The 144,179-nt window shown below is 40.9% G+C and overlaps 10 protein-coding genes and 4 long non-coding RNA genes across 24 annotated transcripts; 5 read left to right on the top strand and 9 right to left on the bottom strand.

Moving 5' to 3' along the window:
• Positions 1–37,823: 37,823 nt before the first annotated feature.
• Positions 37,824–42,252, bottom strand: LOC110496566 (homeobox protein Hox-A2a). The gene is made up of 2 exons (XM_021572540.3): positions 39,556–42,252; positions 37,824–38,899 (listed from the first exon to the last, which is right to left on the bottom strand). Exons 1-2 carry the CDS (start codon positions 39,917–39,919, stop codon positions 38,139–38,141), a joined length of 1,125 nt encoding a protein of 374 aa, XP_021428215.2. The 5' UTR covers positions 39,920–42,252; the 3' UTR covers positions 37,824–38,138.
• Positions 42,253–43,406: 1,154 nt separating this feature from the next.
• Positions 43,407–79,363, bottom strand: LOC110496565 (homeobox protein Hox-A3a). 9 transcript variants are annotated; one of them, XM_090206832.1, is made up of 5 exons: positions 79,227–79,363; positions 70,883–70,990; positions 52,708–52,768; positions 48,493–49,078; positions 43,407–45,069 (listed from the first exon to the last, which is right to left on the bottom strand). In XM_090206832.1, the coding sequence occupies exons 4-5, from the start codon at positions 48,959–48,961 to the stop codon at positions 44,270–44,272; spliced, it is 1,269 nt and encodes a 422-aa protein (XP_090062958.1). In that variant the 5' UTR covers positions 48,962–49,078; positions 52,708–52,768; positions 70,883–70,990; positions 79,227–79,363; the 3' UTR covers positions 43,407–44,269. The 9 variants fall into 9 exon arrangements, with proteins under 9 accessions (XP_090062958.1, XP_090062959.1, XP_021428210.2 ...); XM_090206833.1 differs by lacking the exon at positions 48,493–49,078; XM_021572535.3 differs by lacking the exons at positions 70,883–70,990; positions 79,227–79,363 and adding an exon at positions 55,136–55,583.
• Positions 55,373–56,966, top strand: LOC110496570 (uncharacterized). The gene is made up of 2 exons (XR_002469574.3): positions 55,373–55,851; positions 56,034–56,966. It is a non-coding gene; the product is annotated as an uncharacterized LOC110496570 (long non-coding RNA).
• LOC110496568 (homeobox protein Hox-A4) lies at positions 60,755–64,798 on the bottom strand. The gene is made up of 2 exons (XM_021572543.3): positions 62,468–64,798; positions 60,755–61,934 (listed from the first exon to the last, which is right to left on the bottom strand). Exons 1-2 carry the CDS (start codon positions 62,880–62,882, stop codon positions 61,597–61,599), a joined length of 753 nt encoding a protein of 250 aa, XP_021428218.1. The 5' UTR covers positions 62,883–64,798; the 3' UTR covers positions 60,755–61,596.
• LOC110496572 (uncharacterized) lies at positions 62,474–69,250 on the top strand. The gene is made up of 3 exons (XR_016488209.1): positions 62,474–62,630; positions 65,262–65,327; positions 68,943–69,250. It is a non-coding gene; the product is annotated as an uncharacterized LOC110496572 (long non-coding RNA).
• Positions 71,652–74,133, bottom strand: LOC110496567 (homeobox protein Hox-A5). The gene is made up of 2 exons (XM_021572541.3): positions 73,397–74,133; positions 71,652–72,755 (listed from the first exon to the last, which is right to left on the bottom strand). The coding sequence occupies exons 1-2, from the start codon at positions 73,986–73,988 to the stop codon at positions 72,499–72,501; spliced, it is 849 nt and encodes a 282-aa protein (XP_021428216.1). The 5' UTR covers positions 73,989–74,133; the 3' UTR covers positions 71,652–72,498.
• On the top strand, positions 79,269–81,944 carry LOC110496571 (uncharacterized). Of its 2 annotated transcripts, none has more exons than XR_016488208.1 (2): positions 79,269–79,800; positions 81,398–81,944. It is a non-coding gene; the product is annotated as an uncharacterized LOC110496571 (long non-coding RNA). The 2 variants fall into 2 exon arrangements; XR_002469576.3 differs by having other exon boundaries at positions 79,276–79,416.
• Positions 80,252–86,909, bottom strand: LOC110496569 (homeobox protein Hox-A7). The gene is made up of 2 exons (XM_021572544.3): positions 83,244–86,909; positions 80,252–81,733 (listed from the first exon to the last, which is right to left on the bottom strand). The coding sequence occupies exons 1-2, from the start codon at positions 83,602–83,604 to the stop codon at positions 81,351–81,353; spliced, it is 744 nt and encodes a 247-aa protein (XP_021428219.1). The 5' UTR covers positions 83,605–86,909; the 3' UTR covers positions 80,252–81,350.
• A 383-nt stretch (positions 86,910–87,292) lies between these two features.
• On the bottom strand, positions 87,293–91,318 carry LOC110496573 (homeobox protein Hox-A9). Its single transcript, XM_021572545.3, has 2 exons — positions 88,784–91,318; positions 87,293–88,392 (listed from the first exon to the last, which is right to left on the bottom strand). Exons 1-2 carry the CDS (start codon positions 89,331–89,333, stop codon positions 88,148–88,150), a joined length of 795 nt encoding a protein of 264 aa, XP_021428220.1. The 5' UTR covers positions 89,334–91,318; the 3' UTR covers positions 87,293–88,147.
• A 2,634-nt stretch (positions 91,319–93,952) lies between these two features.
• LOC110496574 (homeobox protein Hox-A10a) lies at positions 93,953–99,883 on the bottom strand. The gene is made up of 4 exons (XM_021572546.3): positions 99,682–99,883; positions 97,844–98,037; positions 95,734–96,762; positions 93,953–94,945 (listed from the first exon to the last, which is right to left on the bottom strand). The coding sequence occupies exons 3-4, from the start codon at positions 96,617–96,619 to the stop codon at positions 94,671–94,673; spliced, it is 1,161 nt and encodes a 386-aa protein (XP_021428221.3). The 5' UTR covers positions 96,620–96,762; positions 97,844–98,037; positions 99,682–99,883; the 3' UTR covers positions 93,953–94,670.
• A 1,291-nt stretch (positions 99,884–101,174) lies between these two features.
• Positions 101,175–107,267, bottom strand: LOC110496576 (homeobox protein Hox-A11a). Its single transcript, XM_021572547.3, has 2 exons — positions 103,410–107,267; positions 101,175–102,579 (listed from the first exon to the last, which is right to left on the bottom strand). The coding sequence occupies exons 1-2, from the start codon at positions 104,050–104,052 to the stop codon at positions 102,347–102,349; spliced, it is 876 nt and encodes a 291-aa protein (XP_021428222.1). The 5' UTR covers positions 104,053–107,267; the 3' UTR covers positions 101,175–102,346.
• Positions 103,432–110,397, top strand: LOC110496577 (uncharacterized). 2 transcript variants are annotated; one of them, XR_016488210.1, is made up of 3 exons: positions 103,432–103,899; positions 107,514–107,620; positions 109,969–110,397. It is a non-coding gene; the product is annotated as an uncharacterized LOC110496577 (long non-coding RNA). The 2 variants fall into 2 exon arrangements; XR_002469579.3 differs by lacking the exon at positions 103,432–103,899 and having other exon boundaries at positions 107,152–107,620.
• Positions 110,398–115,923: 5,526 nt separating this feature from the next.
• LOC110496578 (homeobox protein Hox-A13a) lies at positions 115,924–118,120 on the bottom strand. Its single transcript, XM_021572548.3, has 2 exons — positions 117,321–118,120; positions 115,924–116,882 (listed from the first exon to the last, which is right to left on the bottom strand). The coding sequence occupies exons 1-2, from the start codon at positions 117,988–117,990 to the stop codon at positions 116,635–116,637; spliced, it is 918 nt and encodes a 305-aa protein (XP_021428223.1). The 5' UTR covers positions 117,991–118,120; the 3' UTR covers positions 115,924–116,634.
• A 14,739-nt stretch (positions 118,121–132,859) lies between these two features.
• Positions 132,860–137,711, top strand: LOC110496950 (homeobox protein XHOX-3-like). The gene is made up of 3 exons (XM_021572951.3): positions 132,860–133,471; positions 134,520–134,755; positions 135,867–137,711. The coding sequence occupies exons 1-3, from the start codon at positions 133,099–133,101 to the stop codon at positions 136,392–136,394; spliced, it is 1,137 nt and encodes a 378-aa protein (XP_021428626.1). The 5' UTR covers positions 132,860–133,098; the 3' UTR covers positions 136,395–137,711.
• Positions 137,712–144,179: the final 6,468 nt, after the last annotated feature.

Raw genomic sequence — 144,179 nt, forward strand, 5'->3', positions numbered from 1 at the left:
TTAGAGAATCCATAGGCAAGCGTGTGAACTCCCACTGCCATCAATTCTACTTGCTAACATGCAATCATTGGAAAATAAAATTGATGACCTACGATTATCCTACCAACGGGACATTAAGAACTGTAATATCTTATGTTTCACCGAGTTGTGGCTGAACGACGACACGGGTAATATACAGTGGGGAGAACAAGTATTTGATACACTGCCGATTTTGCAGGTTTTCCTACTTACATAGCATGTACAGGTCTGTAATTTTTATCATAGGTACACTTCAACTGTGAGAGACGGAATCTAAAACAAAAATCCAGAAAATCACATTGTATGATTTTTAAGTAATTCATTTGCATTTTCTTGCATGACATAAGTATTTAATCACCTACCAACCAGTAAGAATTCCGGCTCTCACAGACCTGTTAGTTTTTCTTTAAGAAGCCCTCCTGTTCTCCACTCATTACCTGTAAAAAAGACACCTGTCCACACACTCAATCAACAGACTCCAACCTCTCCACAATGGCCAAGACCAGAGAGCTGTGTAAGGACATCAGGGATAAAATTGTAGACCTGCACAAGGCTGGGATGGGCTACAGGACAACAGGCAAGTAGCTTGGTGAGAAGGAAACAACTGTTGGTGCAATTATTAGAAAATGGAAGAAGTTCAAGATGACGGTCAATCATCCTCAATCTGGGGCTCCATGCAAGATCTCAACTCGTGGGGCATCAATGATCATGAGGAAGGTGAGGGATCAGCCCAGAACTACCTGGTCAATGACCTTAAGAGAGCTGGGACAACAGTCTCAAAGAAAACCATTAGTAACACACTACGCCGTCATGGATTAAAATCCTGCAGCACACGCAAGGTCCCCCTGCTCAAGCCAGCGGATGTTCAGGCCCGTCTGAAGTTTGCCAATGACCATCTGGATGATCCACAGGAGGAATGGGAGAAGGTCATGTGGTCTGATGAGACAAAAATAGAGCATTTTGGTCTAAACTCCACTTGCCGTGTTTGGAGGAAGAAGAAGGATGAGTACAACCCCAAGAACACCATCCCAACCGTGAAGCGTGGAGGTGGAAACATAATTCTTTGGGGATGCTTTTCTGCAAAGGGGACAGGAGGACTGCACCGTATTTAGGGGAGAATGGATGGGGCATTGTATCGCGAGATCTTGGCCAACAACCTCCTTCCCTCAGTAAGAGCATTGAAGATGGGTCGTGGCTGGGTCTTCCAGCATGACAACGACCCGAAACACACAGCCAGGGCAACTAAGGAGTGGCTCCGTAAGAAGCATCTCAAGGTCCTGGAGTGGCCTAGGCAGTCTCCAGACCTGAACCCAATAGAAAATCTTTGTAGGGAGCTGAAAGTCCGTATTGCCCAGCGACAGCACCGAAATCAAATATCAAATACTTGTTCTCCCCACTGTAGAGCTGGAGGGATATTCCATGCACCGGCAGAACAGAGATGCTACGTCTGGTAAGACGAGGGGTGGGTGTGTGTGTCTTTTTGTCAATAACAGCTGGTGTGAGATGTCTAATATTAAAGATGTCTCAAGGTATTGCTCGCCTAAGGTAGAGTACCTTATGATAAGCTGTAGCCCACACTATCTACCAAGAGAGTTCTCATGTATATTATTCGTATCTGTTTATTTACCACCACAGACCGATGCTGCCACTAAGACCGCACTCAACCAACTCTATAAGGCCATAAGCGAACAAGAAAATGCTCACCCAGAAGTGGCTGGGGACTTTAAGGCAGGCAAACTTAAATCAGTTTTACCAAATTTTTACCAAATAGGCAACCAGAGGGGAAAAAACCTCTAGACCACCTTTACTCCATACACAGGGATGCGTACAAAGCTCTCCCCCACTCTCCAATTGTAAAATCTGACCAAATCTGACATTCTAGACAATTCTGTGCTTCCAACTTTGTGGCAACAGTTTTGGGAAGGCCCATTCCTGTTTCAGCGTGACAAAGTGAGGTCCATACAGAAAACCTTTGTCGAGATCGGTGTGGAAGAACTTGACTGGCCTGCACAGAGCACTGACCTCAACCCCATCGAACACCTTTGGGATGAATTGGAACGCTGACTGCGAGCAAGGCCTAATCGCTCAACATCAGTGCCCGAACTCACTAATGCTCTTGTGGCTGAATAAAAGCCAGCACCCACAGCAATGTTCCAATATGTAGTGGAGTGGAAAGCCTTCCCATAGGAATGGAGGCTGTTGTAGCTGGGGCGACAGGTAGCCTAGTGGTTAGAGTGTTTGGTCAGTAACCGTAAAGGTTGCTTGATCAAGTCCCAGAGGTGACAAGGTAAAAATATGTTGTTCTGCCCCTGAACAGGGAGTTAACCCACTGTTCCCTGTTAGGCATTGTAAATAAGAATGTGTTCTTAACTGACCTGCCTACATAGTGTCCACATAGTTTTGGTCATGTAGAGTATACACTACCATTCACTTTCCTTGTTTTTGAAAGAAAATTACATTTTTTTCCATTGAAATAACACAACATTTATCAACATTTTTTACAGCATATGTTACATTATGTGTGTGCATTTGTAAAATAGTGTGCAAATGCATGTGCGTGTGTGAGATAGCTGCAATCAGCCCTAAGGGCTTTGTGCTGTGGGTGTTTACGTGTACTGTGGATCAAAACATATGCTGATCAGGTGTGGTCATAGTCCTACCTGGCTCTTAGCCAGGAGCCCTCAGGAGCTGCAGTGAGAGGGATCTCATGTCCCACCCATACCTTTACTTCCTGACACCTGGCACAGCTTTCAAAATCACAAGAGAGAGTGGAGAGAATGTGATTTACATTTCATGTCATGTGGCAAATAGTCATTATGAATTCATCTTCAATGTAGAGTCAGTAAGCCAATTCATATTGTAAATAATCACTGTAGATGTATGTAAATGTGATCCCTATATTTCACTCTCTTGAATTCTCTCTGTCTTTCTCTCTCCCTCTCCCTCTCCCTCTTTTTCTCTCTCACTTTCTGGTATGCCCAGACTCCACTCATCCCTCTGAGCCAAAAATCTATATGTCGGATTTCGAGAGGAGGGGTATCCATAACACACTGCGGTGGCGACATCTGTTCTGTGTGTGTGTGTGTGTGTGTGTGTGTGTGTGTGTGTGTGTGTGTGTGTGTGTGTGTGTGTGTGTGTGTGTGTGTGTGTGTGTGTGTGTGTGTGTGTGTGTGTGTGAGTGCGTGCATGCGTGCGTGCGTGTGTGAATACCTGTGTACCTTCAGGTGTCTTGTCCCTTCGATACTCTGATGGCTGCCAAAGACCTCCTGTCATCTCTTTATCAGCTTCTATTCACCATCAGATGAGTCTTCTGCAGCTCTCTACCCAACGACTGATACCTAATCACACCTAATCTGTCATACCTAATCACACGTAGAGAAAGTGTTGCTTGATCATGCATTTCTTCATAATATGTTTAGGTCTCTAGGTTACGTATAGAAGGTGAAATAGTTCCACAAAGATGTATAGGTTGAGACAGACAGACAGACAGACAGACAGACAGACAGACAGACAGACAGACAGACAGACAGACAGACAGACAGACAGACAGACAGACAGACAGACAGACAGACAGACAGGCAGACAGACATTGCTAGCGAGAGAGAGCTCACTGACTTCAATGGTGGGTGTCAGAATTGTAAGCTACATTTGGCATGTTCAAACATGACCTCCTGCTCTTCTTGCCATTGAGCACCAATGCCAAACTGCAAACCGTTTACAGCATAGCCCTTGGAAACGCTATCACTTTCACAACTTTGAATTACGTTGAGAAAAAAAGAGAAATGTGTCAGGAAGGAAATACCTTGACAGAGAAAACAGGTTCAGTAAAACCAGTCTGAGTCTGAGGAATAGAAAACGAAATGGACAGATTCATGAAAAACAACGTTTCAAACTTCAGAGAGGGTTATGGATTATAAATGGAACGTATTAAGTTTTACAAATTGTTGCAGCATTTATTGGAGGCACAACAAGTGGGCAAGCCAACCCAAATGACCTCCTCATGACAGCCTCACTCAATCATTCTTGCTCAGACCACATGGACAAACACCACATAGATCCCGAAACCATTGCCTGGTGCAACAGATTCAAACATAGTTAGAAATTAAAGTAAACTGTTGAACAAATACTTATTTATTTTTGTTGTTAACAATGCGTTTGGGAGTTGCCTCAACCAGGCTCAAATCAAAATGTCAGAGTGAGTTGAGTGACAACAAGTGTAAATCAAAACGAAATGTTAAACTGAAGTCTGTGCCAGGTGGGTACTGTTATGGGTCAACTCATACTGTACTTTGAGTCAAATTGAAAACAACTTTGAAATTATTTACCCAAATTGCACATTACAAGATGAGTTTTTATATTGGTCTAATGGTAACAGAAAAAAATGAACAGAAAAATCTCCTGGAGACATTTTACTACGAGCTTAATGACCGAGTCAAAAGAGAAAAGAAATCTGTCTGAAACTGCTCCATTACACTGAGAGAGAGAACATTATTAAGCAACGTGCAACAATTTCAAAGATTTGACCGATTTACAGTTCATACAAGGAAATCAGTCAATTGAAATAAATTCATTAGTCCTTTAAATCACTAGATTTCACGACTGGGAATACAGATATATATATGTTGGTCACAGATACCATAAGAAAAGGTAAGGGTGTGGATAAAAAAACAATCAGTATCTGGTGTGACCAAGATTTGCCTCATGCATCGTGACACATCTTCTTCGCATTGAGTTGATCAGTCAGTGGAATGTTGTTCCGCTCCTCTTCAATGGCTGTGCGAAGTTGCTGGAAATTGACGGGAACTGGAACATGCTGTCATACACGTCAATCCAGAGCATCCCAAACATGCTCAGTGGGTGACATGTCTGGTGAGTGTGCAGGCCATGGAAAAACTGGGACATTTTCAGCTTCCAGGAATTGTGTACAGATCCTTGAGACATGGGGCCGTGCATTATCATGCTGAAACATGAGGTCATGGGGGCGGATGAATGGCCTCAGGATCTCATCACTGTATCCCTGTGCATTCAAATTTCCATCAATAAAATGCAATTGTGTGCGTTGTCTGTAGCTTATACCTGCCCATACAATAACCCCACCGCCACCATGGGGCACTCTGTTCAGAACGTTGACATCAGCAAATCTCTCGCACACATGACACCATACACATGATTTGCGGATGTGAGGCCGGTTAGATGTACTGCCAAATTCTCTAAAACGACGTTGGAGATGGCTTATGGTAGAGAAATTAACATTCAATTCTCTGGCAACAGCTCTTGTGGACAGTCAGCATGGCAATTACACGCTCCCTCAAAGCTTGAGTCATCTGTGGCATTGTGTTGTTTGACAAATCTGCACATTTCAGAGTGGCCTTTTATTGTCCCTGCACAAAGTGCACCTGTGTAATGATCATGCTGTTTAATCAGTTTATTGATATGCCACACCTGTCAGATTATCTTTTCAAAGGAGAAATGGTCACTAACAGGGACCAACACTTTACATGTTGCATTTATATTTTTTGTATATAATAAATATATAATACATGTATATAATACATTATCTGAAAATCAGTTATAACCACCTGCTCAAATACTTTTACCCCCGGTAAAAAACTTCATGGTTGTTTTGTAAATAAGAATATGGCTGACAGTAGGCCTACCCTAGCATACCTCAAGACAAATAGAAATAGGCCAGCCATATTTTGATTTCACTTGAAACTTTCATGTGAGCACTCATTGTCAAAAAGTTGTTTAACATTTGGAGAATAAACTGTTGCATTGCGTCCTCCAACACTCAAATGGTTTGGCACAAGTTGCCCTTCCTATCCTGGTCCGAATACAGATGGGATTCACAATGAAATATTTCTTCAATTTTCATAATCTACTTCATTCACCTCCTTCAGTCTTTTAACATCGATTCCCTCATCATGAGGCCATAAGGATTTATCTGCATGCCTAATGGGTACCAAACTGCACAAGAAGACACCGGTAAGCAGACTCTACTAGCCAGAGCAAGTGAAATGGTTCTAATACCAAGGCTGTTTAATGTTGGTCCTGGAGGGCAGAAACAGTTCTGGTTTTCATCCTCTCCATCTAATAATGGAATCATGTCGACCTGCAACACCAGCTGAGCATAGCAGTGGGAAGTAGGGGTGCTGAGGGTGCTAAAGCACCCCCTGTTCACAGAATTAAATAAAAAAAAGTCATGTAAAAAATGTAAATGCCCACTAAATTAGTGCACTGGGCCTTTATTACACCTGTATGTGCAGAGGAAAATAGTCAGAGCAGTGAGAAAAACGTTAATTCATTGTCATCACATAGATTTTTGGGGTTGAAATGATGTGGAAACGATGTTGATTCAGCCAGTTTTTGCCCAGTGGGCAGGCTTTTAAAAACGTTTAAAAATTATATACACAACAGATGCGTCCTGCTAAAACAGAGACTGAGTATTGCTTTGTAGCTAGACTGTGACTTTGTTGTTTGCCCAGTGTGGTCTGTAAACTGGTGTGTTGGTTCGGGGCTGCTGTAACAACAAACTCGGAGAGGAACGGTGACCGTCGAACGACCCCGAGTTTCCTTTTGGGGGTCAACTGTGTGTTTCTAATCCAATCCGCATCACCCCTGGTACCGAGGGTTCTGGCGGGGTTGTAGCTAGTGCACGATAAAGTTCGGCCGTTCCAAACTGCTCATGCAGGTTACATAATTAATGAAGATAATGAAAGGAGAGGATAGGGCTCTGTAGACCGATGGAAAGAACACTCAAAAGAAAGAACACTCAAAAAGTATTTTGAAATCAGTTGCACATAAGTCTAGCCTACATATAACCTGAACAGACATTGATATGTATATAATAGCATGCATAATAGTTATAGAGTAGTTGCCAAACATATGTTGACTAGTATAGGCTATAGTAGTAGGCCTAGTGAAACACTGACCATAGTAATATCTGACAGTTTGTCCTAGTTGTGAAACATTATTGAATTAAAAAAAATACGTTTTCAATTTAACCATGGATCAATAGTGAAGAATTAAGACCATCGAATTAATGTTGCAAGAGCAATGTTTTATTCCAAATATTATTGGAAATTAAATTTTCTATTTTGGAAACTTCTTTTTGATGAAACTAGAACATTATAATATATAAATAACATGTATTTTGAGATTCAAATAGTCAAACTACAAATAAATGAATTAAACGTTGTTTGTGGTCTAATACCCTGCAGGCGACTTTAGCTATAGGACACTCTGGCGTGCACAATTACGTTGACATGTTTTACAATCAACATCGGCATACATTTATTTTCCAATAGGCCTATGTTATTATATGTCATTAATTCCCTATTCTTCGTGCATTTTTGGCATTTTAAACAAGTTCAAACAAGTAATCGCGTTAATGATTTCGTACGCAAAGGATTGAACCGTGACCCAAAGGATAGAAACTAGAGGTCTCTATCCTCATGGCAGAAAGAAAACAAATATAATAGCCTACCAAAGGTAATTGTGTTGGTATTGATTACATTTCGAAAGGTTCGAGACCAAAACAAGGACCAATGGTTATTGGAACGGTATGGCTACTATTTGAAACGATATTGGACGTAAGCTATTTGTCGAATTTAATATTATAGAAAAGTCCCTAATATTGTAAATATTTGAATACATTATATCACTATTATAAAAAAAAAAAATGTGAAGCAAGGAATATAATTGTATTTTAAATCATGTAAGACTATTATGTTATTTTCTATATGTCACAGGCTAAACATTGGTGTAACATGTTATCGAAAGGATGTTCTTTTTGTAGGCCGTCATTGTAAATACGAATTTGTTCATAACTGACTTGTCTACTTAAATAAAGGTTAAATAAAAATACAAATAAATAAAAAATGTAGCATTCACGAGTGAAAACGAGTGGCCTATAAGTAGGCAAAAGTATGAGCAGCAAAAACGACAATGATGTTAATTGACTATTGGGAACTTTTGGTTACAAATATGAACCATTGTAGGAAAAGTGTGCTATAGGAAAATAGCATAGGCCTATATGTATAGGTCTAAATAGCATAGGCCTATATGTATAGGTCTAAATAGCATAGGCCTATATGTATAGGTCTAAATAGCATAGGCCTATATGTATAGGTCTAAATAGCATACAGTGTATATACTTTGACTGTGCACAGCCTAGGGCCTAAAATAGCTGGTTGTCCTGTTTGAATGAGGCTGGACAACCGACCAACATGACTGGTATGCTCTATCACCCAACACAAATACCAAACCCCTGATCAACACTGCTTTTTACATTTATGACTATTTACACAGAAACACTATTCAGGAATAAGGGTGTCCTTTTTGGAATTTAACCTTACAAAAAGGATCAATGGGTCCACACTAATGGCTTTTATGATTATTTACACAGAAACAACCCTACTATTCAGGAATGAGGGTGTCTTTATGGATTTTACCCTCAAAAGAAGGTTAAATGGGACCATAAAATGCCCATGTCAAATCAAACAATCCAGATTTTTTGGTCCAAAACTGACCAAATGCTCCCGTAATTTCAAGCCAGTACGGACAATGTGAAATAAAAACAGATAATTTATCATTAGAAATAACAAAAAAATGACCCAAACTCCACTGAATAAATACAATAGCATTACTTATGCATCTAGTCTCATTGGTCTCTGCTATCTGCTGGGAGTGCAAGCGAGCGGCCCCATGCAATCTGTGGGCTGCTACCAGCTCTCACAGTCTCAGATCAGAATTAGAGGTTCATCCATGTTTCCCAAACATCAAATTTCAGAGGGTTAGTAATTAACTCTGAATGGTTAAGGTAAGGGTTAAGGTTTGGGATAGGCTCAAAATAAATTGTTGTTGCTATTGTTGGATTTGAAGTTGTAACCTTTGAGGGGCAGGTGCTTATGTCCATATGCCATGCACACATTGACCTAAAAATAGAGATTTTAATTTAAAGATCTATTGCCTACATTTGAACACTTAATTTTCCAATTATCAATGAAAACATGTCTGCTAGCTGGAATATAGGTCTATTCTATTTCTTTTGATGTTTTTATTTCTGGTGTGCAAGGTGAGAGTCGATCCTGCCATAAAAGGAAGAGCTCGAGGTTGAAATCGAATCATGATTAATGGATCACTTGCTGTTTTGAGACAGCTTGAAACTCATCAAATTCATGCCAATCTTTTGCTAAGCCACTTTACAACAGCAGATAACCAAACATCATACACATGGTTGCAATCCAAATTCAAAAGACACATGCAAAAAATCAGATTGATTTGAGAGTTGTGATGTTGATCAATTACAAAGCATACTGTTCTGGTTCATTTTCATATCATTTTCATATATTTATTTTCTAGAAGCTATTAAAATGAGTAACAATAGAGGTGTTAGCTCCAGCCCACATGTATTAAAATAACACACGGAACCCAGTCAACATGTGGGAGGCTAAGCACATAGACCTAGCGCAGTCCGTTGCTTTTTGAAACGCTGCATTGTTAACCTTGTTTTGAGAACCTAATGGAAAATATTGGTGTGTGTGTGTGTGTGTGTGTGTGTGTGTGTGTGTGTGTGTGTGTGTGTGTGTGTGAGCGTGTGTGTGTGTGTGAGCATGTGTGCGTGCATGTGTTGTGTGTGTGCATGTGTTGTGTGTGTGCATGTGTTGTGTGCGTGCATGTGTTGTGTGTGTGCGTGCGTGCGTGCATGCGTGTCTGTGTGTGTTTGTGTTTCAGCTCCTGACTTTATTACTGACTTTATACACTCCATCATTATGACAGATGCTTCTTGCATAATAATGACACCTTGTGAATTACCTCAATATATTTATATTTCTCTGTCCGCAATTTATTGGACACACAGTGCATTCGGAAAGTTTTCAGACCCCTTGACTTTTTCCACATTTTGTTAAGTTACAGCCTTATTCTAAAATGTATTAAATTGTTTTTTTTCTCATAAATCTACACACAATACCCATAATGCTGAAGCAAGAACAGGTTTTTAGACATTTTTTGCAAATGCATTAACAAAAAAAATGAAATAGTAAATTTACATAAGTAGTCAGACCCTTTACTCAGTATTTTGTTGAAGCACCTTTGGCATCGATTCCAGCTGCAAGTCTTCTTGGGTATGACGCTACAAGCTTGGCACACCTGTGGTTGGGGGAGTTTCTCTCATTCTTCTCTGCAGATTTTCTCAAGCTCTGTCAGGTTGGCTGGGGAGTGTTGCTGCACAGCAATTTGCAGGTCTCTCCAGAGATGTTCAATCAGGTTCAAATCCGGGCTCTGGCTGGGCCACTCAAGGACATTCAGAGACTTGTTCCGAAGCTACTCCTGCGTTGTCTTGGCTGTGTGTTTAGGGTTGTTGTCCTGTTGTAAGGTGAACCTTCACCCCAGTCTGAGGTCCTAAGCGCTCTGGAGATGGTTTTCATCTAGGATCTCTCTGTACTTTTCTCTGTTCATCTTTCCCTCAATCCTGACTAGTCTCCCAGTCCCTGTCACTGAAAAACATCCCCACAGCATAGTGCTGCCACCACCATGCTTCACTGTAGGGATGGTGCCAGGTTTCCAACAGTCGCGACGCTTGGCTATCAGGCCAAAGAGTTCAATCTTGGTTTTCAGACCAGAGAATCTTGTTTCTCATGGTCTGAGAGTCCTTTAGGTTCCTTTTGGCATATTCCAAGGGGGATGTCATGTGCCTTTTACTGAGGAGTGGCCTCCGTCTGGCTGCAGAGATGATCGTCCTTCTGGAAGGTTCTCCCATCTCCACAGAGGAACTCTGGTGCTCTGTCAGAGTGACCATCAGGTTCTTGGTCACCTCCCTGACCAAGGCCCTTCTTACCCGATTGCTCAGTTTGGCCAGGCGGACAGCTCCAAGAAGAGTCTTGGTGGTTCCAAACTTCTTCCATTTAAGAATGATGGAGGCCACTGTCTTCTTGGGGACTTTCAATGCTGCAGAAATGTTTGGTACCCTTCCCTATATCTTTGCCTCAACACAATCCTGTCTCGGAGCTCTACAGACAATTCATTCGACCTCATGGCTTGGTTTTTGTTCTGACATGCACTGTCAACTGTGGGACCTTACATAGACAGGTGTGTGTCTTTCCAAATCATATCCAGTCCATTGAATTTACCACAGATGTTGTAGAAACATCTCAAGGATGATCAATGGAAACAGGATGCACCTGAGCTCAATTTATAGTCTCGTAGCAATGGGTCTGAATACTTATGTAAATAAGGAATTTCTGTTTATATTTTTAATAAATTTGCTAACATTTCTAAAAAACCTGTGTCCGCTTTGTCATTATGGGGTATTGTGTGTAGATTGACGAGGGGAAATTATTTAATCAATTTTAGAATAAGGCTGTAACGTAACAAAATTGGGAAAAAGTCAAGGGGTGTGAATGCTTTCCGAATGCACTGTAAGTCTCAAATAAATCAAATGACATAGGCCTGCATATGTCCTGTAATTTCCCTCCTCAATGTGGACCGGGTATCCAGAAGGACATGACTCCCATCACACACTGTTGGCACTTGGCACATTGCTGTATTTACCTTGCAATATTTACATTGCAATATTTACTTGTATGTGTATTGCCACAACCAAGTCACTGCCCATGTTTCTTCTATTTATTTTCTAGAAGCTATTGAAATGAGGAACAATAGAGGTGTTAGTACCAGCCCACATGTATCAAAATAACACACACTGAACATTTGGGAGGCTAAGCACAAATTGGCAGTCCCTTGCTTGTTGAAACACTGTATTTGTGTGTGTGTGTGTGTGTGTGTGTGTGTGTGTGTGTGTGTGTGTGTGTGTGTGTGTGTGTGTGTGTGTGTGTTTTATTGGACACACAGTGCACTCCCTGACCAAGGCCCTTCTCCTCTGATTGCTCAGTTTGGCCGGACGGCCAGCTCTAGGAAGAGTCTTGGTGGTTCCAAACTTCTTCCATTTGAGAATGATGGAGGCCACTGTCTTCTTGGGGACCTTCAATGCTGAAGAAATGTTTTGGTACCCTTCCGCAGATCTGTGCTTCGACACAATCTTGTATCGGAGCTCTACAGACCTCATGGCTTGGTTTTTGCTATGATATGCACTGCCAACTGTCAGACCTTATATAGACAGGTGTGCCTTTCCAAATCATGTCCAATCAGTTGAATTTACCACAGATGTTGTAGAAACATCTCAAGAATGATCAGGATGCACCTGAGCTCAATTTCGAGTATCATAGCAAAGGGTCTTAATACTTATGTAAATAAGGTATTTCTATTATTTTTTTCTTTATATATATAAAAAAAATATATCTACATAAAAATGTCTACAAACCTGTGTCCGCTTTGTCATTATGGGGTACTGTGTGTAGATTGATGAGGGGAAAAATATTTGATCCATTTTAGAATAAGGCTGTAACATAACAGAATGTGGAAAAATGTCAAGGGGTGTGAATACTTTTCGAATGCACTTTAAGTCTCAAATAAATTAAAAGATATAGGCCTGTATATCTCCTGTAATTTATCTCCTCAATGTGGACCGTGTATCCAGAAGGACATGACTGCCATCGTACACTGTTGGCACTTGGCACATTGCAGTGTTTACATTGCAATATTTACATTGCAGTATTTACTGGTATGTGTATTGCCACAACCAAGTCACTGCGCATGTTTCTTCTATTTATTTTCTAGAAGCTATTGAAATGAGGAACAATAGAGGTGTTAGTACCAGCCCACATGTATCAAAATTACACACCATGATAACACACACCATTATTCCAGAAACCCTAGACACACTCCAATTTGCACTCCGCCCTAACAGATCCACAGATCTCTATTGCCAGGACAACAACATCTCCCTCAGTGTGATCTATACAAAGGAGATGATTGTAGTCTACAGGAAAAGGAGGACCGATCACACCCCCATTCTCATCGACGGGGCTGTTGATGAGCAGGTTGACAGCTTCATGTTTCTTGGTGTCAACATCACCAACAAACTAACATGGTCCAAGCACACCAAGACAGTCGTGAAGAGGGCACGACAAAACCTTTTCTCCATCGGGAGACTGAAAATATTTGGCATGGGTCCTCAGATCCTCAAAAGGTTTGACAGCTGCACCATCGAGAGCATCCTGACTGGTTGTATCACTGCCTGGTATGGCAACTGCTCGGCCTCCGACCGCAAGGCACTACAGAGGGTAATGCGTAAGGCCCAGTACCTCACTGGGGTCAAGCTCCTGCTACCCAGGACATCTATACCAGGCGGTGTCAGAGGAAGGCCCTAAAAATTGTCAGAGATTTGATCCCAATCAATATTTGGGAGGCTAAGCACAAGTAGGCCTAGGTCTGTTGCTTGTTGAAACACACTGCATTTGTGTGTGTGTGTGTGTGTGTGTGTGTGTGTGTGTGTGTGTTTCAGCACTTGACTTTATTGCTGACTTTAATCACCCCAGTAATTATGACAGACTCTTCTTGTGTTATAACGGCACATTAGGAATTACCTCAACATATTTACATTTCTCTGCAGGTCATATATTGGACACAGGCCTACATCTGTCCTGTAATTTTTATGCTCAATGTGGACAGGAGATCTGGAAGAACATGACTCCGATTGCACACCGTTGGCACTTGGCACATTGGAGTGTTTATATTGCAATATTTAAAAAATTGTATTTTTTTATTTCACCTTTATTTAACCAGGTAGGCTAGTTGAGAACAAGTTCTCATTTACACTTGCGACCTGGCCAAGATAAAGCAAAGCAGTTCGACAGGTACAACAACACAGAGTGGAGTAAAACAAACATACAGTCAGTAATACAGTAGAAAAATAAGTATATTTACAATGTGAGCAAATGAGGTGAGATAAGGGAGGTAAAGGCAAAAAAGGCCATGGTGGCGAAGTAAATACAATATAGCAGGTAAAAAATTACTGAAATAAAAATAAACACTGGAATGGTAGATTTGCAGTGGAAGAATGTGCAAAGTAGAGAGAACTAATGGGGTAAAAAGGAGCAAAATAAATCAATAAATACAGTAGGGGGAGAGGTAGTTGTTTGGGCTAAATTATAGATGGGCTATGTACAGGTGCAGTAATCTGTGAGCTGCTCTGACAGCTGGTGCTTAAAGCTAGTGAGGGGGATAAGTGTTTCCAGTTTCAGAGATTTTTGAAATTCTTTCCAGTCATTGGCAGCAGAGAACTGGAAGGAGAGGCAGCCAAAGTAAGAATTGGTTTTGGGGGTGACCAGAGAGATATACATGCTGGAGCGCGTGCTACAGGTGGGTGCTGCTATGGTGACCAGCGAGGTGAGATAAGGGGGGACTTTACCTAGCAGGGTCTTGTAGATGACCTGGAGCCAGTGGGTTTGGCGATGAGTATGAAGCGAGGGCCAGACAACGAGAGCGTACAGGTCGCAGTGGTGGGTAGTATATGGGGCTTTTGGTGACAAAACGGATGGCACTGTGATAGACTGCATCCAATTTATTGAGTAGGGTATTGGAGGCTATTTTGTAAATGACATCGCCGAAGTTGAGGATCAGTAGGATGGTCAGTTTTACAAGGGTATGTTTGGCAGCATGAGTAGTGAAGGAGGCTTTGTTGTGAAATAGGAAGCAAATTCTAGATTTAACTTTGGATTGGAGATGTTTGATGTGAGTCTGGAAGGAGAGTTTACAGTCTAACCAGACACCTAGGTATTTGTAGTTGTCCACATATTCTAAGTCAGAAGCGCCCAGAGTAGTGATGTTGGACGGGCGGGCGGGCAGGTGCAAGCAGCGATCGGTTGAAGAGCATGCATTTAGTTTTACTTGTATTTAAGAGCAATTGGAGGCCACGGAAGGAGAGTTGTATGGCATTGAAGCTATTCTGGAGGGTTGTTAACACAGAGTCCAAAGAAGGGCCAGATGTATACAGAATGGTGTCGTCTGCGTAGAGGTGGATCAGAGACTCACCAGCAGCAAGAGCGACATCATTGATGTATACAGAGAAGAGAGTCGGTCCAAGAATTTAACCCTGTGGCACCCCCATAGAAACTGCCCGGAAAACAGGCCCTCCGATTTGACACACTGAACTCTATCAGAGAAATAGTTGGGGAACCAGGCGAGGCAATCATTTGAGAAACCAAGGCTATTGAGTCTGCCGATGAGGATGTGGTGATTGACAGAGTCGAAAGCCTTGGCCAGGTCAATGAATACGACTACACAATATTGTTTCTTATCGATGGCGGTTAAGATATCGTTTAGGACCTTGAGCGTGGCTGAGGTGCAACCATGACCAGCTCTGAAACCAGATTGCATAGCGGAGAAGGTATGGTGGGATTTGAAATGGTCGGTAATCTGTTTGTTGAATTGGATTTCGAAGGCCTTAGAAAGGCAGGGTAGGATAGATATAGGTCTGTAGCAGTTTGGGTCAAGAGTGTCCCACCCTTTGAAGAGGGGGATGACCGCAGCTGCTTTCCAATCTTTGGGAATCTCAGACGACACGAAAGAGAGGTTGAACAGGCTAGTAAATAGGGGTTGCAACAATTTCTGCAGATTATTTTAGAATGAAAGGGTCCAGATTGTCCAGCCCGGCTGATTTGTTGGGGTCCAGATTTTTCAGAACATCAGCTGACTGGATTTGGGAGAAGGAGAAATGGTGACAAACCGAATCTGTTTTTGGTGACAAACCGAATTTCTTCAGCCTCCTGAGGTTGAAGAGGCGCTGCTGCGCCTTCTTCACGATGCTGTCTGTGTGAGTGGACCAATTCAGTTTGTCTGTGATGTGTATGCCGAGGAACTTAAAACTTGCTACCCTCTCCACTACTGTTCCATCGATGTGGATAGGGGGGTGTTCCCTCTGCTGTTTCCTGAAGTCCACAATCATCTCCTTAGTTTTGTTGACGTTGAGTGTGAGGTTATTTTCCTATAATGTACAGACAAAGGTATGGTAGGATGTGAATACAGTGGAGGTAAACCTAGGTATTGAGTGATGATGAGAGAGATATTGTCTCTAGAAACATAATTGAAACCTGGTGATGTCATCGCATGTGTGGGTGGTGGAACTGAAAGGTTGGATAAGGTATAATGAGCAGGGCTAGAGGCTCTACAGTGAAATAAGCCAATTAACACTAACCAGAACCGCAATGGACATTGCAATACTTACTTGTATGTGTATTGCCACAACCAAGTCACTGCTCATGTTCAACCTTGGATCTGGAGCATCCTTTCTGACTTGTCTTCTACCAGCACTCTGTCATCAGATCGAGATGACACACCTCGCTGGTACCTTGAGGAGCCTGACAGACACAATGACAATGACAGGGCCAAGGGCGCATTTGTGTCAATATCATCCTCTCGATGTTTTAATCAATGGCCTTTCTTTTTTGTCCATTCAATAAGCCAGCGGCTCGATAAGGTTGTCATCGCGAATGACAATGATGTTAGCGCTCTCATCCCCTCCATGGATAAACCTGCCTTTATTATGCCAATAATGCTTACCCCATGAGACAGGGGCAATGCGATCACTGCTGCATGCATTGAGAGCGTTCTAGTGGAACACATAAAGCCCTATGCTGGAGACATACTACCGTTGGACTGAAAAACCTTCCCACTGGGCACACACTGGATGAATCAACGTTGTTTGCAAGTCATTTCAATTCAGTTGCGTTGACCGAATGTGGAATAGAAGTTGAATTGACGTCTGTGCCCAGTTGGTTAAGCTACACTCGTTGAACAAAAGGTTATAGATTGAACTAAAAAGGGTTCTATGCTTGCTTCATATATGGCACCTCTTTATTGATCCAAAATTGGTTCCATATCCAAGGGTTATGTACGGAACCAATGTTGGTTCAGTGAAGAAGCACCCCTGGGGTTCTGATTAAAGAACCCCCCTAAAAAAAGGGTTCTATATAGAACCTTTAGGGGTGCAATATATGAAGCAAGTATATATAACCCTTTTTGGTTTTATCCAAAACCTTTTATCTAAGAGTGTATTTTAGTGTAGCCTATTCTTATGGTCAGGTCATTCTCATAGGTTTATAAACTTGCAATGCTCTTATATAAAAATTAACACTATTGTACAAGCCTCTATGAGCCCTTGTGTCTTACTTTCCACTGGTCTCCTTTGTCTTTAAAAAACTTCTGAGTCATATTTCTTCAAACTTTTTTTTCTTGACTTCTTGAGTGTTTCTGAGCAACAATATCTGGTGATCTTGACCCATGGAGTTGCTGGATTAGTAACAAATCAGTTAGTTTGGCTTGGCTAGGTAGTTAAGTAGCTAGCTGGCTATTCAATCATTTGATGCATCAATATAGCACTAGCATTTTTTCACCTACTCTGATAACCTGGTCTCAAAGCATTTCGTATTATTCTGTACATAAATCCGAGACTCCATTTACTATGATGAGTTACATTTTGTATGGTATGTATTAATTTGTGGATATCCATCACAGATTTTGTGTGATATGTTACAAATTACAATTGTATTATATGTTATGAAATTGAAAAATGTACACTTGTAAATGTACTTGTTTTTGAAAGATAAGCACATTAAAATAACATCAAATTTATCAGAAAGTGTAGTGTGTAGACAGTGCAGTGTACTGTCAGTGTAGACATTGTAATGTTGCAAATGACTATTTGTCATGCGTAGGTGTAATAGGTGGCAGGGAAGTCAGGCGCAGGAGAGTCAAATGGAGTGTAAAATGGAGTCTTTTAATAAAGTCCACGGAGTATGCTCCATAACACTAAATGTACATAAACATGGGTACGAGGACCCGACGCGCACCTATACAACAATCACACTACACTGACAAAAAACAATCTCTGACAAAGACATGAGGGGAAACAGAGGGTTAAATACACAACAGGTAATGAATGGGATTGAAAACAGGTGTGTGGGAAGACAAGACAAAACCAATGGAAAATGAAAAAAGGATCAATGATGGCTAGAAGACCGGTGACGTCGAACGCCGAGCACCGCCCGAACAAGGAGAGGCAACGACTTCGGCAGAAGTCGTGACACTATTGTAGCTGGAAACAGCAGATTTTTTATGGAATATCTACATCAGAGTACAGAGGCCCATTATCAGCAACCATCACTCCTGTGTTCCAATGGCACGTTGTGTTTGCTAATCCAAGTTTATCATTTTAAAAGGCTAATTGATCATTAGAAAACCCTTTTGTAATTGGAACACAGGAGTGATGGTTGCTGATAATGGGCCTCTGTAGGCATATGTAGATATTCCATAAAAAAAAGCTGCCGTTTCCAGCTACAATAGTCATTTACATCATTAACAATGTCTACACTGTATTTCTGATCAATTTGATGTTCTTTTAATGGACAAAAATTTTGCTTTTCTTTCAAAAACAAGGAAATCTCTAAGTGACCCCAAACTTTTGAACGGTAGTAGTGTACATTATGTTATGAATTTACTAAATATATGATATGTTATGAATTCTAGCTAGGTGGCTGGCGTTAGCTAGTCTGGGGTTAGGGGTTAGGGTTAAGTTTAGGAGTTAGGTTTAACGGTTAAAGTTAGGTTCAGGGTTAGGGGAAGGGTTAGCTGAAAGGATTATGGTTAAGGTTAGGTTTAGGGGAAGGATTAGCTAAAAGTGTGAATATTAGGGTTAGGGGAGGCTTAGCTAACATGCTAAGTAGTTCAAAAGTAGTAAGTAGTTGAAAAGTTGCTAATTATCTAAAATGCTAAAGTTGTCCGTGATGACATTCAAATTTGCAACTTTTGGGTTGCTAGACGTTCATGTTATAAACCCACCCATCGATCCCGACCAACTACCCTACTTTTGTTTCTGCCTTAAGTCTAATTTTGGCATTCCAAACAAAATATATCGTACTAATTTTGAGTGTCCCAGATTTAGGTTTACTGTGTTATGTCTAGTCTATGAGACCAGGCTGATCCTGGTTTCATGAATGATGTGGACTGTGATGTGAAGGGTTGAGAGAGGCCTGCCTCATAGTGGACTGTTTCCTGACTACTGCCGAGGTGTGGCGGTCTTTCTGGCGCTTATAGCTGCCGAAGCATCACTCAGATGGGTGCTACACTTGAGAAGGGGACTATCCAGCCTAACTACAGAGGAGGAGGAGACAACAAACGAGGTGCCTGATGAAGAGCTACGAGTCTGGACCTGTCTAAGTAACTGGTGCTGCTCCCTCCTCTTAAACTACTTCCTAGCCTTTCTGAACTGCCTGATGAAGAGCTCAGAGTCTGGACCTGTCTAAGTAACTGGTGCTGCTCCCTCCTCTTAAACTACTGCCCAGCCTTTCTGAACTGCCTGATGAAGAGCTACGAGTCTGGACCTGTCTAAGATACTGGTGCTGCTCCCTCCTCTTAAACTACTGCCCAGCCTTTCTGAACTGCCTGATGAAGCGCTACGAGTCTGGACCTGTCTAAGTAACTGGTGCTGCTCCCTCCTCTTAAACTACTGCCCAGCCTTTCTGAACTGCCTGATGAAGAGCTACGAGTCTGGACCTGTCTAAGTAACTGGTGCTGCTCCCTCCTCTTAAACTACTGCCCAGCCTTTCTGAACTGCCTGATGAAGAGCTACGAGTCTGGACCTGTCTAAGTAACTGGTGCTGCTCCCTCCTCTTAAACTACTGCCCAGCCTTTCTGAACTGCCTGTCTGAACAACACATTATCATCTGAATCTGTGGAAGACCATCGCCCAAGACCTGACAGATCTTTTATACATTTTTACAGCATCTTTGAGATTCTCTTTGTAATGAAAAGCGCTATAAAAAATAGTAATAATAATAATAATTATTATTATTATATTGATGAGAGATCCAAATTTGGTCGTACATGGCAAGACAAAGGGCCTGCACCGTTTGCATCACAATAAACATATCTACAAAAGTCATAGAGGCAAAAGCACTTCAATACACGTATTCTGACCCATAAACAACATGCTGAAAAACACTTTTCATGTGCTCTGCTCGAACAGATAGTAACAGACACAAGCATATAATACATAATCAACCTCTTAACTGATAAAACTCAGTGTCCAATCAAGTATAGTCTACATGAAAGTGTGGCATATCATGCAAACCTCACACAACACATTCAGACTGACACACAACACTAGGATAGCAGGCTACAAACACAGGCCAGAAACACATGTTTGAACATGATTCAGTAGGTATTCTAAGAATGTACCAGCAGTGATACCATATGAGTTCTCCTCGCTGATTGTGACGTAAAACACAACTTCAAGTGTAACCAAATGTCTGTGTCAGTGATGCATTTTTCGATGAATCAATTTGATACACAGGTATTTGTTTAGTCCAGCTCGTTACGTAACAATGGTACGTACACTCTGCAGCTTTTGACATGGGAGAGTATAGCATTACACACGAACGGACGAGTGGAATACAAATCGGACAAATTTGAACTCACAACTCCATAGGCTGGTTAGATATTTTACACTGTTCAAACCACAAATTACACAACCTAATCTCTAAATACAACGCCAACCCATGGCATAACTGCAGTAATAGAATTAGGGTAGAGCCAGGATTAAAGTAACAAGAGGTGAAAGTAGCACGCCCATTTTCTCAGATAAGACAGAAGCTACAATGAGGTAGTGAAGTCAGCATGTTCCTAATGCGGAAGATGAGCACCCTGCAAAAACACAGCCCAGTCCCACCATGTTTCTCCCAGTTATGGTTTTGAGAGATGTACAGTAAGTTTTTTAAAAACGGACCCGGAAGTGTTTTTCTGTTGTTGAGCTTTGTTTAGTTGTTTAATGTTCCAAGCAGGTCATTTTCTTACCCCATCTAGTAACTAAATGACAGCGTAGGTTTCAAGTATCATGCTGGCTAGTCGTGGGTGTTTGTCTGGGAGAAGAGACAGATGGGACGAAAATAGCACAATGATAACAGATGACCTGGAATAAAATAAAATATAAGTTTAAGCGACAGGCCAATGTCTCAAACAGTTCATATTGCTTGTATACTGTTAGCAAAATATCAACAAGTGACTGAATGTTTAAAAATGATATATGACATCACTAGAATGGCATTTTCTACAAGAAATCTCTCTCCAGAAATAAAAGCTTCTCCCAAGTGGATGTGACACCTACTCCCTTTGCCTCCTGCACTGCTGCTTGGATTCCACCTGGTGATCTGTTCAACGTCTGCCCTGGATGTCTCCCCCTACCTTCACACCCCCCCCCCCCCCCCCCCTTCCTCTCTCCTGAGCTTTTGCTCGCCTCCAGCACACAGGCACTGTTGGGGCGAGTGACTCTGAACATTCAATGGCTAGCCCCAAGTCGTTATATGTATTTTTTTTAAATCTTGTGCATTTTTTTATTTCACCATTTGCCTGCTTTGTTGACTACAAACTTTCTTTACCCGACTGTGGGACAGACTATGCTTGTTCCCACACTCAGGACTCTGACTCTCTATTGGTTACACAGTCTTTTGGCCTCCCATCTCATTCTAACCACCTCTTGCTGGCTTTGTATTCAAGTTACCTGATGAAATTGCTGTACAATATGATATTGTTGCCATCTGATGCACATTCAGATGTCATAAATCAGCACTGCAGAGCTCTCCCTGTACTATACCGTGCTTTGATTGTATTACTGTTGATGATATCTGGAAATGTGCATGTAGACCCTGGCCCATCATCTACAGTTGCTAGCCCCAATCCTGACTTGTGCTCTGATATCTGCATCACTGATTTCTGCTGTCATAAAAGCCTGGGTCTTCTGCACGTTAACACTAGAAGCTTATTTCCTAAAAATGGATCAATTGAAAGTTTGGGTTCACAGCTCCAATCCAGATGTGTTGGTCATTACTGAGACGTGGTGAAGAAAGAGTGTTTAAAATACTAATGTTAACCTTTCTCAGCAAGACAGATCTTCCAAAGTTGGGGAGTGGCAATCTTTACCTAGGATCACCCTCAGTGCTCGGTTGTCCCCACCAAGTCTGTCCCCAAACAATTTGATTTGCTAGTTTTAAGTATTACACTTTCAAATAGCTCTTTGTTGACTCTTGCTGGGTGCTATCGTCCTCCATCAGCACCGGCCTGTACCCTACCTGCCCTAAGCTCTCTCCTGGCCCCTTAAACTAAGTCTGAATTTGTCCTGCTAGGTGACCTAAACTGGGACATGCTTAACCCACCTGACCAAGTCCTAAAGCAATGGGACTCCCTAAATCTTTCTCAGATTATTACCAATCCCACAAGGTTTGACTACAAACACCCAGAAAAGGCTACTCTCCTCGATGTTATCCTCACAAATAATCCTGATAGGTATCAGTCTGGTGTTTTCTGTAATGACCTTGGTGATCACTGTTTTACAGCCTGTGTTCGTAATGGCTGCTCAGTGAAACGACTTGTTCTGATTTGTCATAGATGCTTGCTGAAAAACTTTAATGAGCAATCCTTCCTTCATGAACTGGCCTCTGTAAAATGGTATAGAATCAGCTTGATCCCCTCTGTTGAAGATGCTTGGACCTTCTTTTTTGATAGTTTCAGTGGTATTGTTAAATTTGAATTCAAATTTGAATTAAAAACAGGTTGAGCCCCTGGTTCAACCGTGATCTTGGAGAGTTACTCCACCTCAAGAATTGCATTTGGCAAAAGGCTCGGCACATGCATACTCAGGCTGACTAGCTCTCGTTCAGGCAAATGAGAAATAAGTGCACTCAGGCTATCTGGAATGCCAAACTTAGTTACTTTAAGGAGCAGTTCTCTCTCTGTGGGTCTAACCCCAAGAAGTTCTGGAAACGGTTAAAGACCTGGAGAATAAACCCTCCTCATGTCCCTTAAAGTTGATGATGTGATTGTTAATGACAAGAAACACATGGCTGAGCTCTTTAATCATCACTTCATTAAGTCAGGATTCCTATTTCACTCAGCCATGCCTCCTTGCCCGTCCAACATTTCCTCATCTCCCACCCCTTCTAATGTGACTATCCCTGATGCTTCTCCATCTTTTTCCCCTGCCCCGCAACAAAGTTTCTCCCTGCAGGCAGTCACTGAGTCTGAGGTCCTAAAGGAGCTCCTGAAACTTGACCCCAAAAAACCCTCTGGGTCAGACGGTTTAGACCCTTTCCTCTTTAAGGTTGCTGCCCCTATCATCACCAAGCCTATCTCCAACCTGATTAACATGTCTCTCCTTTCTGGGAGGTTCCCATTGCTTGGAAGTCAGCCACGGTTCGTCCTTTATTTAAAGGGGGAGATCAAGCTGATCCTAACTGTTGTAGGCCTAATTCTATTTTGCCCTGTTTATCAAGTGTTGGAAAAACTTGTCAATAATCAACTAACTGGCTTTCTTGATGTCTATAGTATTCTCTCATTCTTGTGGGCTAGGGAGTTTTGGTGTCTCTGAGGGGTCTATGACCTGGTTTGCTAACTACCTCTCTCAAAGAGTGCAGTATATAAAATCAGAACATCTGCTGTCTCAGCCACTGCCGGTCACCAAGGGAGTACCCCAAGGCTGGATCCTAGGACCCACGCTCTTCTCAATTTACATCAACAACATAGCTCAGGCAGTAGGAAGCTCTCTCATCCATTTATATGCAGATTATAGAGTCTTATCCTCAGCTGGCCCCTCTCCGGATTTTGTGTTAAATGCTCTACAACAAATCTTTCTCAGTGTCCAACAAGCTTTCTCTACCCTTAACCTTGTTCTGATCACCTCCAAAACAAAGGTCATGTGGTTTGGTAAGAAGAATGCTCCTCTCCCCACAGGTGTGATCACTACCTCTGATGGGTTAGAGCCTGAGGTAGTCACCTCATACAAGTACATTGTAGTATGGCTAGTTGGTACACTGTCCTTCTCTCAGCACATTTCAAAGCTACAGGCTGAAGTTAAATCTAGACTTGGTTTCCACTATCGTAATCGCTCGTCTTTCACCCCAGCTGCCAAACTAACCCTGATTCAGATGACCATCTAGATTACGGAGACATAATTTATAGATCGACAGGTAAGGGTGCTCTTGAGTGGCTAGATGTTCTTTACCATTCGACCATCAGATTTGCCACCAATGCTCTTTATAGGACTCTATACTCCTCTGTAAACTGGTCATCGCTGTATACCCATCGCAAGACCCACTGGTTGATGCTTATTTATAAAACCCTCTTAGGCCTCACTCACCCCTATCTGAGATATCTACTGCAGCCCTCATCCTCCACATACCACATCCATTCTGCCAGTCACATTCTGTTAAAGGCCCCGAAAGCACACACATTCCTGGGTCGCTCGTCTTTTCAGTGAGCTGCAGCTAACGACTGGAACGAGCTGCAGCAAACACACAAACTGGACAGTTTTATCTCAATCTCTTCATTCAAAGACTCAATCATGGATACTCTTACTGACAGTTGTTGCTGCTTTGTGTGATGTATTGTTGTCTCTACCTATTTTACCCTTTGTGCTGTTGTCTGTGCCAAATAATGTTTGTACCACGTTTTGTGTTGCTACCATGTTGTTGTCATGTTGTGTTGCTACCATGCTATGCTGTCAGGCGTTGCTGCCATGCTATGTTGTCGTCTTAGGTCTCTCTTTATGTAGTGTTGTGTTGTCTCTCTTGTCGTGATGTGTGTTTTGTCCTATATTTATATATACAGTGCCTTGCGAAAGTATTCGGCCCCCTTGAACTTTGCGACCTTTTGCCACATTTCAGGCTTCAAACATAAAGATATAAAACTGTATTTTTTTGTGAAGAATCAACACCAAGTGGGACACAATCATGAAGTGGAACGACATTTATTGGATATTTCAAACTTTTTTAACAAATCAAAAACTGAAAAATTGGGCGTGCAAAATTATTCCGCCTCCTTAAGTTAATACTTTGTAGCCCACCTTTTGCTGCGATTACAGCTGTAAGTCCCTTGGGGTATGTCTCTATCAGTTTTGCACATCGAGAGACTGAATTTTTTCCCATTCCTCCTTGCAAAACAGCTCGAGCTCAGTGAGGTTGGATAGAGAGCATTTGTGAACAGCAGTTTTCAGTTCTTTCCACAGATTCTCGATTGGATTCAGGTCTGGACTTTGACTTGGCCATTCTAACACCTGGATATGTTTATTTTTGAACCATTCCATTGTAGATTTTGCTTTATGTTTTGGATCATTGTCTTGTTGGAAGACAAATCTCCGTCCCAGTCTCAGGTCTTTTGCAGACTCCATCAGGTTTTCTTCCAGAATGGTCCTGTATTTGGCTCCATCCATCTTCCCATCAATTTTAACCATCTTCCCTGTCCCTGCTGAAGAAAAGCAGGCCCAAACCATGATGCTGCCACCACCATGTTTGACAGTGGGGATGGTGTGTTCAGCTGTGTTGCTTTTACGCCAAACATAACGTTTTGCATTGTTGCCAAAAAGTTCAATTTTGGTTTCATCTGACCAGAGCACCTTCTTCCACATGTTTGGTGTGTCTCCCAGGTGGCTTGTGGCAAACTTTAAACAACACTTGTTATGGATATCTTTAAGAAATGGCTTTCTTCTTGCCACTCTTCCATAAAGGCCAGATTTGTGCGATATACGACTGTTTGATTGTTGTCCTATGGACAGAGTCTCCCACCTCAGCTGTAGATCTCTTCAGTTCATCCAGAGTGATCATGGGCCTCTTGGCTGCATCTCTGATCAGTCTTCTCCTTGTATGAGCTGAAAGTTTAGAGGGACGGCCAGGTCTTGGTAGATTTGCAGTGGTCTGATACTCCTTCCATTTCAATATTATCGCTTGCACAGTGCTCCTTGGGATGTTTAAAGCTTGGGAAATCTTTTTGTATCCAAATCCGGCTTTAAACTTCTTCACAACAGTATCTCGAGACCTGCCTGGTGTGTTCCTTGTTCTTCATGATGCTCTCTGCGCTTTTAACGGACCTCTGAGACTATCACAGTGCAGGTGCATTTATACGGAGACTTGATTACACACAGGTGGATTGTATTTATCATCATTAGTCATTTAGGTCAACATTGGATCATTCAGAGATCCTCACTGAACTTCTGGAGAGAGTTTGCTGCACTGAAAGTAAAGGGGCTGAATAATTTTGCACGCCCAATTTTTCAGTTTTTGATTTGTTAAAAAAGTTTGATATATCCAATAAATGTCGTTCCACTTCATGATTGTGTCCCACTTGTTGTTGATTCTTCACAAAAAATACAGTTTTATATCTTTATGTTTGAAGCCTGAAATGTGGCAAAAGGTCGCAAAGTTCATGGGGGCCGAATACTTTCGCAAGGCACTGTATATATATATATTTTAATCCCAGCCCGCATCCCCGCAGGAGGCCTTTTGCCTTTTGGTAGGCCGTCATTGTAAATAAGAATTTGTTCTTGACTAACTTGCCTAGGTAAATAAAGGTTAAATAAATAAACAAAATCATTATTTCTTAATCAATTGTCTTCATGGATCATTTTCTCACATAAGCTTTCATCGACGGGTTTAGTGGTTAAAAATATATCTCTTTATGAATATGGGGGTTAAGTACCTCGTCAAGCCATAGAAATGGGATGAGCCTCATGAGTTTCCCATTTGTGAAGAGAATACAAATGTTTATTTTATCAAGTGACAAGGACATCTGGAGTGCACCTGATTGTTAGGGCTAAGTGTGAACAGTCATTGAAAATGGTGAGAGACATCCTTCTACATTACCATTATAGTGAGATGAGAAAAGTACGGTTCAAATTTCTACTATGTGACCCATTTTAGTCTGATTAATATTGTCATTCAAAATATTGTGGTTGCGCAACACTGGATGTTGAGACATGGTTCATTTTCATACATTTCAAAACCTATAGCATTAATTATTCCAATCGACACAAACGTTAAATTATGTCTTATAGTACATTTGTAAAGTAAGGAGCATTACAAACCAGAAACATGGAGATCAGACAGATATTGTGCACTTCTCGCCACCTGTTACTCCAGTCCCAAGGCTGTGTTACTCCCGCCCACCGATAGGTACAGTAGTAACGTTGCGGTAGTTCTGTTCTCAGTCTATTAAATTTAAACTCATTTACCCTAGGACTGAAGTTACAGTTGCTAAAGATAAAGGACATATATAAGTTGTTTGTCATGCCGCAAACCTACTAGTAGTCGCTCAAGTAGTGGACAGTATAGGTTCCACATTTCCCCCGGTCCAAACGTAATCTGGAACCTGCAGAATCGGCACCTCTTGGTGTGTGCCATAAGAGAACGGGCTGAAAATTCAACACCATAGATCAGCGGTGGGCAACCCTGGTCCTTCAAGTTTTGGATTTAACTGACCTGGAAGACCAAGTGTGTTTAATTTAGGCAATCACTCAACATTTCAATTAGCTAAGTAGCTCACTGTGGTGCCTAGTAGGGACATAATCCTGAAGTACTTGTGGCACTCCTGTAACAGGGTTGTCTACCTCTGCCATAGATTAACCACCTAGCCTGGACAATAGTCCAATCTCTTTGTCCACTCTCACTGTCTCAGTATCCCCCAAGTAGTGCATACGTTTTTTTATATTTGCTCTTTTAGAATTAATTGAACATATCCGAGTTAGGACATGTATATCGTCTTTGGTATATGTAGACCATTGTTGCCATGAGGTAAGGGTTCTTTAACTCCCAGAGGACACTGTTGAAGAGGCGGGAGAAGAGGTGAAAGGGGTATAGAGGGACTTCTCAGACTCGGCATCGTCTGCTTTCACCAGGCAGCTATCACCAGGTCTGACGCAGGGGCTTTGTTGGGCAGCAGGCCTTCCTTCTCGCGCTTCTTCTGTTTCATCCGGCGATTCTGGAAGCAGATTTTGACCTGAGTCTTGTTTAGCTGAAACGCTGTGGTGATCTCCACGCACCGTGCCTGGGTCAGGTACTTGTTGAAGATGAACTCCTTCTCAAGCGCGGTGATCCTTCTGTGTAATCATCCTATCCTGCCAAACTGATTCCAAACCTGCTTTCTTATTTGTACGTAGGGGTTATGGAGAGGGCCGGTGGGGTAAGTAACTGATCTTGACTCAGGTCTTGGTAGTAGTGGTCAGCTAATGAAGAGGTCCCTACGTAATCATGTCACATAGGCTAGTCTAGTCATCTCCCTACTGAATTTGAATTGAGGGAAAGACAAATAAAAATGTAGAAGAAAAGACAGTCGAGTTAGACATTTTTCATGTCCAACAATCCAGAGAAAGATGGTGAATCAAACCCAGAATGAGTCAGAGAACTGTCAGTGCCGGAGGAGAGGAGTGAGGGGCAAACTGTTCCTGATGGTGATGCTAAGCCCGCCAGTTGAGCATCACCACCGGCATCTCCACTAGCTAGTAGGCCCACTAGTGAGTCAGATTCAGCAGGAGATGGAGAAGTTATATTCCGATATTGTTATATTTGTTCCACCGCTACATTGACTCACCTTGGAGAGTGCTGTCCATTTCATCACCATAGATAGTAGCCAAGTTGGCTGCTACATTGATTCATCTTGGAGAGTGCTGTCCATTTCATCACCATAGATAGGAGCCTACTTGGCTGCTACATTGACTCACCTTGGAGAGTGCTGTCCATTTCACCACCATAGATAGGAGCCTACTTGGCTGCTACATTGACTCACCTTGGAGAGTGCTGTCCATTTCACCACCATAGATAGTAGCCTACTTGGCTGCTACATTGATTCATCTTGGAGAGTGCTGTCCATTTCATCACCATAGATAGGAGCCTACTTGGCTGCTACATTGACTCACCTTGGAGAGTGCTGTCCATTTCATCACCATAGATAGTAGCCTACTTGGCTGCTACATTGATTCATCTTGGAGAGTGCTGTCCATTTCACCACCATAGATAGTAGCCTACTTGGCTGCTACATTGACTCACCTTGGAGAGTGCTGTCCATTTCATCACCATAGATAGTAGCCTAGTTGGCTGCTACATTGACTCACCTTGGAGAGTGCTGTCCATTTCATCACCATAGATAGTAGCCTAGTTGGCTGCTACATTGACTCACCTTGGAGAGTGCTGTCCATTTCATCACCATAGATAGTAGCCTACTTGGCTGCTACATTGACTCACCTTGGAGAGTGCTGTCCATTTCATCACCATAGATAGGAGCCTACTTGGCTGCTACATTGACTCACCTTGGAGAGTGCTGTCCATTTCACCACCATAGATAGTAGCCTAGTTGGCTGCTACATTGACTCACCTTGGAGAGTGCTGTCCATTTCACCACCATAGATAGTAGCCTAGTTGGCTGCTACATTGACTCACCTTGGAGAGTGCTGTCCATTTCATCACCATAGATAGTAGCCTACTTGGCTGCTGCATTGACTCACCTTGGAGAGTGCTGTCCATTTCATCACCATAGATAGGAGCCTACTTGGCTGCTACATTGACTCACCTTGGAGAGTGCTGTCCATTTCATCACCATAGATAGTAGCCTACTTGGTTGCTACATTGACTCACCTTGGAGAGTGCTGTCCATTTCATCACCATAGATAGGAGCCTACTTGGCTGCTACATTGACTCACCTTGGAGAGTGCTGTCCATTTCACCACCATAGATAGTAGCCTAGTTGGCTGCTACATTGACTCACCTTGGAGAGTGCTGTCCATTTCACCACCATAGATAGGAGCCTAGTTGGCTGCTACATTGACTCACCTTGGAGAGTGCTGTCCATTTCACCACCATAGATAGTAGCCTAGTTGGCTGCTACATTGACTCACCTTGGAGAGTGCTGTCCATTTCACCACCATAGATAGGAGCCTAGTTGGCTGCTACATTGACTCACCTTGGAGAGTGCTGTCCATTTCATCACCATAGATAGTAGCCTACTTGGCTGCTACATTGATTCATCTTGGAGAGTGCTGTCCATTTCATCACCATAGATAGTAGCCTAGTTGGCTGCTACATTGACTCACCTTGGAGAGTGCTGTCCATTTCACCACCATAGATAGTAGCCTACTTGGCTGCTACATTGACTCACCTTGGAGAGTGCTGTCCATTTCACCACCATAGATAGTAGCCTACTTGGCTGCTACATTGACTCACCTTGGAGAGTGCTGTCCATTTCACCACCATAGATAGTAGCCTACTTGGCTGCTACATTGATTCATCTTGGAGAGTGCTGTCCATTTCACCACCATAGATAGGAGCCTACTTGGCTGCTACATTGACTCACCTTGGAGAGTGCTGTCCATTTCACCACCATAGATAGTAGCCTACTTGGTTGCTACATTGACTCACCTTGGAGAGTGCTGTCCATTTCACCACCATAGATAGTAGCCTACTTGGCTGCTACATTGACTCACCTTGGAGAGTGCTGTCCATTTCACCACCATAGATAGGAGCCTACTTGGCTGCTACATTGTGTTTGACACTTTTTTTAAATGTATTTCAATTGAATGATTTCCTCATTTGAACTGTAACTCAGTATAATCATTGAAATTGTTGTATGTAGCATTTATACTTTCTTTCAGTATATTACTTGGAGTTATGACTTTATGGCTACATTCCTATCCATATCCAATACAGAGAGGTGTTGCATCAATCTGCATTCACCTGTCCCATTCTGCATGACACTCACCTGTCTTCGGCGGGTTCCTCTTCACTTTCATCCTGTCGAAGGTCTGTGAGTTGGAGGCTCTCTCTGACAGGGGCGAGCAGCACGCGTCAAGGTGGGCCGCGTGCAGGGGTGGCAGCGGGTTCAAGCACCCATTGAAAGGACACAGGTTGGCCTGCTTGTGCTCACCACCATAGGTAGAATGAGCGCAATGGAGCTGACCAAGGGCCGCACCCCGTAACCTTGGCAATGCTGCGGTACCATGGATGAGGAAATGTTCCTGGAGTACATTAACCAGGCGCACTGGGGGAACCCCGTGACCGACTCCACATCCTGGTTCAGTGCGTAATAGTTGTGGGTGGTACAGAAGCCCTGCCGTCCATAACCCGAGATGCAGGCAGGATGGGCACCATAGGCTAAACCCAGAGAGCTGGTAGGAGTCTGGTATGACCATGTCTGTGAGGGATACCATCTCTACTGGGCATCCGCGCATGACTGGAAAGTTGTAATTCCGTAATCTAAGGAGATACTCATTGTAGTATCGTCTCAACAGGACTGAGAGACAGTCCACAACAGGCCCGGTCTTCTGATGACTTTCTATTTGTCTCACCCTGGGTAACCATATCACCTTTACCGCTATCAATGAAACGGTGGGCAGTCACGTGGCCCGGGTCAGCCAGTGAGGTGCTCGGCCGTGTCCCCTTAGCGTGACAGATTTTGAGTGGGTCTTTAAATTCCAATTAGTCGATCAAGGTGACGTGCTTAACCACTAATTTATTGGTGGAGCAAACAATGAGCCGGGAGGCAGACGACGGTGGATGGCGATCAGGTCCCATGTAGAGTGGGGAACAACAAACAAGGCTTCTGCTAAGCTGTCCTGCTTGAATGACTGTCAGGAGAAGAGTTATATACGATGACCCTCCACAAAAAAAAATACTACTATGATTTCAGTGTGCAGTAGGTAATGTGGCATTTCAAGATGAACAAAGGGGCATATGAAAATTGAACTGAATGTATTGAGAAAGAGAAGAAAGAGAGAGACTGAGGGAGAGAGAGAGAGAGAGAGAGAGAGAGAGAGAGAGAGAGAGAGAGAGAGTGAGTGTGTGTGTGTGTTTAGGATCCAGAGTTGCTCAGTCTATGCTTAGAGACCATGGTTAAATTGTTCTAGGTTCCCCTGCTAACCATATGTCAGGATCAATAGAGTGCTTTCCCTGTAATATCAGTCATTTTGTCGACATTATAAAGGAAATAAATTCGAGCACAGCTTTTGCACAACCTTTCAAGAGTCCTTACATACACTCGATCGGGATAACTATCCATTAATTATAACACTATTGCGTGTGTGTTTGCGCGTGCATGCGTGTGAAGTTGTCAGTCAATAGCGTCAGCTGGTTGGCATGGAGACGTGAGTCTGGTGCACCAGTCACTCTCAACTGCACCTTACCACAACCGAATGATTCAACGTGCATTATGTTGTTTCACTCGATTGTGACTGCACATCTAAGTCGTTTTAAGTGTTATCTGCATTGATAGAGGGACAGAGGCATTGTAGGGTTTTTATTTTATTGAGGCAGGCTCGCTGAGCCACATGCAGAGATTCGAAGACCACAAGAATTGGCCCATCAAAAATAATCAGTGACACAATATTAATAGCATTGCGCCAAAAGCCATCATGCAGTGTGTCATTTTACGCACACTCCTTTTCATTATGTAGAATGATCAGTTGATTTAATAACGGGATGTCGGTGTTGTAAGGCTCTTGCAGCCTCAGGAGAAATTGCTGCTTGATCATCCTGTTATGAGGCCGTTTGAGAAATTAATGGTGATTAAATTTTATGTTGCAGAGAAAGGGGGACTGGTGCTCCCATTCCTGGTGCCAAATGCTCGCTCTCCCTTTCTCTCTCTCTCTCTCTCTCTCTCTCTGTTATGCTCTCTTCATTTATTTTTCTATACAGAAAGGCACACATCGCCACATATCACACACACACGTTACAGTTTTTCTTCAATCTGTTTGGTGCAATTTTCACAAGTATGTGGTAGGCTACATTTTCACAACTCTTAGTACAAAACTCAAAACAGACTAAAAGGCAGTTTTTTCAAAACTCTAAGCACAATTTTTATTGACTAAGTACAACAAACAAAATCACACAGTCACTTCATTACCAATCGTAATCAGTTTAATCTAGAAATACATGTTTCACATTGCAATATATGTTCATACAAAGTAAGTGCCTTTCACAATGCAATGCTCACATTACTTTTGATATGATTCTCTTCTCTGTTGTTAAAGTACATTTTACTATGATTTAATCCGACTGCTCTTAATTGATTATCATTTAAACGTTTGGTAAACCTAGCTATAGATTTTACATGTAAACATTTACATGGTTTGTCAACAGATTTTGAGAACTACACAATGAACATGTATGATATGTACTCAAATGTACTACTATGATGATGACTATTATGATTTTACTTCACAGATTTTAAAAATGTAATCTGATATTGAATAAGCTCAGAAACGTAACAAATCAAATCCATGTTTATTGGTTAAGTACACAGATTAGCAGATGTTACAGCAGGTGCAGCGAAATGATTGTGTTTCTATAGATCCAACAATGCATTAATACAATAGAAATACAATACAAAACCGATATGCAAATAATTCAGAAGGTCCAAACAAGAAAGAAATGCATGGTGAATGCAAGGTGAAGTATCTGGGGTGTTTTTATTGTGTGTGTGTGTGGGGGGGGGGGGGGGGGGGGAGGAGGCATGCTAGTGCCATGCTCTTGCGAACTGAGCAACACATGACCACTACAATGCATAACAACAATGCAATAGTGTAAAATATACAATACATGATTACAATACAGGTGTAAAGTATATGATTGCCATCCCCATGAGTGTGCCACCCTCCTCCAGGCCATGGGCGAGGCATTCAATGACATCATTCCAGACCTATGTGAGGCTTGGATCTGCCATGCCAAAAGGTTTTTCCCCATGTGCATAAACAATGAGGACATTTACTGCGATGTTAATGAGAACCTATGGCCAAATGCTCAAGACAGGCTTGATGCAAACTAGTGCCTGCTAAACGTTGTTTATTTATTTCATTAATTTAATTTGTTTTGATTTGTTTGATAATGTTGTAATTATATCTGAACAATATATATTTGCATCAGTGATTGTAAAATATGTCTTTAATGATGACAAGTTTTATCACACATGGGATAGAAATTATGGAAATTAGATTTGACATTTTTGATGGGTCAATTTTTGATGGGTAGAGCAAGTGTATTTCCTAATGTTAAAACCAGTAATGTAGCATATTACATTCAAAGGGCATGTTTTCTATTGGATTAACTTGTTGTTAAAACAACTACATTGAGAAGATATCATTATGTTGTGTTTCGGGGATTAAATCAATGTTCTCATGGTATTTCACAGTAAACTTATATTTTGGATCAATGGGTGTGTGGTGAAAGATGTCTCCAAACAAAATGAAAGCACAATAAAATGTTTTGAAGATAAAACTTGGCGGATTACAAGTGTTGCCAGTTTGAAGTTTTGTACTAAGAGTTTTTTTTAAAGTACCAAAGCGATTGAAAAACCTGTAACAGAGAGAGAGAGAGAGAGAGAGAGAGGGGGGGGGGGGCGAGGGATAAGAGGGGAATAGTGGTTTGCGCCCCTACTGGATGATAAGAGAATTGTATGGCCTAGTGGTGGTTATTCTTCTAACAGCCTCTGTTGGACCTCTCACAGGCTTTTTTTCAGAAGGGGGGGTGGGGGTTCCGCGGGAGGTCGGGCCCCCCAGATAGCATATGAACATATCAGAAGCCATTATTTTATTAATTTTTGAATGACAGGAAATTAGCTTTAAAACTGCAAAACAACCTCATGGAAAATCTGTAGAACAGCAGGAAATTAGATCAAGGATTCTTGAAAGTCGGGACAATCCTTGTCTGACAGGGAAACAAAAATGTCAGGCAGGTCACCTTGATACAAGTCAGTATTTGACGTCCATCCATATCCAAGGATATCGAGAGATAGCGGGCAAAGCGGCCACCAGGGGCAAAAGTGAGCGCTGTTACCTTAAAGTGGGTTTTTGACGTAGCATCTGCCTCTGGTTCCATAGGAATATAAAATTGTTTTTCATAATTTTGTTTTAAGCCTATCCCAGACCTTAACCCTTACCTTAAAGCTGCATTATGTATGCTTCCCGTGCTTTTTTGCATGAATTACTTTTGGTTTTGTACACCAGCTTCAAACAGCTGAAAACACAACATTATTGGTTATGGGAAATATATTTCACAGCGGTTTAGATGGTACAATGATTCTCTACACTGTACTAGCTTATTTTGTCACATAAACTGAACTTAGGTGAACTATTACAACTATGACAATTTTAGAAACCATTGTAAGCATCTGCCTCTGATTTCAAAGGTTGCATGTTTGAATCTAGCATAGAAAGTTTTTTTTATATTTTTGTTTTAAGCCTGTCCCACACCTTAACCCTACCTTAACCATTCAAAGTTAATGCCCAACCTTATGAAGTTAGAGGTCAAACTTAACCCTAACCTTAAAAATGTGGAGTTAATGCCTAAACGTAAAATGTGATTTTTGGAACAACTTCGAAATTTGAGAAACATGGATGACTGTCCAATTCTGATGTGAGACTGTGAGAAGTTGTTGTAAAATGTACATTTATGGAATTTTATAAGGGAAAGATTTGTTTTGGGAATTTTCTAATGCCCTTGTCTGTAGCAAAATGTCCCAATTTCAAACTCTCCAAAAAAAGTGTCTACAATTCTAAAAACTGGCAATAGTGGATATTAACTGGGAAATGATCTGATGTAGTTACTTGCAATAGCCCTTTGTGACTTTACGTCATAAAGAATATTTCTCTCAAAACTGTGATTAAAAGATGTGTCCGAAGATTTGGTAAACTCTAAAATGAATCAGGAATGAGCAGGGTCAGCTATACCATAAGGACCCCTTATTCATGTCTTCATTACATGTAGCGCACTCATGGTCTCATGGCACTCATTGTCTGTAAAGTTCTGTACTTTTGGTAGATTAAAACAAAGAATACTGCAATAACCGTGGTCACAACCATAAACGGTCAACTCTTCCTGACATTTCTTCCTGATAGATTAGATAGATTATGAATTTTGATTCAAATACGTTACATTTAATTAGGTTTTAGAGTCATAAAGCAACTGAGGAAAAACAAAATTGCTACTGTGTACGCCACTTGAATGAATAAAAAAATGCAATTTTGTCAACTCTGTAAAGCATCAACTGCCTCAGATTTGTATCTCTTGTTGGACACTAATTGAAAAATGAAAGTTAGTTGCATTTGATAAAAATGAAATAAAAATGTGGTTGTTTCTTTACATGGTGTGATAGCTGATACTTTGGTCTATCAAAATATATATTTAAAATGTTGTTACTATTAAAACAAATATTTGCGGGGGAAAAAGTTAAGATTGTACCTTCTTTTAAGAATCCATTATCTCTAAAACAGCAACATTTTCTCTCAGCCTCATGGCAAATTGTGCATAATAGCATGATATTCTATAAAACTGCAAATTGTTCACTATGCCCCCTAGCAAAACCCCTCTTGGACACAGCAAGACTCCTTAGTTTCGAACCATGAGACAGTACTAAAGTATCCTACACTAACTACGCTTCGCTCTCTCTTTCTCTCGCTCTCTTCAACCGTGCACATAGCGCGTGGGTGCAGCACTCTTCGCCAGACCGTGAACGTTCCAGAATGCTTTTTCTGCGAACGTGGAATGGGGTGAGAGAAAAGGCGCTTTGTTTCGGAATTATTTGGTTACCAGCCTTTGGAAAGGAAAACCCAAGTTGGACCAGAGTTGTAAAGTAGCTTTCCTCTTGACATATATATGTGCATGGAATATGTGCATAAACTATAGCCTACGCGTGCAGTCGTCCACTGCCAGTTTTTAATCAATTACATATTGGCTAAACGTCACTCCACCAATACGCTACAGTTGAATGTAATGTGGTTATGCACTTTGCTTTGCAATGATACATTTTACGATCGATCCATGCTATGTAGCAACCCGTGGTTAGTATGACCACAAGCATTAGCATGTTGAGTGAAATATTGACAACTAGTAGCCCATTCCAAAATTATTACAGAATTGTAATATTTCTGACCAAATCTCATACAACTCCAAGGTGAAATTAGTAAAACATGCATTTCTCCAAGGCTGTGGAAAAATATATTTCTGCACAAGGACATAAAACGTTTATAGCCGAAAGCCATTTTGCCCTAATAGGTTATTGTTGTGAACATCTCAATTTAATCAAATATATTTATTGGCATACACTGCTCCCCAATCACTAAAAGCTTTAGAGCTATTTTTAGAAAATGTAAAACGTGTCAAATGAATACTAATGTATAAGGCCTGCAACAGCCTGTTTTGAATTAGACTACTTATAGCACGAGGGGGAAGAGACTGCTGCACGCTTGGAGAGCCCGCGTGTTTGAACAGCTATAAAAATTAATTATTACCAAAGGCTTACAAAGCTTCAGAGTTTTTGGCCTCGATTCGCGAATCCCATCTGAAAAAGTAAAGAGGGTTGTTATTTGTGCATTATATATGACAATTGGTCTCTTTGATAACGTTCTCATTCATGACGGGGTTTGATTTATGAGCTCGTGAAGGCAAACATGGCTCGAGCATTTGCCTTCACATGCACACAGCAAAGGAGGCTAGCAATAGGGAGGCATGCTATTTCTAGCCTAGTATGTTCACAATTTTACTAACTTTACAACCAGGGGAAGTAAAAGAGGACATTTATTAGATGTATTGTAGTAGCCTGTGAAATGTTCTGTATACTCGAATCTGCTTGAAATTGGACAAGGGAGGTTTTCTAAAGAGTTTCTGATTCAAAATTGTAAGCTGATATTTCTATTGAACTCCATTCTCAAATTGCAGAGCTATTTATATCACTGAAAAATCATGAAAAAGGTGCTAATTTTTAATGAACATAAACTGAATACAATATCAAGGGCTCAAGGCCTCCACGATGAGGGTTCGTTTTTATCGACTAAACATTTATGCTTAGCCTATAATATAATATAAACCATGCATTTATTAGAATAACTATAGGATTTATACTCCGACATACGGCTATATTGGCCTGCTTTTATCACACTATTTTGACTTGCAAATTAATTAGAGTAAATTTGTATTCAGAATGAGCTACTAAACATTGTATCGATTGGTAATGCCTCATTTCTATTTTTGGGGGTTGATAAAAATACATTTGATCAAAAATTCACTTTACACTTGATAAAAAGGTTTGGATAATAATAACAAAACACAATCTTGCAAGTTCCTTATAGCAAGTCAGATTTATTCTAACAAAAATATCCATGAATTCATACTATTGTGCAACTTTTCACATACCCATATTATTGCATCTTAAGAAATAATTGTGTTATTGTAATTGCAGGCCACAATGGTATATTTTTCCAGACTCTTACCTTGAATTAATCGACTAGGCCTAATCAATTAATCAATAAAAAGGAAATGTGCCGATCATATCAAACAACCACCAAAATTTACTTCATAGTTAATACCGGAGTTTTTTTCTTTCTTTAAATGTTCCAGGTGAAAGTCTCGCTCTATTTTTCATTGATTTCAATAGCTCAGATGCTGTAAGTCAATTGTAGTTAATGACTCCGAGAAAAAGTAGAAGTTGTCGGTAGATATGTCCAGATTGTCCACGGGGCTGTCCAGGGATTCTGACACACTAGGCGAGGTGGCATCAGAGAAGTGAAGGCAAGAATCCGAGGAGAATACTTGGAAGTCTTGTATTGAGACGTCCAGGGCCGCGGGACTACCGCCATTGTCCTGGCCAGGTGCAGAGCCGGGCCCTATTGTTGACACGCAGCCTGGAACAGTGGGTGACGGGTTGGGGAAATGCTTCAGATTTTTGTCATTGCTGCTCAGTGGTAAAACTGTGTAACTCTGGGCCACGCCATTGTGCGGGCCAACATTCTGGAGCTGCTGGGAAGTACTGAGTGAGTTCTGCTGAAAGGAGCAGGCCCCTCTCTCCATAAGGGCCCCGGTCACTATATTGAGGCTCTGCTCAAACACCGAGCCCTCATCCTCCTCCTCGTCGCTCTGGGTCCTGTCCTCAGCACTCGGCTCTTTCCCTTCGCCATTGTGGTTCTCTTTGCATTGGGTCTGCCTCTTGTGCTTCATGCGCCGGTTCTGGAACCATACTTTGACCTGCCGCTCGGTGAGGTCCAGCAGGGCGGCTATCTCCACCCTCCTCGGTCGGCAAAGATACTTGTTGAAGTGGAACTCCTTCTCCAGCTCCAGGAGCTGTGTGTTGGTGTACGCAGTCCTCAACCGCCGGGAACCCTCTCCTCCACTCTCTAGAATCTCCGGCGAACCTGAGACAGCAGCACATAAATCACGAGATAAAGAAGCATTACACAATTAACCACTATGACTTGATAATGCAATATTACTCCTGTATAAACACAAACCACCAGAGATCAACCTATTTAACACAGTGGCTATACTGCAGCAAAATGGCTGCTCATAGTAGCACCCTATGCATTCTCCCCCACAAAATAGCCTACTTGTAATATGGCTATTGACTGATTAATGCACACTATTGGACGAAGTCCTATAGCGCACCATATGTACATAATTTCCCCCAAAATACAGCAGAGAAAGACAGAGAGAGAGCAGTAGTGTGGTACAGACTGGGCTACTATACTGATGAATGCGCCAGCTGCCCGGGACGGCAACACTACTCTATCACTCTTCATTACTGTCACACATCAAAACTCTGGCACTGCTCCGCGAGGAAGGGCACCGTGGAAATTAAATAAATCATTTTACATTACTTAACTTTGCCCAAACTTTTCCGAGTAGAGTAACAATATGGATAACCCAATGCACCATTGTGCCCAGCAGATTAATTTCGAATAGGCTCTGCAACTTGGTAATGGCTAGCCTATTCCCACTCCTTCAAGAGCTTGGAAAGTCAATTCTGAATAAAAATGTATGCCCTCTAAATTACCCCATTAAAACCACCCACCTTCCGGGGAGAAGCATACAGGTCCACTCGTTATGGCAGTCGCGGTGGAAGTCGGCAGGTGATTCTTCTTGGAGGCTTTCTTCTCTCGCATCCAGGGGTATTCCGGGGGTAGGGAGGCAGTGGGCAGCGGGATGCATCCATCGGGGCTGTGTCTGGGCCGGCTATGCCTCGGGTGGATGCCTGGGTTGAGGCTGGGAATGGTCTGCTCAAAAGGAGGAGGAATCAGTGTCGAGTGTGAAAGCGTCGAGCTCTTGATTGATGAACTTTGAAATGAATCACCGACAGGGGGGAAAGATGTCAGGCACTCAGCAAGCGAAGGCTGACTATTGATAAAACCGCTCTCTCGCTCGAATTCGTAATTCATCTCCGCTCGCTGAGAGCCGAGGAAAGTTTGCTGCGCGTATTTTTATAAATGTAGCGGCTCAATGAGAAAGAGGTGGTGGCATTTTTTTCAAATTCACTGATTACGGCCGTATGGTGACCGAACAGCTATTAAACTATTGAATTCATGGAGACAAGGTTGAAATTGGAGCCAAGTCACATGATAACTTCTGCCCAATGACAATTTGGAGTTTAATCAAAAGAAGCCACTGTCTGCGTGATTGATCCAAAAACTCTGGTGAAGAACGCCTTGTCTCTATGGGGACGGCTGTTTTTATTTACACCTTTTTTACGCCCACCCCAGTTTATTGTCCCCTAGCCTCCTAGTCAACTAAACTATAAATGTTTTTTTAGAATGGCTGTCTGAGCGCTGTGAAAGTGAAGTAACTATATTGCCCGGGCTCATGCAGTCCTATTTTCTCGTATTGTTTGAGTATGTCTGGAGAGAACGCCCCCGCGCCACACAAATTACACCAGTAGCTACACACTATGCATGCGGTCATTAGCAAAGTTAGCCATTCATGTAGAGTTCTCTCTGGGAAAAAACACCCCATAAACTGATATTTAGAGATCCTGACAGCAACAACCCCTAACAATCCAATGTGTTCCAAAACGGTAGAGTTTACAATGTGTGACAATGTATGTCTGTGTTCATAGACTTTCTTTTCAATTCAAGCATAGATGAGCTATAGGTTAAGCTACTAATTGAGGCATACAACTGGGAACAAAACGTCATACCTATTCTGGAGGCATGGGTTAACCATGCCTACTATACCATTTTAGTGTCATCCACTTGTATGCAGTACATTTATTACACATGAAGTAGTTACATATTGTGTTTAACGCCCAGATACCCAAATACATATGGAGCATGTAAGCACACACAGACAAACCTCAGACAAATACACACACACACAACCGTTGTTGCTAAAATGATATGCACCTAATGCAAAAAAAATAAGGCTTTAAAATATCACATTTTGTGTGCATATGCATACCAATCATGTTCTGTTTCATTTGAGTCTGGATTTTTTGTGGAGTAATTCTACTCTTTCTCAGTCTCTGCAATTATATCACTCTGCAGAGCACTCCCAGTTACACTAAAGCAAGGTTGACCTATATGCTAACAATATACTAAGTTTAGGGAAACAAATTCCAGCCGGTGGGTGGTGGACAAGGGCATAATGATCCTCTTTACATTTAACCTTATTTCTGACACATTTCAACTTGTGCTATTGCACAGTTAATAAACCCCTGCCATTGGAATAGGTCATTTTAACGAATACATTGCGGAGAGATTCTGTAGAAGGAATTGTGTATCGACTGAGCAGCTCCCACAGTTTGGCTATGTACCCTTCCAGTACAATCTGTAAAAGCCACACTATGGATGTTTTTCGTCAAACAGCCAGTAAGCAGCTATGTTGTATGCTTCAAAGGAAATCAAATTGGAAGAGTGAGTGGGAGAGGAGGAAAATAAGTGGTAGGCCTTGCTCAGTTTATTGCTTATATAGCAAACAAAGAATCCTGGAAGCCTGCGCGCGATCAATCTTACTCGCCAAAAGGTCTGACAGCTCGGTGCCCTCAGAACACATTTAAGGCTTCTAACTCTCCCCCGGATCAAATGCAGCCAGGAAGCGGCGAGCAACGCTGGCCATTTAGATTATAACACGTTTCTGTTCGCTGTCACATCTTTTCTGTCGCTTAAGGGATGTTTTAAGACATTAAAAATACATGGAACATTTTGCAGAAGGGCGATAATGCGCGTAAATGGTGAGTAAGCTAAACCAACATCGCCACTGCATTTTCTTTCTGGATTTTTTGGGGGCGTATTTACAAAACGTAATTATTTTCGTTGGAGCATACATTTGGGTTTGTTGGTGGTGAGCAGAGTCTGTGGTAAAGGACGGGCCTGAGGAGGAGACGGATGGATTTTTGGAATTACGCATAGGCTTTGTGTGTGAGGCAAGGAGTGGGTGGCGGCTTTCTGTGAAACCTACTCAGACCTACACATTTTTTTTACAGGGGGATTCTGGGGGAATGATTTAGAACACCTTTCCCACGGATGGAAAATGACAATTCCTTTTTTCAACCCAATACCTTATTTATGTTGCGTTAACATCTCCTACATATGGGTCAAATCAATGGAGTGTGTGTGCGTGTGTGTGTGTGCGCGCGCGCGAGTGTGTGCGTGAGTGTGTTTTGGATCCAGAGTTGCTCTGTCTATGCTGACAGACCATGGTTCAATTGTTCTAGGTTCCCCTGCTAACCATATGTCAGGATCAGTAGAGTGCCATCCCTGTAATACGTCATTAGTCGAAATTATAAAGTAAATAAATTCGAGTACAGATTTTGTAAAACATTTTAATAATCTTGAAATGCATTTGAAGGGGATAACTATATTTTACTACACTGATAATTGTTTCTTCGATTATCAGTTGGGAAATTCTGAATGCATGGCATTGTATGTGGAATTGTGTTCTCCATTATTGGCTTATATTGACCTACATTTCATCAATATACTCACTGAATTATATTTGAAAATAAAAACTTGAATGTAGTCAAAGTAATTAAGTTGAAAATATGTTTTATGCCATGTAAGACAGTTCTTTGTGTGAATTGAATTTGGGCCTGCCACAACAAAGGAAACTGCAGGACACAATCCCAAAAGTTAGTCTTAAGAGAGACATACACAAGCTTATTATTTTCATACTTATTTTACACCATTGCACAATAATAACAGCGGAAAATATGTCGATTAATTTTTGTTGCTTGTAAACGCTTGTAATTGTTATTGTGTGCAGCTAATCCAGGCCCACATAGGCCTATTTAGCTGCATCAGATAGCCTATGACTCAAATATTTAATATGTCCTGTATTACATATCCTTTCATTTAGTCTAATAGACATGTGTAAAGAAATATAATTATGAGCTTAACAGTCCTATAGCGCCATAATAAACGTGAAACATGGGGCCAAAATGTGATTGATTGAATATAGGCCTATCAACAAACTTTTTTTCCTTAACGGTTTCTCATTTAACCTATTTTATGCTAACAGATACTGCAGAAGATCCTCGTGACACTTTTATTATTATGGATGTGCTCGTGCGGAGGAGGCGCGGGAACAAGGCTACAGCAAAAGCTTCTGATGTGCCCACGCGCTAAGGGAGACAAAACGAGAGGCTTTTATACAATGTTTTCGGTATTTATTGTCACTATCAAATAAACTATTATGCTATAGATTATTATAGGTAATATTGATTCTGAGATAATGTGAATTACATTTTTGTGATGAAATAGCTTGCCCTCTAAAGTCCTACCAGTGTTTTTCCTCCTCATAAATAATTTATGGGATAATAAGATGTTTGTTATTATTATTATGCCTATTATTATTGCTTCCTTATTGTAGTTTGTGCCATGTGTTTATATGTTTAAATACCCTCGAAATCCAGGTTGAAAGATACAATGCATATTTAAATTCATTTCTTTATTTATTCGAACTGGAGCAGCATGGAATGTAATGACACTGAAAAAGAAACTTGGTGATATCTAGAATATTTGTTCAATAAAGAAACGTCTAATATCTGTCCGTCCTTCCAAGCGTGACTGGTTGATTTGCATTCGTAGAGAAATAAAATACCTCCTCGAAGAAGAAACAAATAACACCAACATATCAGTGTTGTGTCTGTCTGTCTCTCTGTCGTCTGTCTACTGTCAGTTAAGGGGTAGAACTAGAGCCTAGGCCTGGTTCCAATAGCCTTCTCTCCACATACAAAGAGCACAGGGGGGTCAAATAATACTAAAGAACTCCATATAACGTCATATAAATAAATAACATTTTGAAAGTCCAACAGAACACAAGCTGGTTAGATCGTAGGCTGGAGCTTCCAGGCCTCCCTTTTTTAAGGATCCTTCCACAAGTGCAACAAAATGCAAAATAATAACACAAAACAAATCTTCAACTGCGGATAAATACCAAAAAACTAACACATTCACATTAAAATAATACCATAAGATTTGTTCATATACCCTGTTTGATTTGTTTTTAGAAACAAGTTAAAGATTAAATAGGTCTATGCGTATGTGCCCCCGCGCGTGTTGTCTCAGATAATAGGTCTGTGCGGAACAATAACACTATAGCAAATAGAGTGAACATTTGAAGCAAGCGTGATTACTTTCCTATGCTACTTCACACATTAAACTATATTAAAAAAAGAACAAACATAACCTAGAACAAAGAGAAGGTGGAAAAAGCTACTAAAGAAGAGAAGAAACAAAGCGATGGTGGTTCGTCAGGTAAGACAATGGGGCGGAGTGATCCAGGTTGCAACCCGGCTACAGATGTGTCAGTTTGGGCGCTTCCTGAATTCTTCCCTGAGAGTAGTGCGGCGTATTAAGGTCTGTGTATGTCGGGTTTGGATCGCACACTCTTTGATGGTGACTATTGCCCATAGTGATTGCTCCATTGTAGTCCATGTTTGTGGACGGCGGGTGCGAGAGATGGGTCAGGCCGAAAACGGAGGCCCTGTTGTTGGGCATCGAATCGATGTAACCTCCGCCTACATACACAGGGCTGACCTGCTGCAAGTGCGTCCCATAGCCGCCATTTCCTTGAAGAGGATGCGCGTCATACTCGGGCGTGGCCGAGCCGCCAGTCCCGGGATACCTCTTCTGAGAGGGCGGGCAGTTGTTTAGGGAGCTGTTCAATGGAGGGGGATATGACGTAGGCATACCGTATGCATTATGAGCGGGCTTATTGTAAGACGTTGGCGACTGGGACTCATAGGGTACACTGTTAACCAGAGAATGCATAGAGTTGAGGTATCCTCCACCCCCGCCTCCGGGTGATGGGCCGAGGGGGCTCCGAGGGGACTGTCCCCCGGGAGAGGGCATCATGCCACACCCTTTCTGATCCTTTTTGTACTTCATCCTGCGGTTCTGGAACCAGATCTTAATCTGCCTCTCCGTGAGGTTGAGCAGGTTGGCCATCTCGACCCTGCGGGGTCTGCAGAGGTAGCGGTTGAAGTGGAACTCCTTTTCCAGTTCCACCAGTTGTGCGCTGGTATAAGCCGTCCGGGCTCTCTTCGACGCGGCTGACCCGCCCGGGGGGCTCTTGTCTCCAGGGCAACTCTCAACTGGCGGAAGAGGAAAAGGAAGGCAGTCAATCAGTAACCAACCCCAGCAGCAAGCACAAGAACAAGACAGAGTGACAAGATACATATAGCTGATAACACACGTTTCTCCACATGAACCGACTCAAATACACATATCAACAAGAGTTCTACAAATAAAGACAAATCAGAGATGTCTTGACTGTGGATGTTACTAGTGGAATTATATCAGACATAACATTAACTATGACTGTATACATGCTGGGGACAGCTCTCAACTGATAGCTATACTTTACTCAAAAGCCAAATCAGAGTGATTATAATTGTGTGTGTGTGTGTGTTAAACTACCTCATATTTCCCACTGTAGCTTTTTAACCCTCATAGTACACACATGTGCAATGCAAATATCTGTATTCCTCACTGCGCATGAGCTAAATCTCGCCTTGCCATCTCCTATGAGTCTCACCATGCTGAATGGCTTGGGCTCTGCCGCTGCACAGCAAGGTGTTGGTCTAGTTACCGTTTATGGCAGGCTGCCAACACCTAATAAATGTTGCTACTAGCTACTGTACAGCCAGAAGCTGGGCGTGAGGAATGCAGCATGGCATCATGTTATGAGTTAGCTCTTCTTTATAAATGGGGATATAATATTTTCACCATCTCTGTTTCAGAAACTAGGCTACTAATACTGCTGTCATTCGAAAAATGCTATAATCGGGCTATAATCCAAATCCTAATAATTATCCAAATAAAAATGTAATATTCAAAATTATCTTGTTTCATTAAGGAGCTACTGTTGAGGGATCTGTGATTAGAATTATTGCAAAAAGCAGACCCACTGGACACAGACTTATTTCAAAGTCTAGTTTTAATTTACATTTGCTGGAAAATCAACAGTGAAAAAACAGTGAAAAATAATTTCACCATGTCATTGGATTTAGGTTAAAAATTGGGTGAAAAAAATACGAAATCATTTACATTGATGACTTTCTGCCAATCCAATCAGTTTTCCACGTTGATTCAATGTCATCACATATAATCTTTTTGTTGAAATGACGTGGAAACAACGTTAATTCAACCAGTTTTTACCCAGTGGGGTAAGCCTTAGGCTAAGGTTTGAAATAGTCCCTTTGGCATCAATTTGGCAGACATCTTGACAGACTCATGATAAATGGGATTCAGCAGACCTTTTAGATGCCTGGGTGCCCTACTTATTCACTTCTGACCAAATATATTCCCAAAAGGTGGACATAAATAGGCATACTAGCCTATGGAGACAACACGATTTGGTAAGGCCATGGGAATTTAAGCATCTTTCAACTTTGGGTAAACAACTTCCTCCCCCAGGTCTCCTAGCTTTTCCTCTAATCAAAACAAGAGAACAAATTGGAACAACTGTTTTTGTATGTTTGTTTGTTGTCCTGCATGGAATGTTGTGTGATCACGGACAATATATTATGTTTATTCTAGCAGAAAGTCAACGATAGAGCATATGGACAACAAATGGTGGAGCTAGGTCTAAAACTATGAGGAATGGATCACAATTGAGTATTTCTAATGAACATGCATACATCATAATAGATCATAAGGAATGCATACTAATGGGGGACCCTATTGACATCACAAGAGGGTGTGCGTAAAAGGGGTATTATACGAAATAGGTCGTTTTCAATAAAACGTCACAATACGTTCGATTTGGCTTCTGGGGGGCAAGTAGACTACAGCTCCGCTAAAACCATTGGCAACTAGGTGCGGTTTCCAAGGTATTGTTAAATAAATGTTATAAATATTTGGTTTTAATATCATCACCTATTGAGCATAGTCATAACTACAAATTTACGACCATTCCATGCAAAACATGATCAGTAAACATCAATGATAACCTAATTTCAGATATATTTCAGAGATTAGGCTTTTGGAAAGAGCTTGACATCGGCAAGTCCCAGTCCTGGTAATGTTGTCAGTCGGCGCTACGGTCACCTCCACTATAGATGGCAAGCAAATCAAGCAATGTTTGGATATAGTCATCTAATTTATCCCGCGAAAGTTTGCTTGTTAACTAGCTAGCCAATTTGACATGGTCTATCAATCAATGTAACCTATATCATGTCTGTCAGCAGCAATTGTAATTAAATACTCTTAAAAACAATGTTGAAAAGGGGATCATGTTAGTTAACTTCGATAGGTAAGCCAACATTGTTTGGAGAAAAAAGTAGCCTACATTAGGTCTACTTACCACTCACTATATGTTTAGCTAACTGTACAGCTTCTACCTATAGCATGCAAAGTAAACATTATCAGCTGACAGTAGCACGGCATATGCGCTCTTCTGCTGCTTGACAGGCAGAGCCCACAAAATACGGGAAATGAACATAAACCATTCATACTTGTCTGGTGTAGTTCACTTTTATTTGATATCACTCAAATATCCAATTAATGGTGGCCAGTACTGAGATATGTCGTGAGGCTTGATGTGTACTGATGCAGTTACATGCAGTATAACTCCGATCATTGTTTTGCATGAAGCGGCAGATAGCCAAGTGGTTAGACATTGGGCCAGTAACCGAAATGTTGATAGCTCGAATCCCCGAGCTGACAAGGTAAAAATCTGTTATTATGCCCCTGAACAAGGCAGTTAACCCACAGTTCCTAGGCTGACATCGTAAATACGAATTTGTTATTAACTGACTTGCCTAGTTAAATAATTGGCCTGTTTAGGTCTGACTCTGCTCTTCAAATATTTAAAAATCCTTTGATTGTTGTCAACGGTTTAAGCGGAGCTGTGGGTCTCCTTGCCCGGACCTTTAGAACTAGATCATAAAGAATATCACGATGGAGTAGGCCCGAGCCATACATTCAGAGTTAACCACATTTTTGAACATCGTTCTAATTCTTGACATACAGTTACATAGCACTGTTTAAATATTCTCCATGTAACGTTAATGGGGAGCTAACATGAACACGTTGAAGTGTTATCCTTATTCAACCGGGGAACAGTGGGTTAACTGCCTTGTTCAGGGACAGAAGGACAGATTTTGACCTTGGCAGCTCGGGGATTCGATCCAGCAACCTTTCGGCTACTGGACCAACGGTCAAACCACTAGGCTACCTGCCGTAAATGCATCAGGATGCCGAATGTCCCAACTCTCTAAATACATGGCTCTGAGTGTGCTTGCATAATAGATAATAAGCCATACATCATAATGGTAAACTATAGTTTGTTCAACTGTGAGGGAAAAGTTTGAGAATTCGAATGTATGAATAATATGGAAATAATCAAACATGTTGGTTCATCTGATGAAAATATATATACATAATGGTGACTTGGGGGGGTATGGATGTAAGTTAACTGTTTCATGTATCAGTAATGAATCACAGAACCACGCATGAATAATGGGGTGTATTTTATCACGTGTCTCCTCAGAAGTGGCGTCTAGGTAATATACCTGAGCTGGAGCTACTGGTTTTAGGCTTCTGGTTCTGACGGGACTCTTTCATCCAGGGGAAGATGTGCTTCCGGGTGGTGGTCGGCGAGCTGTGCACCGAGCTCTTTGAGTTGGGTTGACAGGAGCCGTTGCTCGTGTTCTGGTTGAGAGAACCGGGGGACTGTGACTGGGGAGGGGGTGGTGGGACAGACACCGACATCTGCGGTTGATTGGTTTCAGTGAGGACGGGTGGCTGCGCTGCCTGGATGGCCGTACCCCTATCGCAGTTCTCCGCCATCTCCCCCGGTTTCTGCAGGGCGACCAAGCCGTCTGGGGACTGCAAGGAGCAGGCTGGTCGATGGTACTCACTTTCCACATGAGAGGCCCGGGGATATTGGACCTGATTGGCATCATAACTGAAGCCATTTGCGCTTTGATACGGGTAGCCACTGTAAATTGCGGAGCTGTCGTAGTAGGTTGCCTTCTGCATCTCGCCGTTTCCCAATATTTATTTCAGAAACTGACAGGGTCTTGACACCCTTGTTGAATAACATTGGCACCCCTTGGTCACGTGACACCTCTTCGCCAATGGCCTCCTCGGGTGAACCTAGGGTTACAAGAAGCACGGTGAGGAGAAGAAATGGTAGCGATCCATCTTACTTTTCAATAAAGGGCTGACACCAGATACTATGGAGGCAAGATAGGGGCAACAGTTCTCTGGCTATTCTCGTTTACCTTCTGGTTACCAACAAAGGGAACAAAGGCATGCACAAACCTCATCTGCACTTAACTGAATCAAAATAAATACGTTTATAAAAGCATACCAATTGTGCAATATTACAATTAATTGTAAACCACCAAACGAAAGGCCTGTCGTGAACTGGGCCTATGACTTCTCTATGCTTTCTCTCCACAGACCCGGTCAGCCTTCACCGCAGTGTGCTGTAGTCTCTGCCCCAGCCCAGCCACCTTGCTAAAAGCATAAACAACCACATTCCCCAGTTTTTGCTGCATGTGTGTGTGGAACCAAGGTGGATGAGGGCCAGGAAGAAACCTGTAAAACTGCATCTCCATGACCACGACGTGAACTTTCCCTCGCAGGCCTATAATAAAGGCTCCTGTCGGTGCTTTCGGCGAAGTCGCGCATCCCGGTGATGTATGAAAGGGCGGGATGGCGCACTGCAGACAGCGGCCGGGTGAACAGCTAGGCTATGGCTCGGTATTTAGGAATGTAGCCTAGAACTATAGGCGTACTTCTAGGCTAGGAAATAGCTATTGTGAATCTAATGAGTGGGAATGCCCAACTACTGCTAGTAGTCTACTCACTGAGGTAGGCAAACTGGGGTCATATCAATTGAGAAGTAATTGAAAAACTATGCAAATTAAATTATATATATATATTTTGATAATCGATATGGGCAAATGGGTACAACATACACGTTTTTAAAATAAAAATAGTAGAGTTTTCCTTAGAAGGATTTTAGGCTTAATTTGTGAAGCATTGTAGTCTGGATAAAATAGCAACTATAGGCAAAAGCTATTGTCACACCTGCTAATGGAAATTATGTGAATCATTAAAAATAAACGAGTTACTCGATGCAGCAGTATCAATTCACAAACTATCTCAAATGTAAAACTAGTTTCATAGCTAAAGAAATATAGGCAGGTTATTGTAGGCTATAGTGGAATCCAAAATGAAAACATGAACATCCTATTGTGTAGCCTAGTTAAGGCAGTGCAAGAGACATACCACCACGATAAAATGATGATAGCCAACAAGTGGAGAAGGTTTGTGATAATGATTGATATTCATTGTATTTTTATTAGAAATAAATATATTACTACTCTTTTAGTACAATATAGAACTAACTTGGGCAAAAGTAATATTAGGCCTAGCGATACTCTTATAAATCAATCATGTCAATATTAAACATGACCATGATCTTCATATTAGATCACCTGAGATATGTTTTTATAAAAGAAAATGGATAGATAATTCGTTAACTACGGCTCGTTACAGCACAATACACACCACGACAAGCAAAAACTGTTTGAAAACCAGACCCTCTTGCCCTCAACACACCGCAGAATTAAAATGAATATCACATCCCATCACCAGATCTGCAATGAAAGCATTGCTTTGGAATACATATCAGAAAGCTTTTTGATGCATTTCCAAAATAAATAGTAGTCTGGTCGAAAAAAGAAAGACAGGGCAGAAAAGAGAAGAGAAGACAGGTTCGAGCCTTCGAATACTCAGCCCCCCGCTCCGCGCGCGAGAGAAATCTGGCTGCCTGTGTTGTGTGTGAACTCTTCCTGAACCGAGATGTAAGTCATACGGTGATAAATCACCGCGCGACACGAACTCTGCCTTTTACAACCGAGAGAGAGACAATTTCTGGCCTGCTTACCTTATCCTCTGACGATGAATGCAAAGCACAAGGCAATATGTTCTCATTCAGCGACGAAATCGATCAAAACAGTAGTCCGGAGAAAAAGTTTAGGCAGAGCGAGCTGGGGTATAAGCAGCAGCACCAGCATGCGCCAAGCTCATACAGGACTCATCCGCCACAACAAAAAAGGGAAGGGACGAGAGGCTCTGTGTGTAGAAGAAACAAAATCCATTTTTTCTGTTCGATGTTTGAAGGGTAAACCAAGATAATGAAAGCAGGCGCGAGCACTCGGGTCGTCCAGATAACCGCTATCGGCCCTCGGGGTTGAACTTATCACATGCTAGAGCAGTGCCCATGTCTTATACCAATATTAAACCTAGCCAGGGCTATGGACTATGTGTTTGGGCACAAGTATCATGCAGACATCACCAGAACAGTGAACTCCCCGAAACATAGCGTCACCATAGACAAGGAACATTATGCAAATGAACTAGTGCCTTGGACACAAAAAGTCACTTCAAATCCTGCCCCCCCCCCCCCTCCAAAAAAATAGCATCACAAAAACCACGAACACCCATCCCAAGTGTTTTATGGCATTTGTTGTTATTTATTAAACACAGAATCGAATAATGACTGGATGAAATGATGGGAGAGTACACAGCTTTATGCAGCACAGCTGATGGTGACAACCCCACATTACCATTACTATGAGAGGGATAAAGGGCGCCCATCCGCAGCTTAATCATTAACCAACACTTTTGCATTTTATGTAACCTATCAAGCCTTTCAATACGAATTGTGCTTGGATTATTACTTTTTTGTGTGTGTTGCAATAATCGACACATTTCTAAATTCCTAGGATCGAATATGTATTTTTCCTGAATGGTTAGAAAATACATAAATGCGTTTATGAATTGGGGACGCCGCCGATCAAAGCCTCGGTTGGGGTGAACCAAGGGAAAGACCCCATCGGGTTAGACATCTCCAAAAGGGAAAACAGAGGAGGTATACAAGAGAAACCGGCGAGAGAGAAACCTAGAGCATGGGGAATCCCTCTGCATGTGAATGGTGTCGTTTGCGGACAAAGCAAAACGATTTATGTCCTCTTGCATCTCAAGGCAGTAAACACGTCTAGAGCACTGCTTCTCTGGTCAGAGGCCGCATGGTGGATGGATAGAAGGCCAGATTCAGCCACACAATAAAAAGGTAGAACATTCAGACGGCGTGGGAGGGTGAGTGGGACCAACATTCGTGCGTGAGGATATTTTTTAGCAAACGTTGCCTTTCTTTTTTCAAAGCAGAATAGTGACTTGGTATAATTATTTACTGCTTTGTGTTTTCTCGAAATGCTGAGTCATGATTTTCCTTAATTTGGGCCCTAGCCACGGGGTTAGATGTCATGGAGATAGTGGGAACAGAAGGCGGATTGATATTATTACAAAAAGGACGAACACAAACCACCCCAAAACTACTTTTTGGGAGTCATATTTTGCCAACTTTACAGCAAGTGTAATCTATAGCCTTTGCCAAGGCAGATGGTTTTCAGAGAGGGATCTTTTGAAAGGAACAAGGCATCGCTGCAAGAGCTGCGATTCCCCCGTCGTTTTTATAGTGACAAATTACACTACAAAAGACATGTGGAAGAGAACGAATTATTGCTCTCGGGCGTTTCATATCACCACTTTAAGCTATATAGGAAGTCTACAGGCTATGGATGTGTGTGTACAGGCCTGTGTGTGAGTGTGCTGGTGTAGGCGTCTCAGTGCTACTTATTAGAATTGAATCAGGATATGACCATCAAGCATTTCTAACAGAAATCAATGAGGACATAATATGGACTTACCGAAGGCAGGGCAGGGTCTCGTGAAGACCGTAGGATGGATGGGATTTATTTAGGTAGAATTCTGAAAGAAAATTTCAAATCCACGTTACTTTAGCCAACCTGTTTTTTCCTTAATAAACCTATAGGTCCAATATTCCACCTAACATGTAAATGCTAAGTTCATATCAATAATAACAATGTGCATAATATATTAGTAGGCTAATATCATATTTCCAGAAGAGAGTAGGCTAGGCCTAATGAAAACTCCAAGTAGCCTAACAATAGACTAATTACTTTGAACAATAAATTAATTCAACATTAGCAGCCAAAACCAGTCAAGTAAATACACAAATGTACGATAATAGGCTTTAGCCGAGTAGTTTAAAGAATTTTAATGTGACCTATCTTGTGTCCAAATGTAAATATTGTATCATATTGTAATCCTATGTGTTCGTTGTGCAACAAAGTTTGTGAATATTCTTTAAATTAAACTTAATAACCACATTATTATACATATTTTTATCTTATTAATCAAATTATTGCTAGTAATAAAAATAATAAATTTCAAAACAGTCACATTTATATTTCAACATTAATGTTACAAAAACAAAACTATCCAGAAAACAAAAATAGTAGCTTGGACAATCATTTTTGTAGCTTTTTTGTTTTTGTTTGTATTTTTGTCCACCATTGGAATTGGATCGAATAGTCATTAGCGCTCGTGCAATGGCTGCCCCAAGTCCCTGCGCCCATAAATCACACCCGAGCGCCGTGACCTCAGCGCGGCCGCGCGGTCCTATATGGCACTCCGTCTACCATTATCCTCGTCTCCGTGGCAGAGCCGCACAACCCCAAAGCCTTTCTTCGCTTTTTATGTACCTCAACTTGATGTATCCTTTCCCGAGAAAACCCATGTTTAACACCACAAATTGATGTATTTTATAGGGAAATGAATTACTCCTCGGAGCAGGACGTCATGACTGCTTTCACCTCAGTTTTTTTTTCTTATTTTCTAACCAGCAGAGGTTTAAATGGCTGGGTTTATTTACAAACGGCTATCTAGGCCAACTGCAAATCTGATGTAGGCTATCTGTGGCTATGGCTGCATGAACTGCATAGGGGTTCTAGCTAAACACTTAAGTGTCTGCACTATTCTGAGCTAGGAATCTGATCAAAATGAAACTGAAAATCAAACATTTAAAAATCAATATTTTATTGTGAATATTAACACCAATGGAGTAAGGCTAGACCATGGGATGGGGAATTGTTGTGAGGACTTTGAAGCCAAGCTAAAATGTTCACACAGGATAGTGAAGCAAATATAACTGAAGTTATGTTTCATGTAGTATAATTCATTTTAGTAGCCTGACACTGAAAATCGACGATATCTCTAACAACATGACAACATATACTATTTCAAAATGTTTCAGTTTTATTTTCCAGCCCGACACAAACATGGAGTCTTTTTTGCTTACTGACCTCTGCCTCGCGCGGCAATAACTCACGACAGTTATGAACAATCGGCGGAAATACCTCAAAATAAAATCCATCATCCCCAAGCACAAGCTCTGACTCTGTCCGCGAGGAAAAACATATCCGTCCGTGACAGCAGTATAATAGCATCCACAACAAGCAAGAACCTCCCTCTCTCCCTGTCTCTCTCTTTCTCGTTCCCTCTTTCTTTCTCTCCTCAGCAAAAGTCTACAAAGCCCCGACTAAACTCACGGAAAGTGGGGGGATGCGCGTAATCAGCATCGTATGGCCAGACCAGGGCTCCGGTTTTCTCCCGGTGCCATAACACCGCGCCGTATTATGCGCCCTGCTCACGTGACACCACGTCAACTTAAATCCCTTTTATTTAAGCCCGTGAATCATTCATGGAGGCAGTCATTGCCCCTGAGGAAAACGGATCACTTTAGAGGGAGGAAAAAGAAGGGTACATGAGACTACAATGTACGATGGGACAGGTCTCTCGCAGTGCCTCTCTACTTCCACACAACTCGCCTGATTCCGAGGCGTGTGTGTTCTGTCAGTTTTGAAGGCTCCTATATTTAGTGCCTATTAACGTAATCAGAGAGCGCTAATCCCGATGTAAAATACTGTGATGCTAGGCTAACTAGCCTTGGGCCACGGGTAGAGCCAGGGATGTGTTTGGCGTGGTGGTGTGACAATTCTCACTATGTGAGATAGATAGAGGGCTTTTCCTCAAGGAAGCCCCTTATGGGTGGCGGATTGCTCACTCAACACCCGAGTCACCCCTTTCTTTTTTATAGAGAGATATGGCTGGTGCTATTGTGTGCAGAGTGTGCAGAGGCTCTCAATATCGCCACCACTCCACTATACATCACCCCACACCCCCGAGCTATACAACCAATCACTCACCCACTCACCCACTCAGTCAATAGCCACATACTGGCGGCGGAATCGAAATCAAATATCTCATAGTTACCTGTCCGAACGCTGCGTAAAGGTGTGCGTCCCAGTAGCCGGGAGGTGTGAGTGTCAGTTAGTCAGTCAGTGCTGATCTGAGAGGAGATGGTGCACGAGTAAGCGCATTGAGCTGGTTCTTTACCCCCCTGGTCAGTGCAGCGACCCTCCATTCAACCTGCAGCTCTTACGCATTTCCTACCGCCAGTTGAGTGATGCTGGAAATTATAGGTTTGCGCAGAGGACATACTCAAATCCCAGTATGGGGAGGGGGAAGGATCAGGTGGTAATATGGCAACTAGCCTACTCTTCTTGTTCACATGAAAACGTATGAGATGAGGGTCATCGACAATAATTATCTTTGAAATAAATGTATATTCTACTGCAATGTCTAATAGACCCACAACTTAAGTTATGAACGGTATGGTGGCCCACTACATTATATCGTTTAGACTTCCCGGGTACAGCCTAAACCTTGTCCGGAAGAGCAGCCCTTCTCTCGGCGCCGTTTGGCGCTTGTTTTCTGTCAACACTGAGCAGCGGGCGTGGAAATGTTCCACCATAACTATTAATCACGTCAAGCGGACATGGAGCGCATCCCACTCCCACACCACGCCACCCTTTGTCTTCTCAAACTACAACTTGAGCCGTTTAAACTTTTTAAAATCCGAGCAGGAGGGGACCATCTCTTATCAGTTTACCTTTCAGACTACTTTGTGGAAGATTGGGAGTGAGGAGGTTCTGATTTTATGATTTATGTTGGGTTAGAATTATGGGTGAATCAGATTTGATTAGCATAATTGTTTTGGTTTTTTTTTTTTATGTGAAGAGGGGACGTCGTTTAAACTCAGAGAAAGGCCTTTACTTTGGGATACATTTAGGTGATACAGAAATGTGATTTATGTCTTTCTCTGTTCTAGTTCGGCCAGATTTGCATACCACTGCACCAGCTCAGAGTGCACATGCATGGCATGCCGGGGAGCGTCTGTGACTGGAGCTGACGGTGGAGGGAAAACAGACCCTCTCTCCCACGCCGGGTTTCGCCACCGCACCTGAACTTTTTCCTGACCCAAGCCGAGGCCCAGAGAGTCGAGTGTGAAGTTATTTGGGGTCAAAAACAAGGAGAGGATGGAGACTACAAAACCAATTACGAACATAGCTAAACCTCCGTTTTCAGCTGGGAAAGTTTTGGATACTTTTTAGGATGGGTGTTTGTCCTTTTCAGCAGTTTCAAGTTTCAAAGTTTATTCGCCACTGCACAGAATTCAACAGGTGTAAAACCGTACAGTGGAATTCTTGATTTGAGAGCTAGTTCCAATAATCCGTGATAATACTATAGTAATACTATACACTAGTGATAATACTATAGAAAATAACCGAACATATAATACAAAATGCAATCAAGAATAAAAACCACACAAGATGATTAGCCTATTACAGCATTTGGTTAGTTTCTTTGTTTATACTTTTGCTGAGTTATTTCTTCAGATATATCAAACTCCCAACATTCCCCGGCCACCAAGAGGACTTGAGCTGTCGACCTCTCCACACCCTCTGTCTTTGGGTGTTCGCCAGACGGCGGTGGCTATAGGCTACATATCTCCCCACAATGTTGACATTTGAAGCTCTTAACAGCGAGCCTTGGGTTACCGATACACTCAGCAGAAGATAACTCTTTCTCAGGGGTTTACATTGACCAACATCAAGGCTAATGCGAAATTCAACGCCTTAAACTGGCTTGGCGTCCAAGCTAAGACAAAGAAGCCTCGGTGGATCTCGACTACACGGACTGACTTCTGTTCTGCTGGTTTGTTTCAGTACGTATTGTAGAAATAAAATTGTATTAATGTTGACTTTTTGTTGTAATACTTTCAAATGTATTTCAATTGCCACTTTTGATAGGTTAACGTTATATTTAGTGCTTTGAAGAGCTGATTATAAAAAAATTAGGGTAAGAACAAGAGACTAAACTTCCTAATTTGACCTCAGAGCAATAATAATGCTGTATAATAATAATAATCATAATATTAATAATATTAACAATAATAGTAGGCCTACACATGACCAATGGCACATTTAATTCAACTAGCCTCTGGCAAGCTAAAACTAAAACTAACCGCTCAAAGTCATTTTGAACATATTTTTAGACTTATCGTTATTACACATGTTTATATTGTATGTTACATTAATGTTCAATCACAGCCTTATAGCCTAAAGTCAGTCTTTCGTGGACAGGATGGTGATCTGTTAATGTTTAACTTAGTTCTTGATTGTTCTTTGTGCCTTCTCTGTTTAAGGCGCCCATTCAATAATGTGGACAACTCATTCATGCACAATAGCCTGATATTTGCCTTTTAAAACTTTGCATGTGTGGCTCACAAGACCAGACATGGGTTAACATGCACATAAATTGTTAATAAAAATGTATTTTTACAAAATACTTTGAAAACAGTTATCTATACCTCATGAAAACGGAATATAAAGTCAATGATTACTGTACTACTTCCACGTGAATGCATTGTTTTTTACCAGAATCTGACAATCCTTTCAATTAATTTCAACGCAAATTTATTTATACAATCAGAGACAAATGTGACAGTAAGTTGAGTGTGCAAAAAGCATGGGACCTCTTCCATGCTCAGGGTCATTGGGTTGCTCTAAGGTAATCTTGTGATCACTTATGTCCAATGCCAATATACATTTGAGTTCATTGCAGTGTATATTTTCAATTAGGCCTACTTAATTTATGCTCAATTAACGAAGTGGCATTTCTGGGCTCTACACCCTTGAATGTAAGCCACAGGTCAGAAGCGAACAAGAAGTCTCACTGCACAGCTTTGTCAATCGCAGCAGTCCTATAACAACGGGGTATCTGTTCATATTTTATCAATTAAATGTTCAGAATTATAAAAGTTCGTTGCTGCCACATTGCAATTCCGTATCCTCCTCCTCTTCCTTTTGAGTCATTTTAGGGTAAATTTAGCCAGAAATGTTATATTATGGAAAAGCACAGATGCTATGCAGAAGTTTGTACTTTTCCACATGCTGATGCGCCTTGTGTATAACGCCTGGGTGTGAGCCTTGATCACAAGTTGAATGCCATATCCTACCATAATAACTGCCTCATATAGTCTATTATCATTGAAAAAGTACATCTTCATATGAGTAATATTCAGATTCCAGGTAACAATTTAGAAATTGATAGTTTTCAAGTTTTTAAATTGCTACGTGACGGTAACGCTTACGCATTTTTGCCACAAGGAACCAGTCTCCTAGCAGAGTCTAACCCACAAAGCTGCGGGTTAACAGGAGGTTGATGCTGGTGAGCAAGAAAGCCTTATAACAAAGCAGCAGCTGAATATACACTGTTACAAATCAGTCACAACCAAATACCAATGACGTGGACACATTGCTCTCAACCTTTAACATATCGCTATGTAAAGAAATGAAAAACAAGGTATTTAGAACAGAAAGTGTCCAAATCTACTCACAATCAGACAACATGGGCTCTATCCACCAGGGAACGGACGGACAGGAGCGAGAATTTAGCAGAGAGGAATATTTGATTCGTGCTCTGCCGAGGATCATTTCATATGAAAATACTGCCGATTTTCATTTCTATTTCTGACCCGAGGGCATTCATTATTGAATACGTCACGTGAGTTATCATATTAAAATGTAGTACATTGGGGGTGACCTCTATTCGGGTATTAAATTAGCACAAATGTCTAATTTAACTATCTTGACATCGTGAGAGACTGCGTAAAACCTGTGCCAATCAAACAAAATGGCAATTTCTCAACTCCACGCCTACGCCAACTGCTGGCACAGAAAAGGCCTAGACTAAGTTGGCAAGATAATTCTGTGTAATTTAAAATGTTTCCATATTGCATTACATTGAATTGCACTTGTATCCACTTAAAGCTCAGATGGAGTTTACGAAGATGTAGCCATATTACGCATTCCTTTCCTGCTGTGCCCAATGCCATTTGATAAGAAAATACGCTGATTGTTATGCATATGCTATAACATTCCACTCAGGCCTACTTATATATATATATATATATATATATATATATATATATATATATATATATATATATATATATATATAAAACATAGCAATCGCTTCTGCCTATCAAGGATGGATTATGAATGCTTGTAAAGTCAGATACATAGACAAAATGCTGCTTATGGCGAACAATAATAATGGTCTTGAATAACTGTTTTTTCATTTCGTTAACATATCTACTCGAAACTCAATGTTAGAGTCCATAATTATAAGAATGGCTTTCATTTACTAGAATAATGTAGATCCTTTGGAGAGGTCAACGAGGTCCCTTTTATAGCTACAGTAAATGGAAAAGTTGTTTTTTCTAATAGCTCTAAGCGTGTTCTATCTCAATCTTCCTTTTGCACTCATGATCTGACAGAGGCGTTTGTGGGACGAATAGCAGTAGAGACGACTTTGAGTGAATGAACAGCACGTTTGCACACCTTCACAAAAATGTTGTTTCCGCATTGTCTCGTGGGCAAATATATATATATACATATATATATGGAGGACTGGACATTGTGTGTCGTAAGGTCAGAGGTCAAGCGGAGTGCTGCTAGTCGATGATTGGTCAGATACTGATGTGTCCTCTCGTTGAACCCTCTGATTGTTTAGATGTAGCAGGTAGTGACCAACACACGCTGGTATACTAGGGTTTGAGAAGAAAATGCACATTATCCTTATAATAAAAAACGAAAACAGGAGCAGCCAAATGTGTGGCCAAATACTTCCCTAGAATATAACAGGTCTCTATGGGGCTACATAAAGATTGTGGAACATGTATTATTATGGTAGTAAGTAATATCCTATTTCAATTTGCAACACTCTCATACTTTCGAAATACTTTCCTATAGTAGTAGTTTACAGATTATTAACAAATATGCACACACGATTTAGTTTTGTATTGTGTTAACTGTGTATGCAATGTTGAACAGAGAAACATGGCCCGTAAATCAACTTGTTTAGTTTAATAGCAGTTTTATAGCAATCTGGAAAGTCCACTGAGAAAGATGCATCTGGGTGAAAAATAAAATGTTATTGGAGTTTTATGCCCACTTTATGCACAACGATATTTCTGGATAATTGTGCGTCTTTGGCTGTGAAACTACATTGACTGAATGTCTTAGGACTGTGAACTTGCAAGGAGTGGGCTTTTGTATATATTTACTGACGTTTTAGGTGCTGCCCATTGGAATATCACTGGTCTGAGTTGTTTTGTCCAGAAAAAACGAAAGTGGACAAACAAAGCAAAATTGAACACCCAGCACAGCTATCATAATTAGGTGAATTGTATTTCTTATAACGTTCATTACGCACGCACATTCGAAGCACTGGCTAGCTCATTCAAAGGTTTCAATCCCTGTTTGGGAATAGTGTAACGTCATTAAACGTTAAAGAAACAAGCACTATGCGTATTGAGTTTGTGAGCCTTGTTAAATCATCCACAACCTTTGTGCGGCCTTTGACATAGGCCTACGCTATAGACAAGTTATGCTATTGTTACCATAGCATTCAAAAATTTGATCTAACTCAATGCATATTATTCTGAAATATCTTACAATATTATATGCAAACCAACATCAGCCATACAATTGAAGTACATATTTATTTCACGGGAAACGTTTCTTGCATGTGCCTAAACTACAATACATTATTACACCGTTCATTGATCAAACAACATATACAAATATTCACAGTTTAGATCACACCACAAAATAGGGACACACTATCACAGATGAAACGAGTCTACACTACTACACGAACAAACAAACGAGGTTGTATTTTTTTAGCCGACAAAATGGATTCAGTATTGTGCCTTCGCTATGATTTGTCTATGTACATTAGGGGTGAAAGTCACCTGGACATTACACGACTTAATAACACATTCAACAGTAAACCAACTCATTCACACATCACGAGCTTAACCCTAACTACTACCCTGTCCCGTTCTAAACCTCGTGATAGGTCTCAGACCGGGCACTCGAGCTTTCCTAAAACATTGTCATTCTTTCAAGTATATTAAAACTTTCCACGAGAATAAACAAAAACATTGCATAGAAGAAAAAGAAAAACGCGTCCTCACATATCTCGTCTCATTCTCTTTCTTTTTATTCTATGCAATGATACATATAATCCAAGGTCCTGTGGTGCATTTGAATGTGCGTTAACCTTCTGTCTTAATAAACAAGTACATACATTTCAGTTGCCATCTTGGGCAGTACGTGGCGGATTTCGAGCTCAATAATGAGGAGAGAGTGAACAAACAGAAAGAGGAGGTTGAGAGGGGAAATGGTTTTGAAAGGACGCGACAGGCCCAAGGGCCAAGGGAATGGGGTAATACCATGGGGGCCATACTCGAGAATCGGGCCACAAAATTCAGTTTCTGTGTTCTGTTCTCAGTCTGTTGGTTTGGCGCGAGGGTTCCATCACTATAGGCTCGCGGTGCAAGGCGTGGGAACAAGCTGCTGGTGCGTGGCTGTTTTGATTTTCTGTTGTTGCTGCTGCTGTGCTCCCAAGGACGAGGCTGAGCTTGCGGAGCGGATCTTTGTGTTCGGCAGCTTGTGATCTTTCTTCCACTTCATTCTTCTGTTCTGGAACCAGATCTTCACCTGACGTTCGGTCAGGCACATCGTGTGCGCGATCTCCACGCGCCTGCGTCGGGTCAGGTAGCGGTTGAAGTGGAATTCTTTCTCCAGCTCGAGAGCCTGCTGGCGGGTGTAGGCAGTGCGAGACCTCTTGGGCACTCCTCCATTGTAAGTAGCATTGACTGAAGAAAAGCAAGCACACACACATACAAGCAAGCAGTTGTTACTGCCACATGAAGCACTACAGTTCAAACACCAACTCCACTGGATACATTACAACTGTTGTTCTCCATAAAGGCTCGTTGGTAGTCTAATGGGGGTATAAAGCCTACGATGTTTTGTTGGGGGTTTCGCCTCAATTTCTATTGCATAGAAATACCTTAATTTGGAGACCCCATGTGTACAAGCGCTCGCATCCAGGGACAAATCGAGCCTTAGAAAATGATTAACAAAATCGGCGGGGTTGTATATTACAGTTTGGCTGGGGTCCAGCCATGGAGGTATAGTTCTAGTTAAAAGACAACATAGGCACATGGCCCCGGCAGACAAACACAGGCAATAAAATTTATGAGGGTTCTTAATTACCGACCCCGCTGCTCGATGGTCGTAAATTGCCGTTGTAAGGGGTGCTACTAGTGCTGCCTCAATGGGCGTGCATACGTTCCAGTGGTGGCTTGCTCTGTGGTTCCGGTATTTAAACGTGGCGATAACTCACCAACATGGACCTTCTTCATCCAGGGGTAGACCACCGGCACTTCCTTTCCCTTCTGTGCGCTGGAATAAGACTCAGTGGCGAGGCTGCAGTCTTTGCTCACGTCCGCCACGGCACCGCTGTCTGGGACTGGGTTGAGGCGAGGGGCATGGTTCTGGGCAACGGGGTGAGCCTGTGCGTGATGCCTGTCGGTGAAATCGTCGAGACCGTTGTTAGGGACATTACCGTAGTCGTAGCTCGGTTCTGTGTAGTTTGACCTCGGATAGGACGCCTCGTCGTGATGGGGAAAGCCCGAATCTTTTGGCCGTTCGTAGTACTCAGTAGGGGCGGGGATGTATCCGTTCTGTTGATATTCGTCGCATGGAGGAAAGGAAGGTTCGATATAGTTCGAGTTTATCAAGTATGAACTCATGATCATTAATTTGTGAAGTGCAACAATACTAATTTTTATCGCTCTGTCGTTATTCTGATCTCCACAAAACCCTCCTACTCTCTGTCAAGTGTACAAAGTTGTCTGGTCACGTGTAAACCGCCACCAATCACCGCGTCTCCTGTGGGCATCATGTAAACAGGAACCAATGGAAAGCCTGGCATTGGCACAACGAAAATGTCTCAGTAGCCTACGTTGGTGATTTCCTTATTTAATCAAAATAGATAAAGAAAAAAGTATCAAGGCAGTTGTTTACCACATTGACTCAACTAGAGTAAGTAACCCCTTTATTTAGCAGTAACCCACAGTAGACCACGGCCTTGAGGAGATGATGAGGAGGAGGATGATGATGATGATGTTGGGTATCTCATACTGTTGCCCAGGAAAAGGATGGGCTCTTTGGAAACAAGCAAACTGTACGTGTCTTATTTTCTGTCAAAGATGACATTGGAGCGCCTTTCCAATCCACTCCTTTCCAAGATGCTTTCCTTTCTAGTCAATTATCAGTTGGTAATTCCGTTCGTAAAATGTAAATCTGTATTGTAACATTTTACTGATGGTGATTAACTAAATTAAATGGAAACGTGTTTACATAGATACTGATATTGATCGTGAACTGAAGACTAGAGAGTGACAGATTATGTGCACGCACAATCGAGGAAGGCAAATATTTAACTTGATTTGTGCCACACACACACACACACACACACACACAAAGCGAAGCAAAGATAAAACATTGCCTGGGCGCAGTTACGCGGCTCTGCGGTACACATTGTCACTTAAACCTATGATAACTCTGCATTTTAATTGTATCATCAAATAGTTTATATTTGGCTCATCATATACAAGATGGTATCTTAAAAGAAGGCCAAAAGAAGGCCAAAATAACCGGTTGCGAATTTGCAATGATGTTAGTAGATGAGAAGTGAACACTTGTGTTGAAATGAAAAGCAACTCAATACAAAAGTAAGTGATCAACATGCATCGGCCTATCTACAAAGAGCTTGTCAGTAAGCACAAAGATAGGCCTATACGACTCATTTTTAGAAGTAACTGCCTGCGATTGATTATAACTAACTTAGTTGACTTTACTAGGTTAGTTGTTGACTTTACTCAAATATCCAACATAAACACCCATCATTTGTGCAGCATTTTAAACTATTGAGGTGGATGTCAGATAATAATTAGGCCTACAACATAAGACTAAGGGCATAATAATAATCATCATAAATATGGTATACTATTAATAAGTACAATGCCAAACAACTAGACCTAAAATAACAATATTCAAGCCATCACCTGAAAATATATTCAACCTCACGAACATGTATCCTACAATTAACCAAACACACTTCTCGTTTCATTTCACTATGACAAAAGTGCAATTATATACAGTTTATAATAGCAGCATCCCTGACCGTATCTCTTCTGTGCCATCAGTGTCTTGTCAATTGCCATCTCCACGACCTGCTTGCCCTCCATCTCACTATTCCGAATCGGAGGTGAAAATATCGAGGAAGCCTCCTCAACTGCACGAACAACTCTAGGGAAAGTGTCCGCGACTGTCCACGTGAAGAAGGCCCGGTGCGCGGTGGCAAGGGGAGGCCAAACTTCGGAAATATTGACAGCTTCATTTTTTTTATTTTTTCGCTCCCGCTTTCTATTCGCTCCCCTAAACAGCGATAACTTCTCTCTGACCCCAAAGTGACACCGTTTCCATTTTGTTTCTGATTAATCTTACCCATTGACAGTCTTTGTTAAACAACAAGGCGTGCCCTTCTCCAAAGAGGCGACATTTTCATATTTGTTAGACGCAGTGACCTGAAGTTCACCCGGACTTGGACTTCGGTTTTCGGGTCTACTCGACTCTGTTGAGATAACGGTGCACTTAGTACGGGTCAGCACCCAACAGCGCCCCAAAAATAATAATAATTTGTAATATATATATATTTTTTAAACAGTACAAAACCCACGTAAGTCCACCTTAAAAAGACTTACGTCGATTGTGGCACTCCTGTAGCGATGTTAGCCAACTGAAGGGACGCTTCAGTGTATCCTTGTCAAGGTTTGATTTAGAAGGATATACATATGTATATTTATTCAATTTGTATCATACTGTTAGGCTTATGTTATTGTTGCTCACCTAGGCTCCTGTTTTTCCCGTTCAAACCAGGTCCTGCTCCGAGCTTTGTATGGATAAGACGGAAACGAAAGCCATCTCTATGGGATTTGTATTTTTGTCAGATATAGGCCTATGGCATTCTACGCATCTAAATAGCCAAAGTTGACAGGTGTTATATTACGATGTAATGTATTCTGCACCTGTAACTCATCGTGAATGACAAGGGGGGATATTTTATTCTGTAGATCTGGCCTCCAGAACGCATGTAGCCAAGACCACCTGAGAGCCTATCTATCAAGATAATATCCAAGGTAAGAATACTTGACTTGATATCTAAATCACATACACCCACCCACCACTTATGGTGCTGCCATATGGTGTATTATCATTATTATTTATCCTGCTACCAGTCACGTTGTCCTGATCCCTGCCTACATGTAAGCTACACATCTACCTCACTGCACATTGTAAATGTGGTACTAACACTGACCCTGTACATAGCTGACATTCTCAACAACAACAAAAAATCTGTCTCATATTTCTTATTTCTCTTCTTTTTAATAAAAAAAAATAGTATTTTGATATTAAATATTGCATTGTTTGTACTTGCGCATGTGACAAAGAAAACTTGAAACTTGAAATGTACAGTCAGTGTGTTATATATGTGTTATATAAATATAGGCAGGGTTGGCTATTATCCACTCTCTAGCCATACAGTAGCCTACCCTTGCATGAGAGACCGGCCAAGTCGGTAATGCTTAACAGCTATTTGCAGTTGATTGCGTTTAATACACTGCTTTTTGCACTTACTATAGTCATTTTTTATTTAACATCTTGAGATGGGAAAACGTGTTTATTTATTATTATTCTGAAGTTGAACATGTTTTTTTATGACCTAATGTTAAACTTAGGTAAAACCACAAGTTTTCTTTTGACACTTCTCAAACGTGATGATCTAATACACTTTTCAGCGACATAAATATGCTATTATAAACAAACACATTCAGTGTTTAACGATTTTAGATGGGAAATGTGAAATATGATAAATTGACTTTCACAATATCAAAAAAATAAGCATTCATAAATATGGGACTGGTACCAATCTTATTTGTGCAATGTGGCTCAGGCTATGGCAACGTTTCTGTAACAATTATTCTGAATAAAAGTCGTCCAAGGCATCTAAGTTAATTAGCAAAAGAGCAAAAAGTCTAGGTATAAATGTGCTATTCATTTGCTAAAGTAATGTGTGAGAAAGAAGTGTATTGCCACGCCTTCTGTCCTTCCCACATCTAACGAATATAATATATATATCAAACTGACACAGTGCTGTAAATGTAGACAGTAAGAAAAGTGCTCTGATGATAGTGACTGATCACACATGGTTGCAACAAGGCCCCTTGTCTGTTAGGAGGACCAGGCTGCAGAGGAAAATATTCACTAGGTGGTAAAGGTAAGGGTGCAAATTATTGTTGCAAATATAAGAATTTTGATCATGCAACATGTTGTGAGTTTTGTATAACGATATATTGATATGTTTGCTCAAACAGGAAGGCCACCAACAGAGCTCCTTGCACATTCAACACACCTTTAGAGGAAGAGGGGTGGGTGAAATAGTATGTTACTTTGAACATGTTGTTTAAGTTGTCGTCTTAAAAATAGGACATAAATCAAAGCAAAAGCAACTGCATCAAGCTAGTGTTTTATGGAGATTTTAGTGATACACAAACGTTTAGAACAACAAGGCCTTAGTTAGTTAGGTCTGTGTTATCATAACATACTATTTTGCCCAGTCCGTATCTTCTAAATGTATACGACAGAACATATACTCAATTTTCTTCAATAAACAGTTGTTAGAATTGTGCCATAACCCAATTCGTTATTATCCTATAAGAAAAAGATCACTTGCGGGAGCTATTTCCTTATTTATTTATGATAAAGACACACCTCCAATTACCATATTATTCCTTTAGCTCTTGACTCTTTTTAAATAAACAAAGAATGAATAACCAATAGTTAGGCTATTTTATAATAGGCCACTTGTTTGTTTAACAAAACGAAATATGAATGAACAGTTTGGGAATAAATTGTTACTGACATGGCTATGGCAGATCTCACAATTTCGAGTGCACAGTTTCATTAGACGTTTTAGGAAAATAGCCTACATTAGCCTACATTTTGCCATGTCTTGAAAACCAATTGTATCTATTACAATATAGGCTAGATGCATATTTTCAGAAAAATGATCCCCATGAAAGCGCATTGGGTTAGCAATTTTCATGTAGAATTAGATGGGGATGGGGCTCATATTCTCATAGTTTTACGGGAAAGGAAAACGCTTATGTTCGATCTCTTTCTGCAGCTCCATCCCTTTAGAAGCTTTATAGCCTAAAGCCTAACGCATTTTCAAAACCTAATACAATTATAACGGTGTTTTTGTTCTTATTCAGAAAAGTTTATAACACTTCACGGTTTTCATTTATTATATATATATATATATATTTTTTTACATATTTCTTCTTTGTAACCAAACTCAACTTGTGGGTGACTTTTTGTAAGGCAAAAAACAAGACGTGTTGCTTAGCAGAGCGAGAGAAAGGCTAAATGTTTTTTAAGGAGTCCGGAGGCTCCATTTGGGGGGCTGTGGCCATAGCCTACCCATCACCCTGTGACCGGGGTAAGAATATCAATCCTCAAAATGCTAATTTTGCCCTGGTCCCTAAACATAACCAATGCAATTTATTCAAAGGAAATTCACCAATCCACAGCCTTAATAAAATGCTGGCCACTCAATCTTGGGTCTGGGGACGGGCGGGGGTCCACTCCCCTTGGTCCCTAACTCGGGGTCACCCCGCTTTCAGGGTTCACCTGGAGTGCACCGTCAAACATATGTAATTCAAAGCTATTCTATCTTTTGTGTGGAGAGTCAAGATCGCTATTATAACGCTGGCATCAGGCCCCGGTTGAACAGATGAAGGAGACTTGTTCAGCGGGTAAACTTTTGACCCCAATTTTTCCTCCTCTTCCCCGCTATCTCGAGTTCATCAGTCCCACCCCTGCGAGGCTGTGCTGCCCAGGCGAGGTTTCTGGCTGCTCAGGACGAAAAATGTATTTGCTCTATATTCATTTCTGTTATCATTACTGTAATTATTCTCATGAATATTATAATTAATGGTATCCTATAGTAACAATAAAGGCCGGCCTATAACAGAATAACTGTAGTTGCATCTCTGTACTGTCTCTCTGTGGGTTTTGGTTACAACACACCGCTCTGCATACCTCTAATACAGTATGTACATTATATTTAAGTAATAGGCCCGAGGGGTTGGGGTATATGGTCAATATGACACTGCTAAGGGCTGTTCTTACTCACGAAGCAACACGGAGTGCCTGGATACAGCCCCTAGCCGTGGTATACTGGCCATATATCACAAACCCCCGAGGTGCCTTATTGCTATTATAAACTGGTTACCAACGTAATTAGAGCAGTAAAAATACATGTTTTGTCATACCAGTGGTATATGGTCTGATATACCACGGCTGTCAGCCAATCAGCATTCAGTGCTCGAACCACCCAGTTTATAATGACATTTTTGTCATTTAGCAGGCCCTCTTATCCAGAACAACTTACGTTATTCATTCGTTTGTATCAAGCAAACCACTCAGGGATGCATGTGTGTCCTTCATACTTTTGTGTGCCTCACATCTACCTACTATGCCATACTGCTCAAATGTACCACAGGCTATCCAACAAAAAAACGAATGTAATATGCAAATGTTATTTTGCCACTGCAATGTGTATGTATTAAGGCAAGCAAACCGGTCAAGTATATGTGTGTCCTATCCTACAATCGTGTGTGTGTGTGTGTGTGTGTGTGTGTGTGTGTGTGTGTGTGTGTGTACGTGCGCGTGTGTTCTCCTCCTATCAGAAGCTGGCTGCGGATGACACTGAACTTGGCCTAAAGCGAGCTCTGCTGGTGGCTCCGGGAGGATGCAGATTTATCTTTCTGCTATGGCTGACCTCGCGGTGAACCGCGCGCTGGGGACGGTTCTTTTTTTCTGCCTGGCATTGTCTGCCTTGCTGTGCAACGCATAAGGGACCCCGATTTGGATATTTTAATTGTGTAACAATGGTGTAATTTTCTCCCCAGACGTCACAATGATAATGGCATAGAATAATGGTTTTACTTATTCTACACCACAAACTGTAATGGAAATAAAGTTACATTTCTGTTTACACGACTTAGTGATATATGTCAACTATTAGGTTATTGGGCAGAGAAGGGGAGGATGGGGAATATGGTTGGGGTCAAACCACGTCAAATCACCAGATGAGTCAGTTTGAATTCAATCGATGTATTGATATAAAGTCCTTTGAATATTTTTTTTTCAGATATATTCATTGAATTTCAATCAAATACTTTGAGATTACATTGATTGAAATCGAATTCACCGATGAAAAAAAGGTTATGAATAGATTGTAAGAACTCATTTAGACTTTAGACTTTATGAAACCTTTAAAAAAAAGGCTAGATAACCATTTCTGATCCTTCAAATAGAATGTTTTCTACATACAGTAGGCCAGCATGTACTTCTTAATTAGACATGGGCAATGCACCCATTATCCAAATGCTTTAATCATCACGACATGATAAAGGCCTAATTTAAATCTGTCAACATATAAAGAGCAACACACAACGATGGAAATGGAGTCAGAAATCCATAACTGTCAAACAGTAAAACACTGTTATACACATCAAATAGGCCTGACACATAGCTACGTACTAGAAACACAGTTTAACTAAACCTAGACTGCTGCCACAGAGTCTACATTACAGTCTACATTACAGCCAAAACAACAACGTAATTAGGCTATATACTAAGCTAAATAAGAAACTGATGCAGAGCAGTTTTCCCAGCAAACGAAAAAAACGCAATCTAAAGGAAACTATTGTGATTGTGAAAATGCGTCACAATACAAAAGTTACACACACTTTTGTGACGCATTTACAAATTGGCTACTTTGATAAATCTATCCTTTCCTGGAGATATTGGTATCTGAGTGACCACCTCCGCACGGACGCACGCGCCCAGGCTCTGCAAAGAGGTCACTATGCAGCGAGAGTGACACTCTCCAAGAGGTCAACTGAACTTTATTACCCCAAAACACAAAATGACGTGGCTGACACAAAACGGAATTCCTTTTTAAATGTGTCCCTGCTGCTTTTTGTCATGTGTTGTGTTTACTCTACAGTGTGTTTATGGAACACATGAGGAAACCTGACCAAAGCGACAACTGCAGCTCCAAAGTTTTTAAGTTGTGCTTTAACTTCCCACTCACCCACCAAAAAACATTATACCGAAAGTGTTGTATGATAGTCAAGTACTGTATACAAACATATTTCAGTTAAGCAATGACAATGCAAACAGCATAAAACAGCTCAAATAGCTTTTTGGCTTGTCCAGCACATGAATAGCTATGAAGAGGCCAAATGACCTCCCTTGTGTTATACAGGAAGTGAAAAAACAACGTACTAAAAAGTGAAGTTTGTGGGGGTGGAAGTGGACAGAAGCATAATTATCCCACACGCAGTAATGGATTATGAGTTTCACCACAGATGGAGGGAAACAAGTTCCACTGGGAAGGAAGCAATTAAATATCCATGAGCCGGACCCAACCCTGGCCAACATCTGCCGAGAAAGACCAGTATTCAGCTCATAACCAACTGACAAATTAGCGTAATAGGCTAATAAGGACAAATAGAGCGTCCGAATACAATCATAATGCTGTTTCGAACAGGGTGGCTGTTCGGAGCCAAGGGAATGGAAGGCTACAGGCTGCCCAAGGGCAATAGAGGCAGAAACTTACCTCGAGACAGGAGCTCTCTCCTCATGTGAGTCTGGTGCGCAGGGTCCATCGCGAGGCGTTCTGGTGAACGAGGAGCAGCTGTAACGGGCAAGGAACACTTTTTACAGCCTGCAAGGAGAGAGTCAGACGAAGCCTCGCGTCAGTGCGATTATATGTTATGTGCAATATACTGTCAACTCCCCAAAACCATAAAACTTACTTTAATGGCCACCACGTGACCGTTTATGGCCAGTGAGCCTATCTGGCCGCGCTCTAGATGATTTTTACGATCTAATGCAAAGACAAAACCCCCATTCATTTGGCCCCCAAATGTCAGGCCGGAACCGGTCTAATAAAGTTTACGGCTCGAAAAGTCGAACCGATTTCATGAGAGTAGTGAGCTCGAGCACACCGGACGCAGAGCCCCTAGAGCAGGTCACTGGCTAGGACCCGCTTTTGACCCACGTGCAGAGGTGAGTAAAGAAAGCGGATATAGATTTGTCTACCTGTTGATTTTCTCGACCTTGAAACTAGCTGGGAAAGTGTAGCTTTTTAAGTTTCAAATGCAATCAATGGGGTGAAAGGGTTACACTGAATAGGGAAAACGAACATTTCAGGACTGCATTTCAGTTAGGCATAGTCTTGACCTACAAAAACAAGTTACAACAGGCCTATGAAGTTTGCATTCAACAACTAAAATGTTGGACAATTCTGAGCGATACAAACATGCGTTTTACCACCTAGGCACATGAAGAAATCATCGAAATAACAAATCATTTACAGTCTGTTGTTCCCGTAGAAAGTTTATTATAATCAGCATCACCATAACAATATTATTTTAATGTTCCAGTCATTCTTTAAAAACATTTACAAAAAGCTTATATCACGATGGCGCTTACGCGATGGGATCCACTATGTAACCTTTCCCATCCAAACTAAGGAGGAAAAAACGTACACACAAAATACAGAAACACATTCTAAGAAGATGCGCCAGGTGAAACAACTTTACAGCAGCTCGTGCAAAAGAAGGATACATAGGCACAGCTACACACACTGGGTCAGAACTGCGGTTCCATCACGTGTTCACAACGCACAACAATCACATAAGGCTTATTAAGTCTGTCTACAATAAGGAACACGTTATCTGAGTTTGGTACAATACATTCAACAAATAAATACATAGGCCTACTTACATACATTCATATAAAACAAAGGCTATACACAAGAGCAACTACATTTCTTATCAAGTCATTCATTATTTGAGTTTCTATACTGTTTTATGAGTGCAATAGGCTACACATCTTTTATTGGATAGTTAATAGACTTATTTGTGGTAACTTTAAAGTTTTTTCAATTTTGAACAAGAAATAAGTTAAACAAACATGTATTTCCCATTGGTTGTTCCTTTAAGACAAACATTTACAGAACGCAAGTTATTTTTTTTACTCACACAAGCATTATCATGGTCAAAATAAAATAAATAAGGAGGAAATTATTTTTAAAGGCTGGAGCTTGCATGGACACGTGGATGTTCACTGTCCTAAGAAGCCCTCGGAAAGTCTCTTGGGCTTTTGACATGATGGGAAGTTTTCCTAAGCTTTGTATTATTTTATTAGTGCTCATCGGGGAACCGAGTATCAGGGATGGTGGTAACCTATACCCCCTGCCGCTGCCATGCTCATGCTTTTTAGTTTGTTGTCCTTTTTCCACTTCATCCTCCGGTTCTGGAACCAGATTTTGATCTGGCGTTCTGATAGGCAGAGCGCGTGCGCTATCTCGATCCTCCGTCTGCGGGTCAGATAACGGTTGAAGTGAAACTCTTTCTCGAGCTCCAGTGTCTGGTAACGCGTGTAGGCTGTCCTCGCCCTCTTCCCCTCTGGTCCGGTCAGACTGTCTGGTGGTAACACACACAGGATGCAACCATGAGCCCACAATCAAAATAGCAAGCTACAGAATAATGTTTACTAACGCTTTATGCAGGAAATACATTTTACTGATCACTCTTCCATGGAGCCTAATCCACATAAACACACCTTTATACACTATTCACACACATTTCACATACACCTTAAAACGCAGTGCCAATCAATTTCACAAAGTGTGTCCTATAAAAATACCATACAAGTATAGAATAATCCGAAATAATGGCAAAAGAAAACCTATCATCCTATATTTAAATAAAATGTTCACCTCCTGCATTTTGGTAAGAAGAAAATGTCCTGTGTTTTCATGCCACGTTGAATTATTTTCCCAACGCCTGAGGTACAATATGCAGTTAAACAGGTGGCTTAAATCTCGCCCATACACACGCCCCTTAAAACTACCATTAATAAAATATCGAATAGATGTGATTTTTCTCTCATATAATGATTTGGGAAAATACTTTTGAGCTCCGAAAATGGCAACAAGCACATCTTAAAATGGCTATAGGGCACACCATCCCCACACACACCACAAGCCCACACAGAGACTAGACGAGCTGTATCAAGTACAAAACACAAGCGTCGACCTAAACAAAATACAAAGCTGTTTTACCATGATTTATGTGCAGTTTCCTCATCCAGGGGTAAATATGGGGCTGGGCACCGTCGGTGACATTTTGGGAAGTTGTCTGCGCCCTTCCCGCGGGCTTCTCTTCCTGGAGGGGGGACGCTTTGGACACACACACCCGGTTCAACAGCGTGCCTCCATTCGAACTCGGGGTCGTGCAGGGGCTCGTTATGGAGTTCTTTATGTCTCGGTGTTGAGGTTGAGACTCGCTGACCGGAGACGAGCAGCTCGCGACAGAGGAGGAGCACGGGAGCGGGTCAGGTGGAGGCGAGAGGGACGTCGTCTCGGTGGCACTCGCGGGCTGGGTGTACCTGGGCGTCTCGACCGAGGACGTTGTTGTCGCCACCGACTGGTTCGGGGAGTAGCCCTGTGCCCGCACGCTGGCCATAAAGTGCCCGTTACCGCGACTGACAGTGAGGTCCATCCCGTTGTAGCCATAACCGTACCTGCTGGAATGCATGGTCGTGGGGTCCCTGTATTGCTCGTTTGCAGAGCTGTGGTCTCCATAATTATGTAACTGGAAATCCGCGCCATTGGGATAGCGACCGCAGAATGAGTTTACAAAATAGGAGCTCATTGGTTGATAATTCCAATATTGTTGTTTAGCAGGTATTTGTTGCTTTTTTTGTGGAGAAAGTAATAACGTGTGTACTTGATTTGTGGCTCTTGATGGTTTTGCGCGTTCTATAGCACCCTTGCACAATTTATGATGAATTATGGAAATGAGTAGAACATGTACTTGATTCTCTCTTACGTAGGCACCCAAATATGGGGTACGGCTGAGAATCACGTGCTTTTGTTGACCAGTCGTAAATCCTGCTTGATGACCTCCAGAGGTAAACTCGTGCACAAATAGGAAATCTTGGTGGGATGTTAGGGAGGCGCGCCTGGGTATGCGCCTAGGCAGGGCGCTCGCGGGGCCCGGGTTGCGTCTCTTGGATTGTCGTCGCGCGCCATCTTCTGGTCGCAGTCTGGCACTGCCTGCGACAGTGTTTGAGGCGTGGGCTCCGAACGGGGTCGTTCAGAGGTTAACGACCATTGCGGCAAAAGCATGGTCTCCCCAAACAATACAACAAGAAACGCAGTGTATACTGAATATGCAACCTCTCCACTGATAGAGAGTATAGAGAGAAATCTGTATTCAATGTTATCCTCATTAACCGTCGCGTTGGGAATAAAACACGTACAGTACAAGAAAAAACAAGTACAAGAAAAATATATATAAAAAAATATTTGTCTAGAACCTTAAATTTGGTTAAATATTTCGTTAAACCATGTTGGAATATCCTATATGAATCAACTCTTTGGACATTTGAATAAATTGCAAATGTGTTTATCACTAAGAATAATTTTACAGGTGAAGCTTAGTTTACTGATATGCATAGAGCCGTCACAACCTGCAGTTATGATCCAATCTAATAGAAAGGCAGTCATCTAAATGTTAGATACGCAAAAAATGTGGCATTTGAAACAACGTACATTTCTTTTAGATGACGACAGAAAGTAGGCTACAATACAGTAGTCTCAATAGACAACACTTCACCCCTCAAGTGAAATTCCATAAATACTTTTAGAAGTCTGAATGAAAATAACCCAGGTTTTGATCAACAAATTATGACTGAATTATGATAATTAGATAATTAGGCACAAAAAAAAATCTGCATAAAATCTTGCAGCTGTGTGTAATGAATAGCCTCATCTCTAGAAAACATGAATGGCATAACAATAATATACATTTTGCTTCCGTTTTTTTGCAAATATGGATAACTAAAGTCCATTTTCAGAACATATTGTAATGTAAACACATGTCATAATTTACACATGTCATAATTTACACATGTCATAATTTAAACACATGTTGTAATCTAAACACATGTCATAATTTACACATGTCATAATTTAAACACATGTCATAATTTAAACACATGTCATAATTTAAACACATGTTGTAATCTAAACATATGTCATAATTTAAACACATGTTGTAATCTGAACACATGTTGTAATCTAAACACATGTTGTAATCTAAACACATGTTGTAATCTAAACACATGTTGTAACCTAAACACATGTTGTAATCTAAACACATGTTGTAATCTTAACACATGTTGTAATCTTAACACATGTTGTAATCTAAACACATGTTTTAATCTAAACACATGTTGTAATTTAAACACATGTCGTAATTTAAACACATGTTGTAATCTGAACACATGTTGTAATCTAAACACATGTTGTAATCTAAACACATGTTGTAATCTAAACACATGTTGTAACCTAAACACATGTTGTAATCTAAACACATGTTGTAATCTTAACACATGTTGTAATCTAAACACATGTTTTAATCTAAACACATGTTGTAATCTAAACACATGTTGTAATCTAAACACATGTTGTAATCTAAACACATGTTGTAATCTGAACACATGTTGTAATCTAAACACATGTTGTAATCTAAACACATGTTGTAATCTAAACACATGTTGTAATCTTAACACATGTTGTAATCTGAACACATGTTTTAATCTAAACACATGTTGTAATCTAAACACATATTGTAATTTAAACACAGATTAGAAGATACATTTTCAAAGAATGTCTGACGATAGGCGAAATAAACTTGATCTTTTTGTGTAGGAATGTTCGTTCATTTTACATGGATAAATAACAAAGGGGAAATTAAATTATTTCCCTTGGCCTTGCTCGGAATCTTCCCCACACCCATTTCCTTCCATCAATAATGTCGTCGGAGTGAGGAAGCGAAAGAAGTAGGCTAAGTGATAAGTGTTGCCAAGTTTTCAGAATACAAAGATAAGGCACTACGTAATGACAATCTAAAATTAGGTTCGAAATATGATATGAAGAAAGACCTATATCGGTAACAGCAGAAGTAATAATAATGCAGGCCCAATCAATACAAGCAATAACAATAACAAACATATGACGACATTCATTTAGCACTATTTGATTATAGCTGCTGTTCATCGGTGTTGAGTTGCTGGTTTGTTGGTGTAACGTAGAGATAAAGTGTATATAGGCCTAAACTAAAATCGGAGAAGTGGTGATGATTATAATAATAGTTGATGAGAATGTGACTCTATAACTGGAGCAGGGTTATATTAGTGCACAGGCAGGACAGGCAGAGCGATAACTTTTTAAATAATATAGCCTTACAAAAGAGACGTGGCTAGTAAGCGGAAAATGGTGCAGTTAATCTGGAACGTCTATTTAGGCTACTAGAAACTGGGGCACGCGACTGCAGGTTTACAGTAGTCTCGTTTTGGCAACGAAGGCCCTAGTTATCCAAAATCCATTGGACCTATGGGTCCTATAGTCCCCAAAAGACGATGGCCCGTATTTAGGCTATACGACGCCCCACACAGTCAGTTTAGAGCGTCGGCACTAACTGCGTGATGGATAAGTACGCTGTACGAAGGATGCAGACTCACAGCGGTAATAGGGCCCCTTCAGGCACTGCAGTAGCCGAGGAACAAGCTGCACTCAGGACCAGATGTGTACAGCGGTGTCTAAAGGAGCCCTGTATGCGAGCCCTGGTCTTACATTTCAGGGATAGTTTGAGAGCGCATACAAGCATGCTCCGGATGTTGGAAGGAGCAAGGATAGGTTCTGTGCTTTAGAATGTCCAGTAGTGTTTGTGATTGTGGCTTTAAAGAGGTTGTTAGGGAGTCTAAGAGCTAACATCTGATTCATCAATGGCCAATAGAAACAAAGTTCTCAAGAAATTATCCCACCCAGGGAAAGGGGGCAAATCAGGAAGTGCGAGAGTAAAAAAAAACGACCGGACTAGTTGCGTTCTACTCAAGTGTCTGTAAAAAAAAAAAAAAGAGAGAGAGAAAATAATCAGGATTAGGGACTCTGTGTGCGTGCTTGTGGCGCACAGAGCAGGGAGGGGCGCGTGCTCTCCAGATGGTAAAATGCTAACAATTTGAAATGCAGCTTCAAACCTTGATGAGTGAGTAAAATGTCACGATGCTTCAGTTTTATTTGCTCATAAATTTCATTAGCTACATAGGATGTATTACGTGCGTAACAGACAAAACTGTTCAAGCAGCATTTCAGATACCTTAGATTTTGTATAGTAAGTAGCAGCACGGCTTCACTGTTTCACTGTACCCTGCAATCACACCTGCAACACTGTACATGTGACTATTAAACACTCTTAATCTGAATATATGAAATGTTTTCTTGACTAGTTTCATTACCACTGTAAATATCGAGGAGGATATTGAATTGGAGCCACTAAGGTAAACGGAACTCTAACAACACATTTAAGAGGTGAACCATAACGGATTAAATTCTAAAACGCAACTCGTCGAAGAAAACTATGCGAACTGACACGCACGCATACAGTAATAAAATGCATCACAACAATAGGCGATTGTCTTGTACTTTTTCCATGGTATTGATGCCTATTGTGACATTTCAGTCTCTCGGTGTCTAATTTGTGTCATATTTTGAGGTAATAATCTTGCCATATCAATTGTGACGTTTCGGTCTCACAGGTTCTATTCTATGACATCATTTGGAGGTGACAATCTATTGTTATATGAATGGTGTCTATTGTGACGTTCTGGCTCTCTGTGATGTCCAGTGATCTTATGTAAAGAACACTTGACCATCTGTTGTCACAACCAGAACTCCATTTTAAGGGGGAGTGTATTTTATTTCTGCCTGTGCTCATAATGATTGCATTTATTTCCTTCGGTGTTATCTCGTCATCAGGTCTTGATGTTTGACCATTCTGCGGGTTATTTTATAACCCTACACCTTGCCATTTTCTATATCTAGTCTGAATTTACACAGACAAAATATATGTAGTATTAGCTCACCTATTATATAGTTTAATAAAAAAACGTTGAGCACTACTGCTATTCAGAACAATACATTCCAGCTATATTGGGCCTTATGCAGTGCCAATGTAGAGGATTTAAAACTCTTATGAAAACGAATAGCATATTACCAGCAACATAGCATTAATAGCATATTTTTTGTAGCCATATCGTTTCTAAATATTATAAGTGTGAACATCATCGAGATTAATGGGTCATTGATAAAAGGTCCTTTCGATGATGTGGTTCTGATGTTACATCATGGAGGAGAGGAAAACTGGAGCAAGAATACTCTAGATTAAACTAATCTATAATTTCCTCAAATCAAAACAACTGCAACATCTGGCGAAACCATGCTATCATGATACAAACAGCAATGTACAACCCTGTTTTATGGTTTAACGAATAGCACGAATAAAAAGACAAAGGGAAGTTCTGTGTTGGCACAATTAACACATAGAATGTAAATGAGAGAAAATGGACAGAACGCTGTGACCAAAACACCACCACACTTCTCCCACAAGAGGGCGACAATGAGTAGGCCTATTGGCCACAGTTCCAATTCGGAGCTGGTGAAAGACCATTCCATTTGAATAGCAACAAATAAACACAAATAGCATGCATCGCCATTAAATTATTCAAATTCTGATAATGCAAGAGCATTTGCCTACATTAGTATTGAATAACATATTTAGATAGGTCAAGCCCAGAGACCACAATCAACGAACCATAGCATTGATATTAATCATGCAAATAATTATAATATTGTTATTATCAAATTACATTTTCGGACATAACCCGTTTAACCCTACAACACAACATTCCAACCACTCTTCTGAAAGGCATCGCTATTTAAAACTAAACAAGCATAGAACGTTGTTTTTACTTGAATGCTCACTCTATTATGATTTTGCATGATTACAAAATCATATCCAATCATGATAAGCAAGTAGTATTCTTACCGTATTGTGAGACGTTCGGGTCTCATGGTGTGTGGTGATGTCACAGGGAGAGGACGGACAAGTGCTGCTGGCGCAAAGCGACCAGATCCCCTGTTCTGACAGCTGGATCCTGGACAAATCCAAACGCTCCCGGGATCAGGCAACGACGCACTCAACCCGTCCAATGTGCCAAACCGTCACGAGGACCCCGGTAATGAATCCAAACCGTCCGGTTCCATGAGAAGGGAACTGCTCCTTGCACTGCGTGTTAAACAACAACTAAAAAGCAAAACAGCGTTACCCACGACGAAAAGAAATGGAAGAGCGAAAGCTTTTACATTACAGAAAGGGTTGGATGGCAGACACAGGCTTTTAAATGAGTGCGGTTCTATTCTGGAAAAGGAAATTATGTATAAAAAGTTCATGTTCACGGCTCCATGCCATATGACCAGCGGCGACCAATGGGGAGCCGAGGAGCCTCGTAAAGTTGCATTGCAATGTTGTAAATTTTCATAAACAACAACGGATTTATGACCCAGTGAGAGAGCGACAGGAGGAGAGAGGGGAAGAAACAGAGAGGGAGAGGACGGGGCAGGTCAGAACTTGGGCGCCATTTTACCGAAAGGAGGGGGAATGCAGTCATTTCCCCTTCACAATAGGCTACACACACACACACACACACACACACACAGCCTGTACAGTCTGTGTCCTCATAGTTAACATACTTTAGTCTCTTTATTAAGCAAATGTTGCATTGGTTTAATCTATTTTTTTTCCACTTTTCGTGCTAAATAGACTATGTTAAAATAGGCCACTGTGTTCTTATGTAATAGCGTATTTGTAGGCTCAGTATTTCTTGTCATATAAAAACAAATGGTTTAAATGTTAAAATGTTAGAATAACTAAATGAACGTGAAAAGGTCACTCATGCCTAATGTAGGGTGGGTAGTACCATCGATTTTGGCATGTAAGTTGAATTTCATAACGTTTTGGCTAAAGATTTCATCAATGTATGGTTGGCTTACAGGAAATTCGTTACGAAGCTATTTTTCAAACCGAATGGTCTTGTTTTTATTCGATTACTATTGCATCTTACACAATGTCACAACATGAATACCGCAGAGGGAAAGCGGTGAGTGTCGAATGCAGTCTATTTACACCAGTCACATTGCAAAACAAATGCTCATTTCTGAGCATTGGACCGCTTCTCTTCTATAGCCTAGATTCAAATAAAACAAACACACAAATTCCCTAACTTACATACTTACACGTGCAAGCAGACACACTCACGTCCATAACAGTGATATTGACCCTAGGCTATAGCTAGTTAGAATAATTGAAAGCAAAAAAAGGAGAAAATACAATAGCAACACGACGTTACAATACAGTGTTTATAAGTCCTTCTTAGGCAGTGTTGAAATTCAGTGAGACAGTAGTAGGCTATAGGTTTAGTCTCTGACGTAAAATCTGAGGTAGGGTATAGAAATTGGACAATTCATTTTTTTTGATTGCTGTTTGGAAATCATGCAAATATCTATTCAAATCTCTACAAATCTCGACCCCAAAAGACAAGCTCTCACAACATTAGACATGATAACAGACAGCAGCGCAATACAACGTTCATAAGCTACAGTTAAACGTTAAAGCCATATTCACCAGATGATTCAACATTTGCATTTATTTCGCTTTGAAATAGAGACAAAAAGAGTGCGAAAAAGGTTCCTCGAAGTCAATTGAAACTGGAGGTAAATTCTTTGCATGAATGCAACTGTCGCCTTAGGTAGTTCTCTGTTCAGGAATGTTATTTCAGTAGTAAAATATCTAATAGTTCCCAACGATTAACATTAAATATTGTATAACATTTACAGTAGACTTGTTCTACATTCAAAGATCAAATTGAGTTTTCATAGTAATAGCGTAGAGTAAATAGGTAGTATCCGTTCCCTTTCATCTCCCTTTAGCTATATTCATTTTTATAGCTATAGCCAGTGTTTTCACTAGCTTGTATATATTAAATTAGTGCGTCTCAATTTCAGCTCTGCAAGTCGTTTCCTCAATCAGGCTTCTAAGCTCTGATCGAACAGAGTGTATCGATTCTGTGACAGTCTGCATCTAGAACATTTCCTTAGTGACCAATATGAACATTTATGGAGTGTTTCTAATCGCCTCCTTGTCTCCATCTCCTCTTGCAGGGGTTTCTGACGCAACACGGGTGGACTGAGAATCTCCGTCCTCGGCGTCCTCGGCCTTGGACTGTCCGTCGGTTACCGGATCACTGTCATCATCCTCGTTTACGTCCTCGCTGGTGGCACCGGGGGTCGAGCTCGAGGACTCGTCCTTGTGATCTTTCTTCCATTTCATCCTCCGGTTCTGGAACCATATTTTGATTTGGCGCTCGGTCAGGCAGAGCACTTGTGCTATCTCCACGCGCCTACGACGGGTCAGGTACCGGTTGAAGTGGAATTCTTTCTCCATCTCCAGTGTCTGGTACCGGGAGTAGGTCTGACGTCCACGCTTTCGGTTTGGATCTACAAGAGAAAAGGGTTTCAATCTGCTAGGTCCAAGAATAAAAATACTACAACACTAAAACCATGTTCTACACAAGAATGGCATATGTAATAACTCTGATGATATCATGATATTGATAATGACATATGTGACAATTCTGTAATTTTGCATTCATGTATTATTTCTATAGAAGTTAATCAATTAATAAATAAAAACATGTTGTGCCTGTGACATTGTTACTAAGATGTCTTTCTCAAAATGACAGTCAATGATGTTTTGCCTCATGTAGCCTATATACACTTCAATAAACGTTATTTTTTTAAAGACTTCCTTCCATTAAAAATATTCCAGCTGGGATTCTAGCCTGTAGCCTATAGCTAATGCACTGCATGCCTCTCCAATTAGAAGCATGTGCTTGTCCACCACTTCTAGGTCATACCCACATAGCCCTTAAGCAATTACTACTGCTACTTTCATTGGTAGGGTATATCTTTATTAAACACTGGCTTGCCTACCAATTCCCTACTAGCCAGAAACTATACTATTAATAGGCTACCACTGCTCCAACCATTGATATTATTTACAACCACCATTAATATAGATTATATCCATGTCTACAAAAAGGTTTCTGAAACTGATGAGGATAATCACATCTGCTATCCCTATCCCATTCAAAAGGTTGAACTTCAGAGCGCACGGTCACTGATTTACACTATAACATACAGGTAACTGCCAAAATAATGGAAACACTTGAGTAAATTAGGGATATAAAGTATACTGAAAGCAGGTGCTTCCACATAGGTGTGGTTCCTGAGTTAATTAAGCAATTAACATCCCATCATGCTTAGGGTCATATATAAAAATGTTGGGTAGGCCACTATTTTGGCTACCATGGCTATGCCCTTATAGGATGACAATGCCCAATCCACAGAGCACGAGTGTTTACTGAATGGTTTGATGAGCATGGAAATGATGTAAACTACATGTGATGGCCCACTCATTCATCAGATCTCAACCCAATGAAACACTTATGGGAGATTCTGGAGCGTGGCTGAGACAGCATTCTCCACAACCATCAATAAAACACCAAACGGTGGAATTTCTGGTGTTAGAATGGTGTTACATTCCTCCAACAGAGTTCCAGACACTTGTAGAATCTATGCCAAGATGCATTGAAGCTGTTCTGGCTCGTGGTGCCCAAATCCCTTTTAAGACACTTTATGTTGGTGTTTCCTTTATTTTGTCGTTACATAGTCTGGTATTTTATAGTCACAAAGGGGAGTAGAAGCAGTAAGAAAGCAGAATCAAAAAGCATTGCAGAAGCGAAGGGATAATACATTTATGGCCACAGAACTCATTACTTGCGCAATAAAAGTTGAACAATTCTTTCCATGAAATACCAATGGCTTCAAGTAATTAATTGCGCCATTAAGACTACGGTAAGTATCCCAAGGTTTTGTAGATTCATTGACATTACAGCAGAGCTCTGCAGGAGCCGGTTGGGAAGGAAGGACTCATCTTAGACAGTACCTGATGTTTTCATCCAGGGGTACATCCGGTAGTGTTTGTCCTCTGGCGAGGTGAGGGGCCCCGGCTGGACACAGCTGTCCCCGAACAGACGACTCTGGTCGAAGGAGCTGCAGTGCAGACTGCGAATGTCCGGCCCCTGGCCATAACCAGGGCTAAACATCGGGTGGCTCTGGTAGATTGCATTGTTCACGTTGTAAAGTCCGGACAGGGACGGTGGGAAGGCAGGGGCTGCGGCGTTGTGAGCAGATGCGGGTCCTTCTCCATCGGGTACAAGAGTGCACGAACCTAGGTCTGCGTTTGGGAAGAAAGAACCGCTCGCCGTATATTTGTTAAAAAGACCATCCACATAATAAGAACTCATATTTTTTGTCTGTGATTTGTTGGGCCAGAATCTTCAGTGTCGTTTTTACGAGGTAGTGTGATATATGACAGCAATACACCCTGGATTTACACCAAACCCCATTTTCCCCAGGACCAAAGAACTCACCCACGTGATCCAGCCCTGTGACCGATGTAGCCAATCACCGGCGGGGCCAGAGATTTCATTATAATGCACAGACTGCAGAGTAGGAGGGCCTTTCCATTGTAACAGAGTGATGGTGAGACTCCGAATTTTCACTTTAAAATGTATGTCAAACAAAAAACTGTGGAAATGTATAAAAGTACCCATTGTGTATAGAGTTGTATGATTTATTTAACTTTGCAATCATTGTTTTTTGTTAGACATTTTTAAGTGGACAATCTGGGTCTCAGCATCACTCTGTTACCATGGAATTTCCCAGGATTAACTCACTCACACACACACACACACACACACACACACACACACACACCACACACACACACACACACACACACACACACACACACACACCTTCTCTTCTCTTTGGACACACACCCTCTCATAAACACTGTGGGAAGCCTATACATATGAAATGACACAAAATACAATGTCATCAAAATAAAATAAACGTATACTGTGGCATTTAGCCTTTCATAACACACCATACTACACCATACTAGACCATAAAACACCATAATACCACCCTAATACAATCGTTTTCACCACCTCATAACATCTGTAATTTATACACAATTTAGAGTATAAAAATGCATTGTGTACTCATTCAAAAGGTTTTGTTCAATTCATATAAATATATTTCTCCATATGGGTAAAACTGAACTATGTGACACAACAAACATCAAAACATTATAATTATATTATAGGCTACAAAGGACTGATCAATTCAAAGTTGAAACATTTTACAATATTTTCTTTGATATTGTGGTGATTGAAATAATACCATTTACAATTGTAAATATTTTCACTTACCATTGTTGCGTCTCAAATAAGATGATATAAAAGTAATTGTTGCAAGTAAGTATAGGCCTAAGTGAAATATTTGAGAATTATTTTGAGTGGTAACCTAATGCTAGATTAAACAAAGTATTAACTGAAAACATACAAGTTAGGTAAGCAAATTAAATAAGTCAATTTGAATATTTAAAACTAACAACGTTATTCGCAGAGCTACATTTAAACGTCTACTACTTTTGTATTATTTTATTATTTAACCCATTTAGGCTAATCTAAATACCACCAAACATATGATAGTTTAGTACGCCATATCATAATATTCCAACAATGGATTAGCCTAAAGCAAATTGAACACATATCACATTTTATGTAGGGCTATTGCAAATGTAGAGTATGAAAGATAAGCCTATTTGAAAAGGGCAAATTATTTTCCAATTACTTTACGAATCGAATCATATGTACAAACCATTTGTTGAGAAAGCACTACTTATGTTTTCTATTCCTATAGGCCTAAACTAAAGATGGAAATAAACACATTTGAACTATAATAGTTAGGCCTTCTAAAAGCCTGATTTCTTTCATTTGACACGCGGAACAACTACGTTTCAGGTTTTTCTGTAGCGTCAAGTAAAATATAGGTCTACACGTACAAACCGTTTTTTGACTAGACTAAGGCGTACTATTTTAAATGTTTTATGTATATTATTATTAAATATTAAATACTGCCGCGGACGTGTCAACGTCTAATAGAGCTAACATCATTATAAAGACTATAATAGCAAGCATCAATTAGAATTACAATGTTATAAAACGAAAATCCACCAATAGGCCAAAACATGTCAAAATATGTTCATCCGAAATTAATCAGAAAGGGTAAGTGTTTAAACGAGGCCATTTTGAGCCTTGTTATGGAACATCAGCGCCATCCTCTGGTCATTACACGTAGTTGCAGGGTGGAAAAGGTGCAGTGCCCTGAGAACTGCAATCACACCCATTCCCCATTAGGGGCCAAATACATAAATAAATCACATAATAGGAATGCGATTAATGTATGTGGCTCTCATTGCCTGCAGTTCTATTTCCACATGGAATACAGATGATGGAGGTCCGATGGTGACAATCGAGAGTATTATATCTAAAATGTTCATGTTGGTCTCATCTATACTGAGATTAGGTCTTGACTCATATAATGCTGTTGTTTTATTGCCCTTTTTGTTTTTTCAGCGCGTGAACAGAACACTAGCTACTACCAGAGAAACTGAGAGAGAACTTTCCCAGGCCAGGTACAAACAAAGGGTCGCTCGAGATGACCATGAGTCCGGCGAGCAACATTCGGGGGAGAGGCCAATAAAGCTGATCATTTCCGCTAGGCCTTTTGTCCATGCTGCAGTCCCACAGAAAAGAGAAAAAACAAATGGGTGCCGAGTTCTGGAAACGGTCTAATTGTGTCTGGACGGCCATAAACCCATTAAAAGTGGAATGCCAGACAGTATAGCAGACCAGGCGTTTTATTGCTATGTCTCTGGCTGAGCCTTTGAAGTTTGGGGTCCATCTGCGTCCTCGAGGCCTAGCGCGTCACAACACCACTATATGGCTCCATACAACTGCAATTTCCTTGTTTTTATTTACTAAAGCTAATATATTCGTGCATTAAAATATATGTGCGTGTCTGTTGTGAATGATGTTGTCTGATAAACCAAGGGCGGTTCTGTGAGGATGTGGCTTTACAGTTCCAAGGTTCAGTTGTAGCCTATTTCACAAGTAGGCCTATCTATAATTTCAATTTTTATTGGCTACTCTTTGTCGATATAAATTGCTTGGTAGGCTACAGCGCAGATTTGAGGGAACTTCTCTAGATTTATAATCCAATCCGGCCCACATCAATAGACCTAACTCATTCTTGATACAAATGTTAAATAGAAGCTCAGATCAAATATATTGTAATCTGAATGACGCCAAAGCTACATTTTAAATAGTAAATCTTTGAACGCTGAAAACGTCGACCGCACTGCTCATGTTGACGGTTTCAAAACATAGCGACCATTATGTGTCCAGAAGCATCGGGTCTAAACTGAGCGGTGGTGTCAGATCATAGCTGAAGAATACACATACTACATTATTTTAGGCATCAGCTGTCAAAGCTTTCGACATCTTTCTTGTGTTGTGTCCTCTCGCCCTGCAGCGCTTTGCACCCCATAAACGGTTATAGTGGTAATTGTCTTTTATGGCTGTATACAGCTAACAACCTCCTCTGCCAAGGCGCGCGGAGCAGAGCAGCAAGCGTGCAGCGATCCGCAGGGCCTGCCTGTTTTCCCGGGCTACAGACTGTTTGAACCCCCCCCCCCCACATACACCGTTTTATAGTGTGTGTGTGTGTGTGTGTGTGTTGCGTGCGAGCTTGAAGGAAGAATAACAAAGTGCGCGTTCAAAATATCGAATTCCCTCACGGAAAATGAAATAAATGGGTAATTGTTATTATTTTCTAACACCCCGTGAATAGTGTTTTTGCTAGTTTTATTCCAATATTTTGTTTGAGAGAAAAAATATGTGCAAACTAATGTTAGAATAGTCCTATACACATTACATTTGGTAAACTACAATACATCTGAGTGTCAATAGCGTTAAGAATTTGATCATTTTCTTTTAGAGCATCACATTAATTTGAATTAAATCTTAGAGAGAACAGTGACATGCAAATGCTCAAGAAATTATAATAATTCAACGTGGCTGCTTTCGCAGATATAATTTGTTTTATTCAATAAATAGTAGAAATTACATTTGAGAACCAAAAATCTGAAAGTCCCCAGACCATGAGGTATTCATTAGGTAGCATACAGTGTTTCTGTTTATTTAGTCTCTCTCCTTTCTAACAAATATGTCCTCTCAAATGTTACTCCCTGAAATTCAGACATAGTTTACGATCTATACAAGCATTCTGTCTCTTCACAACGAAAAGTCATGTTAAAATGAAATTAGGTTCTTGCAATTATAGGTAGTTGAGAGACAATATCATTGTATGTAGCTTCTAGTAACATTATCAACAGGCCAATATGCATTTTAAAGAGGCTTTTTGATGCTCATGCACCCGCTTCAAAATGCCACCATTACCTTAGCCTATCCCTCCAACTCAAATCGACCAATAGTTGAAATAACGACAACAAAAAAACATTTGAAACTAAATTCAGTTTAACCTGAAATACACATAGGCCTATATCTACAAACCAGAGAACACACACATAGCTACTCACATCCACACACAAACGAGCACAGAGAACAGGCCTATTAATAGGGTACATGCCTTACACAGATGCCCTCACAGCCGAGGCTATAATTCAGTCATTAACATCCTAATAACAATAACAAAAAATAATGCGCACTGCTAAATTGTGCAATATAAAGGTAGTTAGTTGCATCAAACCGACGAGTAGAGCCGGACATGCTTTTTACAAGACACATAACAGCTTCTGTTAGGGATAAAACAATGAAACAACGACTATAAAAATGCAGTCCAGCAGAGAAAGAGCCTTTTCACAGATATCCCCCTTATTTCGGATATGTTTTTACGTTCTCATTCAATCAATCATACCTATAAATCATCTTTTGGTCCACCATCTTTATTACATTTCTTCATCTTCATTCTGCGGTTCTGAAACCAGATTTTGACTTGTCTCTCCGTAAGGTTGAGCTGCCTCGCGACCTCATACCTACGGTCCCGCGTGAGGTACGTGTTAAAGAGGAACTCTTTCTCCAGCTCGAGGATCTGGTGCTTGGTGTATGGACAGCGCTTTTTTCTCGTGGCGCTAGCGTGGAGCCAGTTGGATACCGGGTTATCTGGAGAGAGGGAGTGCGAGACGAGACTGGTGTGAGCCCGGTGCTGCTGGGCAAAATGTCCTACAAACATATGACCCACAAGGGACGAGGCTGATAACAAAAGCTCTGGATATTAATTCTGAATATAACAATATAAATGCGTTCCAAAGTAGCAATGCACTCCCATACTTGGCTCTTGCTCTTGTTTAAAATCTGAAACCCATATTATTAGAACACGGAAATGAGTGAGAGAACGCTAGCCTATTATCAAGTCGCTATAAATGAATGGCACGCCTTGAATGGCATATTTTCAAACACGCGCCCCCTCTACTACTCACACATTTCTATCTGCATCCCTGCAGCTTTACAGAACATAGCATGGCCAAATGTCAAAGGATGAAGCAGCACTTACTTGGATCAAGGACCGGTTTCTCCTCGTTCAGGTCCCCGGTCTGGCCTGGTAGTGTGTCCTTGTCCACCTGGGATGCAGTCACCGCCGTTCCGTCGGCGAAATCGGACAGGAGCAGCGCGGTGTGGGATCCAGGCAGCACGCTGTCCGCTCCCGAATCCAGGCTCTCGGATTTGATCCCGTAGTGGTGACTCGTTGGTAATCCAGTTAAAGGCAAGGACCCTGACATGGGCTCCAGCAGCCAGGACTGCATGTAGCGACCCTCCAGGTCGCCTGGAGCCGGACTTCGGTGATTCCCGTAAGGGTGGTGGTACACCGACGACACGGCGGCTGGAAACTGGGTCGGTACATGGCCCCAGGACGGGCTGAAGACCGGGGCTTTCGTCGGGAAGGTGCAGGGCCCAAGCTCAGTGTGATCGGTGATCGATGTGGGCTGCCTCGCGTGCTGGAGCCCCCCCGGACCGGAGGAGTATCTGGGCGCGGAGAGCGCCTCACTCTCAGGCAAGATGAGGGAGTCGACGTAGTAGCTAGTCAACGTTCCAGATGTCGACATGGCAAAAGAGACTTTCACATGTACGCACACATACACTGATACTTACAAATACAAGCGCGACACACACACCACACACACATACACACGCACTAAACCCCACTCTCACAAAATAAAAATCTGAAGAAATCAAGTAGCAACTTGGCACCACAAAGAACTACAGTCTACTAATAGTTCGGACGCAGGGCTGCCATTCGATTGGGTGATGCGCGCACGTGATCACAAAGGCTGAACAATAAATAATAAATCAATCCCTTTGACTATTAAATGCTTGCGGGTCTCTTGTCTTAAAACCTGACAAAGTCTAGTTTTAAAAGCAAATTATTATTATTTTATATGATTAGTACGCAATTTCTGATATAAATGTTGGGCCGTGACAAGGGAGAGGCTGAACTCCATTGAGAAAAATACAATTGAAAAATGCCATTGAAAGTATCTGTCCCTGTTAGCGTAGGTCAGTAAATCCCCCAAATTATCCTCCCAAATTAGGTAAAACACACATTTAACGAGGGATATCTACACATACGTTACAGGGTAATAAGCATTACCAATGATACTCACAACAAAACACACAGTGGCTGAAATTAACCAGAATAACTTCTCCATATTGGGGCTTATTAACAAAACCAAATGTCTGAAATTGCATTCTTTCTATGGCGCAAAAGAAGGTAAATTATGTAGATATTATTCCTTAAAACTAATGCTTTGGGACGCTTTCCATCCTAGTATGTAACCTCTTTCATCTTCCGTCAAAATGTTTCAACCTTTCATATTTTCATTGTCTTCGAACCAGAGAAAGTTATGAGCAAACATTCCCGAAGAAAAAACGGTTTAAAGATAAGCACATAATGTTGTGCTATATCGTGCTATTTTGTATAGCCTATTAACATATTAGTTTGGTATTATACAATAATAATATAGTATCAGATTAATGACTAATCGGACTAAAACCCTGCTGAGAATAATATCTGACTAGTTTCATTTGTTATTTCCTCAACATCCTATGATATTGTTTATATATCAGCTACCGGAAGAAAAAAAACATTATTTCAGTAAATGTAAGATTATTTTGAGTATGAAAATGGAAATTAGTATAGAATTGTATTTGTGTTTGCATAGTAGGCCCATTTACTCACAGCTATAGAACCCTAATATGTTCGTTAATTTACTGACGTCTTAAAAAAAATAAATTTGGAAAAAAATCATGTTATTGTCCTAGGCTAATATTATATTCGTATATCCATGGACAAGATAAAAACGTATTCTGGTTATTAAACAGAACTGAGGAATTAAACAACTTTTATATTGAGCCTACAGAAAAAAAACATACATGTTTATTCATGTATCTCAATAGCCTAATGGTGAAGCATAAAAGCATGGCCTAGTTGTGGCATATTTAAATCATTCAGCTAAAACAAATAAACGACAATTATGAAAACTCGTCGTAGAAAATAGTGTGCACATAGTAGCATGTCAATCGATACCTGGCTTCTTTTTTAAATACATTATCCTATTAAATACATTATCCTATTATTACTAGGAATGTTATTAACCTATTATGAGAGACCACTATCATAAGAAACACAAGCACTATTACAAATATCAGCACTATCGAGCCAATTATGAAATCCGCCGTGGCTAACGAAAACAACAATGCACTATTAAGTAGAAAATTATAACAAAGATAGCATTATGTAAACTACTAAATCACTTAGAAGTTTAAGAGTTTCCATACAAAAAAAAAATGGAGATCGGCCTACGTCGTGACATTTACATGCAACTAATAGATAATAGATAGGCACTAGATAGTTTACAAATGGGGTTGTTTATGTCATTCAGACACATAGATCACGTTGTAATCAAATTTGATAGCAGAAATCTAACACATGTTCAATCTCCAGCCACCCAAGCCATAGACTGTCCTCTTGGCTTCCGCACGGGTGCATCAATTCTGACACCAACAGGCTCCCGAACAGCTTCTATCCCCAAGCCATAAGAGTAATAAATAGCTAACTAAATAGCTAGCAAAATGACTACAATGATTATCTGAGTTGACCCTTGTATTTTATTTTTGCAAAGTCTCTATGCACACTCACTACACACTCACTCACGCACACTGACAATCCAACACACACACACACAAACACTCACTCCATCATTTGTTCACACACACATAATAACATACATTTATACTGACTCTACACACACCCGTTGACATACAATCATAATACACGCTGCTGCTACTCTGTTCATCATACATCCTGATGCCTAGTCACCTTACCCCTATAGGCCTGCCTACATATCTACCTCTACCACTGCAGTATCCCTGCACATTGTAAATATGGCATTGGAACTGACTGACCCTGTATATAGTACGCGGACTTACTTTCGCGTATACTTCTCATTTCTTATTTTTATTTCTTGTGTGTTTTGGGTCTACCTCATGTTATTTTTAGTATTACATTGTTATTGATTACTGCATTGTTGAGGTTAGAGCTTGCAAGAATGACATTTCACTGTAATTGTGCATGTGACATTAAAACTTGAAACACGAAATATAAACCAAGACAGGGACGCTGGAAATTATAGTCAAGCCTACACTATATATGCATTTGATTTTCAGGTGTATCTTTTGAATGGATAAGCAACAACACAAACTAATACACGTGGGGTAACTAATACATGTGGGGTAACTAATACATGTGGGGTAACTAATACATGTGGGGTAATTCAAGAGCAGGTGAGAAGCTACTGAACGTGCACCCCAAGTCTGGACACAACATATGATACTATATGGACTAGTAGGAAGAGAGGAAACGCCTGCGTAACACTTTACAGACATTGTGTCGAACCTTGCACCCCCCCCCCCCCCCCCCCCACCACCACCGCCATAGCCTTAGAGAATGGAGATAGCTGCACACAGAATACGTGTTCTATTTATTACCATCCAATAAAAGTGAAAGCTGGGCCAACACCCTACATGGCCACAGGCGGTTCACTGCTGCTAAAGAATCCACTCCAGCATATTTTCCTACTGAATGAAAAAACAGTAGGCTATGCCACACACCTCTAACTGAACAGATAATATTTCATCCTCGAACGTGTACCACTGTGCAGAATCAGATAAGGCATGGATGAAAATGTGTTAGAGACATTAGAAACAAACAAAGAGGATAGTGGATAGGGAAAGGCTATGCGCACTAAAACACAGAACAGACAGGCATCTTCAAAAGAAAAGACACAAGGGAAGGCAATGGCACTTTAAGGCTGTAAACTAAATCAGGGTGTTTTTCAACACGGACCCAGTTAACCGCAGGGGCTATTTACTTATTTTGCCCACAGATAACAGCTTGTCTGGCGGATCTAAATGTCGCCATAAAGCCCTTCGCCTCTTTTGTGTTCGGGCTATATTGCACAGCGGAAGCATCCGGCTCTATTGCCCACCGGCGCGCCACTGAGGTCGCTGTTGCCCACTCAACTTCCCCTTCCTTTCCAATGCAGTGGTCGTAACCGAGGCCTTGTCTGACGTCGCCGCGTCACGACTGACAGAAAACATGCTTATAGCTTTACGCTAATTCCAAGTCCAACTCTCCTATAGCTGAGCTTTTACCAAGATAAATATAGGACGCAGGCATCCAGGGGCTTAATTTAACGATGAAAAATAACAAATAGAGTTTGTATAAATATTACTGACGATATGATAAGAGATATACACGAAAGCAAGTCTTTCCCAACAGGTAAAGGCAATAAGAAAGGTCCTATTTTTTTATTTATGTCACCACAATTAACACTCCCAATACTAATCAATATTATCAAATCCAGTTAAATTGCACGTGTCCCAGATTAAGTTGACTGACGTATCGATGTATTAAACTGGGCCAATTAAGACAGTTTCGTGTTGTAGAGGTAGAAAATGGATCCCAACAACATGAAACTACCTAAACCACTCCACAGTCCGCTCGACGCCTCAAGACGCACAGCAGCCAATGCATAACGCCACGTCTTCTTTTGGTTTTCGATCTCAATCACCCATGCTGTTCATAAGAGGCCTGTATTAAAAATAGCCTACAATGTTTTGACATGTTCAGTATCAAATCTTTCGCTGGAAACCGGAATGTTTTAAACATGTGGTGTCCCGAAAACCCAAATCCAAAACAACAAATTGACTCACCCACTCATCGAAGTTATTGCGCTATTCCAATCACAAGAAAAAAGAGGATGACTTCGTCTAATTCTGTCTAAATGCAGTGTAACTTCCTACGACTGTCTCTAGCCTCCTCTCCGGCTTAATGGCTCTCTCGACTGAAGCCAGTCTTTGGGGAGAGTGAAAATCGTCATATACGAGCAAGTCATAAAACTCTACTAAAGCCGGTTAGGCTTGCAGTGTTATTTGCCTATACCGCCTAGACATAATGGCTGGTGTCATATCTAAATCGTTTCCGAGAGCTACTCCATGGATCCTAAAAACATTTCTGAAGACAAAAGCCAAGCAATGCACAAGCAACCCAAAGTGCACTTACAACCTCAACTGGCCTGTACAAAATGCCTATTCTCTTTACAGACAAAGAATTAGCGAGAAATACAGAGTTCTGAACAAGGACATCAAAAGCATACTAATCCAGTTTTTGTGAACTGATAATTTATTACGCAATACACGAAAACACAACCTCATATGTACATAATGATATACACAATAAAAACAATTTCACAATGTAGACTGCTCACGTAGCCTACATTTCCCTTAGTTCGAGTCTGCACAACAATATTATCCTAAAGTGGATCAAATGTATCTTGTTCTATGTACACTTACAATCAGCTCATCATAATATCTCCAAACATTACATCGGAAGAATACATTTACAGGGCGACTCATCTTATTCCCTTACAGGCCTTACATTTTAGTGTGATCCACATTGCAAAATGCAGGAAAAGATGGATTTGAATCATGTTGTTTCATGCAGTATAAATGTAAAGGAAACTCCCCACATATATGCAATATAAACGGACATCTCAAATGCGATTTATATTTGTATCTACAACAAACATATATTTATTTTTAAGTATTTTAAGTAGGCTACAATCCTATAAGACCCAAAGCAAATTCCTTCCATTGTTTTACTCAACACACCTACCCCAACAAGTGACAACAACAGAACCGAATCAACGAACAAAAAGAAAGAAAAAGAGACAACCCAATAACATTCACGTTTTACCAGTAGCTTATATAGGACGATGCAAATACAAGGTTTGTATGTAGGCCTATTAAAGATGTGCCCTTTACATCTTGAATTTTAACTAAAGCTAGTTCAATACAAAGCTTATTGAAAACATTCAAAGTGATCACGAGAAACCAAAATTTGACGTGAGCTCACGAATCCTGTTTTCCCGTGTCATTTTCTTCAGTTTCATTCTGCGATTCTGGAACCATATTTTGACCTGCCTGTCCGTCAGGTGCACGCTCCTACTGATCTCTAGGCGACGCTCGCGAGTCAGGTACATGTTGTAGAGGAACTCCTTCTCGAGCTCCAGTGTTTGGTGCTTGGTGTATGGGCAACGTTTCTTCCGTCCGCTTTTTGCTGTTAGCCAGTTGGCCGTGCATTCGCTTTCTGTGTCTCCTAAAGAAAATGGTATACATGTTTTCAGGCTATCAACTATGTAAGATATAAGATAGGTTGTGTGTGTGTGTGTCTGTGTGTGTGTGTGTGTGTTGTGCAAGTCAATGGTTTGATATAGGTATTTTCATAAGGACAGTTCCATGGCCTTGTGTACTTTGCTTGGACTTGAAACATTTGCTAATAATAACAAAAGAAAATCAGAAATGTATAACATTTTCTATCATTCTAGATCTACTATAATAAGAACAAATATCACCGCCCCAAAATAAAAACGGTTTTAGTAGCCTATTTGTTTATGGGTAGATATACGATTTGTTAGCCCTAAATTGGGTGCCAGTCAAGTCATTTTTTGTCCAAAGAAACAAAGACCTAAAATGTAAAATAAACCTGCAGTAGTCTAAGCCTAAGCAAGTAATTGCATTCATTTTTAATAATACACGGTTTTTTTACCACAGTATTTTTACTGGTTTACTTCTATTCTTTTTTCAAAACTTTAACACCCGCTTGACTTTTAGGCAGCGAAATTCTCTGAACTAAAGCATGGTGTCTCCTCTGCTAATGCTATTGACAAAACATTTAGCCTTTGGGTTACGGCAAGACCACATAGACCATATATAATCACTAAATAAAAACACCCGAATGACCTTAAAATGCAAAAGACGAAATCAGTCTTTCGGCAGGTGTTACCATATAACCTTTTTACGCATCCCCATACCTGCTTTACTATACAGCACGCAATAAAACCAACCGTGGCAGAGTGACCACACCTTTTAATGACCTCAGCTCACCTTTAGGTGTTTTCGCTGGCATCTCCTTCTCTAGGTCCTCTGCAGCTTCCTCGGGAGATGAAGGTTCCGCGTCGGAGGACGCTCGTGCCTCCTCGTCCCCCAGTGGGGCGTGCGTCTGCTGGGGCTGGGACGCGGTACCGGAAGACAGAGCCTCCTCCGTGTCTCTTCTCTTGTAAGCCGCGGTGGCTGAGCAGGCTGAGGCTGAGGACGGTGGGGGGGTCGGGGTGTGGAAGCGAGTATGTGCAGGGGGGTGTAGGCCAAAGTGAGAATGAGAGGGGTTCGATTGGGCGCCGTGGTAAACTTTATGAGAGTGTGCGTGCATCTGAGACAAGCGGAAGTAGCCAGGCACTGGCACAGTACCCCCACCACCGCCACCGTCGGTGACTGTGCATGAGCCTGAACCTGGGCCTGTCGTGGTTAGCCTGGAGTATGTCAGGTCTTCGGCGGTCGAGGCTTTGGGGCACTTCTGCGGCTCGTAGAGACAGTACGCGCTCTCCTCCTTAATGCTCGGCGGGAACGAGCAGGGCGCGACCTGGGGACCCACAGTTTGTTGCTGGTCCATTCGGCACGACCTCTGCGCGTCCATCCACATCTCCATGCCTGACATATACGCGCCTGACGCGGCAGACATGTTTTGGGGACCTGCGTCGCTCCGCTTGCCTATACCTGGGAAGTATCCACAGTTCTGTAGCCCGTAAGACACCTCTGATGCGGCGTTATGGGGCAGACACACGCTGCTGCCCGGGTAGTAGTGTCCCCCTCCACCCTCGGTCCGGCCGCTGATCAGAGAATCCACAAAAAACGCGTTTCCTGCGGGGCTGTCCGAGCATGCCATTATTGTGGTGTATTTTGGCGAGGGGAGAAGATAGCCCTTTCTGGTTGACATTTCTTGTGCAAAACATGCTGGATATGATTAGAGGTACCCCCCTCTCCACCGTGCAGACTCTGGAGCCAATAGGAACGCTCGGATACGCAGAGCCCCTCCCCTTCCAGAGCCACGTAGCAACCGGGACCATATCCATCATGGGTCTGAGGCAGATAAAGGAGACAGCACAGTAATCAGTGGGTATCTCTCACCTCGCTTTAATGCAGCACCATAACGCCGGAGGGGCGAGGCCCTATGTGCAGAATGCAAACATTCGAAAATAAAAAAAGAGGTGTATGCACGCCCATGCATGCGCATAGGGGGGTTGTGCAGCATACCTATCGACTATCAATTTGGTTTGCAGCATTAAGAGAAGTTTGTCTGAACCCCTATCCGTTTGAACTGTGCATAACATAAAAGTATTATAATAAAAGTATTCGTTTGCTATAAGCCCTATATGGCTCCCTATTGCTCCCTATGCCTCTATAGTTAATACATTCCATATGCATATATCTCACAGAAGAAGACAACATGGAAACCATTTTAGTTTCAAATAAGACACAGACGCAACAACAGGCCCAATAAAGGCCTATACCTTTTCATGCGCAAACATTTTCAACAATCCTGTAAGGCAACATTAAGGTTCCCAGGTTCAAACAGGTATAGTAAACAGGGCGTAAACAAGTAAAGAAAACGACACTTTCCTTTACAGTGCTTTAATAAAAGAGATCACTGCGTGGGTCTAATTCCTTGACAAGTCAATGGATTTTAGAGAAATAAAAGACTGATGAAGGCAGCAGGCCTAATTACCAGGAACATAATAAGCTTCACGCACGGCAACTGCATCGGTGTTCAAAGGAGTTGTTGCTTTACATCTATTTATATATATATATATATATAAGATATAAATATGGTTATATCAAAAGAGACTGTGTATATCTGACTCAAATAGCAGCACTAGATTCTTTTGGGGTGTCTGATTAATTGTAAATAATTGTACATTTAGCATCGAAGCATGATAACATAACGCCTGCTGATGTACATTGTGTGTGATTACCATGTGTAAAAGCGTGTTATAGCCTAAAGGCATTGTAAAATAAAAACTATTGCAGATGTTAATTACTAGGATTTTATCGAAATATAAAAAGGTGTGCCTATCTATACATGCATTATTCACACAACTCACCACATTTATGTTTTGGACACATTTATGTTTTGGGGGTTTCAATGACCATGCTTACGTACTTGCTTAGGTTATTCCCTTTCCCTTTTAGGGGTATTATAGGGACACAATTGGTATCCCTCCATTTTGTTGCGTCCATGGTGTGCTGCGCCTTCTCTCCATCCCCAGGTTGAAGTTAATATCGGACAGCTTTGACCATTACCAGGACCAGGTGGCTTGTGGCCTCCCGGCTCGGTTTTCACCCTGTGGTGTCCATCTGAAGGCAAAATGGAAATAGAATTATACATTAACATGTTAAAACAGCATGCCCATTAGATGCCCATTTATACATCATTATATAGGTACATAGTTGTAGGTCTAGTGTGATATAGGCTACTCGAGGGTTAGAAATTATTTCAAATTCCACTGTCAGGAAAAATGACATCTAATATAATATGTCTCACAATTAAACATAGATGTGAAACTGGTATTAGTTTATTCAATTCTAAAGTATAAGGAAGGAAAATGTTTATATGATGCATAACTGGGGTTGACTATATACCGGGGACAAATGCCGTGCGCCAATCATTTATTTGCCTGTTCTATAAAATTAACAATGAGTAAACTTTGCATAACATTATGTGTGAACTTTACTACCAGACACAGCAAAAACACCATCAGCAAAAAATATACTATGATCTTATGAAGTATCAGCCATTGGAAATTCAACACTCAATGTTGACATTAATTAATGTTGTGCACATGCAGCTCGGAAACGTCAGCACACACCCCACGCTCCTGTATTGACTTGTAGCCTATCAGTTATATCTCCGTGTTACAGTTATTAGCCTAATTGTGGCTACTAAATCTTCATTTCACAGCTGTCCAGCTATCATTTCCACCAAAACAGTTTACTCTGGTCAATGTCTTTGATCAACCTCATATAATGGTGGCCGGGGAGACCGTTACGAACGGATCATGTTCGTCGCGTGTGCAGTTATGAACAATAATGCGGATTTTTATTACATCCGGCGGAAGTATTTATTTTTCACGAGAAACAAAGGAGTAGGAGATGGGAGTCCACGCGCATGCAACAGCCATGGAGAACCCCCCTCGCCTCTTGGACTGATACCGAATCTCTCCCCCTCTGTTTAGCTTTCTATAACAGGAAGGAAAGGAACACACGTTCCTGGCGTTTCACAATCAAATACTTTCCCAATCACATAATTTATACTTTGGCACCGCCCAGAGTGTAATGCATTCTGGAAGGACACCAAAGGCAGATTGAGTCCAAAAAGCTAAGCTTTGAGTGAGAGTAGTGACTTCATAGGTGATTTTTGTGATTTAAGAGGGTGTACATTAGTTCCAGGTCATCAGAAAAATCATGAATTATATAAATATATATATATATATATATATATATATATATATATATATATTTAACACCCGCTGACTGAAGATTTAATGATGAAAAACTTCAGATAAGACATTAATTACATCTGTCCCTGATTGAGAAAGAATACTTTCAGCCTGTAAATAGCCTCGATATCTTAAATTAGGCCTGTGTGCTGGATATTTTGGGCATAGATTTTGCTAGATATTTTGGGCCTTGCTCATAGCCTACATTTAAAATATACAAGTCCAACAAAATTAGCAGAGCACACAGCATCGCACAGATGGGTTGCATTATTAGGTTACTACATTTCATATCTTAGCTAGGCCCTCAACAATTCTACTGCCAATCATTCTCTAATACTGACCACCATATTGACATGTGCAACCTAATGATCAAAACAGCTAAATTAAATAAATATTTAAATACAGCAGGGCATAATAAAACTGTTCAAAGAATCGACTTAAAGGATAAGCCAGTTATCTCACAGAATATTAAGCTATGCAAGGGCTTTGTTCGAGAATTTACCTGCGTTTCAAGTTTCCCTCGAGAATCTTGAAGGTTTATTACGCTGGGTTCTTCTTGCAGATGAAAAGATCCACGGCAATGACTTTGATCTCAACAGCGCCGCCCGGTGGCAGGAGGAAGCGTCTGCGAATGAGCACCAGGCCATGGCCACTACTCTGATCCAAGAAGGACAACCTGCAATGGGGGAAATGCACTCTCAAATGAAGTCGAAGCACCCAGTGAGCAGAGGCTTTTCTTATCCGTCCTCTCCTCAATCGTCGCTCTCGTCTCCTTGGTAAGAGAGTGAATAACCTTGGGTCTCAGACGGTTTATTGCACTGCACTCCAATTGTACAAATGCTCCAGACTCTCAGACAGGTTTTATGGTCGCGTTGCTGCGGCAACGGGGAGGATGTCTAGTAATTAGGGACGGAATTCCAGCGCGCCATAAAGGATGAGCCTGGCAAGGCTAGGCCGGACTATGGCGGAGAGAGGCAACCATAAACTTCAGCCTCTCTCTCTCTGCGTTAATGGCCCATTTGACTGTCATATATGAACGCCATTGCGCTGCGGCTGGCACTCATAAACAGAGTCATAATAACAGCAAATATGGCGGTTCTCACTTAGGAAGATGTTGTGGAAGAAGGGGTGGTTTTAATCTTATCTGTGAGAGACAAGTCACAAGCAGGTGAATGAAAATTAGATGCATATGGAGATTGTATTAGGCTTGTTTACCACAGCGTTGTGGGTAACTGAGACAAAAATATTCAAAGTTCAAAGCCAATGAATGAACTCCATTGAGCGATAACCCACTGGGCACATCAGTTCGTCTAGTTTTGATTTAAATTTGGTTGAGTTGTCAACAAACGTGAATTCAACGTAAAGTCAACCAACAATTTCCCAGTCATTGGATTTACTTTAAAAGTTGGGTGAACCCCCCCCCCCCCCCCATAAATGTATGACTTTTTGCAAATCCAAAACGTTTTCCACGTTGATTCAAAGTAATCACATTGATTTTCTTGGTTGAAATTACGTGGAAACAACGTTGATTCAACCAGTTTTTGACTATAGTGGGAACATGCATGTCACCCTATAAAATTGCAATGAGCAAAAGCCATTAGAAAATACAACGTCACACAAATAAGGAATATAAGTCTAACTAATTAGTAGCCTAACATGTATGTGCATATCAACGTTTACGATAAATAAGTCATCTTAGTAGCTTGAAGAAATAATGGTATTAATCAATACATTTCTCACATAAATATAGTTCACACGAATAAGGTTTCAAATTCGAGTAAATTACTCTTAAACATACTTACCAAATGTTGGATGTTTAATCTATCAATTATTAATGAACAAAAACAGGTTGAACAATTCAAAATTATATTTTCTTGTCTTATTTTTCTGCGTAAAATGTTTTGAGTTGTGCGTAGAAGGCCTATGCGAAGGTAAAGTGTTCGGAAATAACAGCTTTCAAAACAGTTTCGAGTCTGAGTACAATAACCAGTCACATTTGTACATTCCTTCAATAATATTTTCATTTTTAATTTGGAAATATAGGATAATACAGAATGTGTCGGACATAACAAGCAGTTGATACAATATTATGTCCCTGACAGTATATTCAAAACGCATTTAACATTCATGTTAATTCAATGAAAATCATGAAGACCTGTGAATAATGGAAAAAATATTTCGTCCTATTTGAACAAAACCTGGATGCATATTTTCTCAATCTGGGTATCAAAAGACTGCGGCCTTGTCCGTTACCTGTACTATCTACACGCATGTCGCAAGGCAACAATTCGACTATAGGCTGCTACAGCAATGAGGTTAAACAAGCTTATATCTGGTTCTGTCTGTATGTGGTTAACATTCTTCTCATTGTGGGTTTTCCGTGCATTAACATCAAATTCAAAGCCAAATTGGGTGTGGTAATCAAGTACACAAAATATAAACAACCAGATTACATGTATTGTTTTGAAACTATTACAATGGTAGAGGGTTTGGGGTCAACAAAATGTAACACCGAATCCCTATAATTTTACTGATAGAGCTTTGCAGTTGGTATTCTTTAGGAAATGAGTGGCTACAAAATAAATAACCTTACAAAAAAAGACACTTTACAATCTCACCCTCCCAAGTCTCATTATTTGGTCACACCAAAGTCCTAGCCTCCATTATTAAATGCACAACATCACATATTCACTGTCACAGGAAACCTATAGTCCTACCACGTCACCACTTGTACGATCTTAAAAACCGAAAACTTAATTTACAAGAGGATGTATTTTTTTAATCACCCCGGTCAGTCATTGGTAGACTGATAAGGCTCTCCGCCTTTTGAGAAGAAAATGAAGGCGACTCTGTGTCACAATAATATTAGGATACACAAGAAAGAGAACATAGTCTTGGTGAGGACAACATCCGCAGATTTTTTTTTTTTTTTTTTTAAGTCTAATGGCCAAAATGCCGTCAGTGTGTCAGTTAAATCATGCTCATTCTCAAACGGTTTGAAATCAGGAGAGATTATGTTGCCTGTCCACGAACTTGAAATTAACAGTTGAGCATCGTGTTGCAGCTACAGCCATTGCTGTTGTTGTGTTGTTGTTGCTGACACATATGTCAGGGGAAAGAGACCACAGCGAGTCAATAAGTCTGTAAACGCATATGACAATTCACTCCTAAAGCAGTGGGTTCGTGGTGTAATACTGTAATCTGTCTCTGTTTAATTTCTTTTCCTTCATTCTTCGGTTCTGAAACCAGATTTTCACTTGGCGGTCGGTGAGGTTCAGCATACGAGAGAGCTGCAGTCTCTTCTCTTTGTTAATATACACACTGAAAAAGAACTCCCTCTCCAGTTCTCGGATCTGATATTTTGTATAAGGACATCTTTTTTTACGAGTCCTCTGTCCATCTAGAAGAGAAGAAAATGTCGGTCATATAAAAAAATCTAAATATCTCAAATCATCCATGACTATGTTATAGGATTTATAGGCAAGGTTATATAGGCTTTTAGGTAGACTATAATTACGCATTGGCCAAATCAATCCAAATAAAATATTACCATAACCTTTCATTTATACAGCTTAATTATGCAGTGATTTAAATTACAATATGAAACCATGAAATAGCATATGCAGTGTTCTGGATAGGAATGTACACTAATACATGATCATTGACAGTTTGCAGCATGCATGTATGTATAGACAAAATTAAATTAATTTTTAAATAATATAAACAGTAATAACACATCAATAGATGATATTTGATCAGCGTCATGATTTCTCACGTTAGGAAATAACATCATACTAGTGTAAAACAGTCTGACTGATTGCTTTAGGACACGAGCTCCAATGTGCTAACCCCTAAACCAGAGGCACCACCCTCATTACACGGGAGTGCTATTTTAACGCCAAGAAACCCGTGAAATTAGGCTACATTTATGATTCAAAAGATGAATGTTCGACCAGGAGTGTTAGGGCTACCTTACAATTCACAGCCATAACTACGTGCTTGTTTTATACTTTAGGGAATGTTTAGAAAAATCACTAGCCCTGATGTCTTTCACAGCCAATTTCAATTCAAAGCACGTGATCCTGTAGTTTATAACAAAGTTTTGTTGGGGGAAATCTACAGGCCCTATATAAACCTTATACGCTTATAAAACAGCATATAAAAAATTTAACTGCAGCGCGCTAGATTGCAAACTTTCTCTCATAACCAGGGTGCTGACTTAATACGTACTGCTGCTGCTCGATTTCTCCTCATTGTTGCCGGAAGAGGACTCCGGGCTGCTGGTATCTTCGCGCGGCTCCTTCCCCTCCGTTTCCCGGCACGATGGCTCGTGTTCTGCGGCGGAGCTTGTCTGCTTGGTGGCCGTTTTGTCCCCTGAGTAGTCGTTAGACGACGGAGTTTCTAAGGCGTTGGCGTACGCTGTGTCGAAAAACTGGTCGAAGGCTTGGGGCAGCACCCCATTTCTGCCAACGTTCCCGTAGAAATTGGACACTGCACAGCCCGCGCCGGAGTGGTGGTGATACGCAGCAGCGGCGGTAGGGTTGTTCTTGGCAAACATTTCCCCCATGGTGGGCTGCGAGGACATACAGTCCCGATGTACCATTTCCTCCGTGGTGGGGTAACACTGGGGCAGGTTCCCCCGGTGTGACCATTTACCGGACGCGTCAATGGCGGCATAGTCCCTGAACGTCACCTCTCTCACCGGCTGGACCTGAGGCAGGTTAGAGGAGTACGAGTATGTCATGGGCCGAGTAGACGGGGTCTGGGACAAAAACGAGGGTAGACCGGAGAAGTCTGCCCCCGCCGAGACGTAGTAGGTGCAACTGGGCAAATACATGTTCGAACCGACGGGGACCCGCTCGTCAAAATCCATCACTCCTTCACTCTACTACTCTATGTGGGTCATGCCTCTAGAGCCGCCCTTTACATGGCTCTGGAGCGCCCTGGCTCTTGCCTCTTTGAAGCAGGTCCGCGAGGCAGAAATTTTTAGACGTAGGCTGACGTGGAGAGCAATCTCCATCCATTCCAGGGAGGCGTGGGTCACGTGACCAGCGGCAGAAATTGACAGCTTTCGCGTGTATGAGAGCGTGTGTGTGTGCGCAATGAGAGAGGGTGTGTGAGTCAGTGTGAACGCGCGTGTGCGAGCACGAGGAGTTATTCAGTGACTGAGTGTGAGTGTGGGACAGACTGCAAGTTGTCCTGAAGCTTGACATTGGTGGTTTATCGCTATGTCGGTCTAAAATTAATTCCCTTATATGCTGCAAGTCAGAAAAAAATATATAATTGCATTGGTTGTTAAAATGTAGAGAAGTGACATATTGCTATCGAAGGATTAACCTGATTCAATATCAATTTTAAAGATGCTATGTGCATTTCGACATTTAATCTGGGGGTGCTCGTTGAATCCATGCGTCTTGTAAGCTTTATGGTATTCCTGAGGGTTTGATGTCATCTTTGGTAAAAACCTTATGCATTTGAGGCGTGCCAACACGTGTAATATCTGTATCCTCTGGACTTGACCAAAGGACGTGCATTTCAATCAATAGGTCTGGAGGTCATTTATAATATAAGAGCCCTCACAAAAGCCCGAAATGTACTGATGGACCACAGACATCCTATTTACCAGGAGTTTGAGCTACTCCCCTCAGGGAGATGACACAGGGCACCAGGGCATAAAGTAATAGTGCCAAACAATCCTTTGTCCCAGCGACAGTAAGGCTCCTGAATGTTTAAAACGACCAGTGGGACCTGCGGGTTGGCCTACAGCTAACATTGTAGTTGACATAGTGTTTTGTTGTGTATACCCACTGAGCAAAACTGGTTGAATCAAAGTTTTTTCCACATAATTTCAACCCCCCCAAAATATATGTGATGACGTGGAAAAGTAATTGGATTTGCCAAAAGTCATCAAGGTAAGGGCATTTCGATTTTTTTTTTCAACCAACTTTTAACCTAAATCCAATGACATGGTGAATTGTTTTTGTTCATTACGCGTTGAATTCACCCAAATGTAAATCGCGCGTTGATCTGACATCTGTGCCCAGTGAGTATTGTAATTGAGATTGAGTGATTGAGATAATCACTGATCGCTCATGAATTGCACTTTTTTTAATACTGCTGAATATGATTGTTTTTACTAGGCAAGTCAGTTAAGAACACATTCTTATTTACAATGACGGCCTACCGGGGAACAGTGGGTTCAGGGGTAGAACAATAGACTTTTACCTTGTCAGCTCCGGGATTTGATCCAGCAACCTTTCGGTTATTGACCCAACGCTCTAACCACTAGGCTGCCTGCGCACCAGTTGCAAAAATAACAACTCAAATATTATTTTCATGTTATGTTTGATGTTTGTCACAGGTGTGTGCTCATACTTTACAATATTATATCATGACCGTTTGGCTTCACGGCAACATTTGTCAGTCAGGGTCATGTTGAAGTAACCCTTGATGTTTGGCCATGTCTCCAGTCGACGACGCGGCCACCAAGCAGACATTTTAGGCCATGCAGCACGTATACAACACCAACAGACATAGCTCATATCGACGCTTGGCTTTTAGAATAGTCCAAACCAGTAGATCATCTCACTTTTGCCACCTAAAAAAAGACGGACGTTTTGTAAACGGTATTTAAAAAGTTGCCAATATTGCACAATATTGTTTACGACAGCAATAACCAAGGAGCCGCTGGATCAGTAGGCTTACTTCATATTGGTACACAGGAAGTATTTAAATAAATACAGAGAAATGTGCGATTGTGGGTGTCTGTCTGGATATTTGGAAAAACCCAGAGCTAGACCAACAAAAGGCCTAATTGGAAATGGACGTTTGTTGAATAATACATATTATACAAATCATAGTTCGTTACTAGTTAGGTTACACAATTAGGCTTCTACTACACAATTCGATTGTTTTCAGCTTGAACTCCACAACTTGTGAATGATAGGCCTATACGGATATTGCTCTCACCGCCTATAAGTAAGGCTAAGAATATTAATACGCACAGATCGCACAATGCGTAACTTCCCGTTTCACGCACATATATCTCTATGCATTGAGTAAATAAACATGTCTCTATGATCTACAAGACATTGTGAAATACAATACAATTCTGTTTTTGCCGACTGAGCCCCCTTCAGCGGTCCAGAAAATAGTACAGACAATATTCGAATTCGTGGTTAGAACGTCAACACACTACAACTGTCACTATTGTGGAATACATTGATTTTAAATCAACTTTTTGTTTTGAATGATTTCTCCAGATATTATCCTCGTTTAAACCCAATTTCCCGAGAAACGTTTAAACAATTTTCATGGAATCCGTAGACCTATGGGCAATATTTATTTTCGAAACCATTATTCGTTCTGAAGACCATGTTGGGTAAACACTTATTTCCTCATTAACACGTGATGTATAGACAATCTAACCAAAGGTGGAACACTAGTCAAAAAAGGTTAATGCTTAAACATAAAAAAAAAGGCCACCGCTCTATCTCATAATTACACAAAATACAATAAACTGCATGTTCCTCACGAGTGTTGTAGGCCTACCCATTTCCCAACCATTAAATAGAATGAAAACACATAGGCATATGAATCATTAACAACCCAATAAAGTATATTATACAATTAAGTTGTTGCCTTGAAATAAAAAACAATATCTATCTAGATGTATCCTTTTGGAGTGTGTTGTTTAATGATACCTTTTCATTACAATCCTAAGAGTATAGCATTATTCTCTTGTCTTGACTACAGGATAGCTAAGATATCAGTCTTCTTGCGTGTTATGCGTTTATTTCCAAAGCACAACAACAGTGTAAAGGACCACAGCGGTGTGCTGTGTGCCTTGTGAGACTGTGGAATCTGACTCCAATGTTCTGTGAACGAGCGACCAGAGGGCGGATTAGGACCGCGGGGACTCTCTCCTTGTCCCGCAGCGCTTTACCCAAATCTACTCTGCCTTTCCACACACACGGAGCTTCAGGACGCGCCAACATGACACATGTAGGCCTAATGTAATACGACTTCGAAAGCCTAACATGTACAAAGAAACCGTACGTATGAGCTAAACCCCTCTTCCAAAAAAAAAAAAAAGAGAAGCATTAGAATATCCCTGGTTATCCGTCCATGCATCGTCACGTTAAATAATTGTGGGGACACAAACAAACACAATGCCTTCGCGACCACACGCTCCGCCTCTTTGTCAAACCAGACACATTCTACGACTTGTGCTAAGCCGTAATTGAGCACAGGGTGCCCAGGAAAACCAGTGGCTGCTCTGCACAGACCTGAGTTTTTATAGTGCCTTAGCTCCTATTTTTCCTTCTCCGCCAGACACCATCAAACCGACCAGGCGTGATAGGAAGTTGCCACCTACACGGACTCAGGAGCCAAAGCCGTGCAGCGACATATAAAAAAACAGACATTCTAAACCTAAACAGGTAAGATTCTAACTTACTCTTATCAAAATTGAAATGAGCTGCAAAACACATTGTAAACAATTTGTCTATACTGACCCAGATTTTTTTTTAATAGTTAGCTAAAGTTAGAAACAAGCAATAGATAGACATTTAAGTTTCAACATTTCATGTAAACAGTTTTTATGTTCGAGGAAGACGCTTCATAACACACTTGATTCATGTCGAGCCTAAGACATCCCTCTTTAGTTATTGTGGCTTTTCTTCGGTGGCCAAAAAACGAGACGGCATTTCTGCGTAAAAGCCCCCCACGCCATAGCTTTGTCTGTGCGGTCGACTTCAAGTTCGGGGGAGGGAGAGGGTCACCGCCCACGGGGTAGGCCCTTAAAGTAAGGACTGCAGACGCCATTTAAGGGCACGGTATGCCCCGGATGAAGTTTCCCTGATTACAAATGCATTTTCAGCTCCTGGCAGCAACTCTGTGAGTTAAGGAAAGGAGAAGGTGGCTTTAGGTTACCAGACCGATCGACGTCTGCATGTGTGAAGTGAGGTCTAAAAATGAACTTAACTTTCGTGGACTGCGTCCTAGACTTTGGAATAGCAGATGTTTTGGTGTAGTTTTCAGTAGAACCCTAGACACCAGTAAGTTTACACTGAGATTAGTTGCAAACTTGATATTACTTCAGAGAATTGTAATGATCAAGAACACATTGATTATAGTCTTCTCCATTTGCTACATTAAACAATGCACTTTACGCACAGTACAATATTCACTTCACTAGATCTGTTCTCAACAAAGGGATATGAATAGGGATTTATATAGTCCCACTGATGGTAATAAAGGTGAAAGGACTGCCAGAGTAAGCAATATTAAAGAGAAAGACCTAACACTAACTTTAGACATATCTAAGTCAATATTAGGTACTTTTGCAGTATTGGTTGTCGTTTCCTTTGACAAATATGGCACACATGGCATAAATCGTTTTACATGACGAAACAATTCAATCTTTGCTGTCCGGGGATATGTCTTTAAAATGTCCCTACATTGTACACTGTTTCTGTCTCTGTTGTTCAATTACATTTAAACGTACTGCTAAAGCCCAGGGGTTGTTGATAGCCTACACAACAATAGCAAGTTAGAGGTTGACAATCATTCACTTTTGTTGTTGATCAAAGTGCGATTTTACCATTCAGAAAGTGGTGTATACCATTTATTTGTGGTGTGTACCATTTATTTGTGGCGTGTACCATGTTTCGTGGTGTGTACCATGTTTTGTGTACCGTTTATTTGTTCAGCTTAGAGTCGATGAATGGGAAACAAAATGTCGCATGCTCCTTAAATTGACACTGCATTTGGCGTGAAGTCTCCTGTTTTCAAAGAAAAAACGTTGGTGATGTCCTATACATCTTCAGCAATTGCAGTTGAATGATTGTTTACATGTTGAAAGTAAACATCGAATACGCTACACCATTCTCACGTTACAATAACATTCATTCTAAACCCAACCCAGAATATCTGTGTAGAGTCGGTATAAATGTGTGAGCATATTATGTGTGTGTGGAGTGTCAGTGTGCGTGAGTGAGTAGAGTCCCGTGAGTGTGCATAGAAAAAGTGCAACAATAAAATCTTAATACACGTTGCTGCTACTCTGTTCATCATACATCCTGATGCCTAGTCACCTTACCCCTATACATATCTATCTCTGTCACTCCAGCATCCCTGCACATTCTAAATATGGTATTGGAATTGACCCTGTAGAAAGCTTCTTACTTTATCGTGTTCTTCTTATTTCTTATTTGTATTGATCGTGTGTTTTTGTTCTACGTTATGTTATTTTAGTGCTATATTGATATTGATAAAAGGTTTAGAGTTTGCAAGGAAGGCATTTCACTGTACTTGTGCACGTGACATTAAAATGTGAAACTTAACAGTTAATGAACAGTATTCGACCTTTTTGTATTTTGTACATAGGCGCTACTCAATTACGCACAGCCTCAACACAAAACACAACGTCTTTACCATGAACGTGACTGCTCTGGATTTCCATACAAACACGTGCTTCCTTTGATTCGTAAAAAGTAGAACTAAAATGTAGTTTACGATTATCTCATGCCCAAATTATTAAAAAAAATATATAGGTGTTTTTTTAAACTTATATCCCATATTGGCTGTTGAGTTGTAGGCCGTTATCAAGTCTATGACTATAAGCGAAGAGGGCGTCAAGGAGGGCGATTACTACTACACAGATATATTCATATGAAACTTGATCAAAAAGCCCTGGCATGTACGTCAATACGAATTAACAAACACGAAGATACCAGGAGGCGTGAACTTTATTTAAATCAGTAAAGAACTGTTGATTTATCCACAGGTCACAGAAATGTTGGGAGAGGGCGATGGCGACGACAGAGGGACAGAGGAGGGACCACACAAGGACAAACCCCGACTAGTGGGAACACGATTCAACTCCATGGTCAATGGGAGGACGTGGCTTTAGCCGTACTATCTCTTGGATCAATTCAAGGGAAACGACTGATATCAGTCTCTCATTTAACTCCCAAGGACAGAGTACCACAAAACGAGTAAAATGACATCAGCGATGGAGAGTGGACAACCGCAAGAACCGAACTAGCCTTGTGATGGAATATGGGTTATAATCATGTGGATTTAGCTCAGAATTGGCGAGCAAATAACTTCACAAGGCAAAAGCTACATTTTTAAAATTGTCGCCATGAACCTTTGGCTTAGCCTATGTACATAATGTTGCAATGGCTATAGCTTAATAAATTGTGAAACAAAACAGCGTATTTTTCTCTCCATTTTATAGCCTTCTATAGGATTCACAGCAGTTTTGGGCAGTCTAAAATAAGGTAAAGTAGACCCACCAATAGCAGCAACCTATGTATATCCAAATATTTTTTCTCTGACGGCGACAGAAGCAACAAAAACAGGCCTGCTTTTTGTCGACGCATCTCGTGCGTTTGAACTTGATTTTCTCATATGGAGGTCACGTGTGATTATTCTATTACATTATTCACTAGTGAAAAAAAAAACTGTGATAGTAAAATGAATTGCCCATATAGAGGTGTGACAACAATGTATACCCGTGCACTGTTCCTTGGGTCAATTCGACATTTAGCTCAATCAAAAGCTAAATTATGTCTCCACTGTAGCCTTTTTTAATGTCATGTTTAGTAGCCTAGTTGAACACATTTAGCTGTATTTTAGCTGTATTTTAGCTAGGCTACATTCTCCGTTATTATTCTAGTTTAAACAAATATCACGCCGAACATAGGCCTACAAACAAGCCTAAATCATACATACGCTAATTTTCTCCGATTATAAATTCACCCTATATCTGAGTAACATTTTTTTTTTAAATGGCGTGTGTATGATTTAGGCCTATGTTCTGCGTGATATTATTTTAGGCTAGAACAGTAACAGAGAATATAGCCTAGCTAACATACAACTCAGTGTGTTCAACTAGACTACTAAATATGAAACTAACGCTATACCATAAAATAATATAATGTTTTAGAGTTCGGAGTATAAATAAATACGGGAAGAAATTATATAGGGATTGGTATGAAACGAAAACGAACCACATGTGTCTATAATGATACGTATGCTCAGATTATTCTTTAGTTTATATGAGCTGTGTTGCCGTTCAAAATAACAAAGAATTCCATCGAGAACAAAGCAAAATGCCCAAGAAAACGGATGTATAGGCTACCTGTATTCCGTCAACACGAAGTGGAGAACAATAGCATCATGTAATTAAGACACAAATGACTAACAAAGTGTGTAAGTAAGACCTAATTTAAAGAATAGACTACACAGCCAGACTCATTTGCGCGCACACAAGGTTAATTTTGGAGAGGACTACAAAATCATGTATTGGTGTCCATAGACCTTCCTCGTGGAAATTGAGAATTAACCTACGGATTTATATCGGCAGAGGATAAAATACCACCGCTTACACAAATTAGTAAATGAATAGGCCAGGGCATGAGTGCAGCCTACAGAGGCGTGTTGAACATAGTCTCGGGCAAGATCCTCTGCTTAACTGTTGTTAAAACACCGGTATCCCACGGTGTTTACCAGCCTAAAGTTGACTGCTTTTAAAACGGAGTATCCCACGTTGTCTACCGGGTTAAGGCACAACTGAATGCGCTATTCTGGCAAGCAGGCTAGGCATATGGAAAACGCTATCGGTATTTCTCGGCTATAGCCAGTTGAAGAATACAGCCCTCGCCATAGTCTCCATTACCCAGGTAGACAGTGAAGGTCAAAGTAAAGAGCACACCATTAGCCCCGGCCTTTACTCATCTCCCCGCCTGACAAACTGGAGAGCGAGGCTCAGTGTGAGAGTATAGGCTGCTCCTCCACCAGACAACTATTCGGTTAATACAATAGGCCTACATATAGGCTATTCATGTGGATTTCTATTTCATTATTCATGTTTGAAAGCTTACAAAAATGTATGTTTGTGTTTTTGTTTCGTGTGATTCAACATCAACAGCTGTTAAAACGGATAAAAAAGTCGTACTCCATGGAAGAAGGCAACTATTTTTAGTGCAGATATGAAATGGAAAATGTATAGTGAAATGACATAGCCTGTAAACACATCAGGTTGATTTGATAACGCAGCAAAAAAGATTTACAGACGAACATGTATTTCTTACTTCACGTTGCCCATTTGCCGCTAAGCGTGAATCAAGCAAGACAGTGAGTAATGTGAAGCTCTCTCAACCTATTTTATTCATTTTACGCAACAGGGAATTCCAAATTGAATTGCTCCATGGATTATTTGCAGAAGCTGTCATTCCTAGTTTTGCCTTTGGGTGGCAGCAAAACTCCAACAATGCAGTGAGCACCGGGAGTGTGTCAAATATGGAATCCAGTCCAGCTCTGCTCTGCTCTGTCCGCCTGCCACAGTTTGAATATTTCTCTCCCTGGGTTGTGTGCACGTTCACGTGTGTTTGCGTCTGAACCGTGTCAAGCGCACGCAGACTGTGCTCTCAGCTGAGGCGTTCTTGATCCTGACTTCAATTTGTCAGAAAGAGGAATAGTGTCATGTTTAATAAATAATAATTAACAAACTAAGACGTTAAATGTCTTTATTTATTTAGCATATTTTTACATTATAATTCTTTATGAATTTTGGACAACACAATTTAAGTTTTGCTCATCATTGTTTAAACAGTTATTATTACATAGCTTGTTACCAATTTAAAAAATGTTTTAATAAACTAAAAATCCTAATTTATTTTCAACCATAAACCATATTTTATTAATGTATTACTATTAGCCTAATACAGAATTAAATACAAGTATAAACTATTTATTTTGAGCACTTGAGGCCTTAAGCTTATAGCCTCATTTGGGTTAGATATGTTCATAAGTTATACCATTTTGATGTGATGACCCATTAGTATTGCCTTGACTAGGCCTATAGACTATGCAAATAAAATTTACAACGATGTTAAATCGTTGTCATCATAGAAACAACGTTTTGAACCAGCAAAAATATAAGGACGAGACGGTTCTAATCCAAATGTATGTGTGATTCCGAATGAGAGGTGGCAAGGCAAATACCATGCACCACAAGTGTGAGTCCACTGATTCAGAATAGCAAAAAACAAGGCTACAGGTAGCTTACAAGAATAAGGTGTAGAGTAGGCTACGCTGTCTTTATTTCCCTATGCACTATACCCTACTACGCCCTATGACACGAAGGCTTTTCTTAAAATCTTACATTTTCTTTAAGCATATACATTTTCTGTTAAAGCCTACTCTCCCGCAGCAATGAAATCAATATCTTTACAAAATATGGATAGCACAACCTTTTACAGGGCGAACATATCGGATATGTTGGTAAGTTTTCCTGTATAGGCTTCATGGTTGACTTTGCTGGTTCATGCGTTAAACGCATTGTATGTGCAATGCGACATAGCCTGCACTCAGCATATTTATTCATAAAACAAACATAACTTACCTCAATGAAATTGAAATATGTAGCCACACTTGGCGAAGGCCTACAGTGTGATTCGTGGGTGAAATTTTAGTACAGCTTGTAAAAACATTTTTCATTCACTTTTTTTCTAGGTGTTTATATTTTTTGGCTAAATTCAGTGACCGCAGGATTCATTTTTTTTCTATTTGATCATGAAATGCTTGTAGTAAATGTGCATAGCCTGCATTCACGACGATAACAACAAGGAGCTATTGGCATCTGTGAGTGTAAACCCCTTCCCTTCTATACTCACCATGTGTTTGTTTGCTTTGCTAGTTTCATGTCTGCGTTGTTTTTTAATATTTGCAGAATGGTCTCCCACTGGGCACAGACGTCATTTCAACGTCTAGTTATGATTTACATTTGGAATAAGTTATCAGCTAACGTGAATTCAACGTGAAATCACCAAAACATCTCACTATGTCATTGGATTCAGGTTAAACGTTGGGTGACAACAATACGAAATGCCCTTATGTTGATGACTTTTTTCAAATTCTATAATTTTTCCATGTTGATTCAACATCATCACATTTACTTTTTTTGTTGAAATGACGTGGAAACAACGTTGATTTAACCAGTTTTTGCCCAGTGAGCTGTGCAATAGTATAAATGTATGATGCAGGCCTAAACCTAGTGCACAGAGACTAAACGGATATGATGTCACTAATACAATAATAAGTGGTGGGCAACACGCTAGAAATGATGATCTTCATCAATCACCAGAGCATGGTGCAAGTCAAAATAGTTTTTAAGAAATTGATATTTTAGAAATTATAAATTTAAACCCCTTATTAGTCACAATCGTATAGGCTAATAGTTGTACTGCTACGGCTGGTAGGTGGAATACTGCAGCATCAGCGAATCAAAATCCATTTGTTCTCTCGACGTCACATTCAAGGGCTTACAGGCCTACATTACATACTACAGATGTGCATGTAATCAGCCAACACTGCAACAGTTAGCCTAATAACCAACATCTATCTATATGTTAGTTTGTTTTCCATGAAAATTAAAAAGTGAGAGCATTCATGGCCTTGCGCATCAAGTTACCTCACTGACACGGTAGTCCTGTTATTATCAGCAGACATGATAGCGAGACGGTCACCAGTTATAACAAAATATGATCAGTCATATATTTGGGGATTAAGAAATGCCAAAATGGTAAACATGTTCATGCATGCTTTGTCCTTGGGATGACGAAATGATTGAAGAACTGATTGAAAATACATTTCAAAACCAAAGCTAATTGCAAGACCTCATGGAAATCGAAAACAACAATAAACTCTGCATGGTTATTATCTGCAGCACATTGGCCTACTCATTTTCAAAAACACAAATTTGATACCTCTGTGACGCTGAAGCGTTTATATGGAAGCAATTTTTAAATAGTTGAAATCTGTGACCGACTCAGTGGTGGTAATTTTAGCTGTGGCTGAGGCAACGTGCATCCGACTGAAGATTCTACTCATCTTATTACGACTTGATTATAAGAATGCTTATGGAAGTGTATTAAATAACAAGACCATGTAAGTGAATATAAAGAATCGAAAATAACTGAACGTACACACAACTGATGTCTACAGGAAACACTATAGGCCAAACAAAGAGTTGTTGGAGCAAGTAGGCGTATCGTTTCAAATAGGCTAATGTTTGTGTAAATATTGTTCCTAAATATTTCCACAATGTTATCGTGTAAATGTAGCCTATAGGCCGATTATTATTATTGTTGTTGTTGTTGTTATTATTATTATCAGATTGTGGTAGTAAATCTACTTGAAGTAGCGTAGTAGACTAGGCCTATTCAGATGCAAGTGTGTCTCCACTAACAGTCACCTGTAGTGCTTGAGACAATCTCATCACTAGATGGCGATATAGGCCTTATAATAATCCACATATACACAACAACACTTCCATTATTTGCTTGAGTGAGACATTTTCGATGCACTCAACAGGTAGATTCAGACACTTCGTAATACCATCGCACCCAGGCGACACCTGGAATTAACGTCGAAATGGATAGAGCCCAGAGTAGTTCTACATAGTCTGGCCAAACACTGATCTTCCGCATTCAAGCATAAAATCATACGCCGGTCAGACATGTTCCTCACACACAGTAAACAGGCCTGATAATTGAGCCTCTCACACTGCTTCTGAATCTAAGAATATCTTCAACCAATTCATGACAAATCCTTTCACATTTGAATAGCTATGACAAAATATCACGATTGACATTCAAAACGTCACACCAAAAACGAAACCATCTCTGTAATATACTGGACGGATGTTCAAATCAGAGGTCGTGGATATATATGATTCAACAATGTCCGGATTTTATTGGACAGATTTTTGTGTCAATAGTTTTACACCGACATATTTAACAGACACAGATAGCCTTGACATATTATAGTGTTGCCTGTATAGTTTACCTTTATATACAACCACATGAATACACACACAATATAAAAGACATATGGTTCACACGGGCACACATTTCCCAGAAAATGATGTATGCATTTACAAGCGGGATTGCACCTTGGATTGGTTATGAGTGAGAGCAGGAGAACCGTTTGAAGAAGCTAAACTTTAAATTAAGATGTACGTGTTTAGTGGAGTGTTGAAGGGGAAATGGAACGGATTAATATTTAACCGTGGAAGCTTTAATCCTAAAGGCCGTCACTCCCTGGGGATTTCCAAATGTTTTTTTTTCTCCACACGGTGAAGTTAGAGTGTCTGTTTTCCTGAGGTTACTGCATGCCAGTTGCAAAAATTATACGGCCCTAACTTTCTCCTTGCTTTGGTCTCCATTCACCGAGAACAATACACAATGGAGGAAAATGGAAGGTCCAGAGTTTTTCTACATTTTCGTTCCATAAAGGTCTCGGCACGCATTTGGCAGAGTATATTTGTGAACCATGTTCGGTGGGAAATAAGGGTTAAATTGTTCCAATCAAAAGGCGTGAATAGCATATTGTGTGTGTGTGTGTGTTCAATTCCCATCCCATTGTTGTATGTCAGTCAAAACTAGCTGATACTCTTCACTTTGACGACCACCTTCTTCTCCTTTACGCGTCTGTTCTGAAACCAGATAGTGACCTGTCGCTCGGACAGGTTCGTCTGGGCCGATATCCTCCTTCGTTTGTCCTTTGTTATAAATTTATTGGCCGCGTACTCGCGCTCAAGTTCCTTCAGTTGCACCTTGGTGTATGGCACGCGCTTCTTTCTTCCACGTCGGAAGGAGCTCAGGTCCCCTCCCACAGGAGACACCGCGTCTGGTGGAGCAAAACGGAAAGCGAAGTGGATATAGTAACCCGTTCACAAACCATACACAAAAAAGGTTACATCTAAAACATAAAGGGGATCTTCGGCTGCCCCTATAGGAGAAGCCTTCGAATAACCGTTTTTGGTTCCCGATAGAACCCATTTGGGTTCCATGTAGAACCCTTTCCACAGAAGGTTATACATGGAACTCAAAGGGGTTCATCCAGGAACCAAAAAGGGTTGTCCTATGGGGACAGCCGAATGACCCTTTTGGAACCCTTTTTTCAAAGACTGTATTCTCATAAACGAATTTACAAACACGCGTTATATTTTTTTACAGAAAAGGCATCGTCTCTAACATTTTGTTGTGGATTAAGCAAAAACAAACACAATGAAAAGTTGTTCTGGTTTATTGCGTAAAACCTGAGGGCTCTCTACCTATGTTGTACCTGGTATGGAGGATTTCCACATGTGTCCGAGCTGAGGCTGCTCCTTGGTGCAGTAGACCTGCCCGTTCCAGCCGTTAGTTAGAGCCCACGGCTGGTAGCTCTCCATGGGCAGCAGGGGCTCGTGTCTGTGTTCTGCTGGCCCGCTCATAGTTGGTACAACTGGCACGTCCAGGTAACTGGGTACGGGCTGGTATGGGACCGACGCATAGCTCGGATAGAAGGCGAACTCCTTGGCCCTAGAGGTGAAGTCATCGCCCGAAGCAGATGTGTCCATGTACTTCTCCCCGTACGCAGAGGGGGGCTGCGTTCCGCACGATTTTATGCTACTGTGGTGCGACATTCTGCACGGATAGTAGCCGCTACCGAAGTATCCATAGGGCAGGGACGCGCTGGAGGAGCTTTGCACAGCCGAGCAAGGGCTGCACTGCTTGGATGGCTCGCCCATTCCCGAGGTTGGGACGTCGCTTGACGAGTATGCCGTGCTCGGAGCGAGGGACGCGGGGTGCGCCATCAGGTTCCTGCATTGGTTTGCCGCAAAGTTGCCTCCCGCAAAACCACCACCGCCAGCGTCCATGTTCTTGCTCACTTCATCGGAACCGCCGCCGTTGTCGTAGAGGAACATCACCGACGGGTCGACCCAGCGAGGACGGAAGAGCAGTGACGTTGTCATAGCACGACATCCAGCATTGAGGCTTCTGGCTCTTTTTTAAAAAAGCATAGAGGCTGAAAAAAGGAGATACTGATTCGGAGAGAGTAAGCGACTCTGACGCGCCCGGGTGCACCAAGGTCGCGCCTCTATTGGCCAAGAAGGGGCCACGTGATAGGCTATGCAAAGAGGACGATAAATATCTCCCAGTGCGGATAATTAAATGTAGAAAAATGCGGCTTTGTAAGATGACGGTACCTATCAAGGGATTTGTCTTTTTGCCGCTCAAAACGAGAGGGTTTCGTGTGTAAATAGAAAAATAAATAAAATAAATAAATGTATATATATATACCCCTCTCGTAAATATATATATATCACTCCTATATACGGTTACACTTCAAACCTAAATTGGTTTGAAAAGGGGTTTTATTTTATCATTGGAAAGCAAAATAAAAAGGACCTATTAGTCCAGACGGTTTCAAAAGACTGCGGTGACTCACCAACTTAAATACATCCATACACGTTGCTTTTACGCACATAAAGGCAGTCCGTGTAAACATGTCTATGACACAATGTCATTGCTGATTATTTTGTACACGTTGGACCTATATTAATTCCACAAAGTATAATCCATTCAAAGCCACACACCCCAATACAGCTCACATAATTAGTACATAGCGTAAGGAATGGTCGCCAAGGACACGTTTCCCAATATCCCATAAACGACAATGGAGATGGACTACTAGCTAATGTTAACAGTGTTTGAACAGACCGAACCACTGTGGGGAACACGGATGACTCATCCAAGAGACACGTATCGGATAGGGAGTGGAATAAAGAAGGGAAATAAACAAGGATAGGGAGTGGAATAAAGAAGGGAAATAAACAAGGATAGGGAGTGGAATAAAGAAGGGAAATAAACAAGGATAGGGAGTGGAATAAAGAAAGGAAATAAACAAGGATAGGGAGTGGAATAAAGAAAGGAAATAAACAAGGCTTTAAAACAACACGTCCATCTCATTTTTCAACTAAAGATAATTAAGCTCAAATCCATGGGAGATGCTCTCAATCAAAATGCCCCGTTTTCATATCACTCAAATTAGAGCGACAGGTTCGAGCATTCAAGAAATGAGTGAGAATTCGGATAGACAGTGTGCCCAACAAATACCAGATCCCTCGCTTCCGACATGTTTACAATATGCAAAGACAGAAAACAGTTCTCAATGTTGGCAACTCGGTTGTTTTTCACATGGCCTACGGGGTAGACGCGGTTAGAGGCCAAGGTCAAGTTGAAAGTTGCTGTCTAGCCGACGAGTCTGTTGGGTTATTCAGTCTTTGAAGGACCCGGCTGAGTTCTTGAAAAGGGCGGAAGAGGGGTGAGAATTCCTGGCCTAATGAAAGCTTTGGAGGGCATTAACTTTTACTATCATTTTGTTTTCTCGAACGTTTTATTCTCGTTGTGTCTAAGGAAACATGTTATGCATCATGTGTTTTGCACACGTTGGAAAAGTAGGCTAATCGGAAAGTTGCATTTGCAAACCAGTCTCGTGTTTTGGAGACTTTTGGTGAAGACGGGTGAAAATTATGTGAAGTAGTATAGGCATGTCGTTGTGTTTTGTCTGCTTTGTCGTGTTTATGTCTCTCCTTAAGGCTCTCCTTCCAAATATATTGTTTCAGGAGAAAAAAGCAAGAATATTATAGTCAAAACCAGCCTGGACTTACCTATAGCCTATTTTCTCTGGTACAGTATAATGCCATGAAAAATATGGTCATTTTGTTGTAGTTAGTGAACTTCAGCGCTGTAAAACCAATAATAGGCCTAAATGAAATAATGCAAGCCGTCAAACGGCAACGTTTGTTTCAGTCTATAAATGGAACCCAACAAAAGTGCTCAAATATTCATTCATATAGAATTCAAGCATTTTTCATAGACATTCTTGCCTATTTTCGCGCCATAATACTATTATTGTGGTGCGATCGCATAATTCAGGATGCATTTTTCCATATGCATTCTCATCTATTATTACGTCATAATAATGTTAATAAAAACGTCAAAAGCACTGTGCCTCAGCCACAGTATAAATACCACCATTACAAATTCGATATTAAAGCTAGATCGCGTGCAGGGTCCAAATGATCCATTACACAGTAATAACAAACGTAGGCATTATTAGCACGTCAAACCAGTTATTTCTTTGTAGGCCTATTATTTGAATATTCTTGATGGATGAGGGACTTAATAAACTGTCGTAGTCATCTTGGACCGCAGGAAGAGTAGAAGAGAAGATCCCCTAATTGGGGATCCTAATAAATACTACTACAGACGTCAGATATGAGACAGAACATAAAGCCTCAAACAATGTCTATCTGAATCCAAAAAACGTTGAAAAACGTAACCTTATTGATTAACATTAGTATTCCACATGATTTCCAATACAAATGTACTCAATGTTGTTTAACCTGTCGGCTATACAGGCACGATCGCGTGGCCAAACCCAGTTAATTCTTTGTTTGTATATTCTGGATGAGGGGTAAGATAAAAAACAAGGTAGGCCTTCGGTTTTCGCCCCCTTGTTCAGGGGCAGAACGACAGCTACCTTGTCTGCTCTGGGACTCGATCCAGCAACCTTTGTTAGAGCCCAACGCTCTAACAACTTGGCTACCTGCCGCCGGTGAATGCGATAGTTTATTAAACATTTTTTAAAAGATAACATTATGACAGAGATTGCGCATGCACTCAGATGTTAACATGCCGTAACAGGACATTAAAACACAGCAATACAGATGTTCGGCTGTTAGGATAGCCTAGATTCTTCATGATGTATATCCTTAAGAAGTAGACGACTGATATCTTCCTAGAAAAACTTGATTAAACTAACCCAGTCCTGATTCGTCGGACATAGATTGTTGACGTTGTACCTCTTTTTTTGTGAACGGGCAATCTATTCTTGCAATATTGAAATAAGTGTGGGGGTTTTTTAACCAACAATTATATGTGTGGTTTATATGTGGTTTATATGTCCAATCTATATGTTTTATCAATTTCATGTTCCGGGAAGGAGAATCTGTGATACATAAATTGATATGTCACCTTTTCAGATAGGCCTATTAGACATAATCCACATCCGGTGCTTAACTTTATCTTTATCTTTATAGCCTAATTAGTCATGAACAAATTTAAGAAAGCTACTCAATATATATCGTGAAATTACACGATTTAGCGTTATCAAATATCTAGCTATTTATTTTTCTTTTCTATGTAGCTAACCATGATGTGTAAAGGCCCAACTAACCTATAACAATGAAGCTATGACACAAATAGAACGGCTTTGTGAATCAGGTTTAAATCATCAGGCTACATTTGGACTTTCTCTTTTTGCTCACATTAACATGGGTTGATCCAACAAAGATGTTCCAAAATCAAACGTTTGAAATGGTAATACATTACATTAAATATTTACATGAACTTGTAAAATAAATGGCAATGTAAGCAAGGTTCTGTCTTAAACCCGGGTTTTCTGGCGCGGGGCCTGCAATCAAAAAATCGGGAGCTGTCACGGAGACCATGGCGCGCGCAGATGCAGTCTGTTTTGGTGGTCTGACATTCTTAGTTTCGACTGGCATTGTCATTTCGCAGCAAATGTTTTCATCCTATGTGACGTAACAATAGGCCTACAAAATAATTGTAAAACCATTAAAGGAAAATCTAAACCATTTGGAAAGCTATGAATTAACGTTATCATCATATTACCATTTTCTAATAACAATTGGTGAAATGCAGATTACGTTGCAAAGATGCGGGCCTATTCCCAACCCGTCTATTCTTTCCAATCCATAAAGTGAGAAAAATGTGCCTTATCCAGTTGTTGTGGTGTGATGTGAAACTAAATTGTAGTACAGAAAGTAAAGCCAAATCAATACAAATATGTTTCTGCGGTAGAGCCAGTGAACCACAGGACCGCCTGGCACGTAACTCTTCTATGTTCTCCGGCCCTTAACGTGAGGTGGCACTAAAGGATAAAATAAAAAGGAAATTGGCAAATAAGAGTCAACAGGGTGGCTCTTGAATCGCGCCTTTGACTGACAGCTCCGTTATACATTCGCTCTGACTCAAAGTGTCACAAAGTAGAAGTCTTAAACATTTTGTTAACGGGCTGCTAAAACTGTAAGCTACATGTTACATTTATTGCCACAATGGAATCCCAGTAAATATATAGGCCTACAGTTAATTTCAATGAAACTTCAGCCGCTAGCCAGTTGCACATCTGTTGTATTTTCGAACGCTACCAGTCCCCCATCAGTGGACTGATTAGGCTAATTTGCACCAGCCCCTGTAAGATACTGTTGCTCTTTCTGATGAATGAGCCCTTCCTACACATTATTGTCCCAAGGACGAGGCCATGGAACTCTTTCCAGTTAACATACAAAGGGAAAAGCATTTATGTTTAACGCAAATTCTAATCAAGACGTCTGTATATATGCTGCAGAACATCGGGGCCACTCATTCACTACCTATCAACAAGTTCACTCAGATCGAGTCACCATGGAATTAGGCTAACATTTTCGTTTACCAATTTCTTTCCTGGTGACGTTATTACTATGACACAAACGCTTTACTATTTATAACCATTTGCGTTTCTGTATGGCCAAACGATTCGTCATTAACAATAAACAGCAAAAGCAGAATTCCCCACTAGCTTTAACATAAAATAAAGTAATTAAAAAACAGCAGGCTATATTACACAATAGTTTACGGAAACGAACATCAAAAAAGTGTTAACAAATTACACCAAAAAACCTATAACCTATAGTCTGCAAGTGTTCAACAATAATGCCCATTCGCCTAAATATATAGACTTAGTCTACATTTTTAGATGGGCTTTACCGTTCCTAGTTTCCATGAGAAAAAAAAACATAATTTGTGCAAAAGCCAAACTTTAAATACATCTTTATTGACATCCTTTGGTTTTGATTAAAAATGTCTAAACTTCACAGACCTTTGATTCCTGTGAACGGAATTGTATTTTATGTTTTACTTTGTCCTCGGTTAAGAAATACTTCTAATCCGTCGTGATTTAGTCGTATGTCTCATCATTCCAAAGGAAAATTCATTTTTGTAAAGGAAATTCCTGCATGTTTTGCATTCGTAAGACAAACAATCAATGGGGAAATGGTTATCCGCTATACACGATTTTGTAAGGGAAAAATTAATAGATCGAATAAAATAGAACATTCATTTCACTTTCTGAAATATGCCAAATAAAATCTATTCAAAGACATGCCATGTTAGTCACATTACAACGAGCTTCGATTTCACATAAACCAAATATACATTCTTAAAGAAACACAAAGTATTGCACAATGTCAGATTCAGTTGTTCATTCAAAAAGTTCTATAGACATTTCATCACGTCAATAAGTTATAATGGGGTCGACGACACAACATAACTCCCAATACATCACAGGTAGACACAATAACACACTGATAACAACATTAACATCGTATTGGACACAATACAATTAATATCAAATTAGGCTACATTCCAATTGCATTGTTATATAACCAACTCACAAACCCACCTCGTCTCACCTTCTTTATCAATATAACACTTGCACATAGGCTACAAATGATGTGGTCAACATTTGGTCTTCAGTGAAACTAGGTTTCGGTGAACCTGGTCAAACTTGTAAAGGATAAACACAAATAAACGTGTGACCATGATGCAATAGGCTACATAAAGTCAGGACATTCGTTGAAGGCCATATTTCTAAAATACTATCATTTCAATGGCTTCATATCCTGGAAAGTTAAAGAAAAGGCATGGCGCTCTCCATTTTCGATTCCCAAAGCCAACATGTGGATCTCCTCGACCATAAGACAACCGATCAGGTGTGTTGGCTTTTTAGTTAGGCAAGCTTTATGTATTCCATAGGCTTTACCAACTCAAAGGGATAACTCGGATCGATAAGGATTCTACATTGATTTCCTACACTAGAACAAGGGTAGAATGAAGGTGAAAGATATACTAGCCTATATATTATTACGCGTCTCTTTCAAGCCCAATATATGGAAATACACCATCAGCCGAGTTATAGTTATAAAGATGAAAACAGGTAGGCCTATGGAGCGTTTCAGGTTCGCGCCAGGTGAGTGTTGCGTGTCACGGTTTCCACGCTACTGATGACATTGTGGTAAACCATACCGTCGGCTACTGAATGGTGTTTTCGTTTTAATGGGGTGATGTAGGTTTCAGTGGCTCGTTAATCTCTTCGTTATACGGAAATGCAGTGCGTGTGAGAAGACCAGTTAGAGGTAACAAATAGAGGCACGAGGAGCTATTAAGAGGGGCTTAAAATTACAAGAGAAGAGATCTCCAGCTCGAGCCACCTTGCATTGTCTAGACATATTTCCGGGCGCGTTTCAAGGTCAAAGCATTTAAAGCTCTGGTGGCTGCGTCATCCAGTTTCAAGGCCAAGTTGAAGCCGGGATGGTGGAGGTGCTAGGATAGCAGAACACGTATTCTTCCGTTGGCATATCCTCTTTACTAACAATCCTAACCAAATCCATTGAAATTGAACGTGTTTGATTTGTTTTGCCCTGGTGGGTATTGTTGGAATAGCTCACTCTCGTTCAAAACGAAAATACTGAGACAGTAGGGTTGCAGAGTTTCACAGGGTTGCATCGCGCACTGCGCAGACTCCATGGTCAAGTTCACCTTAGGCCCGCTTGTAAAACCGAGAGGGGCGCAATCTGCAATGTCTGCTGAGGGGGCCGCTTCCCCTTTTAATCGCGGTGTATAAGACACTATAGCAAAGACTAGAGCAAAACCACAACACACTGTGTCCCGTTTTCCTTCCAGTTCTTGCACTTATGTTGCCCACCTATATGGAGAACAGACATGTATCTGAGTATATCCAACAATGAACGAGTCATATTAACTCACCCGTTGTCCTCCCAGTTCCATTATCTAAAACACACACAATAAAGTGCCACTACTGTAAACGAACAAGGTCATATTTGAATTGCGCAAAAGAGCATTATACGTGTTAGCCTATCTGCTGACAGATCACAAGATAGTATCTGTCTTGACTGCAAAGTTGCATAACTCCTTACAGGTAACACAGGGGCTATCTTGTATCCTATAGCACAAAGAGTGGCAAACGAGGATATCCCAAGAGAGCATGAGATATGTCTATGTGAAAAAGAGGTAGGGTGAATTCAGAAAGATTGGGGCATCATAACAGTTTACTCCTGATGTGTTTATTTCTTGGTCTGGCAAGAGAAAATTAAAGCGATTGTTAAAGCCCTTGAAGAGAAACCACATGACCAATATTACATCACAGGAAGCTCACCACACAAAGCACATGGTATGATCAGTGACATAGCTTTTATTCTGTTTTTATGTTAAGGTTATAAAACTGTCATAAATGATGCACAGTGCCAAATTGTGATGTAAATGTGCATACTATGTACTGGTGCATCAAAATGCATAAAACAGTTGCCAATATTATGTATCAATTTTATAAATCAGTATTTTTGTTGTTGGCTTTACCAAAGTAGGACAGCATGGAGTAGCTAAAGTAGGACAGCATGGAGTAGCTAAAGTAGGAGAGCATGGAGTAGCTAAAGTAGGACAGCATGGAGTAGCTAAAGTAGGACAGCATGGAGTAGCTAAAGTAGGAGAGCATGGAGTAGCTAAAGTAGGACAGCATGGAGTAGCTAAAGTAGGACAGCATGGAGTAGCTAAAGTGGGACAGTCATATAGGCTTTTCCAATGGGAGGAAAGATATCCAGTTTCCATTAGAGACACCTGTACTTAGGTTAGGCAGAGCTCTGATTCTTGTAGTGCTATATCCTGTTCATTTTTTATTTATTGTAGTACTGTTGTTTGTACTGTTGTTATATGACTGCATTTAGAAAAGGTGTGACACTTTATGCATTTCCCTCTTCTGTAACCTCTTCAGACATCTATCCAACATATTAGACCAACACATGATACATTTCTGAAACCCATTGGGGTATAGTTAGGACTATAATAATAGTGTCCCATTTACCTAACCAGAGAGGAAGAGGCGAAGCGAGAGGTACAACTGAGCCCAAAATCTGTCTTCTACAGTTAGTGGCGTTTTTTCGTTTTTTTTTCGCTAACCAAGCGCAGAGTTTTTGTATGGAGGTCAATGAGAGAGTGTCGAATTTGGATAACAATACATTGAATGGCTTATTTGCTATGTGTTGCTTATTTGATTGAATTGAAGATTCGTAATCATTAGGTTGTTAGAAGTGCACTGATATAAGTAAGACACCTAAGATCCCGACAACTTTTAGAAAAAACACTTTATATCGGAGTTGTGGCTAGTTCTCACTAGTTTCCACAGCCACAAAGTCGTAAACAGCGCCTTTCTAACATGTCGCTTCTTAAAATGTGTTTGAAAGCTAACCCTAACCTTAACCACACTGTGAACATTATGCCTAACCCTAACCTTAAATTAAAACAAAAAAGAAAATTATTGTTTTCATACATTTTTATGATGTACCCAATTCCGACTTTGTGGCTGTGGTAACTAGTGGAGACCGTTGGTCTTCTCATTGGCTAGAATGGTCCCACCTGATCTTGCCTCCTCCCGACTGCCTTCCATTTTTTAAAACATTTATTTTCATTGATAGAGCGGCCACTAGAGTATTAGTGCCTTGTTTCCCAAAAGCACAAATGGGTGTGTCATGCCATTTTTTTTTGTGAGAGTGTGATTAGGAGACATCTTGAGGATTTCAGAGATGTATCATGTGTTGGACTAATGTGTTGGATAGATGTCAAAAGAGGTAACAGAAGACTGAAATGCAAATTGGGTCCCACTTATACCGAATTCACCATAGGGATTCATTGAAAATAAAACACGACTATCAATTTAAATATTTATATTTGCAATGATTCTCTAAATTAGATGTTTAATATACCCGATGCAACCTGATTAATTAATTAATTGCAAAACGTGTAGCAGCCTAACTAATACACAAGAAATGGAAACGTGTGATGTAGGCCTATAAGAAATATTGCAAAAAAATATTTCACTTTAATGTTCGTCTACTTGGTATTTAGAAACACATACAGACCAATGGAATCCCTTTTCAATAGGCGTTACAGTACAAAAATATGCATTTGTATTTCACCCCACACAAAGGATTATGCAAATACATATTTAATGTATAACAAGTTTATATGGTTTTAAAAACTCAAAATTATCTTGCAAAACTCGAAGATAGTCAGAAATAGAAACCTAAAAGATAGTTACTGATTATGCCACAGAGGGTATCATCAGATCAGAGATTCAGAATAAAACAATTGATAACCAACTTTATAGCTAGGCCTATGGAGTAGCCTAGTATGCTTTACTGCCAAAATACACAGAGGGTTTACATTTGGCTGTGATTGTGGGTATGTCTACTACAAATATTTAGCCTTGGGCTATAAAATAAGGTTCAGTGTTCTCAGACAAGTCGGTGTATTTCCATGAACCCAGATGAATGGAGGGAAAACAGTTGAATGAGAGTGGAACCTAGCATAATGGCCTAACCAACAGATGTTTTTGGAATGGAAACGTTGGGATTTTCGGGTTTACACAGTATTAAATGCAATTCGTTTTAAATGATCAATGCAGCCAATATTATGAATACTATTATGAATACAAGGGGTCATTATAAGCAGGCCTAGACCCCCGTGGTACAGTGGTCAGCATTAATTAGTATTGTAGTTAGTTACTCATTATTTATTACATTGTACTTATGGCAGCAGGTTAACCCTAAACTTCACCCCAACATGAATCATGGTGTGGAAGTCATTCTTAATCTGAACCAGTATTAGTAATGATTATTTACACAATAGGACTAACGGCAGTATTCGTAAGTGTTAACAAAATCCAAGTAAGATAGTTTGAAGAAATAAGACATTTTGGTATCAATTAATGCAATATTATGAATACAACAACGCTCAATGGAATATAGACTATGTATTATGTATATACAGTATATATAGGGTATAGCCTATAACGCAAAGTTTCTCAAACCACCCACAATAGTTTAAAACATAGTAGGCTATGTCTTGTTGATAACTCAAACTTCAAAACATCGAGGAACTTATACACTTTCAGTAGTGTTGGATGATCCAGGTAGCCAGGTCCCTATCTCTGGACATAGGCTTAAGGAAACAGTCTTGACTTACCGAAATAATTTCCCTCTCGTGTCTCTCCCAACCGTGGAATTCTATCTGCTGAAGTAAAAAGCGAAATATTATTTAGGTTCTAATGATACATTTTATTACCATGGTTCCGATTGTGACTCGGTGGATAGAATACGTCATAAACGTTTATGTCTCTCGCGCTTGTCTTGACCTACCTACCTATCTATCTATCTATCTATCTATCTATCTATCTATCTATCTATCTATCTATCTATCTATCTATCTATCTATCTATCTATCTATCTATCTATCACTGACAACGTCCTCAATGATAACTTCTCATGGAGGGACAATTACATAACATTATTTTCTCCACTTTCTCATTTTAATTTCAAGAACTTCCATTTTATCACACAGGTGGAATAATTGTATGGTAGACTACTAGGGCTTCAAATGATTGAAGTGACATTTCTTACAAAATTAAATGACAGACAGAAATATAAATCTAAAAGATATAATTCCCTGAATTGCTTTTTAGTACAGAAGGTTCAACATTGTTGTGCAACAAGTTACTGCTTTTGCCAGACAGAGCATCATCAGATGGGAGATAAAGAATACAACAATTCCTATGCAACTCTAAATTGACCTATGGGGAAAGAGAGTAGCCTATGATTAGACAAAGGAATGAGAGTATAATCCAATCTGAAACGTTTATAGTTTTAACAGTACACTGTAGTGTGTTTCAGAGGGATACAGAGAATCGCGAGATAAAAGATGCAGACCTTAAAAACGGCATCTAATATCCTTACAGAACCGGCTCAAACACCTTTACTGTGAACTGTCATTGTAAGCGGAGAGTAGAGGGAGTGAGAGCTAGAGAAGAAAAGGAAGACAGAGGGGGAAGGGGAGATGTGGGCCTGTGTGCAATGTGAGAGAGGAATTTCACTCGGTCAGTCGCCCCCCTAAGAATCCGCGAGGGCTCATGTGCCTTCCTATTTTTCAACAGGCGAGGGCGCACGAGGACAGCAATGGCTGCGCGAGACTGCTTGGTGGCATCCCCTTGTCACTACGACCCCTGACGTCATCCTAGTCCCCAGTACACTGATACTGTGTATGAACTATAGGACATGTAATATGAGTCAATGCACCTATTCTACAGACATGTTCCCTGCCCCATCCCTAACCTGCTCAATCTAACAGTGGAATCAGAGGACACAAGAACTGGATAGTCCAATAAGGAGTGGAGAAAGAATGATTAGCACTAGCATCCCGATTCTCCACCCTTCGCCCAAAGCTTTCACTTGTACACTCCTCATCATCAATTTAGCACCGTGTTTTATCCATGATGATTATTGTTGTGCAAGTGCACTTTGGTAGAATTTTGGAGAATCGGGACCCAGCTTTCCATACTTCATCTCCGTCAATGAGGTAATAACAGCTTGATCTGGATGCTTATATTTAGCCTATTCATATAAATCATATACAATTAATATTAGGTATCCTAATCCCTAATTATATGAGCCCATCCTTCAATAGTAATGAGAAAGAATACCTAGGATGCTAATTGTAATGTGTAATGTGTGACGCATAAGCAGAAAACAAACAGACAAGAGAGTTGTAATGGGCCCCATTACGATTCCAGGGCTCAACTTAAAACACCGTGAAATCTTTAAAGTGGTAATATCAAGTTCAACCTCCCCCAAAGGCCATAGCCTTAATAAAAGCCATGTCCTTTATCAGTGTGTTTAGTGAATTTTTACTGCGCTAGAGTACATAGATCAAAGAGAGGTTGGGAGACGTCTCGCATCCAGAAAACATGCAAGGCGTCGCCTTTATCTGCGCGTGCGCAACCCCCAATAGAACACAGGCGTGTGTGCACATAGAATGTCAGAAATAGTTTTTTTTCTTTTACTCGGGAGACATGGCTGGACAAAAAACATAATCACAATAATCAAATGGTTGACTAGTCCAGTAATGTGTAGCCCTCTAATATTTCTGATGCTTATTTTGTATTTTTTAAAGTTTCACCCTATATGATCAAATATGCCATTATGAAGGCTATAGTATACCTGGTAAAACTATACAATTACACTAAAACAATGCTTCCTAAATTATAGGTCTTGGGCTGTAATCAAAAATGTTCCTGTAGCCCAACCTGGTTTCACAGTATTTCGTATTATTCTGTACTTAAATCCGAGAGACACCATCTAGTATGATATATTACGTTTCATATGGTATGTGTTCATTTGTGGATGTCCATCACCCATTTCGTATGATATGTTATGAATTACAATTCGTATTATAAGTTAATAATTAGAAAAACGTACAATATGTTACGAATTTGCAAAAGTACTACTTCTAGCTAGGTGGCTAGGCGGCTAACGTAAGCTAGCTGGATAAAGTTATCCAGGCTAGGGTTTAGGGTTAGGGGTTAAGGTTAGGGGAAGGGTTAGCTCAAATAGTTAAGGTTAGGGTTAGGGGAAGAATTGGCTAACATGCTAATTAGTTGCAAAGTAGCTACAAGTAGTAAGTAGTATAAAAGTTGCTTATTAGCAAAAATGCGAAAGTTGTCCATCAAATCAAATCAAAATCAAATCAAATGTATGTATATAGCCCTTCGTACATCAGCTGATATCTCAAAGTGCTGTACAGAAACCCAGCCTAAAACCCCAAACAGCAAGCAATGCAGGTTTAGAAGCACGGTGGCTAGGAAAAACTCCCTAGAAAGGCCAAAACCTAGGAAGAAACCTAGAGAGGAACCAGGCTATGTGGGGTGGCCAGTCCTCTTCTGGCTGTGCCGGGTGGAGATTATAACAAAACATGGCCAAGATGTTCAAATGTTCATAAATGACCAGCATGGTCCAATAATAATAAGGCAGAACACTTGAAACTGGAGGAGCAGCAGCACGGCCAGGTGGACTGGGGACAGCAAGGAGTCATCATGTCAGGTAGTCCTGAGGCATGGTCCTAGGGCTCAGGTCCTCCGAGAGAGAGAAAGAAAGAGAGAAAGAGAGAATTAGAGAGAGCACACTTAAATTCACACAGGACACCGAATAGGACAGGAGAAGTACTCCAGATATAACAAACTGACCCTAGCCCCCCGACACATAAACTACTGCAGCATAAATACTGGAGGCTGAGACAGGACAACATTCAAACCCACAGCCTTTGGGTTGCTAGACGTTTGCATTATACGCCCACCCATCCACCCCGTCCAACCACCCTACTTTCGTTTTCGCCTTAAGCAACCATCTAGGTAACCATACCAAGTAACATATACTACTTTTAGTGTCCCGGATTTACATTTCTATGTTACGTCTAGTCTGTGAGACCAGGCTGTGTTGTTGGTTGTTCAGACTAATATGTCAAATGGTAGGTAATCTTAACTCTGACCACCAGGACTTGACCTCTGAGCACTTTACTTGACACCACTTTAGAGGAGGGGGTGAGAGAGGGACAGGGGGGATGGAGAGGGATAGGACGGGGCATTGAGATGTGAGGAAGATTGCGTGTTCTGTTCCAATTACGCAGGGTTCTATGGACACTTGGACAGGCCACTAAAGAGTGGACATCTCCATTTCATTTCATTAGAAGCTTCGAGGCGCGCACGAAGCATGTTGATCCAAATGGAACATGTTTTAAACGCCTCTATTAAGCACCAATGAGAATAGATCTGATTTAACTTCCCTGTGGAATGGAAGTCTCAGGGACAATGTATTATAACAACGTGGTCATTTTGTTATAAGATGGTCCTATGCATTGGTGGCTACGACGGTTTTGATTGTATTGCTTGCAACGCTTTCCTTTAAGCTGAATAACTTGGCAAATACATCAATATGGTCTTCATTCTGTCCAGTGCAGCTTCCTGCAATCAGATTTTCAATTGAATAACAGGCCTTATATTGTTATGCGTTGTTCTTCACATTAGACAGGGTTTTGTTTCAGACAAGCCATACGTTTTGAAAGCTGACAACTTCAGATTCACTCACACATACAGTACTACATGACACAATTAAGGGGATCCTTTGCACGTTGCAACAAACCTCACCATACTGATATATTGTGCTCCTGCTGTGGATTACAAATATCACAATGGTAAACCAATTAGTTTCACCATTTAGCTTCAAATACACACTATAATATTTCCCCCAAAAAATATGTGTGGGCTATTTGATGACCACGTCACAACAAACAACGTAAATAATTTGCCCCTTGTCATGTAAATAGTGGGTTAATAATATGGATTATTTCATGGCATCACATTACACATAACCTGGTGTCCTATAAATTAGTGAATAATTATTTCTCATTATAATTGACATATCAATATTGTTCATCATTTTAATAATTGAGTACCTCTTAAGAATGACCTTTAGAACGGTTAAAAAATATATATAATTGAAATCTTGAAAATTTTTCAGAATTCCTCGTTTCGAACGGTTTTGTTCCCTTGTGGAAATTGAGGATTTAGAGAACATTGACGTTCAGTGGACTATGTATACTCTTTATACCTGCACAAAATAATTTGCTCGTTAGCTCATGCGGTGATAATGTGCTTGTAGCCAACACTGTCCAAAGCTGCCTGTCTTCCCTAGTCTCTCTCATCCCGCGGTTGTGATTGCTCGTTCTCTGTTTATCCACATCCAATCGATGCGTGGCGTCATCAGGGGTGCCATTATGACGACTGCCCTATTAAGAATGACAGCTCGAGAGAAAGAGAATGCAATGGTGATCCCTCCCAGGGCTTGTGCCGCACTCTGAAGCGCTCGCCTCGCAGGATCAGAACGTACATCCCCCTCTCTTCTCTCCTCTCATTTCAATCAATTCCTCTACTCTTTTTTCTCCACTCTCACGACTGAATCCCCTCGCCATCCGTAGCCTGCAGTGTCACAGACAGCTTGGCTCTCTCCATAGTGATTTGGCGCCCGTTCATTCCACGCGCGTTCGTTCGTTCGTCGGTAATGGAAAACAGAAAGGAGATGGTGATGCTCGCGGAGGGAGGTCAACTTGGCACGGTGGTTGGCAAGACGGGCTCTAATTTCTCGGAAGCAGTTGGAAGCCCAGCGCAAGAACCGCAAGGAAAGACGGTCCACAGGAACTGCCTGAGCCCGGGTTCTGCACCCTACTCGCGAGACAGAGCGGACGAAGAGGTGGAAGGCGCACAGGGACGCGTGTGCGCTGATGTAAGGCCGGTTGGCATGTCCTCGTCTACCGAGAGACACCGGATAGATCACACCAACAAAGAAACCAGCAGCTCTGACACTGAGTCAGACTTCTATGAGGAAATTGATGTGAGCTGCACGCCAGAAAGCATGGACTACCCCAATGGGAAAGGTAATGACACTATTCATTTCGTTTTCTCAACACATTGCATGGATGTGATTTTGAAGGTGGGAAAATGTAAATTAATGAATGCAATCGATATGACTGTGTAAACATGGTCTATAATCGATTGCTAGTAGCCTATCTCTGTGCATGCAGAGTCCAGAATAAAAAAAAAAAGTAAATTATGGCGTAACATACTCAAGATATTCCGTACGATTGAATTATGGATAGGGAGTGACAATTTACTGAACATAATTGTTATTGTTTTTATAACAACGTTAATTTGGAATTAATTAATTTCTCTATAGATTGTTACATCCACACTCATGAGAGATCTCAGCTTGTTATTGGGTTGCACCCTCTTAGCTAGGGTTTTAACCACAGTGTCACTTTTAAAACGAGTTACCCCGGGGCCAGACACCCTGTAGCAAATTAACCAATCTGCATACTGCTAGTATAGATTTTGAGTAAACAAACCACAAATAAAAATGGCAGACCCCAAAACACTAAAATAGCGTATTAATTCGTTGGTAGACTGATTGGAATTATCTAGGGACCATACCCCAGGAGAACTGACATCAGACTGGTCATGTCTTTATGAAAAAGAGGCTCCAAATGAATTGTCTAATGCTTTCCATATGTCTTTTGGGGACCCGCTTTCAAATGAATGGGAAACAGTATCCTACATGTTTATATATGCTATTATCTTCACATCGGGTTCTGCGTAACATATAACTATCACAATGATGGATTAATATAATTATCCCTTCTGCAGTTAGCTATGGTATTCATTTATCTGGATTATTTTGTTTACTCTAGGCCTACATAGGCTTAATTTATGATGAGATGCATTTTAGCTAGTTGTGGTGCTCTGCTTTCGATTTTTTGTCAACCTCAGCCAAACGAAAAATAAAGGTCTGCAGTGACAATTATACAAAAACAAAAATAACAAAAGAAAACCTGTACAACACTTAATTGTAGGATACTATTGTCATCAAATGTACCTTTAGGCTATTCTATAACTAATAATCTGATTCATGTTTTAAACCCATTCCAGGTCGAAACGGTGATTCCCCCTGCCACCCAAGTGACAGCGGCATGGATCTTGGTAAGATGGGTTCGGGACAGGGCTCGCTGTCCTACGGGGCCGACGCGATGCGACGGTACCGGACAGCATTCACTCGGGAGCAAATCGGTCGGTTGGAGAAGGAATTCTACCGGGAGAATTACGTGTCCAGGCCGAGGAGATGTGAACTGGCGGCTTCACTAAATTTACCAGAGACCACAATCAAGGTAAGATGAGGCTCTTCTGCTTAAACAGTAGCCCATTTCAACATCATAATGTTTCTCTACAACATATAAGCCTATTGCCAATATAAAATATTTGGCATAGAAAGGACATATCTTAGTTGCAAATCTAAAAAGAAAATATGAGTTCACTTGAAATCATATCAGACAAATCGAGGCCTAGGCGACTCAGCCTATATTTATGTGGGTTCTCAAAACAATACAGTAAATGCAATTTCACGGGCAATATTGACCTAAATTAAACGTTAATTCATTGTGTTAATGATTAAACAGAAAACATTTAAGGGGCGAGCTTAAGTATCCATTAATGAGCTGGAATTTGCATAGGCCTATAGTATATACATATATATATATATATATTCATTTTATGTATATATATATATATATATATATATATATATATACTTTTCTGCCATATATATACTGAGCTTGCAAAACATTAGGAACACGTTTCTAATATTGAGCCGCACCCCCTTTTGCCCTCAGAACAGCCTCAATTCGTCGGGGCATGCTTAACAAGGTGTGGGATGCTGGCCCATGTTGACTCCAATGCACAGTTGTGTCAAGTTGGCTGGATGTCCTTTGGGTGGTCGGCCATTCTTGATACACACAGAAAACTGTTGAGAGTGAAAAACCCTGCAGCGTTGCAGTTCTTGACACACTCAAACCCGTGCACCTGCCTGTCACCTGCTACCATACCCCGTTCAAAGGCACTTACATATTTTCTCTTGCCCATTCGCCCTCAAAGTCACACATACACAATCCATGTCTCAATTGTCTCAAGGCTTAAAAATCCTTCTTTATCATGTCTCCTCCTCTTCATCTACACTGACTGAAGCGGATTTAACAAGTGACATCAATTAGAGATCTTAGCTTTATCACCTCGATTCACCTGGTCAGTCGATGTCATGGAAAGAGCAGGTGTTCATAATGTTTTGTACACTCCGTGTAGGTCTGCCCACTGCTCTCTAACTGTAATGCCATTTGGAACCGTGGGTAAACGTACAAAAACAGCTGTAAATCTGTTATTTGTCTCATCACAGACGTATGAAGGATCATATTTTACCCCGCCTGTCTGTATGTTTGTGTTCCATAGGTGTGGTTCCAGAACCGCCGAATGAAGGACAAGCGGCAGCGTCTGGCCATGACGTGGCCTCACCCTGCCGACCCCGCCTTCTACGCCTACATGATGAACCACGCAGCCGCCACTGGGAATCTCGGTTACTCCTTCCCGTCCCACCTGCCATTACCGTATTACTCCCACCTTGGGGTCGGAGCCGGCTCGGCCTCCTCCGCTACCCCATTCTCCAACCCACTCAGGTCCCTCGACAGTTTCCGGATGTTGTCTCATCCCTACCAGAGGCCAGAGCTGCTGTGTGCGTTCAGGCACCCATCCCTGTACCCTAGCCCGGCCCACAGCCTCGGTCCCGGGGGGAGCCCCTGTTCCTGCCTCGCCTGTCACTCCGCTCAAACAAACGGCTTTCCACAGAGGCCCACCGGGTCAGACTTCCCGTGCTCCCCAACGAGCAGGACTGACACGTTTCTGACGTTTACACCGTCGGTGCTGAGCAAGTCCTCGCCGGTGACTTTGGACCAGAGAGAGGAGGTGCCATTGACCAGATAAAACGAAGAGAACACATCTACATGTGTTCATTGGACTGAGTCAATGAAGCGCAGAAGAGGGCCATACGCTTTTACCATGATGAGCTTTTATCAAACTTAAAGAAAACACATGAACAAGACTCAAACAGCATGAATATAACGCTCGTGTGGAGCAGACTCCATACCCGCAGCAGCATAAGCGACAGGTACTGCAGCGCGTGCTGTTACATACACCTGCTACATTACAAAAAGGAGAGATGAGCGAGCTCGGAGTGCAAATAAATAGCCTACCCAGTTTTTAAGCTATATGTTTTCAAGCACCAACGCGATGATCTCACACATCATGCTATCCACTGGAAAACATAATTTCAGTTACAAAACCCCATGCAGACCATGAAATATTCCGAGATCGGACAAAAAACACATTTGATTTATCTAAGATTAATTTGGTGCGAAGAAAGAGAGAGCCCAGGCGGACTGGGAATTACAGACAAACGTTTATCTCTGTGATGGATGGTGTTAACGGTTTATCATTATTTGTAGTCTCTTCACATGTCCAAATTGACCTACATATATGGGTAGGCTAGTTACACTAGAATGATGTTTTCCATCTTCTTTTTTTAACAAGGGAATTTGTTAACAGACTGCACCGTCTCATTATGGCTCCCTCTCCCTGCCCGAGTGTCCCTTTTTTGAAGGTCTGGGTCGGAAATGTGCAGATGCTGGTAAAATTAGTAAGTGATGTATATGTACGTGGCAGATGAATTTTGAGTGTTGAATTAATGATAATACCGGCCGCGCGCGGAGACCGGGAGGGATCGTTTCTGCCAAACCGTAACAAGGCGCCAGGGGAACGGATTAGCTCGCTTTGGCTTGACGGGGGAAGAGAGAGAGACAAGCCATTGGACAATCACACCAGGCAAATTAGGCCGAGTTCGCTCGAGCTGCCCATCTCACCCATATACCCTCGACTGAACACTAGCCACCACCTCTCTCCCCCTGCCCACCCCCCATTCTATTTTACCCTCAGCCAATGTTCATAAGACCGAATGCTTGGATAAATGCATTTATAACGACTGATTCTGATACTATAAGCCTTATATTTATTATACTCATTCTAAAATAGTTTGAGGAAATTGCTATTATTTCTTTGTTTCCATGTATCGCTTTGCACTGTTACTGGCATAGTATTTCATCGAAATAACCCTGTCATGTTTTAGGGAAATTGCTGCAAAAAGGCTCAAGAGAGCGAATTCACTCTGTGGTAATTTTTGCTGAATATATTGTTGGATTGTTCTGGACTTCAAATTTGCAATAAACAGCATTTCAAACAACAAAATCAATCGAATGTTTTATTCTAAGGCTCACGGAATAGGCATACTAAGTTTTCATTGCAGCCTGGGCATCAAGGGAAGGCCTACATGTAGAATCGTAATCTAAATAAAATCAAAACAATTATATTCCAAAAGGTTATTCATATTCTATTGATATAGAACCAAGTAATTGCACATTGTTAGGCCTAAAATAATATAAGTAGGCCTATGTAACTTCCTAGCAATCTATTGACTTAAAGGACTATTATAGACAAATGCCACAGAAAAATATAACATAAAATAGACCTAAGGTACAGGGCATTGTCATTGCATATTGCTCCTAACGAGAGCAGTAATTTGACCGAAGTGGTCGGTGTCAAAACACAGAATTGCTGGGCGTCGTCTTGTGATGGGCGCGCGAGAGGATATGACAGCTAAGTGGTCCCCCGGATCCGTTAACGCCAGTCATTATTTTCTCTCCCACCGGTTAATAGACAACGGCAGAATCTGTTGTCTCGAGAAGATATTGGAATGCTAAAAGATCGATGATCTAACTGGCCCCACCAATCAGCGCGAGCTTAATTTGTTGCGTTTGACGCGTAATTGAGTCGCAGGCTCTCGGTAAACGAGATATTTCTGTATATAATGGGACACTAGGAAGAGGCTGTAGCACCACGAGCTCAGGGGCTTTTAATATGTGTTTACATCGTCGAGAGGGTAGATTAGAAGTTATTTCAGCAAATGAGTAGTGCAAATGTGTGACATTTAAGTCGAGGGTGGATAAAAGCATTCCAACATGAAATGTGAAATTCCAATTTTCAATGGTCTTGAATATAGTAGATCTATATAGGCCTAACTATGTATTGAGGGTAAAATTAGATAAACTAAGTCATGGTCGTGCTCTAGTTAACACATTTTCAATCGTTATCTAACGAATAAACGAGACAGCATTAGCTTACTGTTGTTTTAACTTAGCCTACCATTTTAGAAAACAATACGGTCTTATTATCGTGATACATTTCACCCTCCTATAAACACACGTTTCTAAAATATATTAGCCTATATCTATTTTTCTATCTGAAGAGAAAATAATGTGTTGGCTAATTATTCGTTAAATCATGCTCCCATCCGGCGTGCATTCCGGTGTGTCACGAGGTAAAAGGTTCGCCCTAATCAGGCAGCCCCCGCGAGCCCCCTCTGAAATACCCTCCACCCTACCCGCGCCCGTCTGATTGATCGCCTTATTAACTGGAGTTCTTGTAAGTGTGACCGAGCTGATTAAAATGCATATGTTTGGAATAATACACCGTTTAAGCCGCCCGGCAGAAGCCACAAGGCAGATTTATGTAAACCATCACGCCATATTTCTGCCTTATACGGAGATTGCAGGACGAAAATAAAAAAAAAATTGGGCTTGTGCATAATAAAATAATAGCAAAAAAATAAAATTTTAACGAAATAGATATTCAAATGCATTTGCCATTTCACAATTGTTTCCCATTGGACAGTGGCAGTGTGAGTTATGGTTAGTGGCCAGGACTGGTTGGGGCTGATTTGGATGAACCCATACAGTAGCAGCCCCCACCACCACCATATGATCCTCTTTTCAAGCGCGCATCACAGCGCCAGAATGACACATAAGTGATACAAATTGCACACATTTACCCAACAACAAATATGGATCCCCAGCTATCCCTTACTACGTTGGATCCTCAATGGCCTAATCCACCATTAACACTCAATTTAATCGCTGGAAGACAGTATACGACCGAGCTACAAGATATGATAGACTTCTCTATTGCACACGAAACAGCAATTACCTCGGCCTTAGAATATGTTATTAGTGAGAATTGGCGCAGGGCTCGTCGGAACCCTGACTAGCACAAAGCGTTCTGATAGGGGAGGTGCGGAGCAGCTGTCCACTGAATAGAGAAAAAAAACACAGCCATCCTATCCGAGACTGCTGCTGCTGTTTAAATTGTACTACATTCTAATTTACAGGCCCTTGTCGTAGCGCGCGGGGCTGGCGAGGAGGCGTGGATGGACCAATCACAGAGTAATGATGATGAATGGGGAATTAATGCACACACAAGCGAGACAATTTAAGCCTTCATCTGTTTAAATAGACTTCCAATATCATTTGGAAACGGAGGTCACGTTAAATCAATCGGGCGACGCGTGAAAGTCGTTTTCGGTGGCGTCTTTATCAACATTATTTACGGCGCACGGGAGAGGGCGTTAATGCCAGGCCGGGCTCGGGAGGGGGGAGGAGGTAGAAGGGTCCCGCTGCTCAAAGCTGGTGACATGAGAGAGTTGGGGTGTCTCTTCAATTGTCACCGGTTATTTTATTCAGGTGGAACTAAACAGGTTGTAGCTATAGCGTTTGTTTATGCGAGTCAATTCAGACTGGCCCATAACAATTTCCCTCACCTAACAGAGCTGTATGGATATAAAGCCAGAGTTTAATGGCCCAATATCTTATGTATGCATGTTTACACCATATGTCTAAACACAATGTAGCCCCAGAGACAAGAATAAAGCAATGGCTGGCAAGAGGCAAGATAGGGGGATGCTTTCAAACTGCCTCTTTTTGCAACGCCATCGTTGTCTTTTAAGTCAATATGATTACATAATTCCCTGTTTATTTCACATGATTCTTTATCAAATATACTCACCCAAACTGTTTACCACTAACACTTCTGGGAAACACTATAGCTCTCAAGAACCAACGTGGGTTCAAGGGGGCTTACAGTTTCCCCCTCTTGAATTCTCAGCTGAAGGTATGGCCAGTTGTGAACTACAATACCGGCGCTCTGTTTTAACGTTTAGAAACCGTAATAATCCTACCTTGCGATATGGTTTTGGAAACATAAAGCCCTCTACTTTCACATCACATCAAAATAATTTCACAACTAGAAAATATACACTTGGGCCCCCTACTGTACACCGTTTTGACCGGTAGTAACACATTTGTAGCCGACAGTATTTTTCGGTTACAACACTATTCTGGTGTCCTCCCGTTACGCACAGGTGTTAGGAAATGCTTCAAGAGATAAGTAGAGCAGTTGGTCGCCTCTGTCTTCTGTAAAAAAAAACAGCTGTAACATGACCTTGTGGGAACCAGAACCATATAAAGGTGCGTAGTAACCTAATTAACATTTGATTTTGTTTTAATTCTTGCCGATGAAAAAGTTCCAAATGTTTCTAAAACCATATTGCAACAACGTTGGAGCGTCGGTGCATTTGCTTCAGGCGGCAGACAGGTTCATGATAATTAGGTATATGTTTTACATTACCTGTCTATGAATGGGCTAGATTGAAACACCACTAATTTCGCGTAGATTATGCTGCGTTCAAGTGATGCCCCTTCAACTCGTATTTATGACTAAGAAACTCGGGTATGATCTTTGGACCCAGATCGTTCCCAGATGCTGAACTCTGACGTCACGGAGCACTGAAAATGTAAACAAAATGGCCGTGAGTTCAGCTGTAAATGGTGAGAATGGTTCTTGCGTCCCTTCCGAGCGCCTGAAAGCTCCAAATCGTTGACATGAAAGCGGCATTAGGAGCCTATATGGCTGCTGGAACAGGTGATGTAGCTCTTTCACAATCAAATAGGCTTATACCAAAACGGAGGTCCTTTTAACTTTAACTAAATTTGACCGTCTACTTCTGTGATTAATAAAACAAATAGTCAACAACAAAAATTAAACTGTCATCCAACTCGGAAATTCCAATTCGGCCTTCCCCTTCCCAGTAACTCTTACCCTAGTAACGTTGTTGACTCATCCTATACTCCTATTCTTAGTCAAAGCGTAACTTTTCAACAACCAAAAAACACTTAAAAAAAACACCACCTCAAACTTGTATCTCAAACAGGCCATTTCAAAATGCTTGCTATTTCCTCACAGAGGATGATGTCATCCTTAGGAGAACGAGCTGACCAATCAGTGATATATTGATGTTAATATTTTGAACGACCAGTACATGCCCAAGCCATGCTGTTGTTACTTTTACTGAACAAATAGAGATGTTATCAAGAGTTTCAGACTTTTGGGCATTATGGTTAAGGTGTTGGCTTGACCGTCACTGGACCTGGGTTCAAATCCCAGTCAGGGCTACTCTTTGAATTTGCTACAATATGTACACCATATACAGTGCCTTCAGAAAGTATTCACACCTCTCCACTTATTTCAAATGTTGTTGTTACAGCCTGAATGACCAATTGATTAAATAGTTGTTTTTTCTTCACCCATCTACACACAATATCCCATAATGACAAAGTGATCAGATCTTTTTAGAATTCTTTGCAAATGTATTGAAAATTAAATACAGAAATAACTCACTTACATAAGTATTCAGAACCCTGAGTCAATAGGCATTAAAATCACACCTGGCAGGGATTACAGCTGTGAGTCTTTCTGAGTAGGTCACTAAGAGCTTTGCACACCTGGATTGTACAATATTTGCACATTGATTTTCCTCCCTGTGTCTGGTAGAAAGCAGACTGAACCAGGATTTCTTCTAAGATTTAGCTTGTGCTTAGCTCTATTTCGTTTCTAATTTTGTCATTTTTTGTACCCCATTTTTCTCCCCAATTTCCTTATTACGATCTTGTCTCATCACTGCAACTCCCCAATGGGCTCGGGAGAGGCGATGGTCAAATCATTTATCCTCCAAAACATAACCCGCTCGCTTAACCCGGCAGCCAGCTGCACCAATGTGTTGGTAGAAACTCTGTTCAACTGATGACTGAAGTCAGCCTGCAGGCGCCTGGCCCACCACAAGGAGTCGCAAATGCGGGATGAGCCAAGTAAAGTCCCTCCGGCCAAACCCTCCTCTAACCCTGACGACACTGGGCCAATTGTGTGCCGCCCTATGGAACCCTCGGTCACGGGATCGAACCCCAGGCTGTAGTGACACCGCAACACTGTGATGCAAGGCCTTAGACTGCGCTACTCAGGAGGCCTAGTCCGTTTCTTTTTATCCTAAAAAATGTCATAGTCCTTGCCGATGACAAGCATACCCATAACAGGATGCTGCCACCACCATGCTTGAAAATATGAAGAGTGATACTCAGTTATATGTTGTGTTGGATTTGTCCCAAACATAATGCTTTGTATTAAGGACATTCACTTAATTTCTTTGGCACATTGGTTGCAGTTTAACTTTAGTGCCTTGTTGCAAATAGGATGCATGTTTTTAAATATTTGTTATTCTGTACAGGTTTCCTTCTTTTCACTCTGTTATTTAGGTTGGTATTATGGAGTAACTACAATGCTGTTGATCCATCCTCAGTTTTCTCCTATCACAGCCAATAAACTCTGTAACTGTTTTAAAGTCACCTTTGGCCTCATTGTGAAATCCCTGAGCAGTTTCCTTCCTCTCTGGCAACTGAGTTAGGAAGGACGCCTGTATCTTTGTAGTGACTGCGTGTATTGATACAATATCCAAAGTGTAATTAATAACTTCACCATGCTCATAGGAATATTCAATGTCCGTTAAAAAAAACCATCTATCTATCAGTAGGCGCCCTTCTTTGCTTGGCATTGGAAAACCTCCCTGGTCTTTGTGGTTGAATCTGTTTTTGAAATTCACTCCTCGACTGACGGATAATTGTGTGTGTGGGGTAAAGAGATGAGGTAGTCATTCAAAAGTCATGTTAAACACTATTATTGCACACAGAGTCACTTACTATGATTCTGGTTAAGCACATTTTTCCTCCAGCACGTATTTAGACATGCCATAACAAAGGGGTTGAATACTAATTGAATCAAAAACATTTAAGCTTAAAAACGTTTAACTGATTTGTAAAAATGTCTAAAACCATAATTCCACTTCGACATTATGGGATATTGTGTGTAGGCCAGTGACCAAAACAAATCTATATTTAATAAATGTTCAATTCAGGCAGAACAAAATGTGTAAAAAGTAAAATGGTGTGAATACTTTCTGAAGGCTCTGTATATTTGTGAACACTTTTACATTAATGTGGATGCTTCTATGATTACGGATAACCATGAATCAATCGTGAATAACGATGAGTGAGAAAGTTAATGCTGGAGTAGAGAAACACATTTTAAAATGTAGCTTCACTGTCCAAATAAATACCTACAGGATTGTAGTTTGTAAGCAGCAGGGTTGGTTGGTTGTGAGTTGGCTTTACTGAGAGCTCAACCAGTCAATGTAAAAGAGTCTCTTCATCAGTCTCCCTCTACCCCTGACAGCTCTGACAGAGGGGTGGGCTGACCCCCTCACCCACACCCACCAGCACCACAGTCTACACACTCACTCAACGTTCTCCTCCTGTCTCCTTATTCCCATATACTGTAGGCCTTAATACTGTCCAAACACAATGCAAAATAAACCTCAAAACAGCACACTTCCAGTTCAGGTCCAAGACCAAAATGCTCTTTAAAAAGACAATAAACCTATTCATGGTGAAAGGAAGTGGAACTGAGATTAAGGCCATACAACTTATGTGACTTGTTAAG

Source organism: Oncorhynchus mykiss, chromosome 18 (assembly GCF_057628025.1).
Source record: "Oncorhynchus mykiss isolate SJ-2025 chromosome 18, ASM5762802v1, whole genome shotgun sequence".
NCBI classification, from domain to species: Eukaryota; Metazoa; Chordata; class Actinopteri; order Salmoniformes; family Salmonidae; genus Oncorhynchus; species Oncorhynchus mykiss.

Coding starts and splice junctions, on each gene's coding strand:
- LOC110496567 (XM_021572541.3), bottom strand. CDS start 73,988: ATGAGCTCCTATTTTGTAAACTCATTCTGCGGTCGCTATCCCAATGGC. Junction 72,756..73,396: donor GAAACTGCACATAAATCATG/GTAAAACAGCTT, acceptor TGTTACCACCAG/ACAGTCTGACCGGACCAGAG.
- LOC110496576 (XM_021572547.3), bottom strand. CDS start 104,052: ATGGATTTTGACGAGCGGGTCCCCGTCGGTTCGAACATGTATTTGCCC. Junction 102,580..103,409: donor GGAGAAATCGAGCAGCAGCA/GTACGTATTAAG, acceptor CTTCTCTTCTAG/ATGGACAGAGGACTCGTAAA.
- LOC110496569 (XM_021572544.3), bottom strand. CDS start 83,604: ATGAGTTCTTATTATGTGGATGGTCTTTTTAACAAATATACGGCGAGC. Junction 81,734..83,243: donor CCCCTGGATGAAAACATCAG/GTACTGTCTAAG, acceptor TTTCTCTTGTAG/ATCCAAACCGAAAGCGTGGA.
- LOC110496565 (XM_090206832.1), bottom strand. CDS start 48,961: ATGCAGAAGGCAACCTACTACGACAGCTCCGCAATTTACAGTGGCTAC. Junction 45,070..48,492: donor AACCAGTAGCTCCAGCTCAG/GTATATTACCTA, acceptor CTCTTCCGCCAG/TTGAGAGTTGCCCTGGAGAC.
- LOC110496950 (XM_021572951.3), top strand. CDS start 133,099: ATGGAAAACAGAAAGGAGATGGTGATGCTCGCGGAGGGAGGTCAACTT. Junction 133,472..134,519: donor GGACTACCCCAATGGGAAAG/GTAATGACACTA, acceptor AACCCATTCCAG/GTCGAAACGGTGATTCCCCC. Junction 134,756..135,866: donor TACCAGAGACCACAATCAAG/GTAAGATGAGGC, acceptor TGTGTTCCATAG/GTGTGGTTCCAGAACCGCCG.
- LOC110496573 (XM_021572545.3), bottom strand. CDS start 89,333: ATGTCGACATCTGGAACGTTGACTAGCTACTACGTCGACTCCCTCATC. Junction 88,393..88,783: donor GAAACCGGTCCTTGATCCAA/GTAAGTGCTGCT, acceptor CCCTCTCTCCAG/ATAACCCGGTATCCAACTGG.
- LOC110496578 (XM_021572548.3), bottom strand. CDS start 117,990: ATGACAACGTCACTGCTCTTCCGTCCTCGCTGGGTCGACCCGTCGGTG. Junction 116,883..117,320: donor GTGGAAATCCTCCATACCAG/GTACAACATAGG, acceptor TTGCTCCACCAG/ACGCGGTGTCTCCTGTGGGA.
- LOC110496566 (XM_021572540.3), bottom strand. CDS start 39,919: ATGAATTACGAATTCGAGCGAGAGAGCGGTTTTATCAATAGTCAGCCT. Junction 38,900..39,555: donor TGTATGCTTCTCCCCGGAAG/GTGGGTGGTTTT, acceptor CTGCTGTCTCAG/GTTCGCCGGAGATTCTAGAG.
- LOC110496568 (XM_021572543.3), bottom strand. CDS start 62,882: ATGATCATGAGTTCATACTTGATAAACTCGAACTATATCGAACCTTCC. Junction 61,935..62,467: donor GATGAAGAAGGTCCATGTTG/GTGAGTTATCGC, acceptor GCTTTTCTTCAG/TCAATGCTACTTACAATGGA.
- LOC110496574 (XM_021572546.3), bottom strand. CDS start 96,619: ATGTCAACCAGAAAGGGCTATCTTCTCCCCTCGCCAAAATACACCACA. Junction 94,946..95,733: donor GCCAGCGAAAACACCTAAAG/GTGAGCTGAGGT, acceptor CATTTTCTTTAG/GAGACACAGAAAGCGAATGC.